At 46.2% G+C, this 144179-nt stretch overlaps 3 protein-coding genes across 3 annotated transcripts; 1 reads left to right on the top strand and 2 right to left on the bottom strand.

Annotated features, from left to right (window-relative positions):
* Positions 1–15734: 15734 nt before the first annotated feature.
* Positions 15735–40590, top strand: GNL3L (G protein nucleolar 3 like). The gene is made up of 15 exons (XM_066580556.1): positions 15735–15829; positions 15905–15942; positions 17892–18002; positions 19223–19339; positions 21816–21899; positions 23144–23279; positions 24862–24965; positions 27204–27348; positions 27877–27964; positions 28729–28906; positions 32411–32553; positions 36810–36946; positions 37059–37207; positions 38980–39151; positions 40365–40590. The coding sequence occupies exons 1-15, from the start codon at positions 15817–15819 to the stop codon at positions 40430–40432; spliced, it is 1683 nt and encodes a 560-aa protein (XP_066436653.1). The 5' UTR covers positions 15735–15816; the 3' UTR covers positions 40433–40590.
* Positions 40591–42939: 2349 nt separating this feature from the next.
* Positions 42940–55969, bottom strand: LOC136579701 (uncharacterized). Its single transcript, XM_066579759.1, has 9 exons — positions 55692–55969; positions 54894–55067; positions 52515–52672; positions 49386–49584; positions 49209–49305; positions 48625–48796; positions 46473–46619; positions 45547–45665; positions 42940–43120 (listed from the first exon to the last, which is right to left on the bottom strand). The coding sequence occupies exons 1-9, from the start codon at positions 55943–55945 to the stop codon at positions 43061–43063; spliced, it is 1380 nt and encodes a 459-aa protein (XP_066435856.1). The 5' UTR covers positions 55946–55969; the 3' UTR covers positions 42940–43060.
* Positions 55970–64779: 8810 nt separating this feature from the next.
* On the bottom strand, positions 64780–141652 carry ITIH6 (inter-alpha-trypsin inhibitor heavy chain family member 6). The gene is made up of 14 exons (XM_066580555.1): positions 141458–141652; positions 135810–135845; positions 98771–98925; positions 90745–90855; positions 86157–86404; positions 85909–86078; positions 85710–85826; positions 83846–84017; positions 77393–78928; positions 72983–73072; positions 71327–71371; positions 70968–71081; positions 70088–70468; positions 64780–66396 (listed from the first exon to the last, which is right to left on the bottom strand). The coding sequence occupies exons 1-14, from the start codon at positions 141599–141601 to the stop codon at positions 66155–66157; spliced, it is 3561 nt and encodes a 1186-aa protein (XP_066436652.1). The 5' UTR covers positions 141602–141652; the 3' UTR covers positions 64780–66154.
* Between the last annotated feature and the right edge of the window lie 2527 nt (positions 141653–144179).

The raw sequence follows: 144179 nt of genomic DNA, 5'->3' as shown, positions 1-144179 counted from the left end.
CCAATTTGGCCCATCCTCTACCACTTCCACCACCATTTCCCACTACTCCTTACGTTCTTCACGTTTCCTTTTTATTTGGATTTTACTTACTTTTTAGTGCAGTTTTATGCAACTTATGAGCTAACTTTGAAGTTTACCGAAAACCACTACCAGCTGCAAATGGCCTGCAAATAATTTGCAAATGGCCGAACAGGCAACTTCGAATGAAGTTTGAGGCCACAAACAGAGAATTGCAATATTCACCATTCCAAAGCATATGTTTGTCAGCCTGTTTTGCTGCTTTAGGCTGCCTGTCCACGGGCGTTGGGATATACCACGGCGAATCTCCGTCACGGGAGCTTTGCGGAGAATCGCAGCAATTCGCAGCTTGCCGGCCGTGAGCGGAGATCGCAATGAGTCTCTGCTCGTGAACAGGTGGGGCTGCTATGGAGAGTATTCACTGCGTTCCCCAAGGCCGAATTTTCGCCACAGGGAGCGCAATGAAAATTCGCCCGTGGACAGGAGCCCTTATGCATCGATAGCAGCAGAAATATACCCTCTCCCGATGTACAGACCATGTTTCGAACAGGCATATAAAAAAAGATGCAGCAACTTTCTCTGCGCCTTCCAATAGAACCCCGTTTATGTTCTCTGCTGGTATACAAGCTTTCACACTCAGCAGCAATATACCCTCTGTAGAGTATCTGCCCCTATTAACAACAGACCACATGTTATGCAGGCATATACAAATGATGCAGCTTTTCTGTCCTGTACTCAACTATAAAATTGCCGCTGGTTACACTGTGCCTATGTTATATATGGCTAGGTCATGTGATGCAGGTATCCAATGAAACTGCTGCCCATATGCAAGATGGAGGACACGTTTGATGACGTTAGCAAGGCGACCTAGCTGCTGATTGGCTGCACACTGACCTTTACAGCAGTCATTATGGGAAATTCGATTTCGGCAAAAATCATTTGGACTAACCCAATTCGATTTTACGAAAATTGGTACGATTTTGACAAATCGACTGATCAAGATGCGCAACACTACTCAATTAAAAATACACCACAGTAGTTTTGGGACTCTGTTCTCTGGGGTGATGAAACTAAACGGGGACTTTTCGGACCTATGGATCAGCGGTATGTCTGGAGGAGGAAGAATGAAGCATATACTGAAAAGAACGCTCTGCCTACACTGAGGCATTGCGGTGGCTCGGTGATGCTCTGGGGCTGCTTTACTTCTGGCACTTCAATGGAGACCGTCCGAGTGGAATCCGCAGCAAAATAAAGCACGCTGTGATTTATTTTTCCTCCGCTTGTGGATTACGCAATTCATGTCCGTGAGTGTGAGCGAAAAAGCGATTTTACATACTTTTCAATGCCCGGGTTTCGTCGCTGGCCCTCATTGTGGATTCCGCAATTTGAATCCGCCCGTGTGAGCCCGGACTAAGTTGTGTTGAGCTACCGTGTTTCCCCGAAAATAAGACAGTGTCTTATATTAATTTTTGTTCAAAAAGGTTTAGCTTTTTTACATGTATAGCTGCCTGGACACTATTTAAATTGGCTTTTTAAATTAAAGGGGTTGTCCCGCGGCAGTAAGTGGGTCTATACACTTCTGTATGGCCATAATAATGCACTTTGTAATGTACATTGTGCATTAATTATGAGCCATACAGAAGTTATAAAAAGTTTTCTACTTACCTGCTCCGCTGCTGGCGTCCTCGTCTCCATGGTTGCCGTCTAATTTTCGCCGTCTAAAATGGTCGAATGGCCAAATTAGACGCGCTTGCGCAGTCCGGGTCTTCTGCTTTTCTGAATGGGGCTCTGTGTAGCTCCGCCCCGTCACGTGCCGATTCCAGCCAATCAGGAGGCTGGAATCGGCAATGGACCGCACAGAAGAGCTGCGGTCCACGGAGGAAGAAGATCCCGGCGGCCATCTTTAACCGGTAAGTATAGAAGTCACCGGAGCGCGGGGATTCAGGTAAGCGCTGAGCGTTTTTTTTTTTTAATTCCCTGCATTGGGGTTGTCTCGCGCCGAACGGGGGGGGGGGGGTTGAAAAAAAAAAAAACCCGTTTCGGCGCGGGACAACCCCTTTAACTGTTAGCAGGGCTTAATTTTGAAGTAGGGCTTATATTTCAAGCATCCTCAAGAAGCCTGAAAAATCATTTTGCATCCTCAAAAATTCTGGAAAATCATGCTATGTCTTATTTTCAGGGTATGTTTTTTTTTTCAGGGAAACGGTATTTAAATTGTTCTTATTTGATTGCTGTTTTTTTTATTTAAACAGCTGAAAGTTTGTAAATTTGGCAAACAAACCTAGTTTGTAATTGGGGGCGCTCCACTTTAGTCAATAGAGGGGTCCTCAGTTGGATATGGGTTAACCGATGTATTCACTGTGAAAAAAACGTGACCAAACCAGCCACAACCCGGAATATATAGCCGCAGCCATTGGTACCACAAAGTGTGGATCACAACTGACTAATGATTGGAAAAAAGAATCCAGCACAGCAGATAAAATGTCCTTTGTTGGCATCAGGGCGACAGGAAGTGATATGGGCAGATCCACTCAGAATCGTCTGCTAATGTCTGCGGTAATTACCAGGATCCCATCCGGCTCCCGCTCCTCCTTCTACATTTCAGGCTTTCTTGACTTTGCTGCTTTCTTTTCTCGTCTATTTATTTTAGTTAACATAACAATTTTCCCCCAGCGTGGAGCCGTACGGGAAGGATGGTTGAGAGAAGGCCGCGCTGGTACAAATTACAGAGCTCGCTGTGCCAGCCACGCCTCGGACTGTTTTACCCGTTTGAAGTTGGTTCCGTTCTTGCCAATCGGAGAAGTGAAAATATACAATTTCAATAGGAAATCAGAATTCCAGATCCTATGTGGAATCCCATTCACAGGATTTCTTCTATTAGCCGTAATATCCGTCATTACCTGCGAAGCGCGGATTACTATGTAACCCTTTCATGTAAGTAGTGCAATAATCATTGCTGAATGGGGTTGTACCAGGATCACACGTTATTCCCTATCCACAGGATGGGGCATAACTCGCTGAGCGGAGGGGGTCTTACTGCTGAGACCCCCACCGATCTATCGGGGGGGTCCTATGTCCCGAGTCCTCCTCACTGCGGGCTCAGTGCACCCCATCACAGTGAGGAGGGACTGCGGAGATAGCCGAGTGGCATGCGCTCCGGTGTTTCGGACAGCCCCTCATGCTCGGCCGGCGCTCCATTCATTCTGACGTCCCTGTGGGGGAAGAAGAGATCCCACAGGGATGAGAAGGGGAGATACAGGACACCCATTCTTGAGATCGGTGGGGGTTTCAGCAGCGAGACCCCCTCTGATCAGCAAGTTATCCTGTGGATAGAGGATAAATTACAATTGCGGTACAACCCCTTTAAAGGGGTTCTCCAGCTTTATGACAAAAGGAGGAAAAGCTCTGCAACTGTCTAATACATTTTGCACTTCAATTCCTAACATTTTCAAAACCCCTGCTTGCTGTCAGTGAATTGATTTTCCTTTTTTTTTTTTTTACAACCAGAGGCTGAATACCTGTGCAGACCTAATTCTCCTAACATTAGAGGGTGCTGCAATTATTACGGCTTTATACCATTGTGGTATTGATTCATTGAGCCTTATTTGCCTTTGTATCATACACTAAATGGCCACTTAGTTGGAGACATTCATTAGCGTTGGACCTCCTTTGGCCTTTAGAATCGCTGCAGTTCGTTGTGGTCCAGATTCCACTAGATGACTGAATCATTCTGCAGGAAGATCGGCCCCTGCGGACAGGAAGCTTCTTGCAGCTGGTGTAAATTAGATGAAGCACTAACATGTTCTGACCTGCTGACACGAAGGTGTCAGCGATTTTTGCTGCTTGCGCCGGATCCATCTGACCAGGAGATGTTTTTCCACTTCTCAGTGATACAATTTTTGCTCTCTTTTGCCCATTGGAGTCTCGCCTTTCTGTACCTCTGGAACTGGCCGTCTGCTGTTATAGTCCATCTGTGCTAAGGAACGGCAAGCTGTGCATTTAGACACATTAGCTGGAATATCAGCATTATATGCAGATGCAATCTGCTGCATTGATTCTTGACATCCTCCTCTGACCCCTTTCGGTGATCAGTTGTTCTGTTCACAGGATCCCCTTTCACTGGATGTCTTTCCCCGATCACGCCATTCTCGTTATACTCGCCACACCGTTACATGAGAAACCCCACAAAGTTGGCTGTGACATCCTGGCGCCGACTAGTCTAGCACCGATGACCCGACCTCGTCGGAAGTCGCTCAGTTAGCTGGATTTTCCCATCTAATGTGGATTCACACTGAAACTGATCCACGGAAAATTTGTCAATTGATTTTATGCCACACTTCGGGGTCACGGGGAGAATTTCCATGCAGGGAAACTCCAACTGTGAAATAGTTGGTGTCTCTCTAATAAAGTGGTCATTCATATGAGCAGCTGAGCAGTTGCTCCTCGTAAAAGGTTGACGCAATCAGGACAGATCGTTGAGCGATTCAGGATACTTTGGAGGCCTGGCTCTGGTGAGACAAGGGGCCGAGCCACTTCGCAGACACCCTATACTCTAGACATGGCCAACAAAGCCTGGTGTCTGCAGGAAACCCGAATGTCCCTTGCAGGTTACAGCACCCAATAGTAGATCCCTGCTCAATCTACCCATGTGCCCGACTCCTATCAGTACCAGAGGCCTATGTGTTACAGTGACACATGCCACAGCAGAGGCCACGGGAGCATTATACTTGGTGCAGGGCTCCAAATTGAAAGGACAAGAGTTAGATCCAGGACATAGGCAAGGTTGGAAGAAAGTAAAGGGAACCTATTCCTGGTGCACACGGTAATGCGAGCGGTGATTATAGCATCCTCTCGGCACTTCTGTCCTCCAGATGAGCTGACGGCTGAGGCCGGGGCAGACTGCGTGTCTGCACAACTCCCATCCAGCTGTGAAGAAGATTAAACGGCAGCGTGAACCAAACCCTTCCAAACACATCAGATCGCGGGGAGAGGATGCGGTCACATTATAAAAGGTCTGCCTGGAATTGTGTCAGACTCAGAATACAAATGCACATACAAGACGCACGGCCATATAGTGGCGGGGGCTCGGTTATCTCTTGGAGCGCTATGGGGGGGGGGGGGGGCGTTAGGAATGATGTTTTGGATCAAGCCTGCAAAATCGGATTGTCTGATGCGCTGCCTGGAAAATGCAGAACTGCCTTTGTGGTTTTGTCATGTACAACCCCATTTCCAAAAATGTTGGGAAGCGGTGTAAAATGTAAATAAATGTACAGGGAAAAAAGAATGCAATGATACTGAAATCTCATCTGATCGTATTTCGCCTACGATAGGATAGAGAACATATCAGAAGGTGGAAGGGAGAAAAATTTCCATCTCGCTTATAAAAATTAATTCATTTAGAAATTGATGGCAGCAACACATCTCAGAAAAGTTGGGGCAGGGGTTAAAAAAAAAAGTACGGAAAATGAATGGCACTTTTTAAAAAAACAGCTGGGTAGCTAATTTTCTACTAAGTCACATGACTGTAGATAAAAAGAGCATGTTAGAGAGGCCGAGTCTCTCAGAAGCAAAGATGGTCAGAGGTTCACCAATCTGTGAAAAAAAACAGCGTCTAAAAATTGTGGAATGATTTCAGAAATAGGTTCCTCAACGTAAAATTGTGAAGACTTTGAATATCCGACCATCCGCAACACAGAATACCATCAAAGGATTCAGAGAATCTGGAGAGATTCATGTACACAAGGAACTGTTAGGACCGGCGGCTCTCGGGGTCTGCGCGTCCGCACCACCGGTCCTATCACCCGAGCTGATCGGATGCGGCGCAGAGGAGCTCCGGTCTTGGTGACCTCCCCTGGCCGTCGGGGTCCGGGACACTGGCTCCAGGCGCATGCTGCTGTGCTCAGGGGGCGGCGCCTGGGTAATCGAGTTGCTGGGGATGCGGTGGATGCCGTCCCCGTTGCCATGATATCTTGATTAGCATGATCTGCACTTGCTGCTGGATGTCTGGGATCCACACTTGCTGCCTTTTGCCTGGGTCTGGCTGCTGGCGGGCCCCCGCCCTAATTAGCTGCTGGGGCGGGAGTTCTGACAGCATTTAAACGTGCCTGTTTCTCTTAAGCATTGCCAGTGTATGTTTGTCTCCAGGCTACACCCGCATATTTGGATTGCGCTCCCGGCTCTTGACCCTCGGACTTCGGACCTGACCTTGCTTTGCCTGACCCCTTTGTACCGCGTACCCTCCAGTTGCCGACTCGGACTGTCTGACTCTCCTCTATGTTCGTTTGTTTCCAGTGTTTGTCTGTATCGGTTCCTGTGCCCCGCTTCCCTGGTGAGTGTAGGGACCGTCGCCCAGTTGTCGCCCTGGGGCTTATCCCAGGGGGGCAAGTAGGTAGGGACAGGGGTAGTGGGTTGTTTTCAGGGAATCCCGGTCCCCAGATCCCTGACAGGAACAAGGCGGACAGTCAGTATTGGATGCTCGAGATCTACCGGCTCTCAGGCGGCACTGCATTAAAAACAGGTTCTGTAATGTAAATCAGTGCATGGGCTCAGGATTACTTCCAGAAATCACTGTCTGTGAACACAGTTCACCACGCAAATCCACAAATGCAAATTATAGCTGTATCATGCAAAGAAGAAACCACCATCTATCAACACAATCCAGAAATGCCGCCATGTTCTCTGGAACAAAGCTCGTTCCATTTTGTCTCCTCCTTTAGGGTGCCTACCCACTAGCGATATTTTTTTCTGCAATGCGAGAGCAATGATCATGAAACCAATGATTTTCAATGGTTTCATACTCATTTGCGTTTTTCACTGCAGCCTCGCAGCGCAGAGAAAAAATCTGCGATATCGCTCAGTGTTTTCAATGAGGCCAGCGACAGCAGTGCTAGCCCTATTGAAAAAATAGGGAGTATATCACGGACTTCTGCCACAGCTGTGGCAGGGGTTTCCTTCTTCCCCGTGGAGACCACGGGGATGAAGGAATCCTCTGCCACAGCTGTGGCAGAAGTTCCAGGATGCTATCCCATTGCTTTCAATGGGCTCGGCGATGCTGCGGCCCCATTAAAAGCAGTGGGTTCCAGGCAACCCCCGCAGCGATGATTTTCGGGAAAGGGCTTGAAACATAAGCCCTTCCTTGAAAATCATCTCTAGCTGGTGAAAAAAATATTATATACTCACCTCTTCGCCGCTCAGGCGCGTCCTCTGGCTGGCTCCCCGGCACTGCTGTGAAGCTCTTTCAGCAGGCAGGGATTAAAAAATCCCCGACTCCTGAAAGGGCTGTGCTGATTGGCTGAGCGCTCAGCCAATCACAGCCAATATACATCATGCAGTGGTGAAGGGTGTATGGAACGGGCTCTGGAGCCGAGTCTGCTCGATTCTTGGTGACTATCGCTGGCAAATGCCACGATCAGAGTTAGCTCTGATTGCAGCAGTTAACTGTTCAAGGCTGACCGCACGTCTAAACAGTCAGCTGGAGGGGAAGACTCCTTTCCATGACTTATCAGTAACCCCCACAAAACAATTAGCTAGTATGGCAGTCTAGAGCCAACATTAAATAACGTTATGTACCGCAATACTGAAGTACTGCAGCATATAGTACAAGCGATCAGATGATCTACGGTTCGTCACCTGTAGGAACTAAATAAAAGTGTTAAAAAAAAAGTTTTGAATAAAAGTTTAACAGTAAAAAATAAAATGAAAATATTAAAAGTTAAAAAAACCTCTCCCATAAAAAATCTAAACAATTAAAAAAAACACAGATTTGTTGTCGATGTTTATGTAGAAGTCCAAGATATCAAAATATCACAATATTTATACCGCATGGTGAAGGCCATAAACGACAAAGGATGGAATGCCAGAACGGAGTTCTTTTTTTTTGTTATCTTAGTGTAACTGCCCACATTAACCTTGGCCCAGTTTAAACCTGGGTATAGTTTGGCCCAGGCCAGAGTATACCCCAAGGGATAAACTGTCTTAGGCCAAACTATACCTGGGGGGTGTAAAATAGCCTGGGCCAGAATATACCCATCTAACGTGATAGTCAATCTCTGATGATGTCTATTCGCCCAGTACAAAATAATTTAACCCTTTCCAATCCAATTTGTATCCAGGTTTTCCTAGGGGGCTTACTCTTTTTCTGCCGTTATACAATGGCACTATCTGCTGGCTAAAGCCAATACTGCATGAGGTCACACGTTGGATAGGCTCCGACAGCAGAGAAGCTGGCAATATACAGTAAGAGAACACCGACGGATGCCTTCCAACATCGGAGCTGTACAGCCTTAAATCATAATGTCTTCAGAGGTCAGACAGTGGATTGCAAAGGGTTAATATAGTGTGTCCTAACTTTTTATCTTCTTAACACACTCAGACACACAGCAGTTTTCCAATTTTTACAACCATGGAAGACCAAGTGTATGACCAGTTTTTGAGAATCTACACTGCAACCCAACAAAAGAACCCCCAGTGGATCTACTATCTACCTCCAGAGAAAGGTGTAAATGCCAAGTCCCAGTTCAGACAAACAGCCAAGCCATATCGAGCAGGAGGGATTCTTTACCATTGGGAAAAGGAGGTTCTCATTAAAAAAACAGACTGCCAAATATCCTGAAGGCCAGTCATGGCATCCCAATTTCTGGTGGCCATTTTGGCAGGGATAAAATGTTAGCCAAAATCTCTGACCATTATTACTGGAAGGGAATGAAGAATGATGTTCACCAACATGTCCAAGCCTGTCAAATAAGTTTTGTCATAAATCCCAAAATTGGCAGAGAGGCTCTACCACTCAACAGCATACAAGTGCCTGGAAAAGTATGGCGCTTAGTCAGGATTGGTATGATTGATCTCCTTGAGGAAACATCAAATGGCAACAAATATATAGTTGCTGCCACTGATCGTCTCTCCAAGTGGACTGAAGCAACAGCTCTTCCAGATAAGAGCACCAAGTCAGTAGCAATTTTTTTGTACTCCGTTATTTGCCGGTTTGGCGGTATGGACACTCTGATTAGCGACCGGGGATGAGAGTATGTGAACTCGATCATGGACAATCTGATGGAGCATTTTCAAACAGATCACCGGATTTCATCTGCCTGCCACCTACAAACAAATGGCCGGAGAAAATGTGACAATCGAACGCTCAACGGATCTTTTAGTAAGCTTGTCAATGGCTAAAAAAATCAACTGGGATTAGTTCATTTTTGGTGTTCTGTTTGCTTATCACAGTTCTGTGCCTGCCTCGACCAAGTGCACTCCATTTGTGGTCATGCATGGACGGAAGGCCAAGCTTCTTAGAGAACTTAAATCCTCATGTGGACCCCATAGCCCTTTCAGATGATGCCAACACTGTTGTGCTGGATTCACTGACAACCATTGAAAGAATAGAACATTTGCATGTCCGCTCAGATGAGCGGAGAGCAATTGCGATTTTCGCAAACAGATTTAAAATCGCAGCATGTTCTATTTTTGTGCTGAATCCGTACAGACGGCGTCCATTCAAGTCAATGGATGCCGTCCGACCAGCAGCCCATCCGTACGTACAGCTTTCATTGAAGTTAATGAAAGCCGTCCAACCCGCAGCCCATCCGCAATTGACATTGTGGACAGGCCGTGGGTACCTGTGTCATCGCCTAGCGACAGCGCGGCCAAAACAAATATTTAAAAATAAATCTGTACTGTACATAACCGATGGTTAACATCCGCGGTCATCCACAATACAGAAAGCAAAGGTACGGCACGGGAAAGGGTGCTGGCCGGGGTCAGAGCTGGATTCCGCTGTAGGCTCCCGCATGCGGAATCCGACTCGTCTTAGTTGTGGAATCCTTGACCAAGTGAACATTAAGACTGAAAAGATACTGAGTACCACCTACTATGCCAGCAGCCTTAAGATCTACCAGGATAAAGAGGTTTGCCCAATGACCGCCCAAAGCAAAAGACACTCAAAAGGCCACGTGAAGAACCAGACAATGATGACATCTACATCTCACAGAAACACAAGCAGACGACTAGGACTTTCAGCCCACTACCAAGTTCAGGAGGGAAGTATCTTGGCACCACTCTTGGCCTTACGTTTGGTAAGCTTGTGTACTATGGGCGCACAAGGGACCTTGGACAACCACGGCGTACATATAAAACCAAAAGTGATGGGAGCTACTACATCCGGGCATTAGCTACATCCTAACAGGATCAGAGGACAACCAGAAGAAGAATATGTGAACACCTCTGGCATCTCTGGATGGAGTCTGGGGCAAGTGATGCGGAGATCACGGTCGCAGCGAATATGTTGAGTTGCGACATCGTCATCCGCACAAGTCGGTGACTCCTTGGATTGGTTGACCTATACGGCGAGCTTCAACCTGTCGTCAGCAACAGAACATGCACTTTATCTTGAAAACAAGCATGATCATTGATGTGATCAGTGTTTACACTTGGAACATTTATGTTGTAGCGACGACTTCTTAGAAGTTGACGTTTCCGGACGTTCTGACTTTTATTATATTACGAATTGAGATGAGCGAGTATACTCGCTAAAGGCAATTACTCGAGCGAGCATTGCCTTTAGCAAGTACCTGCCCGCTCGAGACCAAAGGTTCGGGTACCGGCGGCGGGCAGGGAGCTGCGGGGGAGAGCGGGGCGGAACGGAGGGGAGATCTGTCCCTCCCTCTTTCCCCCCTGCTGACTGCCGCTACTCACCGCTCCCCCGCGCCGGCACCCGAACCTTTGGTCTCGAGCGGGCAGGTACTCGCTAAAGGCAATGCTCGCTCGAGTAATTGCCTTTAGCGAGTATACTCGCTCATCTCTAATTACGAACAGTCAAATTAATTGAACGTACTGTTTTGGGTGCTTTTATTGTAATGAGAAGCGTGGTAGTAATCTTTGATCTTTGCGTAAGGCCTAATGCACACGGGTGGAAATTCCGCAGCGGCATTCCGCACAGAATTTCCGCCGCTGAACGCTGCCATAGGATTACATTGGTGTGCGCAAATTAATGCAGAGAGCAACGATTTTGATTGCGCAAAATGTATGCGATAAAAAAATCGCGGCATGTCCTATCTCAGTGCGAGCCTCGCACGGCTCATGCACCGGCTCTGCCTGTGCATGTGCGGCTGTGCGGCAGCCGGCACATCCGCAGAGCAGAGCGAAGGCGCCGGATAAGTAAGCCGGAGGTCACTGCAGGGGCACAGGGTGGCATCCTGTCTGCATTCGGCCTAAGTCTAACATTTTTACTGATTGAAGGTATTCTGGTTAAAGTAATAAACGTCTGTGTTTAGAGTTTTAAGATTTAAGTCAGTTAAGGCCCATTTAGACGCAACGATTATCGCTCAAAAGTCACTCAGTAGACATCTTTTGAGCGATAATCGTTGTGTGCACTGACAGGGCAAGATGATCCTTCAAAATTCGCTCAAACCGCAGTTTGAGTGACGGTTTTGAGACTTCACTTTGCATAAGTGTGTAAATGAAGGCTCACGCTGTATGCAGAGGACAAGCGGGACCGCTATCTTCTGTATACAGCTGATGTCTTCTTGGAGCGCTCATCTGGTATCCAGCTGAGTGCTCCGAGCGAGTTATGAAGAACTCACCTGGACCGCTGTCTTCTTCATACTCCGTCTGTGTTCTCCGAGCGGGATACTAGCTGAAACAATAGTATCATTAAGTAATTCTTGTGTATATCACTCAACACTACTGATATCATGGGGGTATAATCTGGCCTGAGGGGTATGAATTGGCTTAGGCCATAATATACTCAGGGTATAATCTAGCCTAGGCCCTTTTAACCCCAGGTATAGTCCGGGATGGGGGTATATATGGCCTGTTACACGGCACACAAATAGTTTTAATAAAAATCAAAAAGACATATGTTTGCCGAAATGGTACTAATAAAAACTGCAGCTCAGCCCACAAATAACGAGGCTTCACACAGCCGAATCGATGAAAAACTAAAAAAATTACAGGTTTCACGATTTTCAGGTTAAAAAGGAGAAACAGAACGTCTAAATAGATAAATATAACGTGTTTCTTCCTGCGATGTAACGCCGTGCTGCGGACGTGTCGTGCGGAGCGGGTTTACGCCAATCTTTCGTGGCGTCCTTGCTTTCACTCTTGCTCTCTATTTTATAAAATTAAATAATAATAAAAACAAATCAGCAGACCGTCCAGAGACCGCGACTTTTATTTATTTTTATTTGCCAACTGTCACTGAATGGCTGCCAAGAGCGCCAGGCTGTTCACCGCAGACGCCGCTCCATGGAGGTTTGGTTTTGTTTAAATGAGTGCTGCCACCTTGTGGCTGGAATAACCACATGCGGGTATATGTAAAGCTTGAGTAATCTAAAATAACCAAATATTCCTCATGTTACCTTCTGGGAAACGGTCTACCTTTATGTAAACTATTGACGGGTCTTGAATTCCAAGTAATGAACACTGAATGAGGTCAACCCCGAAACAGCGGAGGTTGTAGAAGGGACTTATTAAGGTATTAGAGGGGATCAGTAGGGAATCCCTACTGTTAAAAGGGTCCCTTTGTAAGATTACAAAGAGTTCCCTCCATTGGAACCCCTAATAGTCAGCTGCAATCTGTAGGGAAACTTGGCAGTAAGTGTTCAATTTCCCTGCAGCGCCACCACAGGGTAAATGAAGCATTATAGAGCTCCCATTTATATCAATGGGACAGGACAGGTGCTCCAAGATCTTGAACAGAGGACTCATCTATTTTAAAGGTACCTTTACACGGAACGGCCATCAAACATGTAAGCGCCTGACAGCTGTCCCAGTGACTATCGCTCCGATGCTTTCACACAGGAGTGAAAGTCTGTTTGAGAATGGAGGCTGAGCGCACCGGAGATCTCTTATGGCCACCCGCCTTCATTCACTGCAAACAGGGAGTCGCTCAAAGTTCAAGCAACTCCTGTTTACACGGAGCGAGAAGTTGTTCAGTAGTCGTTCCGTTTCAGTGAGCTGGAATAGAACGACTCACAACTTCTGAGCAACTTCTCGCTCTGTGCCATGTGGGGGCCGTGTGTACCCGGACCGACCATCACCCATAATTGCTCATTTGAGCAATTATTCAGGCAACTATAAGCCCATGTAAAAGTACCTTAACTCAGAATTCCCTAAAGGCTGCTTTACACGCAACGATTATCGCTCAAAATTCATCCAAACGACAGCTTTTGAACGATAGCCGTTGCGTGTAAATGTGCGCCTATCGTGCACTTACCATGTCCTTTTCGTCCATCGCTGACTTCAGCTCAGCATAAAAGCCGTCGTCCCTGATAACAGGGACGGCATGCTGTGTTCTCTGTGGGCAACGCTGATAGCATTGTATGCATCCTGCTGTCCATGGCAGAACAAAACTGATGTATTTAGAGACCAGACCACCCGCTGTTCTCTAAATACATGCAAATGAATCTAGCTAGCTACTAATGGGCTAATTAGCCCATTAGTAGCTAATGCAAAATGATCACTCAAAACTGACAGTTTTGAGCGATAATCTTTACGTGTAAATGGACCTTAACAGGGCATACGAAAATGGATTTTCTAAACTAGACAATAAGGACCTTATGGACTGTTACCCAAAATCTGGGCCGGAAAACAAAATTTTAGCCCTAAACAGAAAGGCAATATAATATGTATCCATGATCGGAATATTTGCCCCTGGAAAACCTATATACACAGACAATGTTCTATACTCACCATTGAGATTCAGGGTATAGAGAACTGTAAGTCATGGATGGCACCTGAACCGAAAACCGCCCAAAGACTGGAAAAGAAGAAAGAAGACCACAAGAGTATACCGTATAAACATAGTGGTGTTGCTTATCTCACTTCTTAGTGCCCCTTGGTACATCTATATACGACTCGTCCTGCAAAAAACAAGCCGTCAGTCGCTATGGCGATGGATAAATAGAAGAGTTAGGATTTTTTTGAAGATGGGGAAGAAAAAAAATGTTTTAAAAACTGTGTGTAGAGATGAGCGAGTATACTCACTAAGGCACATTACTCAAGCGAGTAGTGCCTTAGCCGTGTATCTCCCCGCTCGTCTCTAAAGATTCGGGGGCCGGCGCAGGTGACAGGTGAGTTGCGGCGGGGAGCGGGGGGAGAGAGGGAAAGAGAGATCTCCCCTCCGTTCCTCCCCGCTCTCCCCCGCCGCTCCCCGAATCTTTAGAGACGAGCGGGGAGATACTCGGCTAAGGCACTACTCGCTCATCTCTAGCTGCGTGCTTTAGGCAGGCTCACACAAACGTATTTTAATACACGCGATGCGCACACCCGGTATGCGGTGAATGGATCCAGTCACATTTGCATATATACATTGCGTATAAAACGTTGTACACATACGCCTGTGCGATCCCAGGGTCGGATTTCGGGAGGCCGCAGTGGTGACCGACCCTGTGCCAGCCTGGCATCTGCATGACCCTGTCTTTTCTTCCTCTTTTCTGTAGTGCGGATGGTTCGCACAGCGCGCCGGCGGACTGCGCAGTACTGCTTTTCCCACATAATTGTCAATTGCAGAAGGGCCTCGGATCGGACGGCTTCCATTGCCTTCTATGGAAGCCGTCCGTGTGGAATCCGCGCAAAAATAGAACATGCTGCGTTTTTTTCTTTTCCTCCACAAGCGGAAAATCACAATTGATTTCCGCTCGTATGCAGGAAAAAGCATTTTTCCGTAGCACGCTATGGGCGGTATCTGCTGCAGAATCCAGAGTGGGCTCTCGTTGCAAATCCGCCTGTATGCGGCCGTCCTTAGGGCCCTTCACGGCGTCTTATCCGTGCGTGACAGGTATGAATGATACGTGGTCAATGGACTTTCATTCTCCCATGCACACGGCGTATCGATACACACGTGAAAAAAAATGGCGGCATGTTCTGTTTATGGCCTCACGCACACGGGCAGATTTTTTCTGCGAAATCCGGAGTGGGCGTCCGCCTCCAGGTGCCACAGCAAATACCGCCCATAGCAGGTTATGGAAAAATGATTCTTCGTGCACATGAACGGAAACCAACTGCGGTTTCCACTCACGTATGAAAAATCGCGCCCTGCTTCATTCTCCTGCGGTTCCCGCACGGACGGCTTCCATTGAGTTTAATAGAAGCCGTCTGACCTGCAGTCCGTTTGCAATGTCAATTCAGCGGGAAAAGCAGGAGAAAAAAAATCTGTATCGCGCCTGTCCGACGGCGAGCCGTGCGAACCATCTACAGTACCCGAAAGAAGAAGAGAATACAGGTACACGCATATTCCCGGCGGGCGCGGGGTCGGATTACTGCAGCCGTGCGGGTGAAACGCTTCTTGCCTAGCAGAATGCTAATTAATCACCGTATATGCTTATTTCCCAGCCTGCGGGTTTTTTTAAGGCACGTACGGAAATGCGGTTACATACGCATCCATACCCGCAAGGGTTACACAAATACGCAAGGGATACACAGCAGCGTTTTACGCATACGCCCGCGGACATGAGCCCTAAGGCTTGCGCGGGTTGTAGATGTGTTCGCACGCACTCTTGCAGGCAATATTTACAGGGGTGCTTTCCGTTGCCACGGAGACGAGGCAATATTTTGGGTTTGGGCCACCATACGTGTCCATGTTGTTTGTCTTATCAGTTTTCATATTTGTTTTGCTCTGACCAGAAAATGTTGAACAATTATTACTCCATAGTCATTATCAGTGTAATTAGAGCAGCAGTCCCTCCATGCCCCCTGCCTGCTGGAGTCCATAGCATTACTCATGTCTCCTCCTCCACCACAAGACTCTTCTCCGCTTTACGACACTTCCCTTTACGGCAGCGGCCCGGCCATTCCCCACACACCATGTCCCGGCGCAGTAAGTGTATTATGGACTGTACATATTCCTGTCTGGACGGCCACTGATCCTCATGACTGTGTTTTCTCTCCGCAGAACACCGAAAACCGGGAAAAGGAGGCGGCAAACAGCAGGTATAACGGCAACCCCGGACATGTTAGGAGCTGAAGCGGAGTGAGGCATGCTGGGAGATGTAGTTTCTTCAGCCGCTCGCTCAAGTGTTTAGGGCTGTGCAGAAACTACAAATCCCGGCATGGTTTGGGAAACGCGTGTGTTCAGCTGTACGAGAAAACGTGTTGTGTGTGGAGAGCTGCAGTCTGTTGTGGGACTACAAGTCTCAGCATGCTCTGAGATACTGCTGACTTAATGGGGAAACCCTTAATGGGCTAATGTCCCGTGGGTTGCATGAAAACATTTAGTAAAGTTGGTGTATTACCCTAATGGATAATGGGGGTTGTAGTGGCGTTACATTCCTTTACCACGTACCGCGTGCGTCCGGTTTAGACGTATCAAGGCTATCAGCTCTTTAAGGGGAAAAATGCGTGCCTGCGGATAGATACATGGATTTACATTAGCTCCGTATTGCGGTCTGCAAAACGCGGACTATCTGTGGAGCTAAAATACGTGCGTCTGAAACCGGCCTTACGGTGATGTCAGCGTGGCAAGCAGCGATTGGCCGTAGTGGTCACTAGCCCGGCGTCCCAGTGGACAACTTATTATACACTTAGGCCATGTTCGCACGTAGCGGATTTGCTGCAGATTCTCCGTGCAGATCTTCCGTATCAGAGAATCCGCGGCATTTAGACGCACACCGCTGAGTAAATCGCGTGCAAATTGTGCGCTGTGAGACACACAAATACGAACCCATTTATTTCAATGTGGTCATACACGTGAGCGATGTTTTCCTGCATGCCGTTGCGATGCAGGAAAATAATCGCAGCATGTTCTATCCAGTTGCGATATCGCTCGTTGTCCTCAATGGGGCCGGCGGCAGCACTGGCCTCATTGAAGAAAAACGGAGAACTCTGTGACAGCCGCAGCAGGGGATTGCTTCATCACCGCAGTGATGTGAGGCCCTTTCGCATGAAACCGCCTTACGTCCAGGGGTTTTACATGGATGGCGAGGGTGATACCGCCCTCACCAGTCTGAAGAAGCCTTATAAGGGCGCCTGCACACGGGCGGAAATCCCGCCGCGGGATTTCCGCCACTCTAAGCCTGCATAGGATTGCGTTAACAAACGCAATCCTATGCAGGCGGCCGCGCGAAATATCGCGCAAAAAACAAACCGCGGCATGTCCTATTTCTGTGCGGGGCTCGCAAAAACGTCACTCACCCGGCAGCCGGCACATGAAAGAGCCGGGGCCGCCGGGCGCGGGTGAGTACGCGCTCGTCCCTGCAGGCGCTCGGGTCGGATCCCGCGGCGAGAATCCTCGACACCGAATCCGACCCGCTCGTCTGCAGGCGGCCTTAGGCTGGGGTCACAGAGCGGAATCTCTGTGTGGAAATTCAGCCAGCAATCTTAAACTCGAGCCTAAACAGCAAAGTGGACGAGATCTGCAAAAATCTCATTCACGTACTGCGAACAAGCTGCGCTGAAACTGAAATGCCGCGTGGAATTCAAAGCCACGGCATGTCAGTTTTATCGCCGTTTCTGCTACGGGCTCTAATCTCTTTATGGGTAGAGATGGCCGCGGCAGAAAACAGGTGGCCAAGCTGGCTTTCTGCTGCGGAAATCTCATGGAATTTCCTTGCGGTCCTGCTGCGGTCATTCTGCGAGATTTCTGCAACCTAAAACCTGTTGACTCGGCATATTTTGATGTGGAATCTGTGCCAATTCTGCTCAGATTTTGCATCAAACGTATCAAATTAGTTGAATTGGAGCCCATGGCGTACTCTGTATGTCATGAATTTTAAGTCTGCGTCGCAGAAAAAAAAGAGACAACCTATCACTTCTTGATGTGGATTCCGCATTTGGTCGTCTGCGTGCAAATAATCGCCACGTTGTGTGAACGATGCCGCGTGTGTATCCTGCAGACTCCGTCTATTCACATTAACTTCTCACTGGTTTCTCTGGTTCGACAGGGAAAGAATCCATTGAACAAGGAAAAAAATGTCAAGAAAGATCCTGGAGTCCCAAACCTATCCCACTTCAAAGAGCAGGCAAAAAGGGAGGCTGAGCAGAAGAAGAAAAGGGTGAGTCTAAGGGCCCATTCACACGGCCCCATAATAGTCTATGAGGCTATTCAGACTGCTGATTTTCCACATAGACCGATAGTTTGTGTGAAAAAAAAAAAAAAAAGGTACATATCCTACGGCCATCTCTCTTATGGAATACAATAGGACATGCAATGTGCAGGGTCTGTAAAGGAACGGGTGACTACGTGCTGTCCGGTGCACGTTTCGCACGGCTTGCAGTGTTCCAATAAATTATTGTATAACTGCAATTCCGCACCGCTGCTTTTCAGACTCATTAGCAGATTAGAATCTGATATTTCAACAATATTCTATTAGGGAATTGCTGGTTATGCAGTTCTAGAGGATTCTAGGCGCTAAGCAGCACATGTGAAAAAGACTTGGGTATGCTAATAGATCTAGGACTGAACCTGAGTCAACAATGTGATGCAACAGCAAAAAAGTAACACAATTCTGGGATGTATTAAGAGAAGCATAGAGTCTAGATCACGTGAGGTCATTATCCCCCTCTACTCTTCCTTAGTCAGACCTCATCTGGAGTACTGTGTCCAGTTCTGGGGACCCCGATTTTAAAAAAAGACATAGACAAACTGGAGCAAGTTCAGAGAAGAGTTACCAAGATGGCAAGCGGTCTGCAAATCATGTCCTATGAGGAATGGGAAGGTTTAGCTTGCAAACATTGCTGAGAGGAGACTTAATAGCTGTCTACAGATATTTGAAGGGCTGTCACAGTACAGAGGGATCAGCCTTATTCTCATCTGTACAAGGAAAGACTAGAAGCAATGGGATGAAACTGAAAGGGAGGCGACACAAATTAGATATTAGATGGTGAGGGGGATGAATGAGTGGAACTGGTTGCCACAGGAGGTGGGGAGTTCTCCTTCAATGGAAGTATTCAAACGAAGGCTGGACAAATATTTGTCTGGGATGATTTAGTGATCCTGCACTGAGCAGGGGGTTGGACCCGATGACCCTGGAGGTCCCTTCCAACTCTACCATTCTATGATCTCAGGATCTGCTGGGGGTTTTAGCGATCAGACCCACAGTGATCCGAAATGTATTCCCTATCCAGTGAGTAGGTGATTATTGTCATTAGTGACCCAACCCCTTTTAGTCCCCCCACATTGGTGGCGTGTTCTTCCTGTTGTTGATATGGTAAAGATGTAGAGCCAAGGTGACATGTTCAATGTGTATGTTGATCTATTATGTCTTCATTGCAGGTGGAAGAGATGAGAGCGAAGCAGAAAGATGCCAGGCAAAAAGAGTTGTCAAAGAGGAGGAGCTTGGACACGTTTCAGAAGGATGTGTTGAGGCGGCAGAGGGAGTTTGAGCAGAAGGTCTGTAGAGCTGGGGAATTTTGGAATAGAAATGGCCTCTTGTGGTACTAATGGGTCCTATAATGATATCCGTAAAGAGGTTGTCTGAGTTATGTAAAGGGCATCACAATTTGATCCCCCGCGGAGGAAAATAAAAAAAGCAGCTGATACTCCCCTTTCCCCACTTGCCTCCCACCGGTGGCTCCGGGTCTCCCTGCTGTCATCTTTACAGGCTCAAGTCAGCCTCAACCGTATAAAAGCACAAGCTGCTGCAGCCAATGACAGCGCTCACTGATAATCTCTGAGCGCTGTCATTGGCTGCAGCAGCAAGTTAAAGGGACGTCACAAGCTGACTGCAGCCTGTAAACAAGCAGCACAGTGGAGATCATGAGCCGCAAGGGAAGGACAAGCTGGGAGAGGTGAGAATCAGCTGCTTTATTATTTTATACCACGGGGGACCTGTTGAGATGCCCTTTACATGACTTGGACAACTCCTTTAAGGCTAGGGATACATGGCAATGTGTGTCACACAACAACATCATGTCTCAAAAGTCATGCGCCAAAAAAAAAAGCATGGAACATGTCTGGACTTGCTTTCAAACAGCCGGGTCGCAGGCAAGTCACATGTGACTTAAATTGGTGTCTATGGTCCAAACATTGCTTGCAATCTGCGACTTAAATCCAGCCAGCTTGGATCTTCTGAGATTGTCGGGTCAAAGTCATGTTAGCTCACAGATTGCAACACAACCCTATGGACAGTCAGTAGATAGCATATAAGCAACACTGCGATTTTAATGTCGCGGGACACATCACTGTGTAGCCCCATCAGGTTGCAGCTGCATGCAAGTTACATTGATGTCTGTGGGGGAAAAGTCACTTGTGACTTACGGCCTGTCAGCAGTATCCAATCGATTTGCATTTTTTGCATCTGCCATGTTACCATCATGTTAGGTCGACCATCATGTTAGGTCGCAGTGTTAGCCCATTGTTGCATTCGACACTGTCATCTTCATATCACGTGCCACTTCGCCATATGGTCCTAGCCTAGTACAAAAAAAACTCCTAAACTTTTTCCCAACCCCCCCCCCCCCCCCTTCCCAGCCAATCCAATGGTAATATAAACTCCAATATACTGAAATTTAGCATATTTAGGTTAAATGGTATTTCTGCTGTTTTTCAGTCGCGGTCGTGCTGTGTGCAGTGTAGGAAGAAATCTGCCGCTACCTGAAAACGAAAATAGCAGACGGCTGCTGAGGGATCTTGGGGATTTTGTGCTCAGCTGTTTCCATCTGTGTCATAGACTGCACGCTGCTCCATCCATACTCCTCCTTGCAGTAGTCATGCGGTTTGGGGAAAGGGAACTGGCGTCCTCCATTATAGCAAGCAGCAGGCATCCCAGTCCTGAGTGCCCATCAATTTTACATCTGTCCCCTATCCCGGTGCATTACACAGTTCCCATTGAAATTAATCGGTTGTCCATTTAGCATATGAATGGACGCACTTTGTAGTTAAACTCCGCTCTTGGTAATAGATGAGGGACCTGAGCCAACACCCCCCTCCTCTATAAAACTAAGCTAGGCAAACCTTTTCAAAAAGAAAGCTTATTTAAGGAGTTTTCCAGAACTACTGTAAGATGTTGATGGCCTATCCTAAGATCGATAGAGGTCCCACCGCTTAGGTCACCCGACGATCAGCTGATTGAAGAGATGCGGAGCTCAAGTAAGCAACGCAGCCTCTTCTCCGACCTGTGACCTCATGTTCTTTGGTCACATGGCCTGAGAGCAGCTCGGTCCCATTCAAGTAAATGGTATTGAGCTGCAATAGCAGGCACAACCTCTATATAATTTACAGTGCTGTGCCTGGCATGCAGTGAACTGGCTGCTGCGCTTCAGACAGCTGACCGGTGGGGGTCCTAAGCGACGAACTGATATTCGTGACCTTTTCTGACGGTAGGTCATCGGTATGTTAGCCCTGGGAAAAACTTTTTGAGGACCAGGGGACATATTTGGCCCATAGTTTTTAGACTGTTTCAAATTTGATAGAATCAGTTGCGGTCCTGAAAGGGTTAAGGGCCTTTGCATTCCTAGGAACGTTTGTTTGCCTGATGACGGAGCTGTAAGGTGCCGCCGGTTCCCCTTCAAACAAGTGAACGCTCATTCGTTGGGTGATCGCGTCTTTTCTGCGGCACAAAAACATTGTTTTCGGCAGCACATCTCCCCGTGTAAATGGGGAATGTCCTGCAGACATCGATGAAACTTTGTGTACAAACGCCATCCACCACAGAGTCTGAATTGGCCAAGGCAAGGCAGACGAACGCCAATCTCATTGATTGGCATTTATCATGAGACACCCAGACGTCCTCTAAGATAATAAGCTGTAATCCGTATAGTGTATTTTCATTAGCTATAACCTACATGACCGATCCGCTGTCCGCTTCACGAGGTTTGGGTTGCATATATGACAAGTTGATGAATAGTAATCCTTTACTTGTGTGCAGGAGGCAGATCTGCGCAGCCTGGAGAAGCACGAACTGCTGGAGAATGAGAATTCCAGGAAAGCCTATTATCGAGAATTTAAAAAGGTCAGTGCTCCTCTGCCGAGCTGCGCCAACACCTACGTGGAGACTTCTATGGTTAACGCCGAACTGCTCCCTGCAGGGTCCTGCTGTTATATGCTTTCTTATATACTCCTTGTTTCAATTTTTCACAGTTTCAAGAGATTTTATGTGACCTGCGATAATTGTGAATATTTGACAGCCTGGAGGTTACTCGGGCACACCGCCACTCCATTGATTGCAATGACCGCGCCGAAGATTGCTGAAGTACTTGAAACTTGGCAATCTCCATTGGAGTGGAGGTGCACATTTATGGCCTCTGCTCCATTCAGGGACTGACCGTACCCCTGTTCTCCAGATCGGCGTGAGTCCCTGCAGTCAGACCCCACTGATCATAAAGTTATCCCCCTATCCTGTGGATAGAGGATAACTTCTGATGGTGTCGTTTTTAGGGTATATATAACTTTTTGCTCAGTTTTTATTTAGTTTGCTTTAGGAGATGCAATGACCAAAAAAAGTGCAATTCTGGCTTAGACTTTTTTTTTTTTTTTTTAAACCTTCATCATGCAGGATAAATAATGTGATACTTTAATAATGCAGACCTTTGTGGAGACGGTGAATTTTTAAAAAAATTTTCTTATTTTTTGACACAACAATTTGGTAAAAAAAATGTAAACTTTTTACTAATAAACGACAAGTTTTGTTTTTACATTATTTTTAACTTTCTGATTTTAAAGCAACCCTCGTGGCCTGCAGAAACAAAGATGGCCAACCAGCTTCTCTGACTACCTGATGAACACTGGGTATTAGTCTAAGACACTGGACCTACTTTGATTAATCACATGAGCAATGTTGGCCAGTCAGAGCAGCATGTAGTGTCTTAGACTACAGATATATAATATGCACCGTATGCATCAGGTAGTCAGAGAAGTGGTTCGGCCAGCTTTGTTTTACCAGGTCCAGAGGGTTGCTCCTGGCCGTGGCGGAGACAGTTGACAGCCACCACGTATGGAGTGCCTGGCTTGGTTCCTTTAGACTGAACACCTGACATCCGCTGTACATTTACGTTTGACGTCGGGAAGGGGTTAATATACTCAGTGAAATATCATTAGTATATATAGTTATTGCTATTCCATATGGCTCATCTTATAATTTAATACACTAGGGGTCCAAAATATACTTCATTCTCTATTTTTGTAGTGATGCTGTATATTGTGTGACTACTCGAGGCTTCACAGTCGCCTGATATCCTGTACACTCTTGTCTTATAGGTGGTGGAAGCAGCTGATGTTATCCTTGAAGTCCTGGATGCCCGGGACCCGCTGGGTTGCCGCTGCCCACAGGTGGAGCAGGCTGTGGTACAGAGTGGCACAAGCAAGAAGTTGGTCTTAGTACTTAACAAAATAGGTATGTGTCTAAGAATGTGCACAACTGCCTTCATTCACCATTCACCACCGTGGATTTTTAAGTGCATCCATAATCGGATTTAGTCCCTATCAATTGGTCAAATATGTGTGTGACAGCTCAACGCAAGATGGAAATTGCACCAAGAATTGGCAAATTGGCATGACAGTTTTATTTTTTAATTTTTTTTTTTTCCGCAATGCCAATTTCAAAATCCATGTGTGGAAAAATCTGCGCCGTTTGAACTACATAACATTCACTACAATGCTAAAATGGTGCGGATTTCACCATGGATTTGGGCAAGGAATCAGCACCCAAATCCACAGTGAAATTTTGCCGTGTGAATGAGGCCAAAAGATTGTGCTGACCTGCAAAAGTTGCTCACGCAGCTGTAATTTGCAGTTGGGCTTTATATTGAATGCTCTTACCTGCATTTGATGTTACCTGATCGCCTGCGTTGCAGCAAACCTATGAGCTGTGTGATGGGGCCTCAGTCAGGTCATTATAGGAGATGTATCCTGTAGTGGCAGAAGCATTTCTGGGATTGCCAGCCAATTTTTGATTCCCTGCAGACCCATCACCCAGCCATCCTAAAAGTCCATTGACAGGATGCAGACTGCTGTAACTAGTAGCCTGCAGTGTCCTGATGGATCTGTAACACAGGGATAAAATGTACACAGTTCTGCATGTTGCTATAGGAATTGTATTGGGACAGGTTTGGAGCTTTCAACGTTTAGTTAACCCTTTCATGACCAACGGTCATTGATTGGTTTGGAGAACGATGGTAATCAATGTCACGTCCAGAAGATTCAACAATATGGGAATCTGGGGGAATCAAATTACCCATCAAATGACTTTAGGCCAGCATATCAAAAATCTAAGTGGGGTTGTCCAGTTATCAGGCCCATATTTTCTCAAAACGCCTGGGGGTGTGCTTTTTATATATTTTTTTTTTTCGTGATGCGACAACTGGGAAGATGTTTTATTGTTTTGGGGTTTTTTTTTCACTTTTTCTAATTTTTTTATTTTACTTTTTGTAATAATAATAATTAAAGAGTCTTTATTTTTATTATATCCTTTTTAAGTCCCCGTAGGGCACTTGAACTTGTGATCGCTTGATTACTTATACAGTATAATGCAATACCATGGTATTGCATTATACTGTATTACAAGCTGCCTATTAAAAACATGATACAGGCATGTGCTAATAGGCAAACAATCATGGCAGCTTTGGGGGCCTTCAGAAGGCCCCAGACTGCCATGACACCCGGATTGCAACCTTGCGAATTGGGAACTGACAGCGACATTTAAAGGGTTAACAGCTGCATTCTGAGTTCTTTCCGATTGTGGCTTCTGCAAGCGGGTGTCAGCTGTCAAAGACCAGCATATGCTGTAGACCAGGATATGTGCAGTTAGGATGTATATAGCTGTATGTGTCAGGAAGGAGTTAAGCTACTAATATCTCGTTGCTGTGGGTTTTTGCTTCTGTATTACTGGACAGTTTAGTATCATTCATTTCCTATTAAAGTAGTAACGTTTTTTTGTTTTGTTTTTTTAATGCATTTTTAAAAATATTTATTTTCAGATCTTGTCTCCAAACCCATAGTGGAAAAGTGGCTGAAGTACCTGCGCAACGAGTTTCCCACAGTGGCATTCAAGGCTTCTACACAACAGCAAAATAAGAACTTGGTACTTGGTCTTTTGTAACACTTGGGTTTAGGACTGATCCTCCAGAATTAAAGAAAAATGTATTCCCTATCCACAGCACAGGAGATAATTGTATAATCTGACGGGTCTCACCCGCTGATCATGAGAATGGGGTTTCCAGTAGTCCCCCGAATGAATGGAGCATTACTTCTCCATTCCTTTCATCAGGAGTGCTGGAGATAATGGAGTATAAACGCTATTCTATCTCTGGCAGTCCTATTGAAATAAATGAAGTTGTAGTGCACACGGGTGACCACTGCTCCATTCATTCAGGGATGAATGGGACCCCCGTTCTACTGATTGCCGGGTCCTAGATGTTGAACCCCCACAAACCAGATACTTTTCCCCAATCGTGTGGATAGGGGACACAACTTTTTTTTCTTTGTGGGACAACCCTTTTAAAGGGCTTTTTGCGCTCATCTGTAATTTAAAAGTAATAGCATGAAAAGAGTACAACATTGAATGATTGCTTTAGCCGTGTTTCTTACCGTTTTTCTCGTCCTTTGTATTGTGGGGTGCAGCTTAGACTGGGTATAGCTACTGCCACCAGGTGGCAGATACTAAGCAAAAAAGTGTTAGCTCCTCCTACCAACTATATCCCTCCTGCAGGCACCAAGTTAATCAGTTTTAGCTTAATGTTGATAGGAGGCAGACCTCTTAAATTAACCGGTCTTCAACTGTTATCCATCTGCCTTTGGAATACAGGACTGGCACTGGACACTGGACTCTCCCTTTTACCCCAACGAGGAGGGCAAATAAACTGGAGCTAACCAGTCTGTTGTTGGCCCAACCCTCAGAAGATAAGGCGGCATGGTTGACGTCAATTTGGCCATGACCCGCCGGATATAGTGGCCCCTATTCAGAGCATTACCTTTCTATGCAAAGGCATGGCGAGCACAGGGGCATGCACTGCTGTTGTCCTGGAGCTCTCCCACCAAAAGCAAAAAGGTGAGTGGCTCCTTCCCCTTACAGGGACCCTTCTTCCATCCGAGTTTGCCATTCTTCGTTTAACAGCTTGGTGGTTGAAGCTGTGGTTCTGGGAGCTGTGGATTTGCATAACCTGTCATTCAGACCATGATAGAGGCTAGGAAGCCCTCTTCTTCCAGGATCAACCATTGTGTCTGAAAGATTTTTTTTTTTCTCTGCTGCGAAAAGCGCAATTTCTATCCAGTGCGTTCTTTTTACTATCACGTCTTCTGTCCTTTCTTCAGGAGGGTTGGGACCTGGAATTGGGCCTCAGCTCCCTGAAGGGTCAGATGTCGGTACTGTCCATTCTTTTTCAATGTTCCCTGGGTTCTAAGTTGGCTGTCTGTACGTTTTTACAAGGAGTTTCCTATGCTGCTTCTCTCATCCATTTCCCTGTCCCACCTTGGGACCTCAATTTGGTACTGGACCACATGCAGTCTTCTCCCTTTGAGCCATTATGCCACATTCCAACTCCTCTTGAGCTGGCAGCATTGTCAGGCAAACCTTCATTCACCATCTTCCATCAGGACAAGGTGGTCCTGCGTCCCGTGCCATCCCTCTCCCTAGGGTCTTATCGACCTTTCATATTACCAAAGACATTGTCTTGCCTTCATTCTGTCACTCATCTGAGTCAATGCACTCTTCATAAATGGGATTTGGTTCAAGCTTTGCAAATATACCTCGCCCAGATGTCTTCCTTCAGACGCTCTGACTCTCTGTTTGGGGTACTTGCAACTTCAAAAGCCATCATTTCTCGCTGGATCAGATGAGTTGTAGCGGAGGCCTAACGGAGCCTCTCTTCCAGATTACTGCTCATTCAACTCGGCAATGGGTGCTTCTCGGACAGCTTTCAACAGAGCTTCTGCACTTCATTTTTTGCATCTGTGGATGCATGTCTAGGGTTAACTGACCACATGTGTCGTCATATATGACTTTCCCCACCCCCGGGGACTGCTCTGGAATGCCCCAAGGTCATAAGAGGTATAGCTGGTAAGAAGCGCTAACACATTTTTGCTTCGTGTCTGCCTCCTAGTGGCAGTAGCTATACCCACAGTCTAAGCTGTGATGAGAGAGAGAGAGATTTTACTGTAAGTACAAAAGTTTTTAAAACTCTTGCCAAGAGACGCAGCCGGCACCCTTATTGTAAGTTCTCGTTAACTTTACCTTATGCACCATTTTAGATGGGGATCTTTACATCCAGTGTAGAATATCTTGCTTGTAGCATTATAGTCATTTGCTATCCTTCTGTTACAGCAACAGAGCAGAGTACCAGTGACTCAAGCGTCGGAGGACCTCCTCAGCTCCGGTGCTTGTGTAGGAGCAGATTGTCTAATGAAACTTCTTGGAAACTACTGCAGAAATCAGGACATCAAGACGTCTATAACAGTTGGAGTCGTAGGTGCGTCATGTCTTTTATAATGTTTGTACAGGAAATGACTTCATGGGTACAATATTAGATTGAAGCCATGACCATAAATACCTAGCTGGCTGCCATCTTTCTCTCCTTGGCAGAGGGGGCATAAAGTGGCGCAGTGAGATGCAGCACTGTCATCCTTGAGCTACCTGTACAACTACATAGCAACAGCGCAGCTAGGAAATTATTCACTAGATGTCAGATTCCTCTGGATCAACATTGAGGGGGCGGGGGGTTAGTAGGCTGAACTAGATGGACAATTTCCATTGGACATGTCTTTTCGGCCTAACATACTATGTTAATGGGTTGTCCATTTTTTGTTAGCAGGTTCCCCCACAAAAATCATATGACGTAGTGTCCCACTAATGGGACCCGTAGCAGTCAGCTGTAATCTGTGAAGGAAGAGTCTTGGGAAGAGCACATACCTGCTTTAATGGGTTCCTTAACAATTGTTTCCACTAAAATTTAACCCTGTTTCATTGTCTTTTTACCCTAATCTTTGTTTGCGTTCAGGTTTTCCTAATGTAGGTAAGAGCAGTTTAATCAACAGCCTGAAGAGGGCGCGTGCGTGCAGCGTTGGCGCAACACCAGGGGTCACCAAGTAAGTGTAAAAAAAAAAATACTGTGTTTCCCCGAAAATAAGACACTGTCTTATATTAATTTTTGCCCCCCAAAAAAGGCACAGTGTCTTATTTTTGGGAGGGGGGGCTTTTACTTACCTGGTCCGCGGCATCCCGATGCCTCCCAATGGTATCTGGCGGCGGCGCAGCGTACTCCTCGTCTCACAGATGCCTTCTGCTGGTGACGGGGTTTTGAATACCCCGCCTCCAGCAAAGCGAGGGCTGTGATTGACTGATCGAGCGCTGGCAGCCAATCACAGCCGGCGCTCGATGAGCCAATCACAGCCATTCAGTAATGTCATTCACTGAATGGCTATGATTGGCTCATCGGGCGCCGGCTGTGAATGATGTCAGCGCTCGATAAGCCAATCACAGCGCTTTCTTTGCTGGAGGCGGGGTATTCAAAGCCCCGTCGCCAGCAGAAGGCAGCTGTGAGACGGAGGAGGATGCCGGACACCGCTGCCGCTGAAAGAGCCGCTGCAGCTGACAGAGTCGCTGACGATGCCGACACCATCGGGACGCCGCGGACGATGTGTGTGGTTTTTTTTTCGTGGGGCACCCGAGATAGGTCCTATTTTCAGGGGAGGCCTTATATTTCAAGCCTCCCCCAAAAACCCGATAGGTCTTACTATCGGGGTAGGACCTTTTTTCGGGGAAACTTGGTATATATTTACAATTTTTTTTTTTTTACATTTTATGTGACTTATTATTTGAAACGTATTAATTTGTAAATCCTCCCAACCAGATGTCTGCAAGAGGTTCACCTAGACAAGCACATCAAACTCCTGGATTGCCCAGGTATTGTTATGGCAACGTCTACCTCTGATGCTGCCGTGATCTTGCGTAACTGCGTGAAAATCGAGCAGTTGGTTGACCCAGTAGGACCGGTGGAGGCCATCCTGAGACGCTGCAAAAAAGATCAGGTATTGGTTTTGTGAGATCCTTAAATGTAGAGGAATGTAATATTAGACTTTACACTTTGTTGGCTTTGTATATTAAAGGGGTCGCTCAGTTACTAGCTATTAATTGAGAATCTTCAAGATACTCCATCAATAGCAGGTTAGCGGAAGTCTGCTGCTCAGTACTCCTGCTGATCAGCTGTCTCTTGGGATGCTGCTTGGGCACAGTGCTGATTTCTGCCAGAAGCAGACAGCTCCGTTCTCACTATAATGGCAAGGATTGGTATTACAGGCATTGAAGTGAATGGGAACTGCAATACCAAGCCTGGCCGCTGAAGGGAGTTTGGAGCTGTCTGCTTCCTGCAACAATCAGCTCAGTGTATGATTGCAGCAGCCCAGTAAACCGCTGATTGCTGGGGATCTCGGGTGACAAATCCCCTTCCGATGTAGTGTTGATTGTCTATCCTAAGAGTAGTTCATAACTGGAGAACCCCTTTAGAAGGGTATACCCATCTGTGTGACTTTTATGGCCTATCTGCAGGATAGTTGTGGGTCCCAGAGGTGACTCTACCTCTAGGTGGACACAATGGTCGGGATTATGGAAATAGCCGAACTGGTTTCTCTACACTGTTTCTGCAACTCCAATAGAAGTCAATGGGAGTTATGGAAACAATACAGCGAACTATACTGTTTCCAAACTGCAGAGTTATGGAAACCGCATTACTTGCTGTGTTGCGCTGTTTCCGTAACTCCGAGAGTTATGGAAACCAGCCAAACTTTGCTATTTCTGTCCTACTGTGACCTCCTACAGAGCGGTGTTCCTATCACAGCCATGTTGGAAATACCCCTTTTTAAGTGAGCACCTTAGGGTTATTATTGTGCACTTCATGTACACACCCCTTGTACGCTTGATTTACACACTTTTAGCTTACATTTCAATTTCCGACTCAAATTCACAAATGTTAAGAGCAGAAGCAGCACATTTTCAGTTTTTTTAATATTGTTTCCACTTTTATTAATATTCAATATAGAATTAAAATCTGATGACAGATGTTACTAGATGGATGCTGGTTGGGCACACGATGATGAATACTCCTCGCCACTACTAGGCGCTATAACATATGGTACTTGGATGTAGCTAGGGAACACCCGGGTCACAGATTTCTTGGCTGCTGTCATTCTGTGCCACACGGAGGACATGATGTTACGTCGGGGTCTCGGCTGTTTTGGGTATTTTAGCTGGACCTCCATTCCACCTTGTGCCTCTTCCTCCTCTCTGTCGAGGTCGATCACTCCTCCGATGTTTTCCACCATCTCACACGTCACCTCGCTGTTCACTTTAAGGGTGTTGATGGTTGCTCCCACTTTACTCTCTGCATCCTTCTGGTGCATATACTTGTCTAACTTCTGTAGACTGCTATGGAGATCCAGAAAGATTGCACCGAGCATCTCAGGGCCGTAACGGCAGATCTCCATCGGGTCTTTGTCATTCTCTGCCCTATCCAGTAGATTGGCTCTATCACTGTGTGGATGGTGTGCTGCAGTCCCCTTTTTGCTGGAGAGACCTTCATGTCTTGAACCTTGGGTGAGGCAAGAGAAGAAAATCCAAAAGCTTCTCCGTTTACAGATTGGGAATCCCAGGTCAGTGTAGAAGAAAGGCCAAAATGTCACAGTAGAACTGATCCAACTGAAGAGCAGACGATGTCCGGTGAGCAAGAGCCTAGAAGTGTGATGTCACAGGAACAGTGCTGGTAAATCTACTGCACTCGGGGAGTGTCCCTTTAAGTGTTCCTTTAAGGTTATGGCTACATGGGGGGGTTCCTCACTGCAACGTTGCATCTAATGATTGTCAATGGTGTTGCATTGCAACCTAATGCAATTGCCACACAACAGTGACAGTAAAGCCAACTCGGCTGGATTTTGGTCGTATGTGTTGCCGCAGCCCATGATGACTCCTGTATGCCACCAAAATTGCCTACAACAGGCACATGGGCATCAGAACTAGACCGTGGAGGAATGGAAGGTGGCAGCCTGGTCTGATGGATCACATTTTCTTTATCATCATGTAGATGGCCGGGTGCATGTCTTGTCACTTACCTAGAAAAGAGTGCATGCTGGTGCCATCTATGGGAAGAAGGCAAGTCTGAGGAGGCAATGCTGACTACTTGGATCCTGACACGCATGTGGATGCGACACGTACCACCTACCTTACATTGTACAGACAAGTACCACCCCCCCACCCCCATGGCAGTGGTTTCCCTAATGGCAGGATAATGCACCAGCCGCACTGCAAACCTTGTCTAGAACATGAGGAACATGACAAAGGGGTGACAACTTGGCCTCCAAGATCCCACGATCTTAATCCGATCAAACGTCTGTGGGTTGTGCTGGAAAAACAAGTGCGATCCGTGGGGGCCGCAGCTCACCTGCTGCTAACATCTTGGTGCCGGATACCACAGGACACATCAGAGGTCTCCATGGGTCAAAGCTGTTTTAGCACAACGGGGTCTACAAAATATTAGGTTTTTAATGTTCTGGCTGATCAATGTATAGGCACAGAATGACAGCGCCCTCTTCTGTACAGCTAGTAGAAGGCCGCACTGTTGTCGCCTCCCAGTATTGTATGGCGGTAATATAGCAACATATTTCCTATGCAAGTATTTTTTATTTTTTTTTGCTTGTAAAATTTTTTCTTCTTTTTAAAAGAAATTTTCCCCCTAAAAAAAATAAATCTCATCACCAGTAATTATATTTTCGGGAGTTTTCTTGAGCGGTCAGTTCATATAATTCTATTAAGCCATGTGTTTCTGGAAAAAAAACAACTTGTTGACTATCGTTAAATTATCATAACGGCACTAAGGATTGTCACCCAGCTTTTCCTGGCTTCTGTACAGTAAATCTGCCTAGTAACACAGCAGTATGGGAGGGATGAGGATCCACGGAGTCTTGCCAATTCGATAATCTCTCTTGCTGCAGGTCTAACAGCAGCCATATTGGCAGTCCCCCAGCTTATCCAGTAACTGAGATAACCAACACATTTTTATTATCCATTATTTTTATTCACTGGCAATTAATGATAAGTAATGTTCCAACAACGGAAAAATCTTAGAACATTCATTGACTTGGAGGTAAAATTAATTTAATGGGGTTGTCCAGTTGTAAGCTATAGGCCATCAGTAATAGATCGACAGGAATTAGTTGTTTGCTGGGTGATTGTGCTCATACAATGAGCTGACTTCTGCAGGAAGTGAACAGCTCTGTTCTTATAGCAGTGGCCAGGCTTGGTATTGCAGGTCAAGTTCCTATTCACTCAAATGGAAGCTAAGCCTGCAATACCAATCCTGGCCATTGTAATGAGAAAGGAGCTGTCTGTTTGCTGCAGAAATCGGCTTCATGCATAAGAACGCAGGCACAAAACAGCTGATTGGCGGGAGTCCCTAAATCTGCTATTGATTACCTATTCTGCTGATAGGCCATTAATAGTTTGCAACTAGACAACCCCTTTAAGGCTTCTCTCTCATCACTCAGATCATGCAGCACTATAAGGTGACCGATTTCAGAGATACTTTGGAGTTTTTGGCTATGCTGGCAAAAAGGCAGGGGAAACTGAAGAAGGGAGGCATGCCGGACCACGAGAAAGCTGCCAAGTCGGTTCTAACAGACTGGGTCAGGTAAGCAATTCTAGTGACCGCTTGTACTTCGTAGTCCAGGTGAAAATTGTTTTTTCTGGGCCTGGTCTATAGCAGTGCCCCCCTAACCTGTGGCTCCAGCTGTTGTAAAACTACAACTCGCAGCTGTTGGTGCATGATGGGAGTTGTTGTTCTGCAGTAGCTGCAGGTTGAGGATCATCAACCTACAAATTGCAGTTTTTTTCACAGTTTAACTTCAATTGCAGGCGCCTTCTAGGACTACAGGACTATTATATTGATAAGCCATCCATAGAATAGGTCATCATATCAGACCGTGGGGGGTCCGACCCCCGGCACCCCGGCTGATCAGCAATTTGGAGGAGTCACTGTATTTCGGAAGTAGCCCAACTCCTTACATTGTGCAGTACTGCAAGCTCAGTCCCATTTACTACAATGATGGCGAGCTTGCAGTTCTGTCCCTAGAAGTGTTGGGAATACGACTGATACAGTATCTAGCACCGTTTTTGACCAACCATTTTTCCGTGCGTTTTTTTTTTCGTATGTGTTTTTTCATCTGTGTATAAAAAAAGCTTTCGGAATCTCCCTGTTTTTATTCATGGTCTCCATAGTTACATGCACTTAAAATGGATCGCACTCGCATCATACAAGTTCAATCCGGCTTTTTAAACGCACACTTAGGGCTCCTTCGCACTAGCGAACGCGATATGGCCGTGAGAAAATCGCAGCAAAACTGCATATTTGCTCATGCGATGTTTGAGCGTCGGCGATGCTTGGAATCTCGCATCGCTGCTGCCTGCGATTTTCTCGCGCGATAGATGTCAACAGGAGTTGCTAATGTTAACGCATCGCATTACACGAACATCGCAAGTTCGGGAGTTGCGAGCCGATAAATCGGAGGCTCCATAGGGAAACGTGAGCGAGGAAAAAATAGCAAAACGCAGAAGATAGGGCATATAGCGATTTCCAAATTTCGCAACATCGCAGGACAGAAGACATCAGAAATGTGAATAAAGTCATTAAAAAGCACGGGCTTCATAATTCTGCGGGTTTTTTTCGCACTCTCGCATCGCTCCCCTCAAAAAAAATCACACTTTGCTTTTCTTCCAGTGTGAAGGTAGCCCTACGGGCACGTTTAAAAATGTGATTATGCCAGTTTCCGGTGTCAAGAGAAGCGCCACATTTTTGCGCAATTGTGTATTTGCAAAAAAATTTGTGACTTATTCTTTCAGAGCCATTCTTACCACTTTTTTTGAAAAGTGCTCGGGGTGTATTGGGAGGAGGCGTGGGCGCCCTGACTGACAGAATTATGTATAATTTATACCACAAACTGGCGTAAATTGTACCAGAAATATACGCCAGGTTGGACCTGGCATGCATTTGTGAGAAGGCGCACGGAGGTGCTGGGCCCGCGCTTAATACATGAAAGAGGTGCCAAGGGCAATTGTACTAAGTCCAGCGGCAGAAAGCCGAGCTTAGTAAATTTCCTTTATAGACTTGAATGAGCGATTTTTGTAAAATTGCACCAAAATAGGACATACTACAACTATCTTTGTTTTTTTACTTGGACTCTTCGTCTGGGTAAAAAAAAAGTTAAAATGAAAGGGTTGTACGCTCTGTCAAAAAACAATCCGGCCCCTTGTTATTTTGCTGCAACACTCGGCATGCAGTTACATAGAGTTGTGAAGATTAGATGAACGGTCTTGTTACCTGAGGTCCTAAAAGTGGTTCCCCCCTTGGCCTATAAGAGGCTCTCGGAGGCTCCTTGTGGGCAGTGACCTCTTCTTCCGCTTGTGTAGAGCTTGTTGACCACTAGACACCTCTACGACGCAGAGAAGAGGTTTCACCACATTCCCACAGTCTGAGAGGGGCGCATTATTGGGATGTGAGAAGCTGGATGGTCGTATCGATGAATGGTCCCCCACCAAGCTGTTTTGACCAGACTGTTAGGAGGTGGTGGGATGAGTGGATGTGTGAGGGCACACAAGGTGACTGGGCTCAGGACCCCCGACAGACCACCAGTAGAGGAGCGTCTGATCAGATTGTTAGGAGGTGTTGTGACCAGTGGATGTGTGAGGGCACACAAGGTGACCGGGCTCAGGACCCCTGACAGACCACCAGTAGAGGAGCGTCTGATCAGATTGTTAGGAGGTGTTGTGACCAGTGGATGCGTGAGGACACACAAGGTGACCGGGCTCAGGACGCCCCAACAGACCAGCAGTAGAGAGGAGCGTCTGATCGTCTGACAAGTACGAACAGCTCCAACTGTTTAGTTGTCCGCCGTCCAGAGACAGGTGGTGTCATTGTTACAGATCTGTGTCTATCATAAGCATTTCCAGGCACTTGGCTGAAGGATATTTGGTCTCGGGGTGCCCATTACATGTACGGCCTCTGACACCCACCATCGTCTCCGCTTGCAGTAGTGTTGTGAACGATGAAACTGGACGCTACGGAGTGGAACCGGGTTGTCTTCAGCAACCAATACAGGTTTAGTTTGGGCGCTGATGACGGCCGTATTCGTATCTGGAGACCTCAGGGTGAGCGCCCCAATCCTGCCTTTGCTGTGGAGCAGCACACTGCCCCCTGCTGGTGTGATGCTCTGGGGGCCATCGCATACGACAGTCGGTCCCCCGTAGTAGTGGTATGAGGGACAATGACAGCTCAGCGATATGTTCAGGACATCCTGCAGCCACAAGTGTTCCTCTCATGGCGGCTTCCAGCAGGATAATGCTCGGCCGCACACACAAGGGAGTCACAGCAATGCCCCCACAACATTGGCACACTTCTGTGGCTGCCCGGTCACCAGATTTATCACCAATAGAACGTGTATGGGACCATCTAGGACGCCAACATGATCTAGAGGCTCAGTTACTGCAAATGTGGGGCGATATGCTGCAGGATACCATACGGAACCTGTATGCCTCCATGCCCACCCGTATCACATCTTGTATCCAAGCTAGAGGCGGTACAACAGGGCACTAGAGCCTCCCTACAAGGGGTCGGTTTTCTGCAACTCCTTCTAGGTGCTTGATTTTTTTTTTTTCTTTTTGCCTGAGTATTTCTATGATTTTTGGACTGATTTATTTGGTTTGAAATTAGCACAGACAAGTTCTCCATGTAAACATATATTCAATATAGAAATCCCTATATGAGACCTGAGCGCTCGTCTGTGTCGGCTTCACAACTGGACATTCAGCCGTGGCCACATAGTATTTAGGAACCGTGTAGCAAGCTACAACGGTCTTGTTCAGACAGATATGTTTTGGCATCCGTATCATGCCCACACTGTCCCGAGCTTCCGCAGTTCACATGAACCAAATGTAGACTGCCATAGGGTTCTGTGGTCATGCAAGTCAAGTTCTCTCGATCACCGGTGGTCTGGGTCTTGTGACCGTAATACAGATTTGAATGCGGCCCAAGGCTGAATTTTTGCAAGACCATCTTGCAGCACGTTTTTGCACCCCTGAGACAGACAAGCGTCCCGGACTAACCGTGGGTCTGCTTACCTGAACTTGCAGCATGATAGAGATCTAGGGGTCAGTAGAACTGCGGTTAGATTGGGACACTTGTCCATAATACAGGAGCAAATCTACGCCCATAATATGCGCAAATGAATGCAGCCTAAGGCTGTATTCACACGAACGTATATCGGCTCGGTTTTCACGCCCAGCCGATATACGGTGTCTCTCTCTGCAGGGGGGGAGCCTGAAAGAGGGAGGAGCAGTGCTCTGAGCTCCCGCCCCCTCTCTGCCCCTCTGCACTATTTGCAATGAGGAGAGGCGGGGTGGGGCTAATTTGCTGAATTTAGCCCCGCCCCCGTACCGCCTCCTTTCATTGCAAATAGTGCAGAGGGACAGAGAGGGGGCGGGAGCTCAGTTCCTGCCCCTCGCTCTTCCAGCCCCCCCCCCCCCCCCCTGCAGAGAGAGATGTCGTATATCGGCTCGGCGTAAAAACCGAGCCGATATACGTTCATGTCAATCCAGCCTTAGAGCTGCAACTTGCAGTTTTGCACGAGTGTAATACAGGTCCAGGTCCCAGTTGGACCGCCGGTGTAATGACTTAAATTAACAGCATCATAGATCCCAAATTGCAGTTTATTCCTAACACTAGACCCATGTAGTCCTGGATTTTATCATTACTACGTTGTGTGAAATTGCCTTAATCAGTGTTTTGGGAAACAAAAAGCTTATCGGTGAAGACTGGCATCACCAGAAGTGACGACTGTTCGACCAGCTTTTGTGTATTCCTCGCCTTAGATGCTTGTATTGTCTCTTCTGCAGCGGTAGAATCAGTTACTTCACTCATCCTCCTGAGACGCACACGTTACCGACTCACATCAGTGCAGAGATAGTAACGGAGATGGGGAAGGCGTTTGATTTTGAAGCCTTGGAGATGGATAATATTGAATCTTTGTCAAGTAAGTATAAGTAAGAGCCGTAGTAGTCAGTCTCCCGGATCTCCATGTCCTCCATCATTAGATATGAGTTGTACAATTATACATTTCATATGTGTTCTTATTCTCTATACAGAAGTGCAGTCTGCTCCTCAGGGCATTGCAATGGAGAGTTCAGATTTGACCGCTGGGGTGGGGCAGGAGGCAGAAGATCTAGAACTGGAGGATTCTAGTGAAGAAACGGAGAAGCCAACTGACGCAATGGAAGAGGACAGAGATGATGAGGTATGTGTATGTCCAGTTCTGCAAAATACCTCCTGAGCACATTGTAAAAAAAAATTTCTAACTTAAAGGGGTTGTCTCGCGAAACAAAGTGGGTCTATACACTTCTGTATGGCCATATTAATGCACTTTGTAATGTACATTGTGCATTAATTATGAGCCATACAGAAGTTATCAGAAATTTTTCACTTACCTGTTCCGTTGCTAGCGTCCTCGTTTCCATGGAGCCGTCTAATTTTCAGCGTCTAATCGCCAGATTAGACGCGCTTGCGCAGTCCGGTCTTCTTTTCTCAATGGGGCTCCGTGTAGCTCCGTCCCGTGCCGATTCCAGCCAATCAGGAGGCTGGAATCGGCAATGGACCGCACAGAAGCCCTGCGGTCCACCGAGGGAGAAGATCCCGGCGGCCATCTTCAGCAGGTAAGTAAGAAGTCACCGGAGCGCGGAGATTCAGGTAAGCGCTGTCCGGTGTTCTTGTTTAACCCCTGCATCGGGGTTGTCTCGCGCCGAACGGGGGGGCTGTTGAAAAAAAACAAAAACCCGTTTCGGCGCGGGACAACCCCTTTAACTACTTGAAACCAGACTGGATACATTTAGTAACAACCTATGGGACCTAACTGTGCCTGCACTAGAGAGAACGGTGCAGACACAGGTGAAGCGCCCTCGTCTGCTATGCAGTTAGGTGAATACGGATTTCACTTGCATTGTCTTCTAGCTGAAGAGGGGTTTTAAAGAAAAAATGTACAGAATAGCTTCTCTGCGACAGCCTATCGCCAAAATGCTTAGAATCACCTATTCTGTATGTTAACATTTTTTTTAAATGCAACAAAGTTGCACTATTTTGTAACGTTGCTACAATGTTACAAATCGCATGTATGAGAAGCCCATGCTTTCCTATGGGTTACTTCACACGTGCAATTTTGTTGTAGCATGCGACAACCTGACACAAAAACCTTGTGGGTCCGGTGCTATGCACGCAACTCCTGAGGTTTTGTAGCCCATGTTTCCCTATGCTATGCTATTTCCTTCCTCTCTGTTGCATCGCACGTAAACGCTGTTTTTGTGCGGTGCGATGCAACTTTGACAGTAGAAAATCCTACTGTCAAAGCTATAATCTAAGCCCTGGCTGCAGAAAAAGAGAAAAACACATACATCACCTTAGAAGCGCTTTCAGACACCACAGCAGCTTCTCCCTGGGTCCCAGCACTGTTTCTCTTCATTGTCTTCTGGCCGGAGATTGAAAAATCCCCGCCTCCTGGAAGCACTGGCTGTGATTGGCTGACGCTTAACCAATCACAGCCAGTGCTCGATGCCATGTCGCTCGTGTGAATGAGGCCTAAAGGGGAGAGATACTTGCCTGATCCAATGGTATAGAGCTCCCTCCTAACTCCTGGGGTCAGTGACATTATCACAGAGGGGCTGAGTGGTTCATTTCAATAACTGTGCTAGTTTTTGCATTGACCATGACAGAGAAATAAGCTAACCAGCCAGCGCCTGTTGTAACCTCGCCAACCACAGGAATTGTGGGCCTGTTCACTGCATACCAGGCACACCGCCATTCATTTTGTAGCAACTGTGCCTGGTATAGCGGCTCTCTCATTCACATAAAGAGTGAATGTAACATCACAGGCCTGAAGAAAGGCTTCGGCACTCACCCAAGGACCACTATATCCTCAGAAAGTAGATGGTTGGAGACCCTGAATGGCAGAGCCACAGCTATCAGATATTGATGAGCTATCCTCTTTAATAAGCCCATGTTTTGTGATGTATTTTATAGTTTGGACCTATGACTGTCGAAATTAAATCAGCCAAAAGCAAGACTCTGGAAGAAGCCGAGAAAGTTCCCAAAGCTCCCAGTTTGAAGGATATCCAAGGAGTGGATCCACTGCAGCAAGGACAGGCACTGCGGGCAGCTAGCAAGAGGAGGAAGAAGCTGCAGAAGAGAGCAAGTGAGTGCAGAGTCTGCTGCATTCCTTCATATAGTGATGGGATTGTACGAGATGTCAATGAAGTGAGCCTTCAGTCCATATTGTGGCACCAATAAGAGCTTGTACTAAGACTCTGTGTGCAGAATGTCAGTACAGCAGCATATGGTTTCCACAATGTGTTGTACTCTAACACAGATGCATCACTTCTAGAAGACCTTTTTTCTCTTGACTACGATAAGGGGAGGCAGAGATCTCCATAACGCCTTAGTCTTCCGTGAGATTTTGACATCTGTCCAGGTTTGCAACTGTCTGCATACTGACCCATTAGGGTTTGTGCACACAGGGTTGATTTGCTGTGGATTTTCAATGGGGACTGTCCGCAATAAAAATCTGCAGCAGCAAAGTGGATGAAACTTTAAAAATGTCATCCACATGCTGCGGAAGAAATCAACTGTGCCAATGGACATGAGGTGCAAAATCCACCTTGTCAAATGAGGGGGGGAGTTCTGTACAAAACTCTGCAGCAAATGGTGCAAGCTTTGTACTGTGGATCTGCTGTTGACACTCCACAGCAAGTCTTGAACATATGCATATAGGTAAAGGGGACTAGGCAGACATCTCTTGTCATATTCTAGTCCGATTCTTCGGACAATAGCCACCCTTTCAAGTTAATGGGTGCATAAGAGAAGGAGGGTACACAGATGACAGCCACCTGTGCTCCAGTTTTCACTGATTATTGCTAAGCGATGCTAGAAAAAAAAATTGGGCCTAGTTTTTTTTTTTCTTGCATGGATACAAAAAAACTTTTCTGTGTGTGTATTGTGCGTGGATTTACTTCAAGGGGCAGTCGTCCGATTCTGATGACGCTGAATCAATGAGTGTGGAAAAACTCCAGTAAGACCTTACAGGATCAGACCTGTTACCATACAGTCCTTATTTAACCAACACTACATATTTGTGATCGGGTTAAATCGCATCATAAAACCAGACGGTGCGGGAGATACAAAACAAAAAAAACTGCACCTGCGAGACTTTAGTCATCCACAGTACAGTTAAGGCAGGTACGCAGGGTCACCGTCCGAAATCTGCTGCGGGCTTCCCACATCCAAAATCAGACCTGCTCGGGTGAGCCCGGCCCTGAGTCAGTGTGGGAAAAGCATGTGTGTGTATACGCCATAATGGCGCGGTATCCAGTCTATAGACCAAGCCTAAACATTGCTCTGTTTTCTTGCAGACAAAATCGCCACCAAGCTGTCTGACACACTAACACAGGCGATGAATTTTAGATTTAGTGATGACTGAAAACCTCAAGTTGCAAAGACATCTCCAGGGACTGATCTGCCTCCCCGACTCCTATCAGAGTGGCACAAGGGCACTTTATTATCTTGTGGCCTCCAGGCACTCGTACTTCGACAACCATCAACTATTTTTGAGATAATTAAAACCAATTTTCTTATGTAGGAGGAGTAATTGTGTTTGCTGATTGCTCATATATAACTCTGTGGGGTTGGTCATTTGGAATATGTAAATACATAAATGGGGAATGGCGGTCTCCCAGTTGGCTATGAAATGGCATTATGTCCGATCTTCAGGGGGAGATAAGCCAATGCCTGAGGTATCTCCCCTCCACTAAAGAAAATGCACAGTTCAAGCGCTCGTCTTGGAAGTGAAAAAAAATGGCCACCATCTGTGAGAATGTGACTATGATGGTTGATACTTGAGGAGGAGGGGGAAGAAGCGCTCTTGGCAGGTGTTTAGTCTCATCCACCCGCCTAGTTATATTTCAGGACAGACTTCACACAGGCAGACACTTTTTCTTAAATTTCCTAGAAAAACCTTTCAAAGCTACAGTCTAGTCCTCGCCCAAGCCAAGATGGCCACACCGCTTCTCTGCCTTCCTGATGCACCCTGTGGATGGGTAGTCTGAGACACTTCATGCTGTTCTGATTGGCCAGCACTGCTCATCTGAGCAGTTTTAGGTTATCAGAATAGTCTTAAAGGTAGATATTTCAGTGCAGACCTTCAGCATGGAAAAAAACTAAAACGTCATTTACAGTAACAGCGAAGCAGATGAGATTTTAAAAATGCCATGTACGTGCTGTAGAAATAATCCACACACAACCTTTGCAGAAACGGACATGCTGCAGATTTAAATTCTGCATCCCAGGTCAACTGCAGAATCCACCTCAATGCAAGAGTCAATTCCACACCAAAATCCATGTTAGATGTCAAAATGCACACCAGGTGGTTTGGGTTTTGGATGCAGACATTCTGTGGCTAATCTGCCCTATGAGGGTATATCCTTAGATTACCAATGCATGGTGCGTATCAGGGAGGCAGGAGTGGTGTGGCCAGCTTGGTTGGAAGGTCACTTTAAGCCGAATGTGGGGATCTTATGTATAGGACTACTTTTAAGATGGAAGGCTGGGCCATGTTTAGTGTCAAAAGTACAAAACCAATGATCATAATGGTCGGTCATGGTTCCTCAAACTTGTCCCATTCTGCATATGTAGTCATATCTCCTGTAATGATCTTAGCACCCTATAAGGCTTACAACAGACTTGCCATGCGCCCAAGTTGCAACGTCGAGGCTCAGGCGCAACTTGCATCGGTCACCTGTCCATGTGCAGCCCAATCCATGGACGACCCACGCACTGACCTGCATCTGCAGGCCCTAATTCTTGTCCATGATACGGACAAGAACAGGACATGCAATTTTTTTTTAAGCAGCCCCCGTCTGTCTCATTGAATACTATGGGGCTGTGCGGTTTGTTTGTTTTTTTTTAATGTCTAAAGGTCGTCGGCTTAAGCCTCCTACAGCCCTATAAAAGCTAGATGGGCAATTTGCAGCACAGTTCAATAACCGGACAACACGAGTTCTACAATTTGAATTGCTGTGAAAACACATGGATAACCACACTTTTGTTATTGCCCAAGTATAAGGCCATATTGACACAGCCAAGAGAAACACACAAGTTCTGTCCCATTAGAAGTCTTACAGGATTCACTTGTAATAACTTATTTTCAATGGGTTAATGTACATGAGACATTTTCAGCTTGCACAGATAGCGTGAGATCGAAGAGTGGGGAGGGGTGCGTACTCTGCCAGCAGAGACTGCCTATAAGTAGGGGATGCACTGCGCAGGGATGCATTTTGAAACTCTGCTCAGTCACTATAGGGCTAAGGCCTCATGTCCATTAAATTGATTTTTGCATCCGCGGATGGGATTTTAAAAGAATTGCGTTTTTCACGCGCGGGAGAAAAACGTGGCATGCTCCATTCTGCCGTGGATCGGCAACATTGCTATCACATTGATAGCAATGTGTGCGGATATCTGCATGCAAAAAAAAACAAACCATTTAAAGCAAATCCGCAGTGGATTCTGCGCGGATTGTATTTTTCAAGTGGACATGAGGCCTTACTGTATATGCCTGCAAAAGCTCCTGGCGTAGGCATTAAGTATTCATAAGACTGCTTTTAATAATAAATTCACTGCAATCCGTATTAACTTGCACTGGTTCTGTCCGATAGCAATATGGGCGGCACTGCCCTGTGCGTATGCATCCCAACTTCAATTGCTGTCAGGTGTCAAAAACCACCTATAGCCGCCAGGTACGGAGGAGACTTTGCTCCTGAGCCCGCTCCATATAGTGTTTGCATGTGGTGGTTAGGAAGTGGTTAATATTTTTCATCCTATGACCTGTGGGTTTAAACAACTGCTGATAACTAGATTACAAGCTTATGCCCCTGTTTTCACAGAAGATGATTAAAGACAGAATTTATATAAAACAGATTTATTTAGTAGGAAAGTTAAAAAAATCCATAATCCTCTGCAGGACGTCTTCTACTTTGGGTCTAGAAGGCACCGAACACACCTGAAGCGCAGGGTGAGAAGGAGATGGGTCACACGACAGGCGAGCAGCCATAGTTTACAATGCAGACGTTGAATGGTTGATTGAAGAACTGCTGCGCAGGTTGTAACGTGGAGCCTAAAGGAAGGGAACCACAGCGAGTTCTTACTGCTCAAACATTTAAGGAACACAAGATCTCAAAAGGAAAGATTCGAGTTGAGAAGGTTTACCAACATAATACAACAATTTAGTCTTAACGATTTGCATGGTTTAACGGTAAATGGAAACCAAGATAGTCAACCAACTTGAGGAGCTGGAGTCCAAGGTGCCCAAAAGACAAGATTTGCATGAATTTCATCACTGCAACTCTAGTGTTTATGACCCCCATGTGCTTGTAGGCACTGCTAACAACATCTGGGCACTCCTGATGAGATGGTGACCTGGGAAATCTACTTCCAGACCTGGGCATCAGCAAGCTCCTGGACAGTTTGTACCACTGCGTTGGGGCATTAAATGCACTGATACAGAATATCCCTGGGGTTGTCGGTAGGATTCAGATCTGGGTGAATGTGAGGGCCAGTCAACGGCATCAAGGCCTTCATCATTTAGGAACTACCTACAGACTCTGGCGACATGAAGCTGAGCATTATCCTGCACCCAGAGGAACCCTGGGACTACTGCACCAGTGTAAGGTCTGCCCAAAGTACCAGGATAAAAGCCTTGGAGTCAACCAGTATTTAAGGCTGGCTAGACAACCCTCCAAGGATATGCACCTCAGGCCATCACTGAGCGCCAAACAAGTCAGGCTGACTGATGTTGCAAGCAGCGCAACTTTACCAAGGCATTTCTCCAAACTCTTTCACATCTGTCACATGCGAGAGGCACCAATGGAGGATCTGCCAGCTCTTATGTTCTCTGGCATATGCCAATCAAGTTGTGCAGTGCTGGGTTGTGAGCACAGGCCCCACCACAGGAAGTCGGACCCTCATGGAGTCCATTTTTGACAGTTTGGTGAAAAACATGCAGTCCAGTAGCCCAATTGTGGTTCTTTCGTAGTCCCTGACAGCGCTGCGCCTGTTCCTTTCGGTCCCGATGCTGGTTGATGGCCTTCTACGGCCCTTGTGTAATGCCCACGTCCTGCTATCTGCTCCGCGATCTTGAGATGGTGCTGGGAGACTCAATGGACCTTTTTGCAAAGTTACATGTGATGTGCCATCCTGGAGGTGCGGGACTAACTGTACAACTGGATTGGACTGCAGATACAATCTCAGGTACCAGTAGTAACAAAAACACTAGCAAAACCAGAGAGGAATTGTCTCTATTCTCTTTTTTCGGGGATGTTTTCCGGTCCCCCTCTTTGGCGCTCCCCTTGTTACTTTCATTTAGACCCAAGCAGGTGAAGTGGATTCACAATCACTTCTATTTCCTACCTGGACAGATTGATATCCCTGAAGTTTAAGCGATTCGGTCATAACTGTGGTGCTTAACCCTTTCCAATCCAATTTGTATCCTGGTTTTCCTAGGGGGCTTACTCTTTTTCTGCCATTATACAACGGCACTATATGCTGGCTAAAGCCAGTACTGCATGAGGTGACACGTTGGATAGGCTCTGACAGCAGAGAGGCTGGCAATATACAGTAAGAGAACTCCGACGGACGTCTTCCAACATTGGAGCTGTACAGCCTTAAATCATAATGTCTTCAGAGGTCAGACAGTGGGTTGGAAAGGGTTAAGTGTTCTGGAAATTTTATTGAGCAATGTATGTATCAGATGCAGAGCTCCACGTCTCTTCTTTGCACAGCCATCAAGTAAAAGGGAACCTGTCATCAAGTTTTCCAATGCAATCCGCGATAAACCTTCAACAGGGCTTCTAATGCGATTTCCTTGCCCGCACTTGTCCACCTCAGCTCTCCTTTACTTGCACAGTAGACCGCTGAAGTCTCCGCATGTGCAGTATGCCGCTGAGGTCTCAGATAGCAAGGAAGGAAGTGAAGAGGTGTGCAGGCGGGGATTGCTACCTCACCTGTGCGGGATTACAGCAAAGAAGAGAAATCCGTATACATCAAGAACCGATTTGTACCTGGGGCAGCGCTGAGGGAACAATCTGACTTTTCTGCAAAATCTGACTCTTCAGCTCATTAGAATACAATGCAAGAAAACTTCAAAAAGCAGATTGTAAAAGGTAGCGAAGAGTGTAGTACAAAACTAAATCTTGTTAGCAGCGCTGTTAAAGGCTTATCGTGGATTGCATTGTAAAAACTTGACGACAGGTTCTCTTTAAGGGATAAAATTCCAGTTACTTGCAGCCACCACTAGGGGGAGCTTATTGTATACAGATTTACACAGTCCCATTGATCTCGATAGACCCATCTTCAGTAAGCTCCCCCTTGTAAAGATATACGTCTGTGGATCGCTTCTACTTCTGCCTGTATCAAGAATGCAGGGGATTTGAAGCTCTGGGGCAGCAAAAACAAATTCAATCTGCTATAAAAGTATGAAATTAATCTGCACACATTATCTTAGGCAAATGTCAAAAATGGCATAACTATTGTACAAACACTCACTTCTTGCTGGGTCACCGGGATATTGTATACTGCTGGCTCTGAGGGTCTACAGCTTCTTCTGCGGCTGCTACTGCGTGAACGGGAGCGAGCTCTTCTTTTTGGCGTGCTCGTAATTTGTGCTTTGGAAGATAAAATTGGGGGGGGGGGGGGGGACACGTTTTATTGCACAAAAGTAGTAAAAAAAAAAAAAAAAATCTATATAAACTTGATATGACAGTCAGGGTGCATTCAGACGACCGTATATCAGCTGGGTATTCATGCTGGCCGATATACGGCGTCTCTCTCTCTCTGCAGGGGGAGGAGGCTGGAAGAGCTAAATTCCAGGAATTAGCTCCGCCCCCGTCCCACCTCTCATTGAAAATAGTGCAGGGGGTGGAGCGCAGGCAGAGAGGGGGCGGGAGCTCAGTGTACTGCTCCCGGCTCTTCCAGCCTCCTCCCCCTGGAGAGAGAGACGCCGTATATCGGCCGGCATGAAAACCCAGCCGATATACGGTCGTCTAAATGCAACCTTTATAATGCAGATCCAGGTAAGAGACTGTTATTTTTACTGTACGGTGAACGATGTAAAAACAAAGTCCACCTCATCCTGAAATATATAAAAAAAAAAAAAAAAAGTTATACAACACATTATGTCCACAAAAGCAAAAACACAAGCCCTTATCCGGCTAGGTCAATGAGCTATGGTTCTTGCAATGCTACAACAATAAATCACTTTTGCCTTCCTGTGGATCAACATTGGGGGTGAATAGGCTGAACTGGATGGACATGGGTCTTTTTTCGGCCTTAAATGCTATGATACGTGGTCCTTAAACCAAAAATAGGCTGGTCACAAAGGGGTTAAATCCTCGTCCTTGAGCCGGGCTCATGTCATTCACCTCAAGTTATCAAGTATAAAAAAAAAAAAAAGAGGAAGATTTAGGTCTCACCGAGATGTTCGCTGTAGATAGGATCCCGCTGGCTGACATTCTCAGTAACGTCCTGAATAAAGGAAGGATCAGGAATTCCCGAATCTCCAAATATCAAGTTTTCCTTCAGCAGAAACTTCTGAGAACTCTCTGGTCTGAGCAGCTTTTCTGCAGAGAAAGGATCATATGTAGTGTTATCTGCATCGCAAAGTTGTTTTTTTTAACCAGATCCTCCACCACTCGGTGTTGTATGAAGTGCGGCTCCTCCTAGTTTATATGAAGAGAACCATTGCTGGGTGACAGAAAACACTGCAAAAACTCGAAACCTTTTCCCCCTGTGTGGCATACATGATAGAGGTGCAGGTTGGGCATGAAATGGGCCCAGGAGTTGCGCCCGCTGCATAACCGGCAGGTGCTGACCAATTGAAGCGCAAAAAGCTAGCTCCAATCACAGCTGTTTGACAGCTTAAATGTACTGTCAGTCTGAGGGGGTGATGGTCCTCCTCCTACTCCCCATCATTACCGTTTGGTGGTCCTCCTCCTACTCCCCATCATTACCGTTTGGTGGTCCTCCTCCTACTCCCCATCATTACCGTTTGGTGGTCCTCCTCCTACTCCCCATCATTACCGTTTGGTGGTCCTCCTCCTACTCCCCATCATTACCGTTTGGTGGTCCTCCTCCTACTCCCCATCATTACCGTTTGGTGGTCCTCCTCCTACTCCCCATCATTACCGTTTGGTGGTCCTCCTCCTACTCCCCATCATTACCGTTTGGTGGTCCTCCTCCTACTCCCCATCATTACCGTTTGGTGGTCCTCCTCCTACTCCCCATCATTACCGTTGGTGGTCCTCCTCCTACTCCCCATCATTACCGTTTGGTGGTCCTCCTCCTACTCCCCATCATTACCGTTGGTGGTCCTCCTCCTACTCCCCATCATTACCGTTGGTGGTCCTCCTCCTACTCCCCATCATTACCGTTGGTGGTCCTCCTCCTACTCCTCATCATTAACTCCGGTTGGATTGCAGAATGCCCTTGGTAGCCTTAGGCCTAGTGATGGCTCCCAGGGCTGCCATGTATTTAATATGTGAATGTTAAAATCACAATACACGGCAAGTTCAATTCCCCTTAAGGAAAAAAGTGGGATGAAGTTGAAAAATTTGTAAAAATAAAGTAAAAAAAAAAAAAAAAAAAATTTAAATTAGAAAATCCTGCTGCAAAATAATGATCCCTGATAACCCCACCCCCAATAGATGGAAAAATAAATAAAGTTATGGGCTCGGAATAGAACAAAGAAAAGCATTTTTAGCCAAAAAAATAAATAAAAAAAGGTTTATAATCGTCATAATTAGAGATGAGCGAGCACCCAAATGCTCGGGTCCGCGTTATCGAGTTCAGCTTTTCGTAAAATTAGAGAGCTCTACTCAAGTAACGAACCCCATTGACTACAATGGGAGACTCGAGCACTCTCTCTCTCTGCCAGCCGTTGACGCGCACTGCGTCGCAGCGGGGAGGGGCCAAAACAGGCACGTCACAGCGGGGAGGAGTCAAAAACTGGGGCGGGGTCAAACACGGCGTGATGATCGTTCGAGTAGCAAGCACCATCGAGTACGCTAATACTCGAATGAGTATTAAGCTAGTCAGAGTACGTTCGCTCAACTCTAGTCATATGGTACCGGACCCAAAGAACTAAGTTAACATGTCACTTTTATTGTAAAAGCAATATCCCAGATTTGGTCATTTTTTAGAATACTTTGTCAGTTGCTTTACTATAGTGAAGATATAACAACTTCACTTTTTTGCTTTCAAATGCTGAGCGTTTACACGTAAAGATAATAGTTTCAGATCCTCACCATTTCCCTCATTAGCTATGTAAACGCTGTATAAGTTGTTTGCTTGGGTGGGCATGTATATGCAAAGAAGCTCTAGTGGGAGGTTTTTAATTAATTAGTATGAAAAGCCATTGTCTAGCACTGTACCAGTCATTGTGTTTATCAGGGCATGCAATCAACAAAAGCTTTTTGAAAGACTGAACAAATGCGGTTTAAACCCAACAACAAGCCTCATTCACTTCAATGTAGATGAGCAGCAATACCAGACCCAACCCATAAACAAGTGTGGCGCTGTTTCTGAAAGAGGAGAGGATAGTATAATAGATGACAAGGTGTATACTACCGGCTTCCTGTATGATGCTCTGTAGCTCAGCTTTAGTCTCCTGCAGTCCATGGAGCACCTCCAAGCTCTGCTTCTGAATATCCCGATGTGTTACAGACACATAAAGAAGAACCAGCAATCCAAGGGAAATGGAGAGCTTCCTTGCTATCCCAATCCAGAAGGTCACACTTTCCTGGCACAGATCATGGGGCAGAAACAGACACCAAAAATTAAAATTTCTTAGTTTAATCCAATGGGTAGATGGAACAATGCCTCTACAGCGCCACCTATTAGCAGGCAGCATTCCTACAAGTCAATGTTAGACCTTTTAACAATGACAGGGAATATAAGCCAAAGCCAGAGTCTTCTCCAGAAGGAACAGATAACCAGGTACAGACAGACTGTTTCTGGATGCAGGAGGTGGCTAGCTGAACGAGAGGAGTGATGTGGATCAGAAGGGATACAGTTTCTCCTTAGGGAGAGCACCTAGTAGGTGGGAGGAGCCTTGTAAGGCCATGCATGCTCCTCTGGGAAATTTATGCAAATCGGAAGATGGAACAATACCTCTACAGCACCCCCTGTTGAAAGCGACAACGTTCCCTTACCGTCTGGTCGTAGCTGGGCTGGGCGCCTCCCAAGATATATGAGCAAATCATCCTCTCAGTATACATGTTTGCAGCCACCAGACCGAACAGAACAAGCCTGTGAAAGGGGTCAGATGCAGATTTACGGCACGGCCAGTACATACACACACGCGTGAGGCTACTGGGGGCTTGGGTTACCTGGCAGAAGCTGTACGCTGGGTGGAGGTCACCAAGAAAACGGCACCGCAGCCCATGAGGTTGTACAGGAAGGAGTAGAGGGTGTTGGATTCTCCCACCACGAACTGGTGCAAGTAGGTGATTCGGTTGAAGATTTCGGAGAAGATCAGGCGCTGCTCACTGGCTGACTGGCGCATCTCTTCGAACGCTTGCCTCACGCCTAAATGCAGAAGATTCAACAGTCCTGGAGAAGTTCTAAACCATATAGTGACGATGGAGATTGGATCATTATACAAGTGCCAGGGTGGCAGAAAGTGGGCGAATGTTAGATCTTGGGACCGCCATGGATTGACTTGTACTTCTCCAAACCCTCTTAGGGACGCTATCCTGAATATCGTAATAACATTTTCCATCACTTATTATAACCCCTGCTGCTCTGGTGGTCCTCGCCAGGCTTGGTTAGTGTGCTGCAACCATACATCCACGTAGCCTCCGCAATCACTGGCCACAGTGGTAACACTTGCATGTATGGCATACGGTCATGTGGATGTGCGGAACGTCACATCTGTAGAAAAGACCTGCGAGGGATTTTAAATGGGTTTTATGGAAGTAAGCCATTGATGACATCCTTAGAATAGGTCATGAATAGACTATCAGTAAAGTCCACCACTCAGAAGCTCCACCAAGCAGCTGAGTGAAGAGGCCACAGCTCTCCGGTGAGTGCTACAGCCTCTTCTCAGGCATGTGACGTCACGTTCTTTGGTGACGTGGCTTGAGAACAGTTTAGTCCCATTCAAGTAAACTAGATTGAGCTGCAATACCAGGCACCACCACTATATAATGTACGGCACTGTGCCTGATATGGACTAAAGTTACAGTGGTGTTCACTCAAGGACCACGGTTACTTCAATCAGCTGATCTGCGGCAATCCAAACAGGTGGACTCCTGCAGATCAACTATTGAGGGCCTATCCTGAGGCTAGGTCATCAAGAGTTTAGCACTAGAAAATCCCTTTAACAGGTAAGTATAGACTCACTGGGAAGACTGAAAATCAGCAGAAGACAGGATAACGGGACAGACTGGAATGGAACACGAGACATAGGAGAGGGTCTGGACGGGGACAGCAGGAGGAGAGGAGGTTAAAAATATTGAAAGTACCCCCCCTTCTGGTTATTTTATTTTAATTTATTTAATTTTTACTTTTTTATTTATTATTTATTCCTTTTTTTTGTAACACACAGATTTATACAAATAATGGGAGGATTGAAAGTGCCGAGTAAACTATAACAAGAAAATAGTACAGAGGATCAATATGTGTAATATGTCATTTTTTTCAAGAGGTATTTTATTAAGATTTAATTCCTTTTTTTTGCAATAAAAAATATTTGCAAAAGTTTAAAATAAAAAAGATGTTTGAAAAAAAACAAACAGGCAAGTATTAGTTCCAACTAGAGATGAGCGAGTATACTCACTAAGGCACATTACTCGAGCGAGTAGTGCCTTAGCTGAGTATCTCCCCGCTCGTCTCTTAAGATTCGGGGGCCGGTGTGGGTGACAGGTGAGTTGCGGCGGGGAGTGGGGGGAGGAGAGAGAGATCTCCCCGCCGGCCCCTGAATCTTTAGAGACAAGCGGGGAGATTTTCGGCTAAGGCACTACTCGCTCAAATAATGTGCCTGAGGCTGGATTCAGACGCACGTATATCAGCTCGGTTTTCACGCCCGACCGATATACGTCGTCCTCATCTGCAGGGGGGGGGGGGATGGAAGAGCCAGGAGCAGGAACTGAGCTCCCGCCCCCTCTCCGCCCCTCTGCACTATTTGCAATGAAAGGAGGCAGGACGGGGCGGGGCTAAATTCGGAGAATTAGCCCCGCCTCCTCATTGCAAATAGTGCAGAGGGGCGGAGAGACGGGCGGGAGCTCAGAGCACTGCTCCCGGCTCTTCCAGGCTCCCCCCCCCTGCAGAGAGAGATGACGTATATCGGCTCGGCGTGAAAACCCAGCCGATATACGTTCGTCTGAATCCAGCCTAAGCGAGTATACTCGCTCATCTCTAGTTCCGACGTAACCGCTGTCTATTGGCGAAAACTATCATTTTAATCTAGGATCCTGTTCAGGTCATTAGACCCTCCGTAAGATCACAATCTGCGGTCACAACACGGGCACGTAATATGTTCATATGAAACTGGCCTTAGGGTACATTCACATGAGCATAATAGGGACAGCATATAATCCCGTTGATTTGATTTACATTGGGGTATTCAAAACGCGCAATTTATTCGCAAAAAAAAGAAAACCAGAAAACACACACCATGACCTATTTGTCTATATTAACCCCCGAAATCATCCGTAAATACGCAGCAAATATGTAGTGTTTCACTATGTTAGTCGGGGGGGGTATGGTCTCTCCTTCAGGAAAGCACCTAGTAGGTGAGTGAAGAGACTTATAAGGCCATGCGCGCTCCTCCGAGTAATATGCAAATAAGGAAGATGGAACAATACCTCTGCAGCGCCACCTATTGGAAGGCAGCATTACTGAAAATCAATGTCTGACCTTTTGTTTTCAATTCCCAATCTTTGTTAAGACCTGTATACAGGGTCAGACAGATTTTTTTGCGGATTTGCGCACCAAAGGTCCTCATAGAACTCAATGGGGGATGAAGGAGGGGGGGGGGGGTGCACAAATGAGCACACAATATGCAAGGAGATGCTGGGGAGAACTGAGTAATTGTACAGGAAAAAGAACACATCTGGAACTCATTAAGGCTAATTAGCCATTTCAATCAGGGTGTCTGTTTGCTGCACGCAAACAAATAGGTCTTGTGGATGCAAAAAACCCCCCCAAAAACGTTAAATACGCAGATGTGCACGCAAAAAACATTGTTCATTCCTCAAAAATGCAGCGCTCTGGCGCACACAAATACGCCTACACCTGTGTGAAGCTGACCTTAGAGTTAGGGCTCCGTTTTTCTGAGACTGACCTCTGCTTATAACTGCCACTAGGGGGCACTCACCTGCACAGCAGCTGTACAAGTCTGCATGAAGCCCCCTAGTGGTGGCTGCAGGAAGCCAGGGTGTTATGCGTGTATAGAGATCAGTCAGCAGTCGTGGCCTACAAACCATTCTACTGACTGTTTCCCTCTGACTACAGACCTGTTGTGGACTCCTGCAGGGTCTTCTTCAGCAGGTGCCCGTTGCGCAGGATCTCCTCCTGTGACTGCAGCGTGGCATTCTGAGCTTGCATCATTTCTTCCGCCATCTGGTTTGTCACTTCCAGTTGTTTGGCTACACTGTCGGAATTCACGGTCAGCCTGCGGGGAATGGAACCAGAGGATAAGGACCACCTGCTACCCCAGAACTTCTGCCCACAGGGACGCTGCGATGCAACTAAAGCTCAACCAGCGGATAACGAAGAGTTCTGTAAATTTCTCCTATACTTCTTGTTTCAGCTTCTCACTACATTCAAAATCTTTGCTTGCTGTCAGTGAATGGGAACATTTCTCTTATATCAGACAGCCCTTCCTGGTGACATCCAACTGATAAAGTGCATGGCCCATTAGAAGACAGGGCTCCGATACACTTAAAGGGCCAGGTATGCGGACACTGGGGGGTTTCCATTCACTGAAAGCAAACATTCATTTTGAAAAAAGGGTGAAAAACTGACATTACATAAATAGCAACTTTCTATTATCAGATATTCTGCTCTAATTGTAGAAACATTCTATTAGTAACTGGCAGGAGTGAAATAGTCACGTTTCCATGAATGTTATGTCAGCAAGACACAAGACATTTTTTTATTTCCGTAACACCTCACCACCTCCTTATTGTCCGTTTTTACGGGGACAGAATGTCTGCTCTAGTTTATCTCCTCACAAAAGTTTAAAATAAGGCCTCATATACAGTATAGAAAACTTTGTTACTGTTTCAAAACAGCAATTTACCACTAGATGGCGATGAAGAGTGGCTTTACAAGCATTCACACTGCAGTTGGGGGGATTCCATGCGTCTGCTCATTTAAAGGAGCTCCTGGCCAGAACGGATCCGTCTTACAGCAGAACCAAACGACATCAAATGGGCCCCATTGACTTTAACCCCTTAAGGCCTCATGTCCACGGGCAAAAGAACAACTAAAATCCGCAGCGGATCACCCGCACGCAGATCCGCACCTTATAGGGATGCATTGACCACCCGCGGGTAGATAAATACCCGCAGATGGTCAATAAAAGTGAATTTAAAAAATCTGGGAGCATAAAAAAAAAAAAAAAAATGGACATGCTCCATTTTCGTGCGGGTCTCCCGCAGGCTTCTATTGAAGCCTATGGAAGCCGTCCGGATCCGCAGGAGAACTAAAATCAGAATAAACTCACCTGCTCCGGGTGCAGATCTTCCTTCCTTCCTTCGCGGCCGGATCTTCTTTCTTCGGCCCGGCGGATGTGCCCGGCATATGTGCGCAGCATGCAGCCGTCGTGCCGAGCACATCCGCCCAGCCGAAGCAAGAAGATCCAGCCGCGAAGAAGGGAAGACCTGCACGGCCCACAGCAGGTGAGTTTATTCTTATTTTCAGCGCTCATGTCCGCGGGGCAGGAGGGACCCGCTGCAGATTCTCCATGGAGAATCCGTAGCGGGCCTGATTTTCCCCGTGGACATGAGGCCTAAAGATCCTTTTTTTCCCCTCAATTTTCAGTTTCTACCCACCACTTTCTGGCCATGTTCACCACGTGGAATAAATAACGGAGAATTACGTCATGGTGCGGGAAAGGGTGAAAGGAATTTTACCGTCTTAAGGTCCGTTCACACGCAGCAGAAAAGCCGTAGTAAAATCAGCATCAGAAGACAATGCTTTGGATTTTGAGTCAGTTCTTGACGCAGATCTGCAGAAGATTTCACACTTTCAATTGAAGGGGTAAAGTCTTCTGCGGATCCACATAAAAACCGCGCCAAAACTCTGCACCAATGGTGCGAATCTCAACACTGCCTCCGCTCCAGAAAATTCACACCTTTCTGCTAGTCGTGAACGTACCCCAATACGTGCAGTACCCGCCTTACCTTGGAATAAGATGGTACTGTGTCATCTGTTGGCGCTCCTCATCTAATGTACTAATTACTGTACAGGACCTAATCGCCATACATGATGGTGCACTAATAGTAACATCTTTAAATGGCAATTCTAGGCCTGTTGCACAATGATTCTATTACACAGAGCCACACAATGCCACCATCCATATAGTGCTCAGATACCAACATACATAACCAAGTAGCACCATACATGAGGCGATTTAATAACGCCGTTATATTAGTTCACATTAGGATTTGTGGTGGTCACACGCCTCCATTGCCAGGCCATCGTTGGCAACCGCCTTGGCAGGAACAGCCGCAGTCATGCACCCCTATGATTGGCCATGAACACCGACTGGAGAGAAAACAGTGCAGTTCATGAAAGCTACAATGGGCCATTGTCTGAATATGCCAGGTCGCCAAATTATGCCAATATTAAAGTTGGTGCTGGGATCAGACGTCCGCAGGGTCACTGACCTGAGGATGATGTCCTGGGTCTTCTCCTGCCACAGCTCATTCTGCAGGTAATAGCAGATACTATGTGCATGGGTGAAGAACTCCGTGTATGCATTAAATGCCACAGCATCCATGCTCTGTGTGCACTCCCGCACCGTGCTCTGCACCGTACACACTGGGAAGTCTCGCCCGGATCTGTGGAGGACACATTACATACAATAGGTTTACATGTGGCGACTACTGATGAGCAGTTATCGGAATGATCGAGTCAGGAGTGATCAAACCAATTTTTCATGGTTGTTGACTGAATGGCTCAGTGGTTAATACTGTTACCTTGCAGTGCCAGGGTCATAAGTCAAAATCTGTCCAAGGACAACATCTGTCTAGAGTTCTTCAAAGTCCATGTAGAGGTTATCCTTGATGAGATTTGACCAGTGCTAACCACTGAGCCACCTCAAGGAGGAGAAGAAAAAGAACACAGAGAGAACATACAAACCCCATGCAAATCTTGTCCATAGTCAGACAGACGTGAACCTAGGACCACATCAACAGTGCTAGCCAGGTCGATCACAACGACCAGTAGATTAAAGCACTCGCCACCCCCGATTTATGGGCAACACCACCACTTTATGCGTATTTTCGCCAGCGTCGCTCTTGACCACCCACTGCATCTGGTGTTGCAGGTCAGCCACAGTAAACGCTGCAATACCAGCTACAGCCTATGGACAAGAGTAGTGCAGTTGCTAGAAATAAAAGCAACGCCTTTAGAAGTCATTTTTGCCACCCCAGGGCACCAGATTATTTCATACTGGTACAAACCTCTCCAAGTGACAGTGGGTGAAGGCCAGAGCTATTCTGCTTTGCTCCTCCTCATTGAGCTGCTTGCATCCCACATCCACTCTCTGCAGCGCTCTTCTCCAACAGTCTCCATAGCGAGGATGTTGGGCGAAGTTCTTCAGCAGCTGCAGCTGTGTCCTCCCCTTCTCTATCACACTGGGGTCCAGATCAGATCGGACGCTCCACAGAGCGATGGCGGATAATAGCAGGAAGACTGTAGGAATACTGCTGGCCATAGACTCGCAGGTGTCGGGAACCAGATCGCTAGAGAAGGGATATACAGGGGGTCATTGATATCACCTGCAGTGGCGTAGCATCAGCACGGGATTATTAGGATGGTCTTGAGACAGTTTCCAGTGTAGAAGCCCCCCAATGTGGCGCCCATTGCTGTATATTTAGAGCTTGGGATGGCATTTGGAGCTAAAGTTATGAGATTTTAGCCCAAAGCCTGCTTACAGGACGGGAACCGATTCCATCACTACACTGTATATATAACACAAGTGTCAAACGCAAGGCCCGCAGCCCAAATCCAGCCCACCAACTCACTTTGTGTGGCTGTCGGCTGTGCCTCAAACCCGTGCAGCATGTCCCTCACCCAGCCTGGAGGTCCAGTCTGGCGTTGGCGGTGCAGTCAGTGACCAGAACACCCCCAGTCTCTGAGCGCCATCCTGCCGAAGGGAGAGGTCAGCGCTCATAGACTGTATTGCCACCGCCGGACCGGAATTGGGTGAGCAGACCGCCTGCAGGGACGCTGCCCAGCCAGAGGCCAATATGTCTCCGACAATGTAAGAACAAGTATGGTGGCTCAGTGATGTCTGTATGGAGTTTTTCAAAGTTGACGTTGCACTCGATAAGATATGAATCTAGGCAGGGGGGTAACTAAAGGCTCAGGGGCCCTGATGCAGAAGGTGAGCTGGGGCATCCCCTCTATCTGTACCCGTACCCATACCTAAACCATGCTGCACAGAGGCATAACTTGAAGCTTCTGGGCCCCAATGCAAAACCTGTAACAGGGCCCCCAACTATAATGCTTTATTCATAGTACTGGGCTCCCTATATAGAGAAGAGAGGCCTTATGGGCCCCCTAAGGGTCCTGGGCCCGGGTGCAACCGCATCCCCTGGATCCTCTATAGTTACGCCCCTGAATCTAGGACCTCGGCGCTACAAGGTGACAGTGCTAACCACTGAGCCACATTCATTGAAGAGCCCCCAACAAAACTGGAAATTAAAAAAGGGGTTTGTCTTCTAGTTCCATCCGCCTCCCATTGAGTACAATGGAATTTTAAAAAATGATCATATGTATTCAGTTTTCGATACTGGAAACAAAACTGCAACAGACTGCGCCATCATCAAGTGTAAAATAGGACGGCACATACAGAATCTGAAGACCTTCCACTTCAAAACACTTTTTTTCCGATTCATAGTTCCCGTGATGCAACTGCAAAATGTAAAGCAAAAAGGTCCTAATAGACAGTAGGAGGCTGGCAGGCAGGGGCGTAACTATAAAGGATGCAGGGGATGCAGTTGCACCCGGGCCGAGGAGCCTTAGGGGGCCCATAAGGCCTCTCTTTTCCATATAGGGAGCCCAGTACTATAAGTAAAGCATTATAGTTGGGGGCCCCGTTCCAAGTTTTGCATCAGGGCCCGGGAGCTTCAAGGTACGCCTCTGCTGGCAGGGGTCCCCATGCCAGCGCTCAGGTGACATATCATGCCACTTACTGCACTCAATATGCATGATCGATAGAAAGTGACCCATTGCAGAGGAAGACGCAAAATATAATAAAAACCAACATGAATAAAAGCATGTTCCATCTCCTATGCCGCTGGCTTACCTCCTCTAAAGTAATCCACGTCCGCCACCCAAGTGGCTGCAGCTGCTCCCGAATATCAGTTAATACATCTCCTGCCCCACCCAGCAAAGAGTTAAACCTGATTGGCTTCAGCACCGCCTTCTGTTCTCTATTAAGGAAATAGTTAAATCCTCTGCCCATTCAGGTTGTATTCACACCGACGATTCTCACATGTGCGTTCTGTCCGATTGGGATATGGAGGGAATTTGCATACAATGGGTTAATTCACGTGAACGATTTTTCTCTCGGACTGAGAGACCGATATAGAAATACCGCCGCACGTTCTATTTTGGCCCAGCAAAAAAAAAAAAAAATGTGATTTTCAGGCATTTTTTTCTTTTATACTATTGGAATAATGTGCAATATTCACGCCCATGAAAAAGTCTGTGGAGTGTGCGCGCATTGGACGGCGATCCGGGTTTTTCCCCAAACGATTTTTTACTCACATAGAAAAAAAAAATCGCAAGCTGACAAGCGCGATATCCGTCTGAGGTTTTGTATTGCAGTCGCCAATTTTGAGCGCAGCAGCACGTAAAAAAAAGTCCGGTTTCACGCAGTTGATAAAATTGCGCGATGCGAGAGCGCGTGAAAACACAGAGTTATGAAGCCCGTGCGTCTCAATGGTTTCCTTTACATTTGTGATGTTTTCACTCATGCGTTGTAGTTTGAGTGTGAAGGGGGCCCTTATGTCTACCACGAGAAAACACACAAGAAAATCGCAAGCGGTAGCGATATTTTTGCTCAGACATCTCAGAAGCAAAGTTGCGATTTTGCCGCGATATCATGATTGACAGTGTGAAGGCGCCCTTAGGGGCAAGCACGATATTGGGCTGTGAATCACGGCCCGATATCGCGCTCGCTAACATGCGAGACGCTTTTATATCAAGCCGCCTTGCATCACTTCAGGGAAGTAGCGATCCTCTGGTGCGGTGGAGGATGGTAGAGTTTCTCCCATTGTTTTAAATGGGAAGACCTTGCATCGCACCGCGGGCACGTAAGCTGCCACCGGCCCCATTGAAGACCATGGGTGAGGCGATATGAGGGCACGCCCAAAGATAGGTCATGCTGCGAAAATATCGCTGTGGGGTTCATATTTGTTCGTTTCGCAATGCACAAATCTTGCGCGAGATTCTCGGCCGTAGGAAATCAGCCTGAGGGTGCATTCACACGAACGTATATCGGCTCAGTTTTCACGCCCAGCTGATATACGTCGTCTCTCTCTGCAGGTGGGGGGGGGGGGGGAGGCTGGAAGAGCCAGGAGCAGGAACTGAGCTCCCGCCCCCTCTCTGCCTCTTCTCCGCCCCTCTGCACTATTTGCAATGGGGAGAGGCGAGACGAGGGTGGGGCTAATTCACGGAACTTAGCCACCCCCCCCCCGTCCCGCCTCCTTTCATTGCAAATAGTGCAGAGGGCAAAATAAAAACATGCCCTGCGAGCGCAAAAAGTACAGGAAAATATGCAGACGCACAAAAAAAGAGTCGTTCATGGTGCAAATATTCGTGCTGCTGCGAGTGCAGTTGAGCATACGCCCGGGTGAGGGGCCCTTAGTGGTGCACCAGTGTCTCCCCTGCTTCATTTTTAACCTCCCAACAGTCACATTTAGGGCGTCTTCACACGGGTATATGTACCATTGCGCACGCCTCAGCACAACGTATTTGCACTATGTGCGAGGCTATTTTGCGCCTTTATTGGGCATTTATTGATGCACTCTTTGCACACGCACAAAAGATGAGCATGCTTCACATTAAATGGCTATTCAGCCTAATGAGGTCCACTTGTGTTCTTTTCTGCACAGAATTGCGCAGCGTATTGTGCATTTGCGCACCTCCCATAGACGTCTATGGAGACATGTGGTGCGCAAAAATAGGGTGGAAAATGCGCATGCAAAAATGGAAATTGTGTGCAAACCCCTTTATATGTATGGGTTGTATTTAGAGATCAGCGAGCACGCTTGGTAAGGTGAGTTACTCGAGTGAGCCTCGCTCATCTCGAGTAACTGCCTTTTCCTCCGAGCGTAATCGGGCGGGCAGCGGAGGTGAGCGGCGAGGGTAGTGGGGGGAGGGGAAGAGAGATATCTCTCTCACTCCCCCCCCCCCCCACCACCCACCCCGAGCTCACTCATAGGAGAAGGCAGTTACTCGAGATCAGCGAGACTCGCTGGAGTAACTCACCTTACCGAGCGTGCTCGCTCATCTCTAGTTCTATTCTTTGCTATTGCTGTGTGAAGCTGTCCTAAATTTGGAAAAACACTCAACAAAAATGTACTTACTTGAATGAGGAGTTCGCGGACACGGGCGGACCTCCTCAAAAATCTGGGGCGGCTGCTAAAGCATCCCACATGATTCAGGCTTCCTTGGCGAGCGGATCCTCCTCCGTGGTTTGGTCCATCAGCGCAGGACAGTTGGTACAATACTGGAAATGCGACGCGTTTCGGAGGGTTTACTGACAAGTTTGCCTCCTTCTTCAAGCATATGACAAAGAGACATGTTAATAGTGTGTGATACTACTTATACCTGGGTGTGCCCATGCCAAGCGAACTCCCACGCGCACCAAACAACACGCAGCTGGAAGAAAATGGCCGGCAAACCATGTTCGTGCTCATGCTGGTCTGAGAATGGAGGGTCATTCATAATCTCAATTTTGTGCACCTGCTCTGCTCCGATTGGTGTTCTTATAACTAAACCAGCCCCATGTGTATAAAACCTGCAGGCTACTATATCACAAGAGATGCCAGAAAAGGAGATTTTTTTCACTCCTTAGGGCTTATTCACAAGGGCAGATATCGGCTGGGTTTTCACGCCGGGCCGATATACGCTGCCCCTCTAATGCACAGGGGCGTATTTCCGCAGCATAAAAGCGCTCTCATGCCGGCTGCAGCAGCTGCATAGATACCTATGGGAGCGGCCGGAGGAGGGAAGTGGGAGAGAGTTTAGCAGCGTGACTGCGAAATTTCCTTCTCCTTCTCTTCTCCTCTCTGCCCCTTGCCGCTGTTTGCAATGGTAGGGGGCGGTCCGGGGGCAGAGCTAAGCTCAGCCCACTCCCATTGCTGGCTGCGAACAAGGAGCGGAAGCTTAGCTCCGCCCCTTTCCATTGCAAACAGCCACAGAGGAGGAGAGAGGAGGTGAGCCGGTGAGGGGGAGGGAAGGGGGAATGTCTTCCTAGTAGAGATGAGCGAGTATACTCGTTAAGGCACATTACTCGAGCGAGTAGTGCCTTAGCCGAGTATCTCCCCGCTCGTCTCTAAAGATTCTGGGGCCGGCGGTGGGCGGGGAGCGGTGGGGGAGAGCGGGGAGGAACGGAGGGGAGATTTCTCTCTCCCTCTCTCCTCCCCGCTCCCCACCGCATCTCACCTGTCACCCGCGCCGGTCCCCGAATCTTTAGAGACGAGCGGGGAGATACTCGGCTAAGGCACTACTCGCTCGAGTAATGTGCCTTAGCGAGTATACTCGCTCATCCCTACTCCCTAGGCCTCGCGGCATTGCAGCCTCGACGCATATGCGCCAGGCCCTTTGCTATTAAGACGTTTTTACGGCGCCGGCGGGCGCACATAAAACACCTACGACCATGTAAATGGGCCCTTAAAGTGACTGCTGTGTTTACAAATAGAGATGAATTGTGAAAAAATTGTCTTTCTGGTTTGATATACAGAAAAATTGTAATTTCTAGTGTGCCTTTTGTGCCCTCATTACATAAGATCTAATTTAGCATAATATGTTGGTGTTATCCAGAGCAAATGGATCTATTGGCGCTGACACCCCTCTGCAGATGGAAGCTTCCTGTCTGATAACGCTGTTGGGTCGCTTGTCTTTGTTTCTGTTGTTTTTGCTTTTACAAAAGACAAAATCTAAAATATTGATTTTTTTCATAGCGAGTTGGAAATGTGCAGTTTTGTACATACTGATTGCACTTTTAGTATAGGATAGTTTTTATCTTTTTGTGACCAGCAGATGTCACTGCTGTTACTACTGTCCATGGGCATAGAAAGGTAGATACCCACACACTGAATGGGCATTAGTGCATCAATTGCACTTGAACAGCAGCAATTTGTCATGGCGTCCATCCACAGGTATCGGAGGACCCGGGGTCTGCCAGGAAAACCTTCCACACACCATTACTCCACCTCCACTGGTCTGACAGGAAGGGGTCATCGATTCATGCTGCTTGTGACAAATTCTGACCCTCCCATCAGCACAGTACAACAGAAATCTGGGTTTATCTGACCAGGAGATGGTTTTCTACTGCTTAGTGATACAATTTTTGCACTTTTTTGCTCACTGGAATCTTGCCATCTGCTGTTTTATCCAATCCATGTTAAGGAAGGCGAGTTGTTCATTGTGACATATTAGTTGGAGCTCCAGAGGTGTAATTAGCCTCTCTTGACTGTACAGTGCCTGTTTGTCAGAACGATTCTTGACATCCTCTTCTGACCTCTTTTAGTGATGAGTTGTTTCCATCCACAGGATTCCTTTTCGCTGCATGTTTTTCCTTGATCACGCCATTCTCTGTATACAATCCACACTGCTGTACGAGAAAACCCCACGCGGTTGGCAGTGACATCCCAGCCCTGGCTAGTCTAGCACCAATGACCAGGCCTTGTTGGAAGTCGCTCAGATCGCTGGATTTCCCATCTAATGTGGATTATATTTATAAATATTTATATTTGTGCCACGAAAAAGAAGCCGGCACCACACTCTTCTGAAAGCTATATTAGTATATTATAGCTATTAAGTATATTATATATATATTTGATAACTAGGGGATTAGTCACCAAATAGGATCGCCATCTTCTTCACCTAAGTTGGATAGCGCCACTCTCACAGAGACACTAGACAGCCAAGTTTCCTTAAACCTCTGGCGTCTGCCAGCTTTATTCCACACAACAATGGCTCACACGATTTCCAAACTGCAAATACACCGGAACACAAAACAAAGTCCGGTCGGTTGACCAATGACTAGACATTGTACGTCCCTCGTTACATCGGCCCCGTGCCATAGCATTAAAATTATCATATCAACACAGTTCATTTACCCCTAAGGGTTTGAAGTCCTGAGAGCTTCTTCACTCTCCTTCTGTGTTCACATCCCACAGTGTCCTTGTCACCATACCCAACCAGGGTATCTAGGGGGCATCCTTCTCTGTCGGACTCATGACAGTTATAGTTTGGTCCGCACCAGACTTCAGGCTTGCAGCTCCTGCAGCCGGCTCAGTAGCTCGGTTAGCAGCTTGTTAGAGGTTTCAAGGATGCAGGAAACTACTTGCTTGCTGAACTCCATGCGTTCCTGTAGTTGAAACTCAATTTCCTTAGTGGTGCTGCAGTTTGTAAATCTTGTGAACCATTGCTGTGTGCAATAAAGCTGGCAGATGCTAGAGATTTAAAGAAGTCCAGTTGCCCAGTTTCTCTGTGAGAGTGGCGTAATCCATCTTAGGTGAAAAAGATGGCGATCCTATTTGGTGACTAATTCCCTAGTTGTCATATGTGGTGGAGAATGCGGGCACAGGTACTGCTCACATCACTGGCTGCTATAGGAAGGAGCTACTCCCTTGGGAGAGAAGCTGGGAGGAGGCTAAAAGCCTGAGGTGTATGTTAGACCAGGCTGTGGTAGTACCACCTTTTGGAAAGTGCCTTCTTCAAAATAGGTCAATGTTTAACAGACTTTACAAAATGACCAAAGTTTTAAACCAAACCAGAGCCTTCAAAATATATATATACAGCACTATGTACCACACTACATCACAACGCTGTACTTGGTTTATTGAAATATGTAACAAGGTTCGGATCAATTTCACAAGATACAACAAAAATATTCTCAATTAAAAAAAAAAAAATTAAAAATCAATACCTACAGTGTTACTTGTTGGCCTAGTTCTTAGTTCAGATACATTGCTTCCTATGGATATTCTACTAATAGGGCAGCCTTATGGATCGGGCATTGGGGTATATTAGATGCTGCAGTTAAAAATCACACAGGAAAAACCACGTACAGTTTTACTATGATTCGCTGTGGTTTCAGTGGTAAAAACACGTGGATTTTTTTTGTGTTTTTAACGGCATCATCTGAATATACTTTAGTAAAACCTTTGGACTGAATTTTACAGCTTCACATAGATCTGTCAAAGAGGATCTCCGGGATGTATCTAAATATTATCTACAGAAATAGCGCCACTCGTGTCCATGGGTTGTGTCCGGTATAACATTCAAATGAACGCCACAGAGCTGCAGTACCAGAACAACCCACGGTCAAAGATGGCGCTGTTTCTTTAAAAAAAAGCAACTCTTCTGCTCGATAGAAATCACCACTGCTGCATTTCTATGGAGAACAAGCGGTGACGGCTGCAGAGAAAACTCTGCGCTACAAAGCAGGCACGTTTACACATAAGAGAACGCTATATGGATAATACATCTTAGGCCGCCTTCAAACGGGCCGGAAATGCTGCGAGGATTCTAATGTAAGGGGATTTACAAAAAAATTCCTTTACATGGTGCGCACATTTTCGGCAACGTTTTTTGAAAAATGCTGCGGATTCCAAATCCACAACATGTCTGTTCATGCTGTGGATTTATACTTAAACAAGGGGTAAACCCTTTCCAATCCACTGTCTGACATCTACAGACATTCTAATTGAAGGCTGTACAGCTCTGATGTCAGAAGACGTCCGGCAGGGTATTCTTACTGTATATTACTGGCCGCTCTGCCGTCGGGGGCCTCTCCGGCATGTCACATACTGCAGTACTGGCTCTAGCTAGCAGATGGCGCCATTGTATAATGGCAGAAAGAGAAACCCCCTAGGAAACCCTAAATCCAAAATTGGATTGCAAAGGGTTAAATCCTGCAGCGGATTCACTTCAAAAGCCGTAGCCAAATCCGCACCACTTGGGATTTCCAACAGAATAGCTGCATGCATCTTTTTGCAGAATGCCTGCAGCGATTTCACCACGTGTGAAGGTACCTTTAGCGTATGCTTGTACATCACGCAAATTCTGCGGATTTCCTGCATGGAAAATCCACAGCATTTACAGTACGAGCCAGGCGTAAGCCGTTCCAAGAAATCTCATCACATGGTGTGGAATCGATCCGGGCAGAATCTGCAGTGTATCAAATATTTTCTGTGGATTTTCACGGCACATTTCGCACCTCTCACTCTTTGCTATAGAAAGGTGAAATCAGCTCATGGGAACATATTCTTACACTTTCCCCATTCCCCCCCTCCCCCCCCACCCCAAATCAGGATTCCTAATTATGACTTTTGGACTCCAGTGTTCGGATGCAGTGCTGTCCAACCCCTGACTCTCCAGCAGTTGCAACTCTTGGGAGTTGTAGTTTTGCAACTGCTAGAAAGCCAGGAGTTGGATCCCAGCACTCCACTATACACAACCTCATTAATTCTCGTTACACTCTTTACATATTATACATATTAATTAACATCTCATATAAATACACAAAAGACAGAAACTTGTTATTATACAGCAATCTAAATCCTCCCAGTAATGCGTCAATGTGGAGTCCATCCATGTACGATTATTCTATTGCAGTTCTGTGCTTCAAATGGGTGCCGGACTATCAGACCTTCTGGATTATCAAATGCCAGATTAAAACTAATTGTATGTACAGATGTAGCAGATTTGGGTTTGTCAACATAGCACATTGTTTGATTGCAAACTACTGTAGACTTTAAAAAGTAACTTCGTGTTTTTAAAACTTTTGACACTTCAGAGCAACATGTCAAGAGTTTTGATCAGTGTGTATCTGGGTGCAGAAACCCTCACCGATCACTGAAATGAATGGGGTGCAGCACTCATCCGAGTACTGCGCCCCTTCAGCTGTCTTCATTGCCTGTTCGCTCCTCTCAACAGATGAAGATGGACATTGCGGTGTCTATAGAAGTCTACTTGTCTGTCTCCAGCTGCCGAGAGGAGCCGGCGTGCAGTGATGTCAGCTGAAGGGGCACAGTGCTTGAATGAACTCTGCAACCCCTCCATTTCAGCAATCAGCGGGGGTCTCGGCACCCGGACCCTACCGCTCAAAACACAGTTAGGCGGTCTTCTCACATGGAGGAATCACTGTGAGCGTTCCACAATGGAACATCCGCAAGAATTCCGCCATGGCCTAATCCGATTTCTTAAAACGCTGTGGATTGGTCGCAAAAAAATCTCCATGTTTTGAACTGTAAGCACTGCGGAATTTACGCTGCAAGCGCAAATTCTGCAGCGGATCCAGCCTGTGTAAAGGCAGACTAACCTTCTAACCCTTTCCCATCCACTGTCTGACCTCTGAAGACACTATGTTTTAAGGCTGTACAGCTCCGATGTTGGAAGATGTCTGTCGGGGTTCTCTTATTGTATACTGCCAGTCTCTCTGCTGTCGGAGCCTATCCAGCGTGTCACCTCATGCAGTACTGGCTTTAGCCAGCAGATAGCGCTGTTGTATAACGGCAGAAAAAGAGTAAGCCCCCTAGGAAAACCAGGATACAAATTGGATTGGAAAGGGTTAAGACAGCAGGCAATCCTATAGTCAATTAGCTCTCACAGTGCCCGAAATAAACAAGGCAGTAACAAATTCAGCTCTGCTGCATCTGTACATGTTTGGTTGGAGGTTTTACATCTCTTGAAGATCTGACACCACATAGGAGAGGTAGTTTCCATCTAGAATATACTCAACGTCCTCGTGTTTCATCAGCCAACATTTGGACATATGTGTCTGTGCCATCGAGCCCTTCAAGGACTTTACCACGAGAGTGGCCGGGGCGGTGTGATTGCCTCGTCTCAGCGTTCCAGAGAAGGTCACATCATTGTCCTGCTTCCGGTCGGTGACTTCTATGAAGGCATTTTGGAATTGTCCTAAAAATATCAAGAACATATTTTTTTATGTCATGGTCTTTCACAACATCCTTAGGCTTGTGTCTGCTCAAGATATCTCGCCTGCATAGATCACAGATCTCAGTTCACTATTTAGTAGCTAACATATCTGCATAGTAGAGTAGTAAACAATCACCACTAGAGGGGGCTAACTCTTTATGTACTTAGATTGCAGTGAGCTCCCCCTAGTGGTGTCTGATCAGGAATGTGAAATGAGTACTTCCATTTGCAGCCTATGGACTGACCATTTTAAGTTGTCTGTTCCTTTAAAGGGACTACATCTTTTATCTGAGAGACTACTCAGTGGTTTGTGTATTGTTAAATTGTGGTACTCCGCTGTCTCGGGGTCAGATTTGACTCCTTTCTTTCCTTCACTCCCTATAGGCAATCACTTATTCACTCATGTCATCTGTACCTGAAAAACATCTCCATAATCTGTGCTATACTTACTGTGGAAAAAAAGCAAAAATGCTTAGCATTGCCCTGATCCATTCTCAGGTTGACTTCTGTAACTTGCTACTGATTGGCCTTCCCTTTGTAAGGTGGCTATGAAGTTCCCCAGAACACCTCCATAAATATCTTACATCTCATGTCTTTTGTGTGGATGCACTGTGCAAAATGTCTTGTCTCCTATAATGTGTATTGTACAGCTTCAGCAGATGAAGGGTTAATGTCTGCCTGAGACAGGGAGATGCCTGCAAATGTATCAATTTATGTCCTGTCATGTGGTATGCTAGAGTCTATAAGTAGGAGTGTCTGAGAGTGGGAAGTGGTGGTTGGTGTTGTTTGTTCCATTCTTCTGGGTTCCTGAGAGAGAGTGCCAGCCACATGGGGGTACCTTCAACCCTCATGTGGTGAAGAATGGAAGAGACAGAAAGGTTTCCTGACGTTCCCGATGCCAGGAGCCATTAGAGAGTAAGAAAGAGAGAGAGGAGTAGAGGACAGTCAAGACCACCGTGCAGAGGTACTTTTATAAGTGAGTGTCTGTGGAGAGTTTGCCCTTCCTCTTCTAGGAGCAGTACCATACAGATAACGAGGACTGTAGGACCAGCATCATCCTGAGTTCCCCCCTGACCTCCCTTCTTTATTGCATTGGTGTATTCTTAAGCTGTAAAGTGTTGAAGTTTTACAAGTAAAGTTTTGCCAGGTTCTGACTGTTCCCAAGGATTGAGGTACTTAACCACTAAATCGTGTGTGGACACTCTTTATTATCACCGAGGTTCATTACGGTGAGTAAAGGATCGGTGGCGTCACATGACAAGTTGCAGTTCTTCGGGATGTATATTGGCCATCCCTTTCCTAGGGGTGTCTGGAAGAGGCCCAGCGATACTCTGGCCGAGGCTGCGTGTGTCGCTCTGGGGAGGAATCTGGTAAAGCCACCTTGACAAGTGATAGCTTTATCGTTCCAGCTCCCCAGTGTGTGCACCATGTCCTGAGTTACCCTTTGGGACGCTGCAGCTACCCTGTTGGGATGTGTGAAAAAATGTGCAAGTAATACTGATAGCTAAGTGAATTTATAAAGGCTAAGGTAAAACTTAATGTTACAGTGGCATCTAGTGGACAGTCTGTATAACAACACCTCTAGATTGCTTTACTCTGGACAATTTGATGATTGGTGGGTCTTATGTAACCGGATTGAAGAGGCGCTGGATGGGGTTTTTCAAGCACACCCTGACAGGAATTATGGTAGAATACGTTTTGTGGTGCAGAGAGAGTTCATGTGGGTCCTCTCAGCCTACCCTGCTGGGAGAAAGAGGCAGTTAAGTAAGTTGAGAGAGCAGCTGAGTGCACAGGAGAGACATACTTTGCTCTCGGGAAACTGCAATTGCAACAGAGGATGACTCTGTTTGTTGCGCTATGACCAAATTCAAATAGCAAAAGTAAGAAGAGACCGGTCTCTAGGATATAAGCACAGCATCCATCCTGTGTCAGTCACTGTCCAAATGCCTCCACCATGTTTCAGTCACTACACTGGTTGTCCGTCCACTATAAAATACAATATAAACTCATCACTCTCATCCTTAAAGCTCTCTTCAGTGCTGCACCGCCCTATATCTCCTCCCTCATCTCTGTCTACCACCCTACTCATCCTTTCCACTCTGCCAGTGAGTTACACTAAATTCTTTTTTAATCTGAACTTCCTGTTCCCATGTCCAAGATTATTCTCAGGCTGCACCAGTTGTCTGGAATGAGCTACCCCAGACAATCAGGTTAATCATCAACACACAGATCTCTTTAGTAAGGTCTACCATAATCCCTAATCTAACTCTACTTCATTTATCCCTCTTCTACACTCCCTCTCAGAACCAGATCCCCTTCTTCTCAGTGCATCCCCCACGCCCCTTACACCCTTATGCACTTTACATTTGTACATATACAGATGTTGACTAGTGAGTGGCTCATACAGCTGTCTGTATACTACCCTGTTTATAAAACAGATGGCCGGACTGAACTGTTGTACAGAACAAGCACTGCTAGCTCTTGTGTCCCCCTGATCTCCTTATAGATTGTAAGCTCTTGTGTCCCCCTGATCTTCTGAAAGATTGTAAGCTCTTGTGTCCCCCTGATCTTCTCAAAGATTGTAAGCTTTTGTGTCACCTCTATGTTCTCATAGATTGTAAACTCTTGAGAGCAGGACCCTCGCTCCTATTTCCTCATAGATTGTAAACTCTTGAGAGCAGGACCCTCGCTCCTATTTCCTCATAGATTGTAAACTCTTGAGAGCAGGACCCTCGCTCCTATCTTCTCATAGATTGTAAATTCTTGAGAGCAGGACCCTCACCACTATTTGATAGTTAGTTGACTACTGCATATAATGTATTATTCTCTCTGTACATGTTCACTTTGATTTGTAATGTGCTGCTGAATATGTTGACGCCATAGAAATAAAGATTATTATTAACTATATGTATAGTATACATAGTAACAATCAAGACTGGGAGATGAGGCAGACCATTAGGAGGTCAGTGAGAGGCTATTGTGTGACAGGGTCAGGAAGTAGGAACAGGGCTCTGGAGAGTGGGAGTAGTGGTTGGGAGTGGTGGCGCCCTGGAGGATAGGGTCTAGAGCGTGAGAGGAGATGGCCACAACATAGACAGAGGGAACACACTTGTTGGGCGTAGCGCCTGTGAATCTAACAGTAACCAAGTTTCGAGAGACACAGTTGAAATGTATTATTTACTGCTGTGGAATTATCTGCAGTGTTTAAGTCTAGTGATCTAGTAATACCTGTCTATAGTGACCTCGCATTGTCCAGTCAGTGCCGGGGGTCATGTAACTATGGACACAGTGTTATTATGGTCTAATCCATATGTATCCCCATCTATTTCCCTTAGTAAGGCCAATGCCACACAAGTATATTACAGCCGCATTTATAAGTCCATAACACTTATAAGTGTCCCAACCTGAGTCTACTAACTTGAACTCAGAGCATAATAGATACTTAGCATGCTCTGAGTTCGAGTCAGAATACCTGCGGTTGGGCTGGGACACTTGTATGTATTACGGACGCAAAAATGTGACCATAATACACTTGTATGTAACCAGACTTATGTGCATCCATAAAGGAAAATGTGTCAAATTTGAGACAGATCTTCTCGTCTATGTCCAGCATAACTCCAATGCACCATGGACCACGCAATCCACATGTCACTCTATTGTTGTGCGCTCTTACCTAGCAGGCCAGCAGAGCTAGAAGACAAGCCATCTCCTCTCACAATGTAAAAGCCCAGGTGGTTCATCTGTAGGTAGGTTGGATGCTGGTAGCGATGAAACAGGATCAGCAACTCCACATTACGACCAATCCACACGGTGACGTTGGAGAACGGCGAGATCTTGATGGTCAGTCTGGGCTTTCTCAGCAGAGCAGGTCGGTTTATAGGAAGGACCATAGTTTTCTCTCCCTTCAGCATCAAACTGTTCAGAGAGATATTGACTACATAGTTGAATCGCGGTTGGTTAATGTTAATGGTGATGATGTCTAGGTAGGTCCGTAAACGGTTTTCATGGCCAACTCTCAGAGGAGCCTTCATCAAATGGCCATTTACTGTGATTCCTAGAGGAAAGAACAAGTGAAGAAGGATGTACAGTATTTTGTACAATAATTACAGCCTGTATTATAGTCCAGAGGCACTATCACAATTTTACTGACTTCAGAGCTGAAATCTCCCAGCATTCTTTACTGGCTCGATGCCTACACAAAGCCTGTCCTGGTGATTTGTATTCTGGCAGTTACACTTTTTACATCAGGCATTGTATGGTAATCTGTTGTAAAAAGATTAACTACATCTATGCATTATAGGAGGTCAGCTAAACCATTAGGGATTGAACTTGCAACCTTCAGGTCGTGAGTGAGAACTTAGGACTGCTTATCTGCTGTCTTAACACTCTGTGCCACATGAGGCATAGCAGCTGTCCTACTGGTTACCATGCATAAAGTTCTTCACCTTCTGAATATTTTCCCTTCATTACAATTTATGACTTATGGGAATTGGTCCAACCACAGAGGACACGGTGGATCTTGGCACAACCTAGTAGAGATGCATGAAATATACCTGTAACCGGATCAGAGAGGAGCCTCAGAATATCCCCTGGTCGTCCATCGATAGTGAAGCACAACTTCTCCCGGATTTGAGGTAAATACACCACAAAGTGAGGATCACCATCAACTGTGACAACAGAATATCATAGGAAAGTCACCAGATTCATCAATACATCCATCGCAGGCTTCATCTCAGATACTGATTTTTTTTGTTATTTTTTAAAAATGTGTAAAAAATTGTACTAATGTTTTTAGTTTTGTCCTATGAGCGTTATTATCTTGGGTTAGATGTGAGGAGGTCATGTGAAGGGAAACAGAAGAAACTTGAACATCTAAAAAAGGTGACCAACCATCTGGGAAAGTAACTCTCACCGGAAGACATGAAGGTCTGAAGTCCAGGTACACCCAGAGAAACACCTATTATACAGGAGGATATACAATAGGAAGAAGTGAGAAGGCAGAGTTTATACCATATTTCCTCTCAGTGCAAACTTGTCAAGTGAGTTTAGCTGAGCTGCAATATCCTACATGGCCCATGCATAAGAGTGGCGCTGTAGCACCTAGTTTGGCTTGGGCAGGCTGATTTTTCTGGCCTTGAACCCCTGTGATACTGTAGGGTGATCTTGTCCCCAACTCAACCCCTTAGTGACGTGGCCTACTTTGGATCTAAGGATGTGATTATTTTTGGGGAGATTTTCATCGTTCATTTTTTAGGAGGGCAAGGAGAAAAAACACCAATTAGCAGCGTTAATCATGCAGCATAAATGATGTGATAACTTTTTTTCTACAGGTCGGTACGATTACGACATTATCAAAATTATAGAATTTTATTTTCAACAATAAAAAACCCTTTTTTGGGAAATCTGTATTTTTTTGCATTGCTGCATTCAAAATCCCATTACTTTTTTTATTTTTTCATCAACAGGACTCTGTGACGGCTTGTTTTTGTGTGACAAGCTGTAGTTTTTGTTGGTTCCATTTTAGGGTACATGTGGCTTTTTTTGTTCACTTTATTGTGTTTTTTTTTTTTTTGACAAAATATGAAGCCTTTTAGTTTAATTTTTTTTGCTTTTTTTTAAAATGGTGTTTGTTATGCAAGATAAAAAAATGTGTTGGATTTATTGTTTTTTAAAGTTTAAAAATATATATTTTTAAACAAAGAGGGGAAAGTTTGCGAAAAAAGCTTCATTTTCCAATTTTTTTTTAACTTGTTTTATTTTAATATTTTTTTTATGTCCCTGTTGGGGACTTGAACCTGCAATGATCACACTGATAATATACTGCAGTATTTCTGTACTGCAGTCACTTCTCATAGCAGACCTGGACGGTTGGCACGGCAACACATTGGCCCTCTGCGATTACATGGCAGAGGGCCGATGATGTCACAGAGGAAGCACCCTCACTCTGTGAATACTTTACATCTTGTGATCAACATTGAATGCAGCGTGAAAGAGGTTAACAGCAGAGATCACCGTTTTCACCCATCCTCGCTGTTGCAGCGGGAGGCGGATGTCAGTCACAACTGGCTCCAGCTGCAGATGCCGTTGGCTCAGCTTCTGAGCCCATGCCATCCATAGGACATAAGTTTACATCAATTCACTGGAACGCCTCCCCCAGTCATGGTTAATGTCTCACCGATACCAATCATCTGTTATTTACAGGATAGGGGATAAATGTGGGATCGCTGGCGGTCTGACCGTTGATAAAGCCTGCAGTGCCGACATCTGTACGCTCTGAGTTCCCCATGTGAGCGGTAGGGTGATGCATATGTGTAGCCAACGCTCCATTCACATCTATGGGACAGAGACAGATAGCAGAGTGCACTGATCTCTTCCTGTCTCATAGAAGTGAATACCGCGACGGTCATACATTCGCACCACCGCTCCATTCACATGGGGAACTCAGAGTATACAGATGTCGGGATTGCCGGCGGTCTCAATGGTCGGACCCCCAGCAATCAGACATTTATCCCCCATAGGGAATAGTGTGAAAACCCCTTTAATACCCAAAGACCTTTGCAATACTCACTGGCATAGTCCCTATCTGGTCCCCCTAGTAGGTCTTCCATGTCATAGTCCGTCTCTGCTTCCACTATTTTTGCATTATCGTAAGTAGGACCTGCAAAATGAAGACACCATATTTATCACATGCTTGTCATTTTACCTGTGGGTGTATACAGCAGATTCACAAACTAGGCTGCGGGTATTGACAAGTTATAAGCATATGATTTTGCACCCAGTATTCATCCAATATGCATTAAACTGCTTGCAGTTGCGGTAAAAGACGTAGATCGTTCCTGTGGAAGAGAGTCAGAATCTATAGCGAAATACACTGTAAGAAAAAAACTGCTGCAATACCAGACATAGCCCAAGAACAAGAGTGGCGCTGTTTATGAATAAAGATGGCCATACACCTTCAGTCATTTGACCAACAGCTATCTCTCATGACTTCTCCATACACACGCACAATCGGCTCGAAGAAATGTCCATGTGCTTTTAATGGGGAGAGGGGAGAAAGCAACTACTGGACAGTTCTGCCGATGGATTATCTTCAGGTGGGCGTTAAAATTCGACAAGACTTTCAATGATTGGCTACTTCCCGGCCAATAAAAGAGAATTAGTTGCTGCGCCACAGGCAGGAGGAGCTAGGGCAGCAGAGTAAGTGAAGTACAGCCAGTTACAGAGAGAGATCCAAGAGAGGGAAAACAGCAATGCAGAGACAGCAAAAGGGTGCAGAGTGAAAGTACATCCAGGTTGGGTGTAGAAAAGACAGTGGAAAAACTGTAACAGGTGCAACGATCTGCGAGGCACACAGTGATTACAGCAAGGGAGAGAAAAGTTGCTGTTAGAGAGCAATTGTCTGCAGAGGACTGAAGGAGTAGAGGGAGTATCTGACTGATTACAGGACAGCTGGATCGGAACCAGGAGTACTCCTGCATTGGTACTGTAAGTGAGAGCAGCCTCATAAAACACTGGACTGCATGTGCACTGAAAGAAAACCGGAACTAGCCCGGGACAACGGGAAGTTTATTTAAAAGAACTTTTGCTAAAACTTTCTTTGGAATCCGCCCATTGCGGAACTCATCTCTTGATCTAAGAACTGCAAGTGTTACACTCTAGTTTGTTACTAGAGATGAGCGAGTATACTCGCTAAAGGCAATTGCTCGAGCGAGCATTGCCTTTAGCGAGTATCTCCCCCGCTCGAGACTGAATGTTCGGGTGCCGGCGCAGGGGAGCGGTGAGTAGCGGCAGTCAGCAGGAGGGAGCGGGGGGAGAGAGGGAGAGAGAGATCTCCCCTCCGTTCCGCCCCGCTCTCCCCCACAGCTCCCTGCCCGCTGCCGGCACCCGAACCTTCCGTCTCGAGCGGGGAGATACTCGCTAAAGGCAATGCTCGCTCGAGCAATTGCCTTTAGCAAGTATACTTGCTCATCTCTACACCCAATCTTTCAACTCAGCAAGGGCGGTCGCCCGCACACAGTCCGAAAGTAATGCAAGTGTTATCCAATAGCTTGTCCACAACTGGCAGGTGAATATATGTTCCTCTGATATTGTCTCAAGCTTGTGTATTTTAACTGGCAGGCCTGTATTAAATCCCTACCGTGTGTACAATGCGAGTAATGCGGAGTAAGTGATGTTTTAAATATATGCAAATGCACTTTAATGCTCATTTAACACACCCTTGCAAGGCTGGAGTAACGTTTTATGATTGGTTGTCTTGCAATCTGTGGGGACTATTTAAATGGGGTATTGTTTGCTTGTGGCTAGCTTGAAAAAGACCATTCAGGTCGAAACGTTGCTGCCTTCAGTCTTGTCTGTCATGGGAGAATAAAGACATTTTGCACCTAGCAACTTGTATGCTGCCGCATTAATCGCATTGTGTGGATTCAGCAAGGAATATGTTCAGATTCCTGGCGGCTTTTGCATGTGGATTGTCCGACCAAATTGGAGTGGTGAGAAGTGGTGCTGTTGGCTATCCTGTATATTTCTCTACCCATGTGTACAAGTCAGCCTTTTTTGAGGGCCCACCTCACTTACAAATATACAGAGTGTTTGGTACCCTAATGTAGGTGACACAGCTTTGGACACCTATTGGGGGTACCCCGATTCGCATAGCTCCATGAGAATGTGATTCCTTTGTACCAGTCTCTCCCTCTGTCTGTAGTCTCTGCAGCTTTGTTCTCTCAGCGACATCAGTTCTGGCGCATTATGGATAGGCGCTTCTCGAACACCGACTGCCTCCTTTTTTGTGCAATTGTCTCATCTCCACGACACATCTCACACGGCTCCCCAAGCCAATTACTCGCACATTTGGCATCTCTCTCTCCCAGCAATGTAGTCTCTCTTAAGGTTCAGTAGCACTAGAATTGCTCTCCAGCTTGCAGCTCTCTATGATTTCAAGCCCTCCAGATCTCCCAACTGACCTCTACAGCCAATAGGAAGTCACGTACAACACTCCATAGAGAAATACACAAATTACAGTAATGTAGGATGGCCAGTAGTAGTCACCCGTATACCACCCAGATTACATAACTATAGGAACCATAGCAGAGCTCATAAGAGGACCTTCTCAAACTTTAGCTCCATCTTACAGTAGTACAACTTATTTTTGTCAGCCTCATAATGTACAATCTGTTTCACATGGCAACACCCCACGTATACACGGCAGATAGTCTGCTGGCGCCGTTCAGACGACTCTTCTATAATGTGTATGTAGTCCTTAAAACACCTTCTTTCGTCTCAGATTGGTTGGATCTTGAAGTGTTTACTACTTCAGCTCTTCTCTTTATACCGATCTGCTGATTTGCAGAAGGAGCCGCAGAATACATGGGCGGTGTGGGGAGTTTGCACTACAAAATATGTTTATCTGGCAATAGGTGCCATCAGCAAACACACTGAGCCGTTTTGTGGCCTGCAAATAAGCATTTATATTGGTCATTTAATATTCACTACCTCAGTGCTTTGATAGTTGTTCTTTCTGTAAATGTGCACAGTGCGTGCCAATAATCTGCCAGTGTTTGCCAACCATGTGCATAGTTTGGCAGTGCCGAGGATGATCTTCCTTTGGACAGCAGTATTTACAGCTACTTTCCTACTAGACTGGATATGTAGAAAATGGCAGAAATTACTGTGTGACCATTCATCAGTGACTGATGCTATGTTGATTGTGGTCAGGGATGTGGTTAGCTGATGATCCTAGAGATGGGATTTGCACCTATCAGAAGAATGGGGTCCCCTGAGCCTCATTTACTGATTCATATATCCCGTCATGGAAATTAACGCAATGGTGGCTACTCAACCCACTTCATTCATTACCTGCGGGAGTTACAGAAAAAGCCAAGCTGCACATATAGAGTTCCTATGTGTAAATGTATTAAGGCTGTGTTGGACTGGGATTCCTTAGGCCCGAAAGAGGAAATTACTCAGATGGCCACCAGTACAGTACAGACCATGCGAGCATCGACTTCTAAATGCATAGTAAACTCTGTAGCTATCATTGTACACATAGGACATATAATCAATAAGGGCCCTTTTACATGGGCTAATAGTAGTGTAAGACAGGCAGCAATCATTAGAGTCATGCTCGTTTAACTGGCCTTTTACATAGGCTGATATGGGTGACAAATGATTGTTCATACAATTGTTCGTTCCCCATTCTCTGCACTCTGATATTTTTTTCCGAAGAGGGGGTGCTCCCATTAAAGGAGTTGTCCCACTTCTAGCTGTTTTCAGGCAGCTCAGTACACTGCGCAGTGGCCAAGGCTGGTATTACAGGCTGAGTCTCAATCACTTCAATAGGATTCGGCCTGCAGTACCAACTTGTGCCACTGTGCAATGTACAGAGCTGCCTAAAAACAGCGAGAAGTGGGAAAACCCCTTTAAGGCATTAGCCTGTCATTTATTAAAGACAAGACTGCTCCAATCCTGGTCATCAAATTTCACAATAGTTTCAGTGAAATTGGAGCTCACTGCAGTGGCAGCCGGCATCAAAGAGGTTTCGTCCTCAATAAAGTGCTGGTAAGAGTGTCCAAAACTACTCACACCTTAGTGGGGATACAAGCACTCTCTTTCCCCCCAAAAAAATCCAGAGTGCTTTCTTAATAGTTGCCGGCAGTACATCCCCGCCCCATTCACACAGAGCTGTGCTGACAAGAACGTTCATTTTTTTTAGCTGCACAAAAGATCTGATTAGCCAACGAACAAGCGCTTAACCAAGCATCAGCCTGTGTAAAAGTACAGATATAATGGCTTTGAGCATAACCTATAAAAAAGACCATTGTGGCAAATGATTGACCCAAAATTGGGTTCTCTTCTGCTAGACTTTTGGTGCCCATCAGAGGATCGTCTGGAACTCTGGATGGGTTTCATAACACTTTACAGCATTTTCAACCCTCACTTTATGTTGTATGAAATTGATTTATACCTTTCATATACACATTACCTGCAATCTCTTCAAGATAGCTGTAAACCGGGGGAGGATTTAGGGATTCCACAAAGGACGAATATGAGAAGGTCCCAGGTAAAAGTTCAGTCTCATCAGGAAGAATAAGAAGCCTCAAGGAAGTGGGGTTTATGGGAACAGAAGTCGGAAACTCTGTGTTGAAAGGCTCTTGTACGCCATCCCCATCCCGTTCTTCCAGCGTACCTGTACTGATAGAAGAGGTGGTAAGATTACTAGTCACTGTCTCTAGTGTTGGTTCTCTAGTGGAGATGATGGTCCCTCTGCTTGGAACCATGGAGAAGTTTGAATTTTCAGAATTCAAGAAAGTGGAAGATGGTTTCTCCGTCTTGGAGAAAGCTGTCACCGTTGGTATAAAACTGCTGGGATGTAGTGTGCCAGAATTGGAGTGAGTGTTTGGGAACAGTCCAGTAGCAGGGGCCATAGTTGTTATCTTTCCTGAAGTACCAGTTGTGGTAATTCCTGGAGTTCCAATAGCTTGACCTCTGGTTCCTGTAACTTGAGAAGTTGTTGACGGTCTTGAAGTAGTTGGTTTCGTTGTGCTTATTTTGGCTGTTATGGCTGTTCTGGATGTCTTATTGGCTGGTCTAGTAAGTTTGGAAACTGTAGTGGTCTTTGTTTTTACTAGAGGAGTACTCGGAGTAGTGATAGATACTGTAGTATGAGAACTTGTAGCAAGAGGGTGAATTGCAGTAGTAGGCAATGAAGTAGTAGATGTAGTGGTCACTGGAGTAGTTTTTGGTTCATTGGGATCATCCGGCTTTACTACTATCAGGGAAGTGACAGGTGTCACAAAGTTATACTTAAGGGACAAGTTGGTGGCTTTTTCAGTGATTATTCTCCGAGCTGCGGTATCGTTTGCCTTGAACCTTGCCTGCAGTAAGTCTTGAATAGTGAAATAGGCCCAAAGCCTCTGGACAAACCACTGAATCTCATCCACATTGCCTGAACACCCAAAACTGGATTGGGTGGCATTGTTGTCCACTGTAATATCATTTTCTAAGCTGATCTTCTCTTTCTGGTCATGCGCAGTCATTCTAACCTGAAGGTTCTTGGAGCCGGATTTTAGCTTTCCAGTGACAACCAACTCTGAGCCTTCAAAATAATTGGGGAAAAGGGTCTGTGTTACATTTTGAGCTGTTTCTCCAAGGTAAGCCAACTCAATATCGAAGAGAAGAGGACTTGCAATCTCATCGTAAAAGCCCTTTAACTGCAGTGTGGCATCAGAATACTCGTAGATGCGCCGCGCTATGCCACGGTTCTCTAGAGACAGTCTACGCATGAGGTTGTAGTCGGCATCCTCGCCAAATGCCAGACAAAACAGTGAGATGGTTCCCTTGAGGGCGTTTTGTGCATTTTGCAGTATGCGGGTGGAAGCTGTAACACCAGAGGTGGCCTCTCCATCAGTCAGGAATATGATGAGGGGAATTTTTTGCTTTGTTCCACCCCTCTCCAGTTTAGGTGAAGTCTGATTGAAGATAGAAGCAGCAGCCATGATTGCGCCATTAATATCAGTCCCTGAGGAGACACAACATTTATTGTCAGTCCTTCTATAATTTTACTTTCACAAATATATCATAATCTTACTTGCTACCTATGGATTCAGACAAGGAAGTGCAAGAGCCATGTACAAACATAGTTGTTGTTTAAGGGCCCATTCATATGGGGTCCATTATAGCCAATTAGGCTTTTTACACAGTTCATGGTCCATGCAAAACAAATTGCAGCATACCTAATTATGGTCCACATCACAGACTAGAATCAGACATGCAATGTCCATTGTCTGTGGGTTATCGAACTGCACATGGGCAGGGTGTCCATGTGCTGTCCTATGTATGTTGCCCCTGGGACTCTTGCACGAAACTTGCATATGCCCCTGTGAAAAGGCCTTAACCCATATTAAAGGGAATACTTCAGTCATCCTTTTTTATGTACAGAATAGGCGATTCTAAGCATTTCAGCAATATGTTTTATTAACATATTGTTATGGTGTGCCATCCATAACAGGCAGTGGAACCAGGGTGGCGTTATTTGAGCCTGGTCCATGTGGCTATGCCTTCAGCTCTGCTATTTGCCTCTTACCTGTCGCAGCAAAAGGTCCCTGTGACATTATCTGTTGGAAATACCTCACTGGGGCCCTCTTCTCCACTTTACTGTAACATCTCCTATGGTGTATGGACTGATTGGCCAACACAGGGGACACACCTACCAGTTGACCAATCAACCATGGAGTGAGTATATTTAGCTTGCTCACACCCATTCCTGGGTGTGGGTCATTCTGTAGTCTAGCTGTTTGTGTGCTGTGCAGCTCTCTGTCTGGATCCAGTTTGGTGTGTGAGTCCAGTTCTATGTTGTGCCAGATGGGTGTAGTTTGTATGTTGGTGTTTGAGGCTAGACTTTATGTTCTGTCAGTATTTGCCTGGATTCAGATTGGAATTAATGTTTGGTGTTGTTTGCTCCCCTCCCTACGTGGGAGGACGCCTGACTCCCCTTTCATCCATAGATGGGCAGACGCCTGACTCCCCTCTCATCCATAGATGGGCAGACGCCTGACTCCCCTCCCGTCCGTAGATGGGTAGACGCCTGAATCCATGTCTTGTTTGGTGTGCGACATCAGTTTGTTGAGTATCTATGGGCTTTATCTTCCATCTGTCTAGTTCTGTCCTCTTTCATCATTTCCATCTAGGGACAGTATAAGCCCTTAGGTAAGAGATGCAGTGCCGTTCTTGTCAGGATGATTGTCCTGCTTGTAGGCAGGTTCCTCTCACTCATAAGTTGCTAGGGATAATTTTTCCATTTATGTTTGTTGGTGTGGTCCATCTTGGACCGTTATGTCTTCAGGTGAACCCCTTCTGTGTAAGTTCGTGCAGGAAAGGTGGATAAGACCTGCACGAGCATAATACCTATTCTGCACATTTTTTCTTCAAACCCCCTCTTCTGCAATGTAGCTACATGCACAGAACATCACGATAATGTCATTGCACTGCTTCAGGCTGCACAGGGATCTACTTTAGGTTATCTGATAGGCTTTAGCACTGAAGGGGCGAGCACCGTTCAGCTAGGTAAGTAGTAGCTTATTTACTTTCTTAGTAGCACTGTCAGTGAATTGGGAGCACTCTTACCAGTGGAGCATGGCTACTAAGTGGGGGCACTATTACTAAGGGGGCATATATTCAGACAGGGGGCACTATTACTAAGTAAGAGCACTAAGGGGCATCAGTACTGATTGGGGGGACACTATTGCAAAGTAATAGGACTAAGTGGACATCAATACTAAGTGGAGGGCACAAAGGGACACTGTTATTGAGTAAAGGTATTAAGGGGGCAGTGCTGAGTGGGGGGGCACAATTACTAAGCAAGTGCAGTAATTGGGGGCTCTAAGGGGGCACAGATACTGAGTTGGGGGTACTCTTACCAAGTGTAGAAGCACAATAACTAACTGAAGGCATTAAGGGGCACCATTACTGAGTTGAGGGAACTCTGGAGGCACCATTATTGAGTGGGGTACTGGAGGACATTATTGCATTCAAAGGGGCAGACAGGTGGCATTATTACCTTTAAAGGTGCACTCACAGGCATTATTTTTAAGGGGGCACGCGTTAGGTGAGGCAACAAGATGAAGAGTTTGCGTCGGTTGGGAAAATGTAGGTGGGGTGCTAGAAAAGTGAGGAGTCAAAGAGGTCTTGTGTTGCCAACTTGAGAGAGATGAGTTGTAGGTGGAAGAAATCATCATAAAGGTCTGGGCTGGAAACTATGTCAAAAGTGAATAATTTTAGTCAGAGAAGATGTCACCTGTGATCATTGGATATAATGGTACTTTAAACACTTATATGGTCTACAAAGCATCTGTGTAAAACTGTTATCTACCAATGTATGATGGTAATATTGGCCTTCATACAGTAGTTTTTATTCAGTAACAGTAAGGTAATATTATTTAGTTACTATTAAGTGATAATGGTAGTTGTCATGATAAGGTGGTATTATTTGGGCTTGGTATAGTGGTATAATTGGTAATATTGGTGTCAGGCTGTGCTGCTGGGATCTGTTGTACTATATGGGTTTCCAACAGCACACCTTCGGAGGTGTGGGATAATTGAGCTAGCTGGGTGTGGGGTTCTCTAGCTAGCCAATCCCCCTGGTCTGCTGCACATACATACCAGCCCCTCTGATTAGAGGATGCTGGTCATTTTACTCATTCTATCTTTTCCCACGCAGGACTTGGTGTTATTGCATGTTCAGGTTGAATTGTTTCTCTCAGCTCGCTTGAGGACGGTCTGGACACCTGTAGTCCCCATCTGCATCTAATGAAGCCCCCCTCTTCTCTTCCCTTCCCTTTGACAGGTGCATCCTCCAGACGTCTGGTATCTTGTGTGTGTGTCAGGTGGGTGATACCTGACACTTCCTTTTATGTCAGTTTTGTTTCTGACTCTTTCCACTTGGTGTGTTGTTGTGCACTGTGTCCTGTCCTGCTTTGGATTGTTTACGATCTCTGGGCCAGTTAGGCCCTTAGGTTCCAGCATTGAGCCATCCCTATCGGGACGATTGCCCCGCTTGCAGGCAGGTTTCCTGGGGTTAGTTGTCTTGTTAGAGGAGGGACCTTTGAGACAATAAGGACCCTTGAAGTAGGCTCGCGGGCTCAAGTGTCTTGGCCAAAATATAATCTAATACCTCGTACATTTTATAGTTATTCCATCTAACTATGTGTGCAGGTATGCAGGTGAGTGTTGTGAGCACTTGTCAGTCTTTGTGTTATGTCTGTCCGTGAGCTCTGTTTCCAGTTCGCAGTTCACTATCTTTTGGCGCTTAGTGTGTGTGGAGTTATTTGTGGAAGATTTTGGGTTTCAGAGCCAGGGCATCCTGGTAGGACTTAACAGACCATCCTTGCACCCGTGCTGAGGCGCGGTGGGTGAATGTAACAATTGGTCTTTGTATGGTGTGTTTTTATTTAGTAACACTATGATCATTTTATTCAGTCAGTATTTAGTGATAATGGGAGCGGTCTTGGTGTGACAGTAATATTTGGGCAGAATTTTCCTTTGTGTAGTGGTTTTAATGAGTAACATTATGATGGGAATATTTAACTACTGGATGGTGGTAATGTTTGTTCTTGGTATAGTAGAAGCAATGTTATGTGGTAATGATATATATATTTCTTTTTTTTGAGGGGGGCTTAACATATGCCTAGCAACACCCCTGGCATCCGCTCCACGCCGGTCTGGATGCTATGACAGGGCTCTCAGTGCATCTGGTATGCAGTACTGCATGTCACCACCCTATGCACTGATAAGCTGACAGTGCATCGAAACCAGCATGGAGCAGGCGGGCTGTGAAAGGGAGAAGCAGTTGGCATAGTACGGCTTCTCTATACACAGCATGCCACCAGGGGACAGATGAGCCGAGGAAGAAGAAATATACTAAACACCAGCACTGGGGACATATGTGCAAATATGTGCCACAGGAAAAATTGCATTAAAGATTGAATAAAATGTGTAAAACAGGCTTTGAGTGTTAAAATGATAACAGCTGCAACTGCTCTATGCAGAACAGTGCAGGCATAGTTGGAGCGGCAAATTCTACCTCTTCTTCTATGCAGTGAGGTAAATATTATTCCCCTAGCAAATTCCTAGCAATGTATTCTCCAAACTGCATAGCAGAAGACAGTTTTTGAAAGAAAAATGTACAGAATAGGTTAATAAAACATATTGCAAAAAATTATTAAAATCACCTATTCTGTACATTTAAAAAAAAACAAAACTTTAAAATGGCTCTCTGATTTAGAAACCCCACTTACTGATACAAAGTCCCTTATTTGGGATCTCCATCACTGTGCAGAGTAGCAATAAAGAGTGTTTCTGGAGGACACAGCATATCCATGCATTATGTAGACCATTGATTTCACCTTGTAATACTCCATTTCTCCTGTGGAGGCACTGCAGGGAAATTGACCACTTGCTGACATGTTCCCTACATATTACAGCTGACTGCTGATTGTTCTAGTTTGTTTTTGGTGAAAAAACATGTTAGAAACGAACTTTAAAAATTGAAAAGGCAAAGGAATTGGGCATGTTCGGAGCTCGAATGTCTGGGAACTTGGTCAGCAGTCTGTGTCTGGTTGCTGTGTACATTCCTGCATGACAAATCCCTGCACCTGGCTGAAGATTACCAGGTAGAAGTAAACATTGACATCTCCATCCACCTATACATACAAATATTGAAGATTCCCTTTAAGCCCATAAAGCGAGTTTACCGGAGAAGCAGCTTAGCCTTCTCTTTGCAGACATGAAAGTAGAGATTTCCAGGAGTTCGCTCTACTCCCTTCCAGAATAAATAGCCCAACATCCTTGTTTATACAATTTCCTGAAATTTTTACTAATGACATTTTCTTAAGTCTTAACCTTTAACGCCTTAGCAGTTTGATGAAGTCATCTTACTTACATCCATCAGCTTCAATCTTATTCACATACTCCTTGGCGCTCTTGATGTTCTGATAGGTTGCCTGGATGGATGTACCGGGTTTCCAAACCTTTACCACATCTGAGAAGGTGATAATATTGAAGGAGTCATCTCGGTGGAGGTCACTTAAGATGACGTGCATTGCGCTCTTTGTCTGAGAGCAAAAATAGGAAATATCATGCATAGGGTGGTCTACAGACTGGTGGTCTACATCTGATGGCTTACAAAGAGAAAACAGTGCCAGCGCTAACCCAGCTTTGGGTTGGGTGATTTGGTTCATATAGTACTGTCTAGCAATCCTAATTCTATCAATAGGGTTATCGGAAAACCTTAAAGGAGTTGTCCAGGTGTAAACTATTGGTGGCCTATCCTCAGGACAGGACAACAATAGCAGATCATTTGTCACCTGAGACCCCCATTGATCAGCTGTTCACTGCACCAACAATCTGGCGCATTGAGCTGATTTCTGCAGGAAGCAGTGATCCTAAACTAGGGGCCAGGTTTGGGATTGCAGGCCAAGTTCCCATTAAAATGAATAGGAAGTTTGCCTGCAATAACAAGCCTGGCCACTGCAGTAAGAACAGAGCTGTTTGCTTCCTGCAGAAATTAACTAAGTGCACATGTGCACTGGCCTGGCAAGCAGCTGATCAGTTAGAGTCCCGGGTGACGAACAGCCACCGATCTACTATTGATGACCTGTCCTCTGGATAAGGCCAGCTTCACACGAGCGTAAGCGCAATTATAGACAGTACCATAAGCTCAGTCCCATTCAAGTAATAAGACTGAGCTTGCAATACCATTCCAGGCCACTGCACAATGTATGGAGCTGTGCTAATTCCAAAGAAAAACGGTTCTTCCAAACAGCTGATTGGTGTGGGCCCCAAGTGGCGAACCACCACAATCAGATATTGATGACCTACCCTACGGATAGGTCATTAATATTTGAGTCTTGGAAAATGTCTTTAATTATGGAATTCTATGGAATATGGTGCTGTAATAACTGTGCCATGTATTGACCAAATAACATTTCCATAAAGTTGCCTAAACAACAAGAATATACAGTGCTGCCATCACCACAGAAGGCAAAAATAATATACTGCATAGAGTGCTGCCTACTATCTAAGTAGCGGTGACCATAATAGAAAAAACACCATAAAGTGTTCAAAAGATACTAATATATAGTGAGTAAATAAGAGCTTGGTACATAAAATAATACTGCTATGTAATGTCTATATAATACTGCTATACAATTTATATTTGTAATGGTTGTGAAAGGGTGTCAGGCCATTAGTGGTACCACCTTCAGGAGAAGCCCAGTATGCCTTGTTCCAGGACTGCATAGCTCTCAAGCCATTCCTGGACAGCCTGTTCATATCCGTAGTATCAGATTACTCAGGTCTTAAAAGGGTTGGACCACCATCAATTAGCTGTTTGCCGACTATTGCGCTGGTGTATGGAGGTAATTTCTGCAGGAAGTAGTGGGCTTCATTCTCACTGCAGTGGCCAGGCTTGGAATTACAGGCAATTGCCACTGAAACGAATAGAAACTTTGCCTGTAATACTCAGCCTCGCCACTGCAATGAGAATGGAGTTGTCTGCTTCCTGGAGAAATTTACTTAATGCATGACCACAACGGACCGGCGAACAGCTGATCAACGGGGATCCCGAGTGGCAGTCCCCCACCGATCTACTATTGATGGCCTATCCTAAGGCTAGGTCATCAATAGTTTACAACTGGACAACCCCTTTAACTCAAGCTGGAAATGTCACTGGAAAGGGGGCATAGAATGGGCACGAATAGCCATATTAAGCACACTTAATTAAACCTTTACACGCAAAAATTCACCTGTTTCATTTTGGTGCCAAACATTGACCCACTGACGTCTATAACAAAGATCACGTTCTTCAGGATGGCAGGAAGTCCACGTGGAGCAAAGTAGTGAACGAAATATCCATTGTAGATCTGAGTGACAAACATGAAATTATGGCGAATGACTTCACTCTACGTAAAGTACTAGAGGTCTAGGAGTCAATATATTACTTACCTGAACATCACCTGCAAGGTCTTTCAAGGTCACGTCGTACTGAGTGACAAAATCTGCAGCGATCCCGGAGTTGGACTGGGCGGCCTGTTCCTCGGGTGTTGGCTGGAACGTGATTCGTGCGCAGTGTAGACTCTTCTCTATCTCAGTCGATGGAGGTGCTGCTGCCTCCCCTGTAGGAATGATGATAACTTTGCAACTAAAATCAGTGAATTTGGTGCAATTTTAAGTTTTCCGTTACCGATACCCACCTCGCACAGTATTGGTAAGCAGTCGACTGGACCGTAGAGGTAGCACTCGAACGTACTCTATCCCAGTTCTCTCAGAGATGGTCACCTGCACGGTGAGGTTCTGGACTATCTGACCAGGCCTCACACTAACAGAGTGCTCATATTTCCCAAGTTGTCTTCTCAGTAGTTCTTCATAGGTCAACGTGAAGGTAATTTCTCCACCAGCTTCAACATTCATAGAAACTCGAAACCTCTCTGTCTCTCGATCCCTATAAGAAGGAAAGGCCGGATACATAATATATACATTACTATAAAACTCCAGCAGAAAGTCGTGACGTTATGATCCCCCTACCATGCTCCCTTGTTATGGCTCTAGTATTGGGAAGCAGTGACCATCTTGCCTTCTTTCTGGTTTGGTGTGGAAGTGTTGGTGGTGTCTATCGATATATGGGAGTGACATATTTGGATCTTCATAAAAACATGCAGACCTGGACATGTCACTTGCTGGAAGCTTTTTGCATTCCTGTGCAGCGACCTGAATAGATAGTTATTCATTAGGAAGTCAGAATCCATGATGAGATTGTTCCATCTAAACACTGCAAGTCCATATTCTTTTACCCTAGTAGTTCTCAGGGAAAGTTTTGTGCGGTTGCTCGTTTCTTCTTCCAGTGAATGGGTGTCCATATTGCATTGTGGTGTTGTATCCACCACAGTAGGACCCCCCCTATATGTTTAAATGGGACATAAAGGGGGGTCTAATTGTTAGTGTTCATTTGCTTCCTTAATGTAAAATTAGCAACATTCTATATAGGTTATCGTTAAAGGGAACATATCACGTCCCCCCCAGCACCATAAACTAAGTTATAGTCCAGTTGAGGGACATGACAGGGAGCCGGGTGATGGATTCATTACACTTACCTGCTCTCACAATCCAGCGGTGTCCCCTCTGAAGTTGGTGTGCAGCACGAAAATCTGACCCTTTTTAGAGTCCTGTGCACTTACTTTTCCATAGACTTGTATAGAACCGCGAGCACACGGGTCGATTTTTTTTGTGCTGTACCTACTTCAGAGGGGGATCTTGAGAGCAGGTAAGTATAAAAAATGCCTCACCCGGCTACCTGTCACATCCCCTAACACCAACATAACTTACTTTGTGATGCTGTGGAGATAGGTTATTTTTATAAACTTCCTATAATTTTGCTACTGTCGAATCTGTGCAATTCCTTTGAATAACTAGCGGTCTGGATGAATCTGATATAGGTAGTGCAGTGGCCAGGGTCAAACCTTTGGTGAGGGAGACAGCAGGGAACACAATGGTGGGTTACGATGGCTCTACCGTCTCCTCTCGTCAAAGTTAGCAGCCATGCTAATAGAGAAATAATAACTTAACTGTTCACGTGACGCCAGTGCCCCTTTCCAGTAACGAGTTAACAAAACCAAATAAAGAGTCCAGAGTCAAAGTGTAGTTTTAAAACTGGAGGTACACGGTTTTTACTGGATGTTTCCAACTTTGATTTTCCAAGTACATTAGTACAGACTTAAGTACAATACTGCTGGCACTTTTTCCTTTCACCATCTTCCAACACATTTGTGTTAGACAAATATTTTTTTCCCGAGATACAGGCGTCATTAGTCTCAGTTATCTGATGGAGGGTTCTAGCAAAGAACTCCTGACATGGAGAGACAAACTCAAGTAGTCCTTTCCTACTTTTCATACCCTTTTCTTGCTGACCTAGCGACATTCATGGGGCAAAACACTCACGCCAGACTTGTCCTCCGGCTTGCAGTAGCAGCGTTGGTACTGTCCCTCTACTCCATAGTTAAGCAGGGGAGTGTGCAGAATTCTCCGCTGACTCCTACTCCACGAACTAATGCTCACTTAAGGTCCCCTGGGAGGATACATCTGAAAACTAAATAAGACGAGTCAGAGCCTCAGCCTCCTGTTCACACGTCCTCCTTCTCCGACTACATCTCTCCTTCTCGCTTCTCACCAACTAAACTCTGCCCCCAACTGCTCTACCAATCACATCACACACAGCGGGTTAGGGAGACAGTCACGCGGACCCCACCAAGATTGGTGACACTAACACAAGACATTGACCCCGAAAGGTCACCTCATAAGACACAAAAAACGACAACGTAGACACAAACACACACAAATGCACAAGGACTAATCCATATGGGGTGGACAAGAACTAAACTAGAGGGTCCCTAACTCTGGGCCACTACAGTAGGACAGCACACTATCTTTGCTTTCCTCCTCTCTTGCTCATTGTTAAAGATAGCTTTTACAATTGGCATCTGCTAACTTACCAATCCTGGCAGCCATGGCGTGCATGCAGTCTCTCCTCACTGCAGTTGCCCATATCCGGTGTCTGCTCCCTCTGTGACAGCGGCTCATGGGGCAAATACACATCCATATTTTAAAGGGCCAGCGTGCACCAAGTTAATTCTTCCTTTACCTATTAACTGCCCATATCAGGCATCCTCCCTTCCCCCTATGGAGGGTGCCCAAGTATTGGGATCATTTTTGTCTCAAGATGCCACTAAATTTATTCTGATTCTCTGGTTCCTGATATTGTCTATCCCTGATTATGTTTACATCTCCACTCCTGACCTCAGCTTGTTATACTGACTATGCTACTGTCCACTGTCTGCCCTGACCTCTGGCCTTATTTACCTGCATAACCTGACCTCTGTTCCTCATGCTGAAATGTGCCACCTACCCGACCAAGATTGCCGGACAACATTCTTATTCACACCCTCTGCTACCATATCTAGGCCTTAAATAATGTCAGCTGTCACAGTACTGAGACCACTTCCTGAGTAATGCCCTGCCCTGGGGACCCTGCAGCAAAGTCCACATCCAAACTGGTGGGATTAAAGGGTGAAGACTAAGGCATCTCAAGTATTGCTTCAGAATTTGCCAAAAAACCAGACTGTCTTGGTGGAGCTACATCTGCTGATCCTAGCAGGAAGGAGGAGGAGGATGGAAGATCAGAGTGTATAAAGGGAGATAAGCATCTACATTATCAGGTAAGGAAGATTGCATAGGCTGTAAGTAGGGGGAAAGCACAGGGGGAGGGAAGGCGAATCACATAAATTGTGTATCAGATGTACAAAGAGAGAAGATAACTTGTAGACTGCACAGAGGGGATGGGGGAGTCATACACTCCTCAGCATCGGTGTCTGTCAGCACTAGGGCGGTAAGATAAATCCATTCAGGAATGAGGCTCTGCTGATAAGTGAGAGCTAGTGAAGGCAGCAGCATCCTGGACACACAGACTCACAATCAACCTGTATTACTAGGAAGACACATCTGCAACACCCCAGAGGGGTGACCATGAGCACCTGGCTAATGTGAAGAGCTGGGAGGGTGAAGTGCTGACGTGTTACGGTGGCACTTACCATTCTCTGGTCTTGTAGGGATGACATGCTGGCCAAGCTTTGACAGTCCTTTGGCAGGGAGTGCCAATAAAGGGGATGAGGGGGGGTTGTAGTAGATATCACTCGTGACGCTACCGTTCCCACACATCGTTAATCAATGCGACGGAGCAATAAACACGAAGACTTGTGTATAGTACCTCGGGTCCCTAGGAATGGTTAGGGCCCGGTATAATTTTTACTTGAAATAAACTTGTATACAAGGTAATTACAGGCACAATTGACTTGCAGTAGTTACAGGCTATATCTCAGAGGTAGGGAGGATACACAGGATCAATACGGCCCTATAGTCCACGTTATCTATATGTCACCGGTCCTCGATTGGGAGCAGTCCGGAGGACGAAAACGGGTTAGGGCCCAGTCCGCATACACTCTGGTAAGAAAACACTTATTCAGAAAAAGGCCTAGCCATTAAAGTACCTCTGTGCGGTGATACTGACTGACAGACACCCGCACAGGAAAACGCCTGTGGTATGAATAGGTACCTGGTTTAGAAACTGGGGTTGCTTTCTCTCAGTTGATGAGACTCGCTCTCATCCACTCTCCAGACGCTACGGGAAGTCACTCCTCTTCCTCCATCTTCACCTACATGGAAGCTAAAGGTCCTTCCATGCGGCTTTTGTTAGTACACTCAGACAAGATGGAACACTCAGGCTCAAGATGGAACTCCTTTCCCGCTCTCAGGTACTCACATTTATACCTTCACTTGTATCACATGACATAAGAGAATAGATACATTCAGCAAAAAAAGCTGATAGGCAATGATTTTATGAACGTTAACCCTTCAGACGCTGCAGCTGTGCAATACACATACAGAAAATGACAAGACAGCTTGCATAGTGCATCCACATGAGACAATACATGTATGACATTTATGGAGGGGACCAGGATGGTGTTCTGGGTCACTACACATCCACATGAGAAAATACTGACACCAGGACCAGGTTGTAAAGTGCATATTTTGTCTCTGATGGGGCGTTTATTTCAAAATAATGGGACCAGTACACGTTACACCACTAAAAAGAAATGCATGCAACTTGATCTTATTTTCCAAGACACATTATAACATTTCCTCTCTTACCGATCCTGCTCTAAGACATACAGAAAAAGTAACAAGAGTCTGTGAGTGTGAGACATATTGTTAACTTACTACTTGTGTTCTCACCTTGTCCCGACATGAGCTGTAGTCTTTCCTTGGCGTCTTGCTTCATCGTACATCTTCTTGGCCAGGTGTTTTTCTTTGACCTCCGCTACATGAGTCCGACCATTAACAGTGCTGGAAGTACAGAATTCATAGGTGACACCTAAATAACTTGTCTGGTTTACAAAACCCATCTTCAAATACCCTATTAGGTCATTCTGTCATAAAAGAGGATCCCAAATGCAATCTGAACTTGCATGTATTTGCCAGAATGGAGAGCGTCTGCAAAGGGTGTTTCTGGGGGGGCTCTACATGTATGTGCTTTACATGAACAGGGTGTTTCCTCCTGGGTCGCCCTGCAGGGTCATTGATACTTGCTGTTGGGTTCCCTCATGGATAATAATCACTGGGGTCGGGACCCCAGCAACGAGACCAAGCTGTGATTCCTCCTGGGTCTCTTGTCTAACACCCTACATGCATAGACTTAGGGCTCCTTCACACGTGCAAAACACAGAGAATAGAGCCCATTCATTTCAATGGGTTCGTTCACATGTCCGTATTTTGTGCGCACATTCCGGTCGTGCAAAAAAAACACAGCATGCTCTATTTTTCTGCGCAATTGTGCACCAAAAAATCCTGATAGAAGTCCATGGGGGGAAGCAATACGCAAGGAGATGCATAAAATGCTGCGTAAATCTGTTGGAAAAAACAAACCTGGAGCTAATTAGCCATTTCAAGTGGTATATCTTGTTTTCCACGCGCACATTTACGTGTCCAGCAGCTGGAAAAAGTACCGTAAAATATGCCTGCAGAAAAACATTGTTCGTTCCGCAAAAAAACAGTGCTTAGGCGTACGCAAATGCGTATATGCCCATGTGAATGAGCTCTTAATCAACGCTGCACAATAAGAGGTCAGAGAATGTAGTGGACCATAATATGGCTGACAATGGTAGCTGCTCTGGAAACTGAAGCTGACAACATTTAACCCTTTCCAATCCAATTTGTATCCTGGTTTTCCTAGGGGGCTTACTCTTTTTCTGCCATTACACAACAGCGATAAATATGCTGGCTAAAGCCAGTACTGCATGAGGTGACACGTTGGATAGGCTCTGACGGCAGAGAGGCTGGCAATATACAGTAAGAGAACCCCGGTGGATGTCTTCCAACATCGGAGCTGTATAGCCTTAAATCATAATGTCTTTAGACGTCAGACAGTGGATTGGAAAGGGTTAAAGGGGTGATATGAGGTATATTTTTCCATTAAAAGTCTGTTCCCCATGCAGTAAAATAACTAACCAGTATATACTTCCCTCTCCCGGCTCCCGTTGTGTCCCGTGGCGCTGCTCTATCCTCTGCCGGCTCCTGCTGTGTCCTGTGGCGCTGCTCTATCCTCTGCCGGCTCCCGCTGTGTCCTGTGGCGCTGCTCTATCCTCTGCCGGTTCCTGCTGTGTCCTGTGGCGCTGCTCTATCCTCTGCCGGCTCCCGCTGTGTCCTGTGGCGCTGCTCTATCCTCTGCCGGCTCCCGCTGTGTCCTGTGGCGCTGCTCTATCCTCTGCCGGCTCCCGCTGTGTCCTGTGGCGCTGCTCTATCCTCTGCCGGCTCCCGCTGTGTCCTGTGACGCTGCTCTATCCTCTGCCGGCTCCCGCTGTGTCCTGTGGCGCTGCTCTATCCTCTGCCGGCTCCCGCTGTGTCCTGTGGCGCTGCTCTATCCTCTGCCGGCTCCCGCTGTGTCCTGTGGCGCTGCTCTATCCTCTGCCGGCTCCCGCTGTGTCCTGTGGCGCTGCTCTATCCTCTGCCGGCTCCCGCTGTGTCCTGTGGTGCTGCTCTATCCTCTGCCGGCTCCCGCTGTGTTCTGTGGCGCTGCTCTATCCTCTGCCGGCTCCCGCTGTGTCCTGTGGCGCTGCTCTATCCTCTGCAGCTTTGTTTATTTATAGGCGGCAGACCCGCCCAGTTTACTGCACTGCAACCAATAACAAATCTCTGTCATTGGCTGCAGTGCCTTGGACATCCTGTAAACAGGCGGGGGCAGCCTGTAAAGGTGATGTAAGAGTAGAGACCCGGAGTGGCGCCACAGGACACACCAGGGAGTAGGGAGAGGCAAGTACATGCCAGTTAGTTATTTTACTGCATGGAGAACAGACTTTAAATGAAAAACTATAACTTGGACCACTACTTTAACCCTTTCCAGTCCAATTTGTATCCTGGTTTTCCTTAGGAGGCTTACTCTTTTTCTGCCGTTATACAACGGCGCTATCTGCTGGCTAAAGCGAGTACTGCATGAGGTGACACGTTGGATAGGCTCCGACAGCAGAGAGGCTGGCAATATACAGTAAGAGAACCCTGACTGATGTCTACCAACATCAGAGCTGTACAGCCTTAAATCATAATGTCTTTAGACGTCAGACAGTGGATTGGAAAGGGTTAAGCTGGCTATACCTGTTGGATAAGTGCTCAATTGGCCAACAGGCATTCCTCCCAACTAGAGATGAGCGAGCATACTCGCTAAGGCTAACTACTCGAGGAAATAGTGCCTTAGTCGAGTATCTGCCCGCTCGTGTCTCAAGATTCGGCTGCCGGCGTGGGTGACAGGTGAGTTGCGGCGGTGAGCAGGGGGGAGAGAGGGAGAGAGGGATCTCCCCTCCGTTCCTCCCCGCTCTCCCCCGCCGCCGGCACCCGAATCTTTAGACACGAGCAGGCAGATACTCGACTAAGGCACTACTCGCTTGAGTAGTTAGCCTTAGCAAGTATGCTCGCTCATCTCTACCCCCAACCCTACCATAGATATGCATGTTGGGCTGCACTGATCACATATGCGTTCTCAATGGGGAAAGGTGGAATAAGCCGCTACCAGACACCTCTAGTGGCGGATTATTTCCTCTGAAATCAAAGGATCACCCATGCTGAGATTCAACATGCCCGCCCCTTCTTTTTGAGTCAGGATGCAACAATATACGTTTAACGTGAATGGGCACCTTTAGACAATCGGTATTCAGGAGGACAATCAAGTTAATGTTCAGAAGATCATAGATTACAGAATTCGCCTTATTATTGGTCTGCTTTTCCAGTCATAGCTTTTTCGTTTAGCTTCAGTTCTCCTCCAAAAGCCACTGCTGGTAATTATTAAAATTCTAAAGGTGCAAATCTAAGAGGGGTACGGGAGCCCCCATTATATTAACTGTGCAAACAATGTTTTTATTTTCAGAGTGGTTCCGATGTAATTTTTAAGTGACTGTTGCTTTAAGAATTGTTTGCCTCCAGGTTGCTGCGTAGACCGGAGTGTTGCTGCAGATCTGTGGCTGGCGGATGTTCCACAAAAGTACATGAGTTTTGGAGTCTATGTAAGGTTCCACGGTTGGAGTCAGAGTGAGTGACGCAGACAAAAAATTAAAGGGTTTGTCTCGTTAGAAAATTACTTTTAAAACTTAGAGCCACATCACTTAAAACAAACAAATGGATACTTACGGTCCTCAGCCCCAGTCATCCAGCAATGCAGCTCCGCATCCCCGCTAAAAATCTCCTGGCATCATGGCGCCCACGATGTGAGCGCTGATGCCAGGAGAACAAGTAGTAACCCTGTAGCCTCTGATTGGCAAGTGGCGGTCACCTGACTTTCACTATCAACAGAGATTGGTAGGGCTGTGGGGCTGCAGTGCTGGATCACCGGGGCCAAGGAAGGTAAGTACCCATTTGTTTTATTGTTTTAAGTGTTGTGGCTCAAAATTTTTAACCCTTTGCAATTTAATTTTGGATTCAGGGTTTTCTAGGGAGATCTCTCTTTCTGCCATTATACAATGGCGCCATCTGCTGGCTAGAGCCAGTACTGCAGTATGGGACATGCTGGAGAGGCCCCCCGACAACAGAGCGGCCAGTAATATACAGTAAGAATAACAAGCCGGACATCTTCCGACATCAAAGCTGTACAGCCTTCAATCAGAATGTCTTCAGACGTCAGACAGTGGATTGGAAAGGGTTAAAGGTGATTTTCTTCAGACAAACCCTTTAAGCTGTGCAAAAGAGCTGCGCTAAATGCCTGTGGGCTGCTGAGGTTCTGTGGTAGGTTCTGTGCTGCAATAGCAATGTAAAGAAGCTCTCTATGGAAAAAGTCTGGTAGAGCGAGTGGAAAGAAATCCGGAACTATGCATACTGCACCATCCATCTGGAAAACCCTGCAGAAAAACTCCAAAGTAGATACCCATTAGTGCCTATTGTGAAGTTTCCCGAATGTTGCTCCATTGAGTCCAGTTTAATAACTAAAAGATAAAAGATGTGGCCTCGGTCTGTTTCCATTTTTCCCTACCATCTGCCCCGCTAAAATCCCTGGTCCTGCGAATACCTCCACCATTTCAGGAGAGGATCTACATGCCCAAGGTAAAGCCCTGGAGACTCTAGATAAGGACTCCCATTTGGCCCATCCGAAACCAAACGCAACAACGGAGAAGACAACTTAGCACCAATCAGTTACCAGTCACATGAAAAGTGGTTGTCCAGATAGGAATATCCCTTTATGTGCTCTTCATACTGAAGTACATTGACCCTATTATTCAGGCCTAAGAATCCGTTGAAGCTGACAGACCACCCATCTATCAAGCAAAATTAGGACAGTCTACAATAGCCGCATCATTCAGGATGTTCATTATACCTCGGAGAGTTTTGTTGTTGCGCAAGCCGCATCTGTTGAAAAGGAACAATCTTTATTCCCGGTGGTAATTTACGATCCAGCACACTGTGTCCTGAACTTAGCTGATCTCAAGAGTCGATAGAATTCATTAATGATGGACATTAGGACACAAACATCTCAAACTGGTCATCTCTGTCCCTGACTCCAAGACGTTGCAATCCATGTTGATTCCTTCTTGTATAGAAAAGAATAAGGCAGCTGAATACAGCGACTCCTCTGTCTCTACGTCTCCAGGCAAGCTGAAGTCTTTAGAGAGACATGCATAGACGGCCGGCCAGCGTAAACTTGAGAAGGACAGGGGCCGGCCAAGATTAACTTGGCTACCGTGACAAAACCTTCCCTTGTGAGCTGTGTGTGAGGATGACTTGCACCATTTCTTTCCTCTTTTCTGTTTATTCTTGGTCATTTTCCAAGCTTGACTTCAAAGCACAAGGTTATTTTTGAATTATTATTTCACGGCCAACATCAGCAAAGTGGTAAGAAACCGGCAGCGACCTTCTCCGCGTTAGGATTATATAGCGATAAGCCTACTTTCACTCTCAGCAAGCGATTGACAGGGTTTATGACTGCTATCCATGAGTGAAGTTCTTAGTGGACACCAGTTTAATGGAGTTGTTTGGGACTTTGGGCATTTTTTTTTATGGATGTACTATCTTCAGGATAGAGCATCAATAGTTGATTGGTGGGAGTCCGCTGCTTGAGATTCCCACCGATCAGCTGATTTCTGGCACTGCTGTCAGTGTGGTTAGCGCTAGAAGCAGACAGCGCTCTCACCATTGCAGGGGTCTTGTTTGGTACTGCGGGCACCAATGGGAACTGTGCCTGTCAAATCAATGCACTACAGACAGAGAAATCTACTTCCTGCGTTGTCTGTACTGGTAGTGGCAGTATGAATCAACTGATTGGTGTGGATACTGAGGGGAAGACCCCTGCCAATCATTTATTGATGAGCTACCCTAAGGATGGGTCATCAATAGAAAAATCTCCCAAAGTTCAGACAAACCCTTCCTACTGTAGAGAATGAAAATGAAGACCATGGTCAACTATAAAATCTTAAAGTGTTCCTTTCTCCTTCCTCATCGCCTCTCTCCACTCTTTGTCAAAAAGAAAATCCCGCCCCTAGAAGTTGTTGCCGTTTTGCTGCAAAACTCGGCATGCAGTTCCATCTCAGACAGATATGTAAATGATGAGAGTTGTGGTGTGATCAGATGAATGGTCTTGCCGCATGAGGCCCTAAAAGTGGTCCCCAACTTCCCCCCTGGCCCATAAAAAGTCTCTCGGAGGCTCCTTGTGTGCAGTGACCTCTTCTTCCAATTCTGTAAAGCTTGTTGACCACTAGACGCCTCTATGACGCAGAGAAGAGATTTCACACCGTTACCAGAGTCTGAGAGAGGCGCATTATTGGGATGCAAGAATCTGGATGGTCGTATTGACGAATTGCCCACCATCTGGGCCATTCGGACCAGACTGTTAGGAGGTGTTGGGACCAGTGGATGTGTGAAGACTCACAAGGTGAACGGGCTCAGGACGCCCTCGACAGACCACCAGTAGAGACGATCGCCTGATCATCGACAAACACAAGCAGCTGCATCTATTTAGTTGACCGCCATCAAGAGACAGGTGGTGCCATCGTTACAGGCCCCTGTGTCTGCTGAAACCATTTCCAGGCACTTGGCTGAAGGATATTTGGTCTCTCGGCGCCCATTGCTGTCACCTCCGTTTACAGTGGTGTCGTGAACGATGAAACTGGACTGCTACGGAGTGGAACCGGGTTGTCTTCAGCAATGAATCCAGGTTTAGTTTGGGCACTGACGACAGTCGTATTTGTGTCTGGAGACCTAGGGGTGAGCACAACATTGCCACACTTCTGTGGCCTGCCCAGTCACTAGACATAGATTCCTACATATGCAATTGAACATGTATGGGGCAATCTGGGATACCAAGTTCAACAGCCTACGAGTTTGCACGATTTAGACGCTTCGTTACAGCAAATGTGGACCAATATGCCGCAGGATACCATACAGAACCTGTATGCCTTCATGCCGACCCGTATCACATCTTTTATCCAAGCTAGAGGCAGCCAACAGGGTACTAGAGCCTCCATGCCCGCCTGTATCACATCTTGTATCCAAGCTAAAGGCAGTAAAACAGGGTACTAGAGCCTCCATGCCCGCCTGTATCACATCTTGTATCCAAGCTAGAGGTGATACAACAGGGTACTAGAGCTTCTATGCCCGCCCGTATCACATCTTGTATCCAAGCTAGAGGTGATACAACAGGGTACTAGAGCTTCCATGCCCTCCCGTATCACATCTTGTATCCAAGCTAGAGGTGATACAACAGGGTACTAGATCCTCCATGCCCACCTGTATCACATCTTGTATCCAAGCTAGAGGCATCCCAACAGGGTACTAGAGCCTCCATGCCCATGCTCTGGTTTTTCTTCAGAACGTAAATCTTTTGCCTTTTACTAAATCTCCTTGCCTGTCCGTATCACATCTTGTATCCAAGGTAGAGGCGGTACAACAGGGTACTAGAGCCTCCATGCTCACCCCTATCACATCTTATATCCAAGCTAGAGGTGGTACAACAGGGTACTAGAGCCTCCATGCCCTCCCGTATCACATCTTGTATCCAAGCTAGAGGTGGTACAACAGCGTACTGGAGCCTCCATGCCCTTCCGTATCACATCTTGTATCCAAGCTAGAGGTGGTACAACAGGGTACTGGAGCCTCCATGCCGGCCCGTATCCCATCTTGTATCCAAGCTAGAGGTGGTACAACAGGGTACTAGAGCCTCCATGCCCTCCCGTATCACATCTTGTATCCAAGCTAGAGGTGGTACAACAGGGTACTGGAGCCTCCCCTCAATGGGTCAGCTTTCCACAATAAATTCTGCTTTTGCTCTGATATTGTAGCCACTTACTTGTATCCACATTACAATCAGGGCTCTTGCACACTTGCGTTTTTCTTGCGCGTTTTTTTCACGCGATTCTCAATTGGACTTTCTAATGTTAAAAACGCATCACAAGTTGGCGCTTTGCAATTTTTGTGCGATGCGTTTTTAAGATTAGAAAGTCCCATTGAGAATCGCGTGAAAAAAACGCGCAAGAAAAACGCAAGTGTGCAAGAGCCCTCAACCACAGAAACTTTCATTAGATTCCGACAACTTCTTCTAGGTGTGTGTGGGGTGGGGTGTTGGGGGGGGGGGGGATTTTTTTTGTCAATGAGTGTACAAACTCGTCGTTTTATGGTATTCATGTCATTGGACGTCACAGCCTGGGAGAGAAGTCAAGTAATTCTTAATTATTAAACATATATTATTAATTGTGATACCCCCAGTTATATCTCTGAAGAAGATCCCACTACTTACAGCGTGAAGTTAGATATGAATGCCGAGCTGGGTAAGTCCAAATCAAAGATGGCTTCTTTAGACTCAGCATGAGGGTTGACCATAACAGTCTGCACCTTGGTATAGGCATAGCGGGACACTATGGTAGATTGTATGCAGAGGCTGTTGATCGTCAGCTAGGAGAGATTAAATATATTCATGGTGAGTATACATGTGCATTAATAACATATTATTCAGAGCAGTAGTTTGTTCTGCAGAGCTGTACTTCCTATTACTGTATAATAGGGAGCAAGACGTTGAAATGATAGAGATAACATACAAATGGGACAAGGGGTGCATTACATGGGATGTGTAAGAGAAACCATAGTGTCTTCTGAACACCATCTTGTTCATTACTTAATTTTCTAACTTACTTACCTGAAGTAGAAAACTGCGATTGACCTTCGCTCACACAAATGTGTGGCCAGACAGCTGACTAAATATGGACTTTATGTTTTAGAAATATACTCTGCTTAGCAAATAGAACTCTTTATCATCCGTTTTATTTTATTTGATCTTCTATACATATATTTAACTATGTAAACCTTAACTAAGCTCAGGAATGCTTATGGATTACCAATTAGTGACCTCAGCGAGTGACTAGAGGCCCAAAGACTGACATTACAGCGCGTTCCAAGTTTAATAGTCGGTAATAAAAAGGCATTACAAGTCAGCTGACCTTTAGTCTCTCTTTCAATGTATTTGTCTTAAATTACTATATACACTTTGGCTGGTTAACAAATAAACGGAATCATTCGCGATTTAGACAAATGCTCTCGAAGTGATTCTCCGAATAGCTCGTCCTTAACCTTAATTTGGAACAGAAGAATATACCTGTAGTGCTCCATTGCGCTAACAGATGCATCTACAATAGATATGAGCGAGTATACTCGCTAAGGCACATTACTCGAGCGAGTAGTGCCTTAGCCGAGTATCTCCCCGCTCGTCTCAAAAGATTCGGGGGCCGGCGCAGGTGACAGGTTAGTTGTGGGGGGGAGAGAGGGAGAGAGAGATCTCCCCTCCGTTCCTCCACGCTCTCCCCCGCCGCTCCCCGAGCCCCGAATCTTTAGAGACGAGCGGGGAGATACTCGGCTAAGGCACTACTCACTCGAGTAATGTGCCTTAGCGAGTATACTTGCTCATCTCTAATCTACAATTAAAGGGGTTTTCCAGAATGTCACATTAGGCTATCAATGTGTGATTGGTGGGGTCTGACCACTGGGACTCCACTAATCTGCAGAATAAAAGGGCTGATACACCAGACAAAGCCAACAATATGGAAATGCCTCTCCGTCCAGTATAAATGTAGAATGGGAATGTGGAATTACAGCAGGTAATGTAGACTCTTCATTCTGCTGTTTAGTGGGGCTGCCAGGGGACCAAGCCTCAGCAATAATATATTGGCGGCCCATGCTAAGAAATTCCATTTAAATCCTGACAATTCACTTGATCTTACTTATCTTTTTATAATCGAGTACGCATGTATATGGGGCCTCTTAATTTTTCCCTGATAGATGATGTTGGAATAAAGCAGTATTGGGCACATTGAATTTAACACCCAATCCTTTTGTACCCACTGGAGATAAGCCGCTGCCAGATGTGTCTGTGGCTTTCTCCACGTCCACATGTAAAGCCCATGAGCTCTCTGTCAAACCACCAAGTGTTCATGTGTATGGGGGAGCTGGGAGAAATAGCTCTCAGCTGAATGAGCATTCAGCCGATAGTTATGGAAGTGTATGAACACCTCTAGAATAAAGACAGCCTCATTTGGTATGTTGAACTCTTACAACATAGTAACATAGTATGTTAGGCTGAATGAAGACAATGTCCATCTAGTTCAGCCTGTTTCCACCCCCCTTGTTGATCCAGAGGAAGGCAAAACAAACCCAAATGAGGCAGAAGTCAATTTAGCTCATTTGGGGGGGAAAATTCATTCCTCACTCCATAATGGCAGTCAGAATAATCCCTGGATCAACGTTTTAAATATCCTACCTGACTGCACGACCCAGATTAACAACTCTTCTGACTATTTAATGTATATATCCTGTAATATCATAGCGCTCTAAAAAGACATCTAGTCGCCTCTTTAACTAATCTGTCATTTTGATTTTGCCATCACCACGTCCTCAGGCAGAGTGGATATCTATATAATGTGAACAAGGATAAACAAGATTCCCAGCCAACAAAAAAAGTATCAACCAATGCAAGAAATACTGAAACACACAAGTTATCTTGCTACTCTGACGTGCCGAAATTCAGTGGGACAGTGTTAGGTCTGGCAGATGTGGGCGTCGTGCTGTGAATCTGTGATTGCCTTTTTTCCAGCACTGTCATGGGTAAATTCGTTCTGCTTCTTCCACCCATCTGCAGATTGTTGGTCATCTCTTCACCACTATATAGAGGCCTCATACCTGACAGCCCCTGCTGCGGTGTTGGTGTATGAGCCCTCATATAGGCACGTGTCACAGCCGCTCCTGTTTGTTCCTGTTTTTGCAGTTAATGCTTTGTCTTCAGTTTGCTCAAGTACTTCCAACCTGGTCCTGACCGTGCTCACTCCTTGGTTCTGCAGATGGCGTGGTGTTATCCAAATTCCTGGCTTTCTGGTGATCAGTCCTGATAGGGATAATCAGCACCTAGGTTCCTGTGCAGGGCCGCCCTTGTCAGGGCAAATTCTCTGCTATTGATGGGCTGGGACTTTCCATTTCTTGCTTCCAGCATAGGGCTTGGTCCCCTGGTCACCTTACATTTTAAGTCACGCCTTCCAGCGGTGAGCATCTGGGTTTCCAGAGTCGGCTGTTTGCCCTGCCAGTCTGTTCCATGTACTGTTTGGGCGACACAGCAGATCCACAACAAATTATTAACAGTCAGGAACTAATATCATGTAGGACCCTCTCTAGCCCAGAGAAGTGCAGCAACTCGACGTGGCATCGATTCCACAAGTGGATCGAAGACATCTGAAGTGATGCTGAGCCGTCTGGATAGCTACCCACAGCTTCGGGCTATTTGTAGGTGCAGGATCTCGGGAGCAAATGGAACTCTTCACCACTTCACATAAATGCTTGATTAGCCTCATGTTGGGTGAACGTGCATGCTGCTGAACTCTCCAGATCGCTCCTTGTATCAGTACTGGACAACTTGGGCTTGATGGCACGTTGCATTATCCTGCTGGAATATCCCATCATTACTTGGGTACATGAAGTTAATGAAGAGATGCAAATGGGTAATAAGCAATGATACGTACTGGGCACCGGTCAATGATGTGTTTATGCGGACCAGAACACCCAACCCATGCCAAGAGAACACACCAAAATGGAACCACCACCAGTCTGCACAGCACCTTGTTGACAACTGGGGTCTGTGGCTTCATGGGGTCTGCTCCACATATGAACCGTACCATCAGCCCGAAAAAATTGGTACTGTGATTCATCAGACCATACCACATGTAGCCAGTCCTCTAGGATCCAGTTGGTAACCTCATGAGCAAGGTGAGGCGCTGTATCCTTAGTTGTGGTGGTAACAGAGGCATCTGATGGGTCTTCTGCTCCCATATCCCATGGAAGGTAAAGAACACTGCACCGACCTGCGGGATGTGCGTGTGTGTGGGGTCTCCTGCACTGACCTGCAGTATATATGTGTGGGGGTCTCCTGCACTGACCTGCAGTATATATGTGTGGGGGTCTTCTGTACTGGCCTGCAGTATATATGTGTGATGTCTCCTGCACTGAACGTGGATGTGATTTCTGCCAGAGTTGCTTCTATGTTCGCATGAACAATTCTACCCAGGTCACGATCATTGAGTACCTATGGGCGGCCCCCGTGCTGTCCACTATGAGTGGTAATGCTTTTTATTATCTATTCCCAGTACACATGTGACAGTGGATTGGGGAATGTTATATGCCCACACATCCGTCTGGCACCCACTATCATACCTCGTTGGAGCTCAGATAATTTACGTCACCTTCCCATGAATACGCTGGCCGGTGTTTGACTTCACTCACAAATAACACCTCACACCTTATACAGGTGATGGCATTCCCGAGCATCACCTGAGGGAACGTCACCTCATCATCAGCTTATATACTGCTATCCCAGGACTTTTGGCACATCAGTGTAGTATTTTCAGTGGAATATCCATCTCCCTTATGCATCAGTGTTCTCATCAGGTACATTATATACAAAATGCAGACATTAGCCGACATAAATATCATCTGACTATATAGTAGATATTCACCTATTAGAGTTTTAGAGCCCAGGGGAACTAGATTTCTTAAAGGGTACGGACAATTTTTTAACCATTCTTTATTGCACAAAATGCATTGAAAATAAAAACATGAAGCGATTTTTCGAATTGCCTGAATTAAAATTATTATTCTACCGTTTTCTGTATATATTTTCTATGCAGACTTATGTGTCTCTATGGTTACAGACTACAAGCAAACCAAGTCAGAGCATAACCTGACACCTTCCCCGGCTCGTGCTGTCCTGTACACAGTGTACTCTGAGAGCAGGAGACAGGGGGAGCTTGTCTGCAATACCAGCCGGGGTCACTGCAGTGGGAACAGAGCTGCGTGCTTCAAGTAATACAGCAGCACAGTATAGTAGTCCGCCAGTCAGCAAACAGCTGATTAGTGCAGCTACAGGGCAGCAGATCCCCGGGTGGTGATATTGCAATGCAGATTCAGGAATTGATGCAGCAGAAGGAGTTACAAAGATATGCTGTCATGTCACTGCCAGTATACCTTCACTACAGTTGGTTCTATCCTGACTAGCTAGCGTTAATATCTCCTGTCCTGACTAGTTAAGGTTAAGCTGTTAGCTGAGGTAGTGGCTGGTGATTGACAGCTCTGTTAGCCAATCAGCTTCTCCCCTTTCCCTATATAATCCAGCTCTTCCTGGCTGGAAGTGCCAGTTATATTTCCTGTCTAGTCAGTATCCTCAGTTTACATGTCTGTTGTCTGGCTCCTGTCTTCTGGTTAGCTCCCTGTGTTCCTGTTTGTTTTTCATTTGGTGTATTCTTGTATTTTATTTGTTGTCAGTTACTGTTTATTCCCAGTTTCTGTTCTTTAGTTCTCCTCTGACTCTGGACCTGGCTTTGTTAGTAGTGGGGTCGTCCCTTTCCGGACGGGTGCTCCGCTTTGAGGCAGGTTCTGTAGAGGGGTTCAAAGTGCCTCGCTCTGATCATTACCCCTTGGTTCTGTCTGCTCCTGCGTCTAGCCACCTTAGTAGGAAGAATACACGCCTACCCTGGCTGCTTTGGTACCATATCACCCGTGGTTTTGTTAGCAGTCCAGGACAAACGTGACATATGCAATGCTTTTTAACGAACAAAGAAATACAAGTAGATAACAGTATATTAACAAATAAATCAAAAGAGTATATAAGGGTTAAACACAGATGGTGGGCTGTTCCAGAGGTCCTTTATCCACAGCAATGGAGGGCAAACAGCCCAGGCACCGAAAGGCATATGGAGCAGCCCAGGGAGAACAAAAGTAAAAAGAAGGAATAGGCTTATGCCCAACAGGAAATTGGAAATGGCCCACATGAAATGTATGAAAAAATTCATATTTTGAAGAAGGCACTTACTGATTTGGAGGGGGGGGGGGGGGGAATCTCTCCATGAGTTCCCCCTACAGTGTTATTTTTCATACATTTCGTGTGAGCTGTTTCCAGTTTCGTATTGAGCATATGCCTATTCTTTCTTTTTACTTTACACATATTAACAAGTAACCAACCTTTATTGTAGATTTCCCTGTCGCTAACTAACGTAATCCTAGGATCAATCATTTTTTGTGCACAATAAGAAACAATACTGGCAAAACAGCATCAATGACGCAGTTTAAAGATCAATCTCGAAGACCAGATAAACAAATCACGTAGCATCACGTGCACTTCATCTATAAAGGGTTAGCACTTCACATTTTGTGATCAATAACCCGCTCCATCTCTTCGGAAAATGGGTTTCCTTATACTCAAGTGCTGTTTTTTTAACACATTCTTTGAACCAGGTTCTAGCACCTGAAATGTGCTTGAAGTCCAGTGTGCATAACACTAACCCTATCTCCTATAGCAGGCCTGCTAAATAACCGGCTGTGCCCTTTCTGGAGTGCACACCTATATGTTGGAGTTGAGGCCTGCCTCACTTACAGTTCTGTGGTGCAGAAATCGTCGCTTCCACTGACTCCTGCTGTTTTAGGTCCAAAGTCTAACTCCACTGCATCCCTTGCTCTCAGTTACTTTCCTTAGCCCAGGTGCACCCCCAGGTTGGGGCAGTAATGTTTCTCGGTTCTATCCCGTTGCCACCAGCTATCTCACAACAACCCCTCTCACATCCAAGGGTCCAGGCTCCTGCTGCCTTTTCCAGTCTCTCTCCAGTAGCAGCTCTTCTGCAAAAGGGCACTTGTTTTTATAAACTCCTGTAATCATGCCCATCAGAACGTGTGAGCACGGCATGTTCACAATTCAGCACTTCATCTCACCAATAAGGGAAAAGAGAGGCACCACTAACTTGACAGTAACAGCACGTCATATGCATCACAGTATAAGGAAGGGAGACCAGGTTCAAGTTTGTGCTGTAATGAACTCTGTTATGGTTCCTATAGTTAAGTAATCTGGATGGTATACGGGCCACCTTTACTGGCTGTCCTACATTACTGGAGTTTGTGTATTTCTCTATGGAGTGTTGTATGTGACTTGCCATTGACTGCAGAGGTCAAGTGGGATCTCTGAAGGACTTGAGATCAAAGCAGGAGAGCAATTCCAGTGATACTCAGTATTAAAAGAGACTGCATTGCCGGGTGAAATAACTGCCAAAGGAGTAAGGAGTCTGCTTGGGGAGACTTAAGACATAGAGAATCCGTGCCTGTTAGGACAGTTGCACAAGAACGGGGGCAGCCAGTGTTTGAGAAGCGCAGCTCCATAATGCACCAGAACTGACGGCTGAGAGAACAAAGCTGCGGGGACTACAGACAGAAAGAGACTGCTACAAAGAATTCACATTTTCCTGCAGCTCTGCAAATTGAGGTACCCCCAACAGATGCCCAAAGATGTGTCACCTACATTATAATACCAAGCACGCTGGAGATACGTAAGTGAGGTGGGTCCTCAGCAAAAAGCCCAATGTGTGCACACAGGAAGTGACTTAAACGCAGGCCTGCCATTAAAATACACAGGTTAGTAGCAGGTTCAAAGAGCAGTTTGATGTCCTCAGAGGGGCTGGCTGCATAACTTTGCAGCCACGGACCAACAGAATGCAACAATGTTTTTCTTATCCTCACGTTTATTTGCCCACACAGGTTTTTAGATTCGTCTCTCGAGACCATAAATATGTATTATGTGGGCGATACTTAAGGCTCATTGTTAACGGGTGACTTCAGACTTGACTGACAGTGAGTTGGGAAGACCGCCTACTTGACACATTTACAGCATCAGGGTCGGAATCTAAGAAGAGCCAGTAAGGGGAAGAGGGGGAGACTATAGACAAACAAAAGACATTTCCGGAGTCAGTAGGGCGAAGACATTCTAGAGGACACCTGTGTCATGCCAAAGAAAAAAATTTGTGTGGCATGCATCAGCAGTACCAACCTCAGGTTAAATGACGCCTTGTGCAAATCCCCCCCCCCTCCCCTTAAGAAAACCAATTATATATATATATTGCACTGATAGGCAATCTGTAGCAGAACAGCAACATACCCACACCAGAATAGCTTGGTGGATAAATGTAGAACCAGAGCCAAGCTCATAACATAAATACAGCACTGAAACCAAACTCATAGCTTAAACACAACACAAACTCTCAGTACACAGATACAATACCAGAACCAAACTCCTAACATAGAGATGGCACCAGAACGAAGCTCAGTACATAAATACAGCACTAGTCTCACGTTGTCATAGAAATTCCAAGTAACAGAGAACAGAAGGCTTGTGAAAACAAAATTTCCGTTTTATTAACTTGTGCTCATGTTACAGGACAAATACAAGGAGAACGCGTTTAAGTCCTGTGCAGGACATTGATCACGTTGTCATAGTTTGTGCTCCTGGGTCCGTTAGTACAAAGCACTTTCAGGAGCACATCTTTGCAGGTGTGAGTTGATTTGGCTGGTTGACTGTGTGAAGTGCTCCAGCCAGTCAATCACCTGGGGTCTGTGCACCTAAATACCAATGCCGGTCATTATACCTTATCATCTACTTTCTGAGCACAGTCGATAGCATGTATTTCTATCTGAATCCCTTTCTGTCCATAGGTGACTGGGGTATTATTGTATCTTGTCACCACCAGAAATGTGGGTGGTGACAAGATACAGGCTACTTGACAGCCTGGCCAGGCCCAAGTTTATAATTAGCTGCAGGGTTGCCTCCCCCTGCTTGGGCTCTCAGGTCCTGGCAGTGACTAACAGCGGCTTCCCTGCCGACAAAGCGGCTTCTTCTTTTTAGCTAGTGGCAACATCGGCTTCCCTGCCGCCCACCCTGCACTGGCAGCACACGTGGGACCAGAGAGTAGCGGCGGACAGTGAGGAAGCGGCATCGGCAAGTCTTACAGGAGTCTCCCCGCTCCCCTCCAGCCTTCCCCACAGCTTCCCTGTCCCCCTTCCTCACTCTCACCCTGTGCTGTGGTGTACAGTGGCCGATGCCGCTCCGGCGCTCCCTCACTGTTCGCTGAGGCTTCCCCGCCAGCACCGCGGCTTTGTATGAGGCCGTTCCTGCCAGTCTCCCTGCACTGGCAGCACACATCGGAGCAGAGAGCCATGGCGGACACTCTTACTGCAGTGTCCCCACTCCACTCCAGCCTTCCCCACAGCTTCCATGTCCCCCTTCCTCACTGTCACCCAGTGGTGTACAGTGCACGATGCTGCGCCTTCGTGGCTTCCCTGCCGGCACCGCGGCTTCGTATCCAGACGTGACAGGACCTTCTCTGCTGGTCTTAGTGACTGCCAGGACCTGAGAGCCCAAGCAGGGGGGAGGCAGCCCTGCAGCCAATTACAAACTGGAGGCGTGTCCAGGCTGTCAAGCAACCGGTATCTTGTCACCACCCACACTTCTGGTGGTGACAAGATACAATAATACCAGTGACTGGATGCCTGAATTCCTCTCCGCCTGTAATTGTGCAGACGCCTGGTCAGTATGAACTAAGTCCTATTGGTTCATGTCTGAATCCCTTCCTGTTCGTAGGTGTGTGGACACTCATGTCTGGACTATGTCCTGTTTGTAGTTTGCCATGTCTGATGTTGCTCTGACACTGTCTGGTGTTCCCTGCCTATTTCTTTATTTCCACCTTGGGTAAGTCAGGTTTACCCGAGGTTCCTGTGTGGGGTCGTCCTTGTCAGGACGATTGCCCTGCTTTTGTGCAGGGTTCCCCTACTTCTGTGGTGTAGGGTCAGACTTCCCCTTTTCCATTACTTTTGCAGAGATTTCTGTGACTTCAAATCATTTCCATTTACCTGAAAATTATTTTTGCGGCAAGCATGTGGACTTGTTCAAATAAATGGGACAGTCATAGAAATTTCTGCAACAAATCTGCTGCATGTGAATGTGTCCTTGTCGCGGTTGGTGCTGCGACAGCACGTTCAGGATGGAGCAGCAGCTGACAAACAAAGATGGAGGCCAGATTTTTCAATAGAAATAAACTTTTAGTGAATTAAAACCAGAATACTATTTGCGCTCCATAGGAGGCTCGCTACTTGAATGTTACAACAATTTTAATCAACATTCCACGTTAACAAAATGTCTCAACTCTTAGAATGGCAAGTCACCTCCAGCTTTCTGGTTACTGTCCTCCTTCAAACTAGTGCTGCATACTTCATTTCCGGTGGTCCACGGCACACCAACATCGTGGCCTTAATGCATCGTAACCATCATCTGCATATAATGCAAAGAATCTCCAATTTAGGGCTTCAACAGATGAACGTATGCGCAAATACGCTCACCGCAACGGAGAGTATTTGTGCATGAACAAGGGTTGTCCGCAGGGTCACACCCTTCCCCTTGATTTTTTTAACCTTCCATAGACTTATATGGCAGCTTTTTTGCGTAACACACAGAAAGATAGGGTAGATCCTATGTTTTCTCGTGTGCAAGAAACACGCTCATGAGAACGAACCCATTGAAATCAACGGGTTCGCTTCATCATGCAAAAACCTGCGCAAACACGTTCATCTGTTTAAGCCCTAACATGTAAATTCAGAGCTCTGCCTAATCATCACGGACTGCACGTACCAACTTTCGTATTGCTCGTAGCGCCTCCACAAAGTGCGCTGCCACACCAGTACATACACAACATTAACCCCCACATAACCAGTACACTATATTAGCCCTCACATAACCAGTGTACAAATCAGCATCTAATCACTAGTCACGTCCATCTGTCACAGTCTATAAAGTCTGTCAATTGTGCCCAAACTTAGTTACTGTAGGCCAGCGTCACATATCTGTCAGCTTTCAACTATTTCGCTGTCATTTATTTTGGGACCTTGACTTTGCGGAAAGGGAGACTCCCTCTCCTTCCACACGGTCTGTATCGTTTTCGGCCCTCCTGGTTCACTGGCTTCAGCCCCCATTATCCTAGTCCTTTTGCTGTCTCTTATTGCTTTGCTGCTCCCTCAGCATGCGAACAGCGTTTTGGTCACAGTTCTAAAACTGCTGCCATGAGATCTCAGGACTCTTTACTGTCTGCCGGGTGCTGTGGAGCTCACACTGCTTTCATGTCCTCTCTTCTGTCTGCTAGGCCTTTGCTGGGTTCTACAGAGCACACGCTGCTCTCATGTCCTCTCTTATGTCTGCTAGGTCTCTGCTGGGTGCTGCAGAGCACACGCTGCTCTCGTGTTCTCTCTTCTGTCTGCTAGGCCTCTGCTGGGTGCTGCAGAGCACACGCTGCTCTCACGTCCTCTTTTCCATCTGCTAGGTGCTGTGGAGCACATGCTGCTTTTATGTCATCTCTTCTGTCTGCTAAGCCTCTGCTGGGTGCTGTGAAGCACACGCTGCTCTCATGTCCTCTCTTTTGTCTGCTCTGTCTCTGCTGGGTGCTGCGAAGCACACACGGCTCTCATGTCCTCTCGTGTCTGCTAGGTCTCTACTGGGTGCTGCGGAGCACACGCTCCTTTTTTGTCCACGTTTCTGTCTGCTAGGTCTCTGCTGGGTGCCACGGAGGACACAGTGCTCTCAGGTCTTCTTTTTTGTCTGCTAGGTGCTGCGGAGCACATGCTGCTCTCATGTCCTCTCTTCTGTCTGCTAAGCATCTGCTGGGTGCTGCGGAGCTCACACTGCTCTCAAATCCTCTCTTCTGTCTGCTAGGCCTCCGCTGGGTGCTGCAGAGCACACGCTGCTCTCGTGTCCTCTTTTCTGTCTGTTAGGTCTCTGCTGGGTGCCACAGAGGACACACTGCTCTCACGTCCTCTTTTCCGTCTGCTAGGTGCTGCGGAGCACATGCTGCTTTTATGTCATCTCTTCTGTCTGCTAAGCCTCTGCTGGGTGCTGTGAAGCACATGCTGCTCTCATGTCCTCTCTTTTGTCTGCTCTGTCTCTGCTGGGTGCTGCAAAGCACACACGGCTCTCATGTCCTCTCGTGTCTGCTAGGTCTCTACTGGGTACTGCGGAGCACACGCTCCTTTTTTGTCCTCTTTTCTGTCTGCTAGGTCTCTGCTGGGTGACACGGAGGACACGGTGCTCTCAGGTCTTCTTTTCTGTCTGCTAGGTGCTGCGGAGCACATGCTGCTCTCATGTCCTCTCTTCTGTCTGCTAAGCATCTGCTGGGTGCTGCGAAGCTCACACTGCTTTCAAATCCTCTCTTCTGTCTGCTAGACCTCGGCTGGGTGCTGCGGAGCACACACTGCTCTCATGTCCTCTCTTCTGTCTGCTAAGCTTCTACTAGGTGCTGCAGAGCACATGCTGCTCTCATGTCCTCTCTTCTGTCTGCTAGGCCTCTGCTGGGTGCTGCGGAGCACACACTGCTCTCATGTCCTCTCTCCTGTCTGCTATGCCTCTGCTGGGTGCTGCGGAGCACACACTGCTCTTATGTCCTCTCTTCTGTCTGCTGGGCCTCTGCTGGGTGCTGCAGAGCACACACTGCTCTCCTGTCCTCTCTTCTGTCTGCTAGGCCTCTGCTGGGTGCTGTGGAGCACATACTGCTCTCATGTCCTCTCTTCTGTCTGCTACACCTCTGCTATGTGCTGCGGAGCACATGCTGCTCATTTCCCCTCTTCTGTCTGCTAGGCCTCTGCTGGGTGCTGTGGAACACATGCTATTTTCATGTCCTCTTTGCAGCTCCTTTTTGCTCCTGTGATGCAGTTCTGCACTTTTTATACCATCCCTACAGACCTTGCAGGACCTGGCTCTGTGGGCGGGCTCAAAGGTCGTTCTTCACACACACAGCCTCTAGCAGGCTTCTACAGAATGGTGCTGTCTGCCCACAGACTCCGAGTGGTTGAGTCGCTTACATTGTAAGGGAGGATGAGGGGCACCACCTTACACCTATATACATCATGCATTAAGGCCCATTTTCACTGAGCGATGATCACTCAAACATCGCAAAAAAGCGATCGTTTGAGCGATCATCGTTGCGTCTAAACATGCATCCATTGTGCACTTTTAGAGCACTGCTAGCTGATTGTTAAATTCGGGCCAACCTAAAAATCGTCTGTCAGAACCGGCAACTCTCGGGGCCGCCGTGCCCGCACCACCGGTCCGGCCACCCGGGGTACAGGAGCACGGCGCAGAGGTACCCCGGTTCTTGTGATCTCCCCGGGCCGCTGTAAGACTGGTCGCCGCCGGGTTGCTAGGGAGCCAGCTGGTGCTTCTAGTCGCTTGACTACCAGGCTGGCTTCCCTGGTAACTGTCTGTGCAGTGAGACTGGGGGCGTGCCCCCAGCACCGCCCTGATTAGCCCTGCTGCTGTCAGGCTCCCCGCCCCAATCAGCTTCTGGGGCGGGAGCGCTGACAGCATTTAAATAGGTGTGTTTTCCTCTCAGGCCTTGCCAGTGTTAGTTTGGTCTTCCAGCTGCACCCGCGTATTCCTTTGACTCCTGTTTGTGACCCCGGCTTTCCTGACCTCTGCTTTTGGACCTTGACTACGTTTTTGCCTGACCCCCCTGTACTGCGTACCCTCCTGTTGCCGACCCGGATTGTCTGACCATTCTACCGTTGTTTGTCTTCAGTGTCTGTTTGTCTTCCCGTGTCCCGCTTCCCTAGTGAGGGTAGGGACCGCCGCCCAGTTGTCGCCCTGGGGGTTAGCCCAGGGGGGCAAGTAGGCAGGGACAGGGGTTGCGGGATATCTCAGGGACCCCCATATCCCGGACACTGTCCTGACAGTAACACTGGCCGAAGGTAGGTCAGACTCGTGCATCCGCCCGGCTACTTTGAATCCCTCGATGGAGGCCGTGGCTGCGTTAGCGAACCAGGTCCAGGTCCTTACTAACCTGGTCCAGGACCTAACCGCCCGCACGCAGCTACAGGAACAAGTGGCGGCTGCAGGTCCCATGCAGCCCCCTTCCGCTCCCGGGACTATGTCAGAACCCCGAGCCACGCTGCCGGACTGCTTCTCTGGAGAGAGAGGTCAGTTCTTTGCATTTAGAGAGAGCTGCAAGCTCTACTTTGATCTCCGACCCCACTCCTCTGGTACTGAATACCAGAAAGTGGGAATTGTAATTACCCGCCTGAGGGGGGACCCCCAAAATTGGGCTTTCTCGCTACCAGCAGGCTCTCCAGCCCGACTATCCCTTGACGTTTTTTTTTCCGCCCTGGGTCAAATTTATGACGAACCCGACCGGGCGGGCTACGCAGTCTCCAAACTTCTGGCCCTGCGCCAGGGTTGTAAAATGGCGGAGGACTACTGTTCCCAATTCCGTCAACATTGTACGGAATCCGGGTGGAACGATGCCGCCCTAAAAGACTTATTTTTGACCGGTCTGTCTGAGGGTCTCAAGGACCTACTTGTGGCCCACCCAGAGCCTAGAACCCTGGAGCAAGCCATGACGCTTGCTATTCGGGCCGACCGACGTTTGAGGGGCCGACACGCCGCTCGGACCACTCCACTCCCCACGCCCACTTCTTCTACTGACCCGACTTTTCCACCTCCCACCACCGAGGCCATGGAGCTGGGAGCCATGAACCCCAAGCAGCGACGGGAAAATCGCCTGAAGAAGAACCTCTGCTTCTACTGTGGGGAGCCGGGTCACCGCATTGCAACCTGCGCCAAGAAGCCATGGCAGGGAAAACGTCCGCTCCTAGGCAGTTGTCCGGAGGACTGTCTAGGAGCCAAGGTACTCCCTGTGTTGTCCAAAATGTTATTGCCTTGCACCCTAGAATTCCATGCTTTCCACCGTACTGGGCAAGCCTTCGTTGATTCTGGGGCTGCTGCTAATTTCGTTAACTTTAATTTCGTTGCTCAACTGTCCGGGGTTCTGTTACGTTTAGAGACTCCGATTCTTGTTTCAGGAGTGGACTCCACTCCACTGCAAGCAGGGGTAGTTAATCTGGTTACCCCTGAAGTAAGGTTTACGATAGGAGCCTTACACGTGGAAACCTGCACCTTTCTAGTGATGAGAGATTTGTCTGTGGACGTCGTCCTAGGCCTCCCCTGGCTCCGGGAGCACAACCCGGTAGTAAATTGGGACACGTTGGAACTGGTAAAGTGGGGTCCCCGCTGTGCCAACCACCTTTGTGCGGTGAAGGTGGGAATCTCCACCTGCGAGGGGACCCCCCTACCAGATTACCTCTCCGAGTTTTCTGACGTGTTCTCCAAACAATTATCTGAAGCTCTGCCCCCTCATAGGGAATGGGACTGTAAAATAGACTTGATTCCTGGGGCCAAACTTCCTAAGGGCCGCATTTATAACGTTACGGTTCCTGAGAGAGAATCCATGAGGGACTATATCCAGGACAGCCTGGCCAAGGGGCACATCCGGCCCTCAGAATCCCCGGTGGGTGCCGGGTTTTTCTTCGTTGAGAAGAAGGATGGGGGCCTCCGGCCCTGTATTGACTATAGAGAGCTAAACAAAATCACAGTACGAAACCAGTATGCCCTTCCACTCATTCCTGACCTCCTCAACCAGGTCGCTGGTGCCCGATGGTTTTCTAAACTTGATCTCAGGGGAGCATACAACCTCATCCGCATTCGGGAGGGGGATGAGTGGAAAACCGCCTTCAATACGCCCCTCGGGCATTTTGAATACCTAGTTATGCCTTTTGGATTGTGTAACGCCCCCGCCATTTTTCAGGGGTACATGAACTCAGTGTTTCAGGATATCATGGGGGTGTTCGTGGTTGTATATCTAGACGACATTTTGATTTTTTCCTCCGACTTGCCAAGTCACCATACTCACGTTCAGACTGTACTAGCTCGACTCAGACATAACAAGCTGTTTGCTAAACTCGAGAAATGTGTGTTCGGGGTACAAAAGATATCATTTTTGGGGTATATCATCACGCCATGCGACTTCCAGATGGATCCTGAAAAGGTGAAAGCCATCACGGAGTGGGCCCAGCCAGGGTCGTTGAAAGCCCTTCAACGCTTCCTCGGCTTCGCCAACTACTATCGCAAATTCATCAAAGACTTCTCCGTGGTGGCTAAACCTCTAACGGACCTCACCAGAAAGGGGGCAGATGTGAGGACCTGGTCTTCTGAGGCTCTGAGGGCCTTCGATACCTTAAAGGCGGCGTTCTCTTCTGCACCTGTCCTAGTACAACCAGATCTGTCCAGCCCTTTTTTGGTGGAAGTAGATGCCTCTGAGTTTGGTGTGGGAGCGGTACTGTCCCAAGGTCCCTCCACTCTCACCAACCTTAGACCGTGTGCCTATTTTTCTAGGAAGTTTTCTTCCACCGAACGGAACTATGATATAGGCAACCGGGAATTGCTGGCGATTAAGTGGGCTTTCGAAGAGTGGAGGCATTTTTTGGAAGGAGCCCATCACCAGATCACGGTACTCACAGACCATAAAAACCTCACCTATCTAGATTCCGCTAAGAGGTTAAATGCTCGGCAAGCCCGCTGGGCCTTGTTCTTCTCTCGGTTCAATTTTGTGGTTACCTATAGACCCGGTTCTAAGAATGTCAAGGCTGATGCCCTGTCTAGGAGCTTTGGTTCTCCGGAACCTGCCGAGCCGGAGCCTGAGAGCATTCTCTCCCCTGGGGTGGTCCTCGCTGCTGTCTCCTCCGACCTTTCACCTCTCATTCACGCCGCTCAACAATCTGCTCCTGAAGCCCTTCCGGAAGGCAAATTATTTGTCCCATCGTCACTGAGATTGAAAGTGTTAGAGGAGACACACGCTTCTGTCCTAGCTGGACACCCCGGCATCAGGGGTACGCTGGAGTTAGTATCCAGACTCTATTGGTGGCCGCACATGGCCAAGGAGGTACGGGTATTTGTGTCCGCGTGCCCGGTTTGCGCAAGGGGGAAGAATCTCAGGAGACGTCCTGAGGGTCCTCTTCTTCCCTTGCCCATTCCGTCCAGGCCATGGTCCCATTTGTCCATGGATTTTATTACTGATCTGCCATCCTCGCTGGGGAATACGGTCATCTGGGTAATAGTAGACCGTTTCTCTAAAATGTCACATTTTGTTCCGCTTTGCAAGTTGCCTAACGCCAAACTTCTGTCTGAAATGTTCATCAAGGAGATTGTTCGGTTACATGGGATCCCCGAGGACATTGTGTCAGATAGAGGGGTTCAGTTCGTCGCTCGCTTCTGGCGAGCCTTCTGTAAAAATCTAAACGTAAATTTGTCCTTCTCCTCCGCTTTCCATCCCGAGAGTAACGGACAAACGGAACGAATGAACCAAGAACTTATCCAGTATCTGCGACTGTTTGTCTCTGATAACCAGTATCAGTGGGCCAACTACTTACCTCTCGCCGAATTTGCTATCAACAACCATGTTAACTCGTCGACCCAATTGTCACCTTTTTTTTGTAACTATGGGTTTCATCCCCGGTTCTCGCTTTCCACTCCTGTGGTCTCGAACAATCCGGCCGCCGACATATCCTCTGAGGAACTGTGCACAGTTTGGGCCCAGGTTCGTAAGAACCTTCAGGGTTCCCAAGAGAAACTGCGTAAATACGCAAATAAAAGATGTACCATCTCTGCACCTTTTGTAGTCGGGGAGCAAGTTTTGTTGTCCTCCAAGAATCTGAGACTCAAGGTTCCCTCCCTGAAACTTGCTCCTCGGTTCATTGGCCCATTTACTGTTTCTCAGGTCATCAACCCGGTGTCATATAAGTTGGCACTTCCTGACCCCTGGAAGGTCCACAAGGTGTTTCACAAAAGCTTACTTAAGAAGTATGTGACTCCAGTTCTACCCACCCAGAACCCGCCTCCTCCTTCTCTGGTACAGGGGGAACTGGAGTATGAAGTAGAAAGGCTGGTGGATGCCCGACGGGTTAGAGGTGTGCTGCAGTACCTGGTCCACTGGAGAGGATTTGGCCCTGAGGATAGGACGTGGGTCCCTGCCAGGGACGTTCATGCGCCACGCCTAGTCCAGGCATTCCACAGGGCTTTCCCGCTTAAGCCCGCACCTGGCCATGGGGGTCCGGTGTCCCCCCGTAGAAGGGGGGGTACTGTCAGAACCGGCAACTCTCGGGGCCGCCGTGCCCGCACCACCGGTCCGGCCACCCGGGGTACAGGAGCACGGCGCAGAGGTACCCCGGTTCTTGTGATCTCCCCGGGCCGCTGTAAGACTGGTCGCCGCCGGGTTGCTAGGGAGCCAGCTGGTGCTTCTAGTCGCTTGACTACCAGGCTGGCTTCCCTGGTAACTGTCTGTGCAGTGAGACTGGGGGCGTGCCCCCAGCACCGCCCTGATTAGCCCTGCTGCTGTCAGGCTCCCCGCCCCAATCAGCTTCTGGGGCGGGAGCGCTGACAGCATTTAAATAGGTGTGTTTTCCTCTCAGGCCTTGCCAGTGTTAGTTTGGTCTTCCAGCTGCACCCGCGTATTCCTTTGACTCCTGTTTGTGACCCCGGCTTTCCTGACCTCTGCTTTTGGACCTTGACTACGTTTTTGCCTGACCCCCCTGTACTGCGTACCCTCCTGTTGCCGACCCGGATTGTCTGACCATTCTACCGTTGTTTGTCTTCAGTGTCTGTTTGTCTTCCCGTGTCCCGCTTCCCTAGTGAGGGTAGGGACCGCCGCCCAGTTGTCGCCCTGGGGGTTAGCCCAGGGGGGCAAGTAGGCAGGGACAGGGGTTGCGGGATATCTCAGGGACCCCCATATCCCGGACACTGTCCTGACATCGTCCTTATCAGGAGTTCTCCATGGGTAGTGCTGATAGCATTGTTTCCCGTTGGAGAACAAAGGAACTGAAAGCAGATAAGAGCCATCCGGCTATTAACTGCTTTCAGCTAAAGGCTTCATTTGAATACTAAATTGCTATTAAGTAGCTACTTAATAGTTTATGCAAAATGATCGCTCAAAGCTGTCCCTCAAACTGTCGTTTACCGTTGCTCTGAGGTCTGAGTGTGGGGTCTGTACTTCAGTTTTGGCCTGTAATCTTGTACAACTCACACATATACAAGGTTCTATTGACACTGCTGGGCTTTACCTTTTACATTCAGGCTTTTCCATATGTCCATATGTTTAAGCTCTCAGACAGTTGACTACAAAGTAACACACAACAGTTCTACGGCCTCCGCTCCCCGGCGTCAGAGGAAGCATTAAAACACCTGCTTCCTTCTCTATGACTTCATTACTCACAGCCACTGGAAAATCATCAGCTTGTCCAAGGTCTTAAAGACTCAGTTCCCTCAGGCTCTCATGGGATTAGGGGGAGATTTTATTTTACCTCTTCCCAATGCTCTTCCTGTGTAAATTCCAGTCTTCACTGACACACTGCTATTCTATTCATGGACTACGAATAGGAGTATGAGAAATTCCATAGGTCCTACTAAGACACTTTTACAGAATCAAAAATAAAGAAATCAAAGCAGTTCAAGACTTCAACTTCGTCGGATCGAAAATCGACCATAATGAAGAATTGGGACCTGAATTAATACGAATAATACAAAGAATCACGCTCCGGGTGCATTCAGACCACCGTATATCGGCTGGGTTTGCACACTCAGCCAATATATGGCGTCCCTCTCTGCAGAGGGGGGGGGAGGATGGAAGAGCCAGGAGCAGGAACTGAGCTCCCACCCCCTCTCTGCCTCCTCTCCACCCACCTGCATTATTTTCAATGAGGAGAGGTGGGGCGGGGCTAATTCTCCCCACTTAGACATAAGCATTGCAACGAAATGCGCAATAGTCAACGCAATCCTTTTCCAAATCACAACTTGCGGCTGTTAAAGTTAGACACCGGAAAAAACGGACCAGAGGAAGATTGATGCCTTCGAACCTTGGTGCTTGAGGAAACTCCTACGAGTTTCTTGGACCACCAAGATCACAAACAAAACAGTTATAGACCGCATCAAACCAAAGTTTTCATTGGAGGGCAAAATTACAAAACAGCTAATTCATTAAAGAAAATGTTTGGATTGGTGAGCGGCAAAAGAAGACCGAACCGCCAAACAACACACTGCCTTGATGCTATCGAAGCCGACACCAACATGCAAATGATCAAACTAAAGAAGACGTACAAAATAGAACCGCATGAAGAAGGCTGATCTGACTAAACGAATAGATAAACTAAGAAAAGTTTGCGACATTGCTGCAGTGAATGGAATTACGGTAGGCCAGAAACGGGTTACTGGTACCCATTCGGGTAACAGGAGCAATAGGAAACGCCAATATCACTTTGCAGCTGTGACTGAAGAATTGCATTTAAGTCTATTGTCTATTTGTTAACTACTCAAAGTCTATCTTCAAGATAGGTCGTTAATAGTAAATCGGTATTGGTTCATTGTCAGGGACCCCCACTGATCAGTTGTTGTGATGCACTGAGCTGATTTCTGTAGGAAGCAGTGGCCAGGTGTGGTATTACATGCCAAGTTCCCTTTCATTTCAATAAGAATTTGACCTGCAATACCGTGCCTAGCCATTGCAGTGGGAACAGAGCTGTCTGCTTCCTGCGAATTCAGCTCAGTGCTTAGGCACACCAACCTTTTGAACAGCTGAATGGCGGAGATCCTAGGGACTCACTCCCTGCCGATCTATTATTGAAGACCTATCCTGAGAATAGACCCTTAATAGTTAACAACTGGACAATGCCTTTCACTATTTACTGCAATCTATATTTTGTGAATGTTGAGAACAGATGGGCTGTTACTATGTGCTGATGTTCATGGTTGGCCCTTGGGGAGTTCCATGTATGGCCTGGCACCTGAAATTGGTGAACACCATACTTTTGAAGAGCGTTATCCCAAAAGTGATAAATGTCTGATCAGTAGGTATCTCAATGCTGAGATCGATACCAGGAACACGGGTCTTGTGACCCCCTCTTCTAGTCACTGCAGGTCCAGCAGTCCCAGTGAAAATGAATGGAGCAGAAAATGGATGACTCCAATCAAAGAAAATGTCAGCTGTGATCACTGGAGGTAACCGCACTGTAATCACTATCACTATGTAGAACTTCTATGTGAGCATTATTTAGAGGTTTACTAGTAGCGTGAGGGGGTCCCTGAGTGACATTATAATGGGAGAGGGTCACAAATGAGCACTATTACTGTAAGGCAATACAAAGGGTGTGGCTTAGTATAAAAAGGCGTGTTCTATTGTGCAAAAAAAGAATCCGTGTGAGCTGGTAGCGATGTACCGTTATTTAGACAACTCTATGCAAGTGTTATTTAACCAATGTATGGTACTATTATTTGGGCATCACGCTTTATGGTATGTATACTTTATCACAGTACACCTCATTGGGGAGAGGTACCAACAGAAGGACAGTGTAGGGTAAGGCTCGCCCTGATGATGACCATTATGGCACCTTTTTATATAATTCTTAAAGATACATTACTTAGGGTGGCTCTAGCGGTTGGGCTTCGTCTATTGCTTTTCATTATATATTTACTATAGCCTCCAACATTTGGAAATCCAAAATAGGCCATGTTATGCTTGACCCCCATAATAGCTGCCATTGGATGCACGTATACATACATGCCTCCCAACCGACCTGGAAAATATCTCCTGCCTTCCGGAATGGTAGGACAGCCCTCAAAATCCAGAACTATCCCGGAAGGCAGGAGATATGTTCCGCTGCCAAGTCCCGGACCATTATTAGCAATAACCATCTTCTTTCTTATCACTCACAGGACCACTGCATAGTGCTCTCTCTGTATAGCATCACCTGACTCCTCCCAGTGCGCTCAGAGTAGATGGGAGGAGTCAGGTGATGCTATGTGCAGAGCGCTCTGTGGGTGCGGGAGAAAGAGGATGGGTACTGCTACTAATGCACTGAGGATATGAATTGGGGCCCGGCAATAAGGCACGGAGGGGGAGGAGAGAAGGAAAACACTATTAAGTAGGGCACAGAGAGGTGCACTATAATTATGTAGGGTGCAGAGTGGGCACTACCGGTAGTATTATGCGGGCTTCTGGGAGGGATATTGGAGGTGGCATCAGGATGGGAAAAGTGTGTAGAGATGATTCGTAGCTGGGACAAGTTTTCATGTCAATCTGGGCCCAGATAGAGGGGGGAAAAAGTGAAAATGGATAGTGGATGACTATAATTAAAGAAAACATCACCTGTTACCACTGAAGGTAACTGCACTGTAATCACTATCACTGTGTAGAACTGGTATCTGATCAGTATTTAGAGGTATACTAGTACTGTGAGGAGGTTACTGAGGGGCACTATTGCTGTGAGTGGGTCACTAATGGGCACTACAGCGGACATTCCGCAGTGTTTCCACCCCGTGTGAACGTACCGGTACCTAAAACACTAAAACGGTACTCTGGGGTATCTCAGTTTGTCAATTTAGTCTTAAAAATCTATATGAAGGGTTGTTAATCAGAGTTTTAGCCCTGTTGACCGGAATCAGCAATAAATGATAATTGTCTCACTGGACAGTTTCTAGGTCTGTTGCAGGTTACCTTGTAGGACCTCTACACCCGGATGACGTGGGTGACTCTCTTCTAGGCCCGCCGGCATGGGTTTAGCATCGTTGGAGGTGGAGGAGTGGAGGAACTGCACCTTCAGCCTTTCAGGGGTCTTGACTTTCTCTGACCGGCATGTTACTCTTTTTTCTGGAGGACACTCTCCGTAGGACTGTGACTGCCCAACCGCAACAAAAACTGGAAAACACTCCCTCTCCCCTCCATCTGCTGCTCTCTGCACACTCCACAAACTTCTCAATGGCTGTATGTCTTTCAAAGCAGGAAACTTTGGTTGGAGGAAAACCTTTTGGCACTGTGGTGGTGCCTGTCAGTCATCTTGGTGGCAGCCATCTTGGATTCAGCCCAAGAAACCTCAATGAAAAGGATGTCAAACCTGCAACCATTTTCAAGTTATGGATGATGTCATGTTGAATATTAAGAAAGTTGTTATGTTGATCTCTGAGGCATGGAAAATATTAATTGCATGTTTTTTCAGGTACCTGAAGATACCGTTGACAATCCAGGACAAAGATCATCCTGATGATCGGTAACAGAGGTTCACGTAAGGTGGCCGAAGCATTCAATCAAGAACATGCAGGAAGACAGCCAGGGAGTGCACAGTGTCAGGAAGCTGATTCAGAAGTTCAGAGAAATGGGTAGTGTCCAGGACAAACGGAGACTGGTAGTCGGAGCAGTGTTTCCGATGCCCAGGTGTCGACAGCTGTGCTAGCTGTTCACGAAGAGTCCACAGGAAAGCACCAGAAGACTGACCCTGGAGGATGGGGTGAGTCGATTTCTCCAGTTCTCAGTTTGTTATTATTTTAAATATATATTACACACATATATATAAAATTTAACCCCTTCACGACCGCCAAATTTAAATTTTTCGGTCATCAAGCCAAGTCCGTTTCATACCTGGCAGCTACCAGCTGTTTCTGACAGTCGACTGTAACTGCCAATCAGAATTAGCTCTGATCGCGGCAGTTAATTATTTAGATGCCTCGGTCAAAGTTAACCATGCGTTTAAACAGTCAGCGGGAGGGGAGGACCCTTTCTCACATCTCATTGGCACCTCTCATGACATGATCAGGGGATGGACAATGGACTAGCATGGCAATCCAAAACCTGCTGAAGGCTCCCAGGGCTGCCATGCATAGATGCCTATTAAGCCTTCATAGGCAACATTAAAAATCACTATATACTGCTGCAGCGACCGAGGTGCAGGGCACACCACTGAGGAGATGGCGGGGTAGCTGTTAGGGATATCATGGTAGCACTACCAACTCCTCCCCCTGAGGGACCTGTGTGACCCTTTATCAAAGCCCTGACAGGCCTCTCCAGGCAACCGCTGGTGTAGCGGTTACCTGAAAAAATTTAGGTAACTGAGCTTCAGACTTTGTCACGGGTGATGCCATTGTTCCTTACTCTGCGGTGAATCTAAACGTGAAAATAAAGTCCAGACACACGCGGGTAAATTGTAGAACACACGGTTGCTGGGAACGGGCAGCAACCAGAACTTTTACTTGTAACTTTTCAGTAGGTGAATTTACAGATTGGTAATTACATGCCAGTGCAGGAGACAATGGAGAAGCTCAGGGAAGAGAACACAGGATGACAACGGGTCCACAGTCCTAGTTATCTGATGGACACCGCTCCTGGAAAAGATACTCCGGAGGGAAAAGAATCACCTTTCCTCTTCCTCCATTTTTTCACGACATGTGGGTTGAAGGTACCTACAAGTGGCTAGATTTCTCTCTCTCTCATTCTTACTTTCTTTTATTCTCTCTTCCAAAACATATATATCAAGTATCGTCATGTGACGAAAGACAAACTGTTACATTTCCAGACAGAACCCAAACATTGCTCAGACATTAACCTCTTATGTGCTGCAGCTGTGCAATACACATAACTAGTAACAGGACAATTTGCACAGTACATCCACAGTGAAGACATGATATGTGAGACAAATACAAGACAGTTATGGAGGGGCCAGATACCTATACTTTGGGCCACTACACGGCAATACTAAAGTATTGCAGTATATAGTATAAGCAATCAAATGATCGCAAGTTTAAGCCCTCTGTGGGCCTGAATAAAAGTGTAAAAAAATGTTAAAAAATTTAAACAATAAAATATAATGTAAAAATATTTAATAAAAAAAACACCTTTTTCCAATTTTCTCCATCAAAAATAAAAACAACACATATTTAGTAGTGCCATGTAAGCAAAAGTCCGAACTATTAAAATATCACAATATTTATCCGGCAAGGTGAAGGTTGTTTATTAAAAAAAAAAAATTCATCTTATAAAATTTGAATAAAAAGTGATCAAAACAACCCATGTTTTCCAAAATGGTACTAATAAAAACTATAGCTCTGCCCTCAAGAAATAAGTCCTCACACAGCCCAATCAATGAATAAATAAAAAAGTTACAGGTTTCTGAATATGGCGACGGAAAACATTTAAAAGCCTTATAAATTTGGTATCATCGTAATCGTACTGACCCATAAAACAAAATGTATTTGTCGTTTTTGCTGCACTGTAAACGCTGTAAAGATTACTCCCCCTATCACCTCCAAAAATGTCGCAAATGCATTTTTAAAAATTTCCCCTCACTTAAAATTCTTACGTTTTTCCTTGAATTGGATGCTACATTAAATGGTAGAATTAAAAAATACAACTCGTCCCTTAAAAAAAAAAAGTAATCATATGGTTATGTTAATGAAAAATTTACAAAATTGATAACTCTTGGAAGGCGGGGGGGGAGGGGGGTGAAAAAAAATTAAAGTTAAACAAATGAAAAACCTCTGGTCCTGGAGGTGTTAATCATATGCTGGCCATAATCGTAGGTGCCGTGTACCTCTCTACTTTCACTAGGAAATTCCTGATCTGTCACATGAGACTATTACTGGGATATATATAAAGAAAGGTCCTTTCATAAATGTGGCCTCGGGACAGGAGATCTTCCACACAAGGTGCAGCTAGTGGGGGGACGGAAAATAGAGCAGTAGTAATAACTATATTCGTTACTGGGATACGCGGTTTAGTAGGGACTAGCAGTAGTAAGAGCGGTACACGTCACTTACTCGTACACAGTCATTTTTTTATCCTTAGGCCATATATAGTGGCGTAGCTATAGGGGATGTAGGGGATGTGGTTGCTCCCGGTCCCAGCCTAGTAGTATGAATAAAGCATTATAGTTGGGGGCCCTGTTACCGGTTTTGCATTGGGGCCCGGAAACTTTAAGTTACGCCTCTGTGTATGGGTATGGGTACAGATGGAGGGAGGAGGGGTGGGGGGGCCAGCTGAACTTTTTCAACCAGGCCCCTGAGCCTTTAGTTACACCCCTGGCCATATACACACGGCTGATAGTGAGTTGGGCTACTTTATGGGGTTCAAAGGTGAGTGAATAGGGAGGGAGTCCAGGGCGCTGTGTTTCTTTCTCACCAGGTTCCCCATTCTTGCACTGTTTCCCCATGAAGTTGGCACACAAAGTTCTCTGCACATGCCAACTTCACAGGAACACAGAACAGGAACAACGGTCGGGTGAGTGTGAAGCACAGCTCCCCGAGCTCCCCGTTCCATCTCCTTTGAGCCCTATAATGCGAAAGGTTCTCTTTGACCGCTTAACGCTACACTTATACCAGGGATTGTATGGAGGGGGATCAGGAGCCAATCCCACTCCATACAATGCAGGTGTGTAGTGGCCCGAAGTTAACAGGGCTCCTCCATAATGGTAAATGTTTGTCTTGTATCTTCTATGTTGTAAGCATTTGATGTGTATTGCGCCTCTGCAGCACTGAATGAGTTAATGTCTGGGTCATTTCTGAGAAATGTATCATGTTATATGTCATGTGACTGTGAATTATATATGTGTTTGTAAGGAATGCAAGAGAGGCAGTCTGAAGCAGTTGTCAGTTGGTGGAGTTCTGCAAGGAAAGCCACACAGACACTGTCTAGTCTGTGTGGTCCAGAATGGAAGAGGCTGAGCGATGGCCTGAAGTTTGGCCTGGGCCTCCGCTGCCCATGATGTGCCAATGCCACTACCCGCACTGAGACTGAGAGAGAAGAACGCCAGAAAAGTGAGAGGTGACCGTTAGAGAGTAAAAGAGAGGAAGAGAGTTTGCCGGGAGCAGGATCACACAGATAACTAGGACTGTGGATTGTCTGGATCACTCCGAGAAGTCCTCCCTGTCACACCATCTACTGAGAGTGTAAATTATGCTGAACTGTTATTGTTATATTGGAACTTTATTGGAGTTAAGTAAATGGAAATTACGGACCGTTCCTGGTTTGTCCAGAAAGTTATCCCTGTGCGTGGACTACTTTATTTTGACTTCAAGATTCACCACAGAGGATGAAACGGTGGCATCACGAGTGACAACAGACTTTAAGGCAACCACTAGTTACCCTTTCCCTGTGACCTCCCCCAGCAGTAACTTGGATGGGTCCTGGGCTACCCTCAGTGGAGGAGATGGTAGAGCCACTGTGACAGAAACCTTTATCTACCCTACCATCTCCTCGACTGTGGGCCCGCTCTTCAGACGCTGCAGGTGCTGGCTGTTTCTCACAGCAAACACCCGCCAGCAACAGCAGCAATCAGTGTGAGCGCTGACCATGGCTGTTAACCCTTTAAATGCCAACATCAATTTTGACAGCAGCATTTAAATGCCCAGATTAGAATTTGTAGGTCCAGAACGCCCGCCCCTCGATTAGATCGCGAGGAGCCACTTCATTGCCATGACAGCTGGGGGCCTATTGAAAGGCTGCCACTGAAAATTGCCTATTAAGCCATGCCTATCAGATTGCGGTATTATGTAAATTATACTGCAAGAGTGATCAAACGATCGCAAGTTCAAGTTCCCTTTGGGACTACAAAATGTAAAAATTAGTAAAAAAAAATGTATTATTATTTAAAAAAAAACTAATCCTTTTGCCATATTCATAATTTTAAAAAACTAAAGACAATTTTTTTTTTAATTCTGCATCCGTAAAAGTCTGGTCTATCAAAGTAACTCCTTTATCCTGAACAGTGAACATCATAGAATAAAAACACACAATGTCACAATGTATGCACTCCAAAATGCTATCAACAGAAACTATAACATGTCCCACAAAAAACAAGCCCTCACACAACTATGTCGAAAAAAGTTATGGCGGTCAGAAGATGGCGGCAGAAAATAATGTCATTATTTTTCTAAAGGTATTTTTTTTTTTTTGAAAGTGGTGCAGCAAAAAACATTATATAAACTTTGTATTGTCAGAATTATTTTGACCCATAGACTAGAGTAGAAACAAGACCTCCCAAAGATGGTGGAGTTTTTGATATATTTAACCCCTTAATGACACGGTCTATTTTGGGCTTAAGAACGCAACAATTTTTGGCGGATTTTCTTCTCCATTTTTCAAAAGCCATAACTTTTTTATTTTTCCGTCGGCACAGCCGTATAAGGGCTTGTTTTTTGCGTGGCAAACTGTAGTTTTTATCGGTGCCATTTTTGGGTACATAGACTATATTGTAAAACTTTTATTATTTTTTTTATGATAGCAGGGAGAGAAATCGCATCAATATTCTGCCATAGATTTTTTTTTTTTTTTTTACAGCGTTAATCATGCAGCATAAATGACACAATCCATTTTTTCTGCGGGTCGGTACGGTTACAACGATACCAAAATTCTTACTTTTTTTTAGGTTTTTCCACTTTTCTGCAATAAAAACTCCATGAGAGCTTATCTTTTGCGAGATGAGCTGTAGTTTTTATTGCTACTCTTTTGGGGTACATACGGCTTTTTTGATCACTTTTATTGCGTTTTTAGTGAGACAAAATGCTAAAAATTAGCATTTTGCATCATTTTTTTAGTGTTTTTTAAACGCTTTTTCCTGTGCACAGTCAAAAGCATGTGCAACTTGTTGTATGCGTCGTTACAGATGCGACAATACCAAACATGTGGGGTTTTCCTTTTTTACCTTTTTTTATGCTAATATGAGAAAAAGCATAAAAAAAGGGAGGCCGGCTCCCACTGCAAGATAGCGCAAGATCATAAGTGACCTTGCGTTATCCCCAGGACGTAAGCTTACGTCCTGTTGCGGGAAGTAAACTTATGACCTGGAACGGGTAGGGGTTAAATAGCACCATTGAAAATCCAATAGAAATGAGCGAGTATACTCGCTAAAGGCAATTGTTCGAGCGTGCATTGCCTTTAGCGAGTATCTCCCCCGCTCGAGACTGAAGGTTCGGGTGCCAGCGCGGGGGAGCGGTGAGTAGCGGCTGTCAGCAGGAGGGAGCGGGGGGGAGAGAGGGAGAGAGAGATCCCTTGTTTGTGATAACCAGTTTTTGGAGTATTAGCGTACTTGATGGTGCTCGTTACTCGAACAAGCATCAAATCGTGTTGGACCCCCGCCCCAGCTTTTGGCTCCTCCCCACTGTGACGTGCCTGTTTTGGCCCCTCCCCACCGCGACGCAGCGCATGTCATTTGAAAATTTTTGGTCTGGCAGGAAGGGGAAGGAGAAGGGGGGGAGAGGGACGGGGAGAGAGAGGGAGAGGAGGAGGGGGAGGGAGAGGGAGAGGGAGAGGGGGGAGGGAGAAGGGAGAAGGGGGAGAAGGAGAGAGGGGTAGGGGGTGAGGGAGGGGGAGGGGGAGAGGGAGGAGGAGGAGGGAGAGGGGAACCAAGGACAAAAAAAAAGCTCGTGACCCTGCGTTCCACATACAAAAATGCTCGAGTCTCCCATGGGTTTTCGTTACTCGAGTAGAGCTCTCGAATTTTACGAAAAAGCTTGACTCGAATAACGTGGACTCGAGCATTTCGGTGCTCGCTCATCTCTATTAGTATTAATTAGACCTACTTTGTCAGTTACCCTTATTTCTGTGCCCTTAAATAAACGTTGTATATTTTTGGTAACTCCGTCGTCTGCATCATGTCCTGAAGTTGCATCCCGATACCAATTCCCGCAGCACAGATCCAAATATTTAGTATTTTACAGCCATTGGATGCTTGCACCATAAGCTGCATTGAAGTTCTTAGGATACAATTATGAAAGGTTAGGTGATGCACACCTTCTAGGGGTTTATTTCTATGGGGCAGTGGGACACGTCAATGATTGGGACTTTTCTACCTTTTACCAGCGAGCTGGGACCACAAAGTTGTTGTGTAAACATCCTGCTCACCTCACATTCCTGAAATGCTTCTTTTACGAGAAGGGCACAAACATCCTTGCAGGAGAGGTACGATCAGTATGCCAGTCTGTAGTGTGTACATACAAGATGGCACGAAGAAAAGCAGCACTGATATGTCCACCATGATACATACTGAGACCCTTAGAAAAAGTATTCCTGCACTGATGTCATCACTTTAGACCATATAGCCGTAAGGACCCTGTTTCCCTGAAAATAAGACATACCCTGAAAATAAGACATAGCACGATTTTCCAGAATTTTTGAGGATGCAAAATGATTTTTCAGGCTTTTTGAGGAGGCTTGAAATATAAGCCCTACTCCAAAATTAAGCCCTGCTAACGATTATTTTAAAAAGTCAATTTAAATAGTGTCCAGGCAGCTATACATGTAAAAAAGTTAAACCTTTTTGACCAAAAATTAATATAAGACACTGTCTCATTTTCGGGAAACACAGTAGCTGTGGGCTGCATGCGCCAGCACTCAACAAGGATCCAATGACATGCATACTTCCTCTGTGCCACCAGTCCCCATACACTGTGTTGGCACATATGTGCGCATAATAAGCGCCAAGATGGGACGTGGCGCAACTTTTTTTTACGCGAGTAATACGCACGTGAATAAATTGCAGGTATGAGTGACTCAATAGAAATCTAGAAATGAATGGGCTATTAGCATCGCATGTTGTGCTTGTGAAAGTTGCATGCACGATGCGCATTGACAATACGCCCATTTGAGACCGTCCTTAATCAAAGCCGATTATGAATTCTTGGCTGAGGAAGATTGTAATCACTAGGAACGAACATGGGCTGTAATTAAGGAAAATCAAAAATCAACCTCCTTTCACGCCCTGAATTAAAATACATCAACATAGCACCCCATCCTAGGAAATCCTTATCTTCTACCCTCCTTTAATGAGCGCCATATTTGTCTGAGAGACTGTGTGGTCCCTCTGATCTTGGGTCTTCAAGCAAAACCCAACTAGCCAGTTTACCTCCAGTGTCTGTGGACAGTTAACACAACCCTTAAAGAAAGTGGATGGGGTTAACCTGGCCCTGTGTCCATTGTCTCAAAAGGCCTCATACCACTTGACATGACCACCTCTATAATATGAACACCTATGTCCCATGTATCAAACTCCAGGCCCGTGGGCCGAATCCGACCCAACTCTTCTAGATCAGAGAGTCCTGAGCTGTGCTGCGAAGACCCTCTGGCACACTGAGGACATGTTTGCGTCCTGCCGCTGTGCGCTGGGATTATGGCTGTCATCTTGGTCCTACACTGTAACATTGAGTGCTTGCAGACTCAACACTATGGTTGTTACTGCAGCCCCCGGAGCCTTGTGTCTGTGTTGGGGAACTTGTGCCCCAATTTTTCTGGACTAGAACCTTGCTCTGATATGTCTGTTCTCCCCTCTCCCCTTTTTAATATATCCTTTTAAAATACAGTCTTACAATTACAAGCGTCTCTTTTGAAAGTTTGACACCCCTGACCTATGTCCTCTCTTCCTGTACTTCAAAAACATGAGAAATACTTTGACCCTGGAAAAGACCATTATCCCAAAATAAAGAACACCCCTGAAGCAGGTGATTGCTGGTTATCTTTGGTGCGGCAGTAACAGACATAGTCAACTTTTTTAAATTTAACTAAACTTTTACTGAACTGAAACTTTCCTGATGGCTTTTTGCTCCATAGGAGGGCACAAATACTTCGAACTTTGAGTAATAATTTTAACCAAAAAATGTACGATAACCTTACGCATCAATTTCAGGTTCGAAAGGCACTTCAATCCCTCTTTATATATGTAAATGTATATAGAAAAAATCCTCCGCGCTGCAGGATCTGGGGTATATTATACATAAGGATGTCACGACTGGAGTCCAGGCAAGGAAGTCCCTAGTCCTACCCGCAACCCCTGTCCCTACCTACTTGCCCCCCTAGGCTAGGCCCTAGGGCAACAACTGGGCGACAGTCCCAAGGCTTACTAGGGATGCGGGGCAGGAGTCAGACTCACAGACAAATACAGGAAAACATACACAAAAGCAGGTCCGGCAATCCGGGTCAGCAACAGGAGAGAATGAGGTACAAGGGGTTACGCGAAGGCAAACTCAGGTCCGAAGAAAGCGAGTCAAAACAGGGAATCAAATACAGGTAACGCGGGTGTAGCTGGAGACCAAACATACGCTGGCAAGGTCAGAAAGAAACTGAGCAGTTTAAATGCTGTCAGAACTCCCACCCCAGCAGCTGATTGGGGCAGGGAGCCTGACAGCAGCAGGACCCAATCACAGGACGCCAGGAGTGAATAGACCCGGCGCCTGCTAAAGACAGGCAGAAACAGAGCAGGCGCGCTGGGGATGTAATGGCAACGCGGACGGCACCTGCCATGTCCCCAGCAACCCGGCTACCTAGGAGCCCACCCCCCGAGCACGGGAGCGCGCCACCGGAGCCGGCGTTCAGTATTACGGCAGCCAGGGGAGGTCAAAAAGACCGGGGCTCCCCTGCGCCGCAGCCCATGTGATAGGACCGGCGGTGCGGGGACGGAGACCCTGAAAGCTGCCGGTCCTGACAAGGAGACCCGATGGTCCGAGGTAGTATTTCAACCGTTTATTCAAGTTATGCTACGCGTTTCGCGATTCTCCTCTACATCTGTCACATGGGACGCAACGTGCGTTTCAATTGCAAACACGTATGCATAAGACGCTGCATGCGTTACCAGGTTACATACTTGAGTCAATGCAATGCTCAAAGCCCATAGCGGTAATACAGATAGGGGTATATGACAGGTATTACTAGATTAAACGCTCACGATTAGGAGTCAGACATCGGGGCATCTACCAGAAATGTCCTTTATACCGGGCAGGTTAACCCCTTGTTTCATCATGAAGGACAGCAGGTAGATCGGAGCGTTCTAGAAAGACGTTCTTGTGCGGTTACCATATTTAAAAAATGTGAAAATATATCACAGGGTGTATATAAACAATACCAATTTCATAGGGTCCGTGTGGCTCATAGCCTTACTGTAGCTACATATAATATAATAAATATATATGGAAGTCATTCATAGTACTACATACTCCATTTCAGAAGATCCAAGGCACACACTAACAATGCGGCCTCAGTGCTCTGTAGGTGCCATCTGCACACCATACAAATCATACCTCTTATATATACATAATTTTAAAGCTCCACCTACTCGCGGACTCGGCGCACCCGGGGTGCATGAGGTACATTACATACAGCCACACTAAATGCGGTACATCATTTCCATAATACAGCTGCTCTATTGCACGTAGCTCCTTTATGAAGTGCCCTGCCATACTGGTACATACACAGCATTAATCTCGCATTACTAGTATACCATATTAACTTATTGCATACACAAACCTCACAGTCCACTAACCCCCACATAATCAGTACACATATCACCTAGTCACATACGTCCATAATAGTCCAACAAGTGTGAGCACACTTCTACATTGGAGACCAGTCTCGCATGTCTGCCAGCTTTTGTTGTTCAGAGTGCATTTTGCCATCACCTACTTCAAACTGTAGTGCAATGCAAGGAATGGCAAGGATATGGAGGAGCAAAGATATTAGCATCGCTACAAAGATCTGAATACTAAATGCAATCCTGATACCGATCTCCATATATGCATGCAAAAGTTGGACACTCAAGAAGGAAAATCGATGCTTTCGAACTCTGGTGCTGGAGAGGAATGCTGCGTAGAGATGAGCGAGCCTAATCGTCAAGGGACAATACTCGAGCGAGTATTGTCCTTTTCGAGTACCTGCCTGCTCATCAGAAAAGATTCGGGTGCCGGCAAGGGTGAGCGGTGGGCTGCGGGAGTGAGCAGGGGGGAGCAGGGCGAGGGATAGAGATCTCCCCCATACCCCCGTTCCCTTCTGCTCTCCCCCGCTCGAGTATTGTCCCTTAACGAGTATGCTCGCTCATCTCTAATGCTGCGTATACCATGGTCGGCAATGGTCACCAACAAGATGGTCCTAGAGCGTGTTGTAGATATGACAAAGATACTGTTTCATACTTATATATACTGCATATACTTGTGTCTGCCTCTTAATAAAGCAGAAGAGCTCCATTGCCGTATGATACTAGCTGGTGTCATGTGTCAGTGATTTGTGTGCACATAAACTTCTCACAATTTGGACCAGACGATTAAACAGTAAATGGAATCCCTTCGTGGCTTCTCCTGCTAAAAAGCACATCAAACCAAAAATATTGTTAGAGGGCAAAATCACCAAACAGCGGCTTTCATACTTTCGACGTATTATGCGAGCCAACAACATTGATGCTTGGCACAGTTAGTGCATCATGAAGAAGAGGACACCATAGAACATGCTAGGTGGATGCAATCAAGGCGGATACAAACCTGTACAAGGAAGAACTGAAAGAAGCGGTCAAGCAGAGGAAAGAATGGAGAACGATGATCCATAAAGTGACCAAAAGTTGGCCTCGACTGAACGGATAACCATCTCTGCTTTAGGACCAATTCCCTTCGGGAAGGGAGCCTCCTTCTCCTTCCACATGGTCTGTATTTTTTTTTACTCTGGTCATCATGCCCTTTCCCCATTTGGCCTGTGCTGCTCCCCAACATGGGGACAGCGCTCCAATAACAGTTCTCAGTTGGCCGTTGCCACGTCTTCTGCGGCATCTGCTAGGCCTAACATGAGAGATGCTGGAGCAGTACAAAATACTGCTGCTATTACCCAAACTCCTCTCTGCTCAGTTCTCACTGGAGGTGTGTCTCAGACTGCTCGTCTCTGCTTGCATTGACGCAGATCAGAAGCCTATATACCTGGCGCTTATGGTGCAAAAGTTTCCCGGGCTTAGGAGACAGGGTGGGGCTTTGCGCGTGAGAATAAACTTTTGTGTGAACAATCGTTTGCCCAAGTGAACATATCTTCTTCCATGCCTCCGCATGACACCCTCACAACCTCTTGTTCTGGTGCCCCTTCATCTCAGTAATAATAATCAGTCAATTCTCAGTCATTGTTACAAGGCTTGTATAAAGAGTCTAACTTTGGCTTCAAGGAATGCTGCCTTCCAATAGGTGGCACTGTGGAGGTATTATTCCATCTCCCTTATTTACATATTACCCAGAGGAGCATGATGGCCTTTTGAGTGTCCTCACTCACCGTCTAGGTGCTCTCCCTAAGGAGAAAAGATAGCGTTTCTGACCCCAGTAATAATCAGGAGACGCAAAAGTTGGACCTAATTGATAGGTCATAAAAGTAAAATCTGGGTTGTTGTGGAACAACCCCTTTGAACTCAAGAAATGTAAAACTCAATGAGAATTTCAGGAGGTTTAGGTTGCCTCTGTTCATTTTTGGGTGACCACAGTTTGAGTACATGTCAAGAAATTGTCACAGGAAGTTCTATTTGGTATACAACAAACTGCCACTTCATAATGCACAGGAATGCTTTAACTCCCTCCCACACAAGCAAGAGGAAGCAAGGAAAGGAAATGTCATGTAACTTCAGGATGAGTGCATGCAAGAAAAGTGCAAGTTCAAGAAAACTTTAAGGGTTAACTTTAAACTAAAACAAGCGCACCTGAGTTGGGATACTCAGAGTTGTAGTCATATGAAGTTCAACAATAACAGTCATAACTAGATTCTGGGGCCTGAGGGGCTCAACTGCAGCGGTTCCGTCATTAGCCGAGGGACCTGCTGCTGTTTTTCAACACTTGAACTGTATCTCCATCTCTGACATCATATTCTGCGGACTACGCCAGAAAATGTTGTGGGTGATGGTGTCACCATGCAGATTCAGGATACGATACAGCAGAAGGAGTTACAAAAACATTAAATATTTGTTTAGGAGCAGAGTAATGCACGTGAATAACATTATAGAGCTAAGTAAGTCATTAATTTTTACCATAGATTTACCTAATGCTAGCTACGGCTAACAAAAATCCTAGGTTTGGTAATACTTTTATGCAGAATCAAAAACAATTCAGGGAAAATGGAAGACAAAGATCAATTTTGCAAACCAGAAAAACGAACCACATAGTGTCACACACAGCTTCTCTCAAAAGGCTTCTTCTCATGAAGAGGCAATAACAATAAACTCCAGTATCAATGTCTCTGAGTTTGTAGGCTCAGCTCTTATCCGTTTTAATTCTGTTAGTCCACTTGTGAGTATTTCCAGGCCAGAAATTAGTGTTCGAAGGCTTACTAATGTGTCTGTCTCTATTTGCAGCAGGCCTGCTGGCTCACTATTTTGTCCCTAGTGGTCTGCACACTTGATGGCTTTACTAAGGCCAGCCTCACTTACAAGGCATGGCCAATGAACTCCTAGATGTCCTTTATGATTTTGGCCCGTTGCTCCACAGCGCAATCCCACATTCTCTCTGCCCTTCACGCAGTTCCTCCCTGTGGATCCCAGCGTTTGTTCAGCCAGCACAACAGCTGATCCTTGAACAGTCCCTCTCACAGCCCTTGTGCTCCCTATAGACTGTGGCATATGGCATATGCAGCACCTTTGATCACTACTCTCATACTGTGCTTTTTCTGGAGCAGCAAGTAATTCCTTTTATGCCTTAGGTGTCAACCAATCAGTTGCTCAACAGCATTGTGCCAGAGTCTGGTGCAGATTTTGGTGCATGCAATGGTTTGATGTAATTTTGGGTGTTTTTCACTGTCTATTATCATAGCAACCTTGTTAACCCTTTTAGGGGAGCCTGTTACACAACAGTCCCTCTACCACACTAGAGGACACCATTATTATAAATGGCACATGGTAAATGGGGCCCTGTTACAGATTCTACATACGGGTTCAGTAGTTTCATGTTATATCTCTGGAGATTCTGTAGGGATACAACATATCTGTTATGGTCGCTTGCCGTGGCTGGCGGCTTCCCTTATCTTCTCCCACCTGTTGCGGTAATCAGCCTCCCGCCCCTTTACCCTCTTCTTCCTGTGATGAAGGGTACATTGCCAACATTCTTCTTCCTGCAGGGCAATGTACCCGGTCACTAGTGAGATAGTGTTCACTGCCTAGCAGAGAATGACGAATCCTAGGCAGCTTGCTTTAGCACGACAGCACATGCGTGATGTCTCGCTGCTAGTGTTTCATATACTATATGAAACACTAGCGGTGAGATATCGTGCATGTGTGCTAAAGTAGGCTGCCGAGGATTCAGCATTCCCTGCTAGGCAGTGAACGCTACGACACTTGTAGTATTCCCTGCCCTGCAGGAAGTGAGCTGCAGCTAATGGACTCTCCAAAGCAGGAAGAAGAGGATTGGGCCGGCTGGAGGTGACGTGGCCCAGGGAACTGGAGGAGCCAGGGGAAGATGGGTGAGAAGATGTGGTAAGAAGACTGCCGGGGCAGGTATAGGTAAGTATTATTTTTTTTTTTCTAATGACAAAACCCCTTTAATGCACCCTCCCCCCTGGGGGTGCATGAATAAATTTTAATTGGATCTGCAAAGGTTCTGTTAGGTGGATGATTCCTGATTTTAACCATTGCATGTTTACCCAGCTTTCCCAACTTCTGCCTGTCCTGACCTTGGTTTGTACCTAGACCCCTATTTACTTGATTGCCGCCTCGCTTGACACACTGCCTGTTTCTTTATTTATGCATGAGCTCTGTCTCTCCTGACCTTGGCCTGTGATTTCGACTACCTCTCTGCCTGTCCCTCCTATGATATTTCTGACATGTCTTTGTCATCTGCCACTGTACCGAGACGACTCTTGGGGTAACAGCCTAAGACCAGAAACCTTTAAAAGAGGTATAAGGGTGAAAACCAGAGGATGCCTAAAACCAAATGAGTCAATGGCATAGGGCATCCATACCCACAGTGTTTCCTCAATAGATCTTAGAATATCAGTGTAAGTGATTTATACATTTATTGAAGCTGTCTTCTCCTTTTTTTTCTTTCTTACCTCAGTCTTGGTCGCACGGATCTGACGCTTGAATCTCTATACAAAAATAAAAAAGCAACATTTTTACAATTTTTTTTTTAACATTTCCTACCATTAATATTGACATTACATTATCACTTTCAAGGAATGACATTCCTTTATGTCATTTTTTTATATATGGACAGAAGTGACAGCTGAGTTGGCTTATTTGTGCCCATTTTCTGCCGTAGTGTGTACCCATAGAAAACAATTACAGACTAGAAACCCGTCTAATTCCATCACTTATAACAAAGCCCCTTGAGGCCGGCTAAGGAGCTGTTACTGGTAAACACAAGCTTACAAAGCTTGGGATTGTGCCAGGAAATCATTTGCAATACTCAAGAGATACAGAAGAAACTCTCATTACAAGCTCCTGCGCAGGAAAAGCCACCCTAAATAGCTTTGTAAAAATAGCATTTTTCTTATTTTTTACAAAAGTTTTGCAAACTTTTTTCAAACTTTCAAACATAGTTTATTTTAAACAAAAAGAATATAGCCAGAAATAAGTAAAATTAAGGGGAAGTTCTTTGCAATGTTATAGTATATAGTGATGTCACTGCTCCGTTTAGCAATTGATTCCTTAAGGGTGATGTACCATCGCTCTGAGTATGTTAAAGTGGTTGTCCGGTTATTAATAGTAATTTAGCGGTGGTCCATTGCACAAAACTCCCTCCAATCAGCTATTTGCTTGGCCAGTGCACTCATGTACTGAGCTGATTTCTGCAGGAAGGAGATAATTACGTTTTTACTGTAGTGGCCAGGCTTGGTATTGCAGGCCAAGTTCTCATTCATTTTATTATTGTAACCCCAATGGGTCCCTCTGATTTCACTGCCTGTTCCAAATTGGGTATTGAGAAGGTGTGCACATAGACACCTGACACTTGACACAGATTGTGTATCAAAAGCAGCGTCTGTCTAATTTATTAATAGCATCATGGTACATATATACTCCAAATGACGTAGCAATAGATACATACCCCTAAAGTCATAAGAACTCAGGATAGGCTCTAGTTTCTAATGATTAACATATGTTAATGTCTTTAGGTGTGTGTTACTAATAAAACACTTGATTTCTTAGAATTAAGAAAACATGAAACACACATTGTAGCTAGCTTTAGAAATGCAAAGGTGGGTGCAAGTAGCTTCTCTTATCAGGATTTAGGAGGCCACAAAGTGCCCTCAGACAGCATATCCTCTGGGAAAGAAGTGTGGAAGTTATGAGAAGCATTACAGTGTACAAAACTGAACAAGTTAACCATTTAGATCCTGTTAGTTACCTGTTGCTTATTATAACTGGAGGCTATATATATATATATATATATATATATATATATATATATATATATAAGCATATTGACTTGTCTATCGGCTCCCTCTGCCCTGGCGTGCCCGCTCGTATCTCTGCTGTCACTCTGCTCCCCCACCCACCCGCCCCCTGCCATCCTCCGCTCATGGTCCCGTTGTCACTGTGTCCCCCGCGCCAGGCCATGTGACGGAGCCGCGCTCCCTCACTCTCCCTTGGCGCTGTCCTCCCCTCCGTGCTTCCGGCTGCATTGTCAATGTCCTCCCTGGCCACTGCATTAATCCATATGTAGTGAGTTTTTTCTATTGGCGTCTATAATCAGCCAGAATTTCATCTTTTTACTGGAGCTTTGTGGCAGATACTCTAGAGCAGTGAGCTAGCAGGAAGGCCCGTTTCAGTCATATGACCCTTATGGCAGTATCTCCTGTATTGCCCTGAGGCCAGCCCAGCGCCTCATAAATGCCTCTAAAGTAACCTTTCTCATTGCTTTCTGGTGGCTCATTTTTCTCTTCCTCTTGCATAGTTTTTACTTCTTTTCTCTTTCTTCTGCCACCCTGCTCCTTCTCCTCTACTTCTGACTACCTGCTTCTTCTCGCCATATCCTGCCTAACCACACTTTCTCTCTTCCACCTGGCCAGCTGCTTTTTATTTTGTCTTTCTTTTGCCAACCTGCTCTTTCTATTGTCCTGCTTTGCAGCTGTTTCTTCTCTCCATTTTCATCTGCCAAACTGTTCCTTGTCTTGTCCTCCTGCCTAGCTGCTTCTTTTGTCCTATTTCTTCGCTAACCCGCCCATACTCCTGACTTCTGCTTCTCTCCTCCTTCTACCCAACTGTTCCTTCTCGCTTCCACCTGTCCAGCTGCTACTCTCATCTTTCTTCTGCTAACCTTCTCCTGCTTAACTGCTCCCTTTCTCCTCCACTTGCTAGCTGTTTTTTCTCTCTTCCTTCTTATGCCAACCTTCTCTCTCTCTACTCCTCCTTTGACCCAACTGCTACTTCTCTTTTCCAACTCTCCAGCTGCTACTTCTCTCCTTTTTCTTTTGTCAACCTGTTCCTTCTGTTGTCCTCCTGCCTAGCTGCTTCCTCTCTCCTTCTTCTATCCAACTGCTCCTTGTTGCTTCCACCTGTCTAGCCGCTTCTATCTTTCTTCTGCTAACCTTCTCCTGCCTAATTGCTCCTTCTCTCCTCCACTTGCTAGCTGTTTTTTTCCTTCTTATACCAATCTTCTCTCACTCTACTCCTAATGACTAGCTGCAGTTTCTCTCCTTTATTGATCCAACTGCTACTTTTCTCTCTTGCACCTGTACAGCTGCTGCTTCTCTCCTCTTTCTTCTGCCAACTTTCTCTTCTACTCCTGCCTAACTGCTTATTTTCTCATTTCTTCTGCTAAGCTGCTTCTTCTTTTGAAATTCTGCCTACCTGCTTCTTCTCTCTTCCACCTGCCAGCTGTTTTACCCTTCCTTCTTCTGCCAATCTCTTTCTTCTCTCCTCCTCCTGACTGCCTGTTTCTGCTAAATAGTGACTAATGTGAATCTCCCTCTTTTTTTTATAAAATATTTTGCAGCAATGTACCCTAAAACTCATTGATTAGTGAACATAAAGCTCTCTCTTCTTTACATCTAGATATTCTGGATTGTCATATTTCTTAATGGATGCTACAAATAATACTATGTGACTTAAGGAGGTTGTTTATCATTAGGTATCAACTACAGCTAAGAGTGGGTCAGGGGTACAAAATATTTGCACAAGTACCACTTTGCAGCTGGTGGCATCTGCAGATACTATTGTTAACCAGACACTATGGATGTCATAGCATTAATGACATTTGGCACTTGGTAACAGCAAAGTGATTGCCAGTTGACCCCATCATAACAACCATATCATTGTTACTTGACTGCTGTTTGGCACTTCCGAGGTAATGACAGCAATTGAAGGGGGAACAGTGGTACTTTGCTCTGAAAGTTGTGTCTGAGATATTCAACTATGCAAAAGAGTCCAAATTCACTGATCAGGTGACATTACTTTCAGATATAATTCTGGATGTGTCCATGCTCATGTAGCGTGCAGGATTCGGAGAGTGTTTATGGAGCTCTCCTGATGATGAAATGCACTCAGTATCATGTAAAGAAATATTCTAAAAAGTTGGCTTCAATGCTGGTCATTGGAGAAGATATCTCATCGTTGACTGGAAAGGGTGATAAAACTGTCCCTATTAGCTGCCGCTGTCTACCATTCCCTACAGATGAAGAAGGCAGAGCGATTGCTCTGACAAGGGCAGTCCTGCAGTTTTTCTACTCTCAAAACCCTACTAAGGGCATTATAGATGGAAGGGACTAATAGGGACAGTTTTACATTGGTGCATCTTGCTCTCTATTTTTCACATGAAGAATTTTGAACCATCCCTGCAAGTTACCTTAGTTGACATTGATTATGTGACAAATCTTCAGAACATCTCGTAAGACTGATTCCATCTATATCTTTGGAGCTTTGCAGTGTTCCTTCATCACCCATTCCAGTCAACATATTTATTAGTGATTTTATACGGAAGTCAAATACAACACAGTTTAGAAACTAGAGGCGCCAACAACATGGACAACAGCAGAAGGTGACTGGGAAATACAGAATAGATGGAAGACCCACCAGAGGGGTGGCACTGGATGGAGTCACTTGAACTCCAAAATAGCCTTTTGGAGTCAAATATGTCCAATGATAGCTGGAAATGGCTCCTAATGACTTCAACCACAAAGGGTGAACAGCCTCTTCTCACACTCTTACTCACAAGGGGGCACCATGGAAATTAAAAACATGCACACACTGGGCGCTTAAATCAGTAGCAGTATTATCCAGCTAGCAGAGTTAACCAAACTAACAGTATATTCACATATATGAGGGAGATCCTTGTAGGCAGAAAAAGCTCATCACCAGAGTCCAGAAAAACATATATATTGCCCAACGACGTGTTTTGGGGGTGCACACAAATGCCCTCTTCCTCAGGAAAGTATTTATTTATAGGGAATCTGTCAGCTTGAACCTGCTGTCCAAACTGCAAGCATCATGTTATAGAGCAGAAGGAGCTGAGCAGATTGATATGTAGTTTTATGGGAAAAAATTCTGTATAATTTGTGTTTTATTCATTTATATCTTTGCCCATTCTGGGATCAACAGTCCAGGGGGCGGTCCTATCAGTATTCTGGGATCAACAGTCCAGGGGGCGGTCCTATCAGTATTCTGGGATGAACAGTCCAGTGGGCGGTCCTATCAGTATTCTGGGATCAACAGTCCAGTGGGCGGTCCTATCAGTATTCTGGGATCAACAGTCCAGGGGGCGGTCCTATCAGTATTCTGGGATGAACAGTCCAGTGGGCGGTCCTATCAGTATTCTGGGATGAACAGTCCAGTGGGCGGTCCTATCAGTGATTGACAGCAGCCCCTGTATGTACAGTCATACACAGACAGCTGTCAATCACTAATAGCTCCTCCCATTGGACTGTTCAGCTCAGAAGGAGCAAAGATATAAATGAATAAAGTACAAGTTATATTGATTATTTCCCGATAAAACTATATATCCATCTGCTCAGCTCCTCCTGCTCTGCAACATCATGCCTGCAGTTTGGACAGCATGTGTGAGCTGACAGACTCCCTTTAATAAATATTTGTTAATATATATTTATGTACATTCCTGACGAAGGGGGCATTTATGTGGACCCCGAAACATGTTGAAACTTTACTTTGGAGTAAACTCTCATTTGGCTTCTGGTCACTTTTGGCCATATTTATAAGTTTCCCGGACTCTGGGGTGAGCCCTTTTCTGCCTACAAGGCTCTCCCTCATATATGTGAGTTAACTTAATTCCATTAATTTGACTAATTCTGCTAGCTGGCTAATACTCCTTCTGATTTGAGCGCTCAGTGTGTGTATGTTTTTGCTTTATACAAAAGTGGTATCATTATAATAACATTCCTTCCTCTATATGAAAATGTCTCAACAGCCAGAGGTGTCGGGGGGGACATGGAACTGTATATGGTTGGACTTATACAACTCTGCCTAGACAGACTTCTACATGAAAAGTCTATGCTTAACATATTTGAATGGGTATCTAGACTGTCAATGCTTTGCAGATCAAATGTTATCAAATATTACTATAAAAACCCAAAGTACTAAATATTACTCTAAAAATACTCTAAAAAAAGTACTCTAAAAATTAAGAAAAACATTTCCCATCTAATTGCAGTTGCACTCTTATGTATTCTTTTCCCACCAGAAGGTATATATCACACTGCTATGTGGAAGTAAACACATTATGCCAAGGAATACCAGGTTGACTTACCTCCAGGTAGGGACTTGTTAGGCTCTTCTGATCAGTGAAGGACAGGTCCATTAGGAACAGGAGCACCATCAGTAGAACGTAGGTTCCTGATAAGTTCCCCATAGCTGACACTATAAGGTTGTTGGTGACAGATCTAAGGAGCATCAGTAGGAAGACTCTGCTCTTTGAATTTACTCCGTACGGATGGACTTTCCTTTGCACTTTTAAACCTAGAGCATTTTTTCTTTTGGGTGTTAAGGTCTATAAAAGATGCATTCATTCCTTTACAAGCCATGATTGTCCAGATGAGTTAGACTCGGGACGCTTAATTGGAGACAGGCCAACTTCTTCCAAACCTCCCCCTGCACTAAATGAAACCAAAATATTTGGAAGTTCAGCCCAGTTTCTGAAGTGTGTCAATAGCTCTTTAAATGAAGTCGAATGCAGCTCGGGACATCAAAGTGTCAGAGAGAAGGTAGGCAGCTAAAAGATCTATTTACCTATTTACTGCTGGGTCGAATCTGACAACTACCATTCAGGAGATTAGTGGTCACAACCTCTTCACAAGGTGAGCTATCCAAACCACCCTGATCCACATATATACTCTTCTCAACCTTCTGAAACTTCTTAATGTATTTTTAGATGCATCTGTTCCTGTGGAAAATTGAAGCAATACAGTTTAAGTCATAATAAAAACTTCAGAAGACTTTCATTGGGTTGTCCCAGACACTGCATATATGGATAGGATTTGTGAGAGCCCTCTGGAGGTACACCTTCAACCCACTGACCATAGGCAATAAAATCAAGAGCCTTAAACAGCTTAAGATTGTAATGTAGTGGGTGTGGATCCGCTGTGCCCTTGACTGATTTGACTTTGGGCTGCTCTATGTAGTCCCTGGTCTTCACCCTTTAACCCCTTCTTTAGAGGGATGTAGTCTTTGCTGCAGGGAACCTCTGGGTTTCTTCCTCAGGAGTAGTCGCAGTGCGGCAGCAGCTGATCCAGATGGGTCAAAAGGGTGGAACCAAATGAAAAGGCAAGGACATAGTCAGGCTGGGGTCAGGACAGGCAGAGTTCATGCAATAAGGGAAGTCAGGCTGGAGATCATGGCAGATGGCAATCAGGTAAGACATAGTCAGGAAAAAGGCCTTGGTCGGACAGGCAGAGTTTGGAAAACTGGGTATAAAGGCAAGAGTCAAAACCAAGTAGCAGGCTGGAAGTAGGAACACCTTCACTTGGAACACTAGAAACATTATTTCTCAGGCACTTTCTATTGAGGGGAGGTGCGTTAAATAACCCGGGAATGGCTGGTGTTGGAAAAGTTGAGTGCACACCCTGTTCCTTTAATAGAAGAATTTGTAGAACAAATTGAAGTCCTCATGGTTTATAAAGAAGGGGCTTTCCAAAGAAAGTGATTCTGTAGGTTCATTCACACCTATTATAGAGAATGTAAGTCATCAATGAAGCAATTAGCTCCAAATTTCCAGCTGCTACAGAAACGGTACCTCTAAGCATAATGCTGCCTCCACCATCTTCACTGTCGGTATGGTGGTCTTTTGGTCATGTGCAGTGTTGGCTTTGGGCCAAACATACCTTTTGGAATTATGGTCAAAAAGTTTAACCTGGGTCTCATCAGATATAACACATTCTTTTTTGGCAGACTTCATGTAGGGTTTGGTAAAATCTAGCCGTGCTTGGATGTTCTTCTTTGTTAGAAAAGTCTTCCGTCTTGCCACCCTACCCCACAGCCCAGACATATGAAGAATACGGGAGATGGCTGTCACATGACTACACAACCAGTACTTGCCAGAAATTCCTGCAGCTCCTTTAATGTTACTGTAGGCCTCTTGGCAGCCTCAAGGACCAATTTTCTTCTGGTCTTTTCATTAATGTTTGAGGGACGTCCAGTTCTTGGTAAGGTCACTGTTGTGCCAAATTTAATCCCCTTCTTGCTGACCGTCTGCAGTGTGTCCCATGGTTTATGTAATGCCTTGGATATGTTGTGGTCCCCTTCTCCTGACAGACACCGTCCAACAATCAGATCCCTTTGATGTGTTGAAAGCTCTTTACAGACTGGCCATGGGAATGTCAGGAAAATCCTCCTAGAACAGCTGAACGTTATATGGGGGAAATCAGGATCACTTTACATAATGGCAGTGGAGTACTGACTACTATTTATCATGAGTGTGAGGCCTCTTTTTTCCACGAGCGTATATTGGTCCACCGTTTTCATGGTCGGCCGATATACGCTGTGATCTGATGCATCAGATCACATGGCTGTATTCCTGTGATGTAAAAGCGCCCGGCCAGTATAGCGCTGCTCATTTTTACGTTGGGCCCAAAAGATAGTCCTGGAACTATCTTTTGGGACGGAATGCGTCGGCCACTGCATAGGCTCCTATGGGAGCCAATGACAGCAACCGGAGAAGGGAGATGGAAGGGAGTTTAGCAGCGTGATTGCTAAACTCCCTCCCACTTCTCTCCTCGCCTCCAGCTGATTCCAATGGGAGGGGGCAGGACGGAGTGTAGCTGAGCACCGCACTGTCCCTCCTCCTCCCATTGCTGGCTGCAAACAAGGGGCGGAACATGGGTGGAGCTAAGCTCCCGCCCCTTGTCCACAGCAAGCAATGGGAGAAGGTGGGATAAGGCGGTACTTACATCCGCTCCCTCCCATTGCAATCAGCCGATGGGGAGGAGAGAGAAGGTGAGCCGACAAGGGGGAGGGAAGGGGAAGGCTCAACGACA

Source organism: Eleutherodactylus coqui, chromosome 10, assembly GCF_035609145.1.
Source record: "Eleutherodactylus coqui strain aEleCoq1 chromosome 10, aEleCoq1.hap1, whole genome shotgun sequence".
In the NCBI taxonomy this organism is placed as follows: Eukaryota; Metazoa; Chordata; class Amphibia; order Anura; family Eleutherodactylidae; genus Eleutherodactylus; species Eleutherodactylus coqui.
The sequence above is the reverse complement of the archived record's forward strand: the minus strand, read 5'-3'. Positions and strand labels throughout refer to the sequence as shown.

Bases quoted from the DNA above. Each gene is read 5' to 3' on its own strand.
- GNL3L (XM_066580556.1), top strand. The intron at 19,340-21,815 runs GTCTGTAGAGCT...ACTTGTGTGCAG, and splicing joins AGAGGGAGTTTGAGCAGAAG to GAGGCAGATCTGCGCAGCCT. The intron at 21,900-23,143 runs GTCAGTGCTCCT...CTTGTCTTATAG, and splicing joins ATTATCGAGAATTTAAAAAG to GTGGTGGAAGCAGCTGATGT.
- LOC136579701 (XM_066579759.1), bottom strand. From the start codon at position 55,945: ATGGCCAGCAGTATTCCTACAGTCTTCCTGCTATTATCCGCCATCGCT. The intron at 46,620-48,624 runs GTAGTATACACC...CTTTCTCTGCAG, and splicing joins GAGCATCATACAGGAAGCCG to AAAAGCTGCTCAGACCAGAG. The intron at 45,666-46,472 runs GTGAGACCTAAA...TATCTTCCAAAG, and splicing joins TATCTACAGCGAACATCTCG to CACAAATTACGAGCACGCCA.
- ITIH6 (XM_066580555.1), bottom strand. From the start codon at position 141,601: ATGCTCCTTAGATCTGTCACCAACAACCTTATAGTGTCAGCTATGGGG. The intron at 86,079-86,156 runs GTGGGTATCGGT...TCATTCCTACAG, and splicing joins GCTTACCAATACTGTGCGAG to GGGAGGCAGCAGCACCTCCA. The intron at 85,827-85,908 runs GTAAGTAATATA...TTTGTCACTCAG, and splicing joins ACCTTGCAGGTGATGTTCAG to ATCTACAATGGATATTTCGT.